Source organism: Toxorhynchites rutilus, chromosome 2, assembly GCF_029784135.1.
Source record: "Toxorhynchites rutilus septentrionalis strain SRP chromosome 2, ASM2978413v1, whole genome shotgun sequence".
Lineage (NCBI taxonomy): Eukaryota > Metazoa > Arthropoda > Insecta > Diptera > Culicidae > Toxorhynchites > Toxorhynchites rutilus.
In genome coordinates, this window is record NC_073745.1 from 154,592,397 (window position 1) to 154,719,867 (window position 127,471).

General features: G+C 38.4%; 1 protein-coding gene across 3 annotated transcripts; it reads right to left on the reverse strand.

Moving 5' to 3' along the window:
• Window positions 1-3,347: 3,347 nt before the first annotated feature.
• Window positions 3,348-111,548, reverse strand: LOC129767272 (synaptic vesicle glycoprotein 2B-like). Of its 3 annotated transcripts, none has more exons than XM_055767980.1 (6): window positions 110,740-111,548; window positions 12,398-12,540; window positions 5,093-5,636; window positions 4,887-5,035; window positions 4,009-4,828; window positions 3,348-3,946 (listed from the first exon to the last, which is right to left on the reverse strand). In XM_055767980.1, exons 2-6 carry the CDS (start codon window positions 12,432-12,434, stop codon window positions 3,763-3,765), a joined length of 1,734 nt encoding a protein of 577 aa, XP_055623955.1. In that variant the 5' UTR covers window positions 12,435-12,540; window positions 110,740-111,548; the 3' UTR covers window positions 3,348-3,762. The 3 variants fall into 3 exon arrangements, with proteins under 3 accessions (XP_055623955.1, XP_055623953.1, XP_055623954.1); XM_055767978.1 differs by lacking the exon at window positions 110,740-111,548 and adding an exon at window positions 83,469-83,619; XM_055767979.1 differs by lacking the exon at window positions 110,740-111,548 and adding an exon at window positions 29,665-30,272.
• Window positions 111,549-127,471: the final 15,923 nt, after the last annotated feature.

The following is a 127,471-nucleotide window of genomic DNA, read 5'->3' on the forward strand; positions in this document are numbered from 1 at the left end:
ACGGCGCCACGTGCCACACAACACGACCGAACATGGCCATATTGCGAACGAAATTTGAGGGACGCATAATTTCGCGTCTTGGTGATGCCAATTGGCCGTCCAGATCATGTGATTTGAACCCGCTAGACTTTTTTTTGTGGGGTTATGCGAAAGACCGTGTCTATGCCAACTCTCCGCAAACTCTTGAACATTTGAAAGACAACATTCGTGAAGTTATGACCGAGATACCGCCCCATATGTGCCGAAAAGTCATCGAAAATTACCTGTTCCGGATCAAGGTGTGCGAGGAAGCCCTAGGTGGACATTTGAATGATGTTGTATTTCACACATAATAGCATAAACCAAACTTTAATTTGAAATAAAAGTTTCATCGAAATTCGAATTCTAAGTGTGTTTTATTTCAATTTACTTTCGGAATTTAAAGTTGGAAAACCCTATATAATATATATGGTACGGCAATATAAGATCAATACGAACGAGCGAAACAAAAGGCACGTTTCAAATAAGTACTCATTACTTCGCCACATATGTACAAGGTCCAGACCGAGATGAATATAGTTCTCCTTCATTCTGGAAAGTGTTTTCTAAGAGTTAAATCAGAAAACACTTTCCAACTTCAATTTGTAATGAGATGTAATATTATCACGCTTCTGCGTAACAGAATCTTTAGCTATGTGGATATCGTGGTCGTGTAATACAGCACAGTAGATTATCGATAATCCACGAGCGGATGAACCGGGTGCGGATCATCCGCGAAAGCGAGTTCTATAGTAATTCTATAGAACATCTCGAAATTTGTCAGTGAGAGGTAAGCACTTGCTCTTTTGTCTTGGTCATGGCTTTCACATTATCTGACCACTGGTGTGCACGACCTTACAGATGAATAGTTGAATAATTTCTGTATTGATAAAACATAGTTTTTATGCTGAATTATCTTTATTTCGTGTTTGCACCTCATTGTTAGTCCTTCATCGCGTTATCCGCGATTTTCGTTATGCGCGTTGGCCTAGCCAGATTATTTCGCGGATAATCGGGGTTCTACTGTATATCATTCCAGCCGGCCTTGGTTCGATCCCCGTTGACGCCGTTTGAATATTTTTTTTGTGTGAAATATCAAAAAAGATGAAAAAAGAAAAAAATAATGAGATGTCTGCTTCCATACATACAAACATTTTAAAGCGTTGGGGGACATATGACATTTTTTGCCTATTTGACGCTCCAAGGCAGGGAATGACATGTTTTCTGTCGAAAATGAAATGCTTCCTGTCAACGCTAGTATGGGTGTAGACGTATATTATCATCGGGTTTCCGGAAGTGCGATATTGTACCGTGAAATCTCCACAAACTTATTAATCAGCTGGCATTTGATAGCGTAAAGCTCGAGTTGATTGGAGACTCATTAAAACAATTTCTAAAGGAACTTCGTAACGACGTGATCGGCTGTTCATCCGATGAAAATATTAAAGGTTTCTTCTAAAAAAAAGTGTAAAAATGTAATGTGTGTTTTCTCCTGATGAAAAAAAGTGTTTCTCCTGATGAAATTTCAAAACGTGAAACGAAACACCCGGTAAAAGGGAACGAAACCCTAAAGTCGTTGTAAAATATCTTTTTATAAAAGAACAAATTTATTTCTTTTAATTTCCGTAACATGAAAAATTCATTAAAATGCACAGATATATAGTTATGCATAATGTCGATTCAACATTATCCTATGTAATTGAAGTCATTTTTAATTGTCAAATGACTTTGTCAAAGGTAGCTCTCAATTTATACAACCAAGCAATTGATCGCTCTATAAACAAAAGTCTTATATACAAATTTCATATATACATCCACGTTAAATACATTCCAAATTTGTTAAAATCCACCTATAATAATTGGAGTTGGAATGTTTTTGAATGACAAAAGTGAAAAAAAGTGAAAAAGTGTGAAAGAAGCCCCGCATGACGGTAACTTTATTGGGCAATGAATTCGATTTAAAGCAAATATGTTTGGAAGGTTTTTTCAAATTCAATAAAAAAACAATACGGTGATATTCCGAGAAACAACACACAACACACTCGTCCTTTCATTCCGACTACACACTAAATCTAGGATACCACAAAACAATAAAACAATATTTGAGCTTTTCTGCAGTATTACTTTGATGTGTGTTCTCATTGTGATGTAGGGCAAAAATCATTCGATTGAGCCTCCTACAGGAAAATAACAGCCGGGGAAATTGAGTGTTCGAAAAATCGAACGTTGGCCATAACGAACTTTTTTTTCTGTTGACTCAATACCAATACATCTGACCTCACAGCGCATTTTGATTTGTTTTCTTTGGTAGATGAAACGTTTTTTCATTTGTTTCAGTATTTTCAGTTGTGAATGTTCATAAGTATAAACCGCCAACATTAAAAATAACAGCACGGCGGCAACGCCGTCATGTGCCGCACCTAATCACAATTCTTACTTGGATTTTAAGTGTAGCGTAACGGGGAGCTTACCGGGTGATTCAACGGGACGGGGGTTTCACGGGCAGCGATTCGTGAATGTCTTTCCATGTCAACTTGGCTCTGGACGGTCCAACAGTGGTACTGCACGTGCATCGGCAGTAGAGTGTACAAATAACAAGGGATTCTTCTAGCAACAACAGATGACCTCATTCGTGACGAAAACCGAACTATAGCTACCAGTAATCAATGAAATTGCAGGAAAAAACTACGGGTTTTCGGAAGCGAGCAACAATCAACTTTTCACTTCCGTTCTACATAAGGATAGTCCCATTTGGTATCTATCATTAGGTGACATGGTTTTTTACGCGGATTTTCCTATTAACGCGGTTTTTTACGCGTTTTTTCGAATTAACGCGGTTTTTTAACGCTGATTTTCTAATTTACGTGGTTTTCGGTACGTATCCCCCGCGTAAAAAAAATCCTGGGTGTACAAGCTTCGGTGAATCGAACTTTATATAGTCAATAACGACTCCGCCGGTCACGTCTTTACAGTCACCAGGAAAAGGGAAGGAATGTACGCATATCATTAGTATGATATGCGCCGCCCGAAAGGCCATAAGGGTCGCCCTTATAGCGACCTATAATTATCATAGAAGTGATAGTTGTTAGTGGGGGGAGGTAAGAATCAGGATTCACCGTGGTGAGTTATGTGATTAGGAGTTTATCCGTTTCTTTCTTGGATATTAACCATAGATAACGGCTATTACAACCATCCTCCTTAGGGGCTTTGGACCCTCTGCTCTGGCTCTTAATAGTTTCAGGTTCTTTTTCGGATATGCTACCATACCGGCATTCGCAGGCGGAGTTCGCAAAATGATTATGTGATGTGAATATAATTCTAGACGTGAATATTGTTGTAATTTTCAATTCATTTCCTTGTTTCGTATTTTACTCCAATATGTTTTTTTACATGTTTAAGTTAAGTTTTTATATTGCTCTATATAAAACTAAACAATGGTATGAACCAATAACTTGCTCCAAATTTGCTGATGGCAGCAAATGATATTTGTAAAGCATTTTCTTAGATGTACAACTTTTAACCCTAATTTAAATTCATTGATTACAAGATCTTTCGATGTGATTTGAGATTTCATGTGAGGTTAAGAACAAGAAATAAATGGAGGTTTGAAAACATAGCAGATTTTACAAAAGAGCAATGGTAAAAGAAACTTCGAATAGAAGAAAATGACATTTGTTTAGATCGTAATTCTACATCACTAGCTTCGGGATTGAATCCTTTTACGTATGTACGTTCGATTGACGGTTACGACAATGCTGTCCTTGTAGTGTTCGGCAAGAAGAGGCACATCAGACCACCGCTGGCCAATAGGACCGCAACGATGAATGTTGGCGCAGGACAGTACATGTCGAGAAGTGTGGCTATCACGACATTACCGATAATACCACCAAGTCGGGCTGCTACCATTGAAATGGCCACACCAGTAGCTCTGAAAGTGTAAAATTGAGACATTAACATTCATTTTTGTGGCAGCGTAACAGTTTGGCATACCTTAAATTCGTTGGGAATACCTCGGTTATAAGGCAATCCAGCGATGCATTGCCCATCGATATAACACCACTGAAGACAGCCGATACGGCTAAATTCTGATGTTTATTGGTGATGAAATACATCGATGCGGAGCATAAACCGGCTGACATTGTACTAAACACAAGGAAGAATTTTCTACCTAGTTTATCCATTCCAAGTACAGCAATTACGTTTGCTGGCAATGCAGCGGCCACAGTGATGAGTGATTCGAGAAACACTGTGCTTGGAATGGTGGCCGAGCATACCCCGGTATTCGAGTGTGAGCCAAGACTGACAACATAATCGGTGACTTGACAGACGGAGGCTTCTTCAACATCTGGGTGCGCACGTGCGAACTCATCGAAGCGATTGAACAGCTCAGGGAACCACATCATCAGGCCGTAGTAACCTATGTGGAACGTGAAGTTGATAGTGATGGAGATAGTGGTGAACTTCAGAATTGGTGACATGAACAACTGCTTGCTGTTGTCCATAATGTTATACAGCATCCTTTTGTACTTGTTCTTGATGGGTTTCTTGACTTCCTCTAGCTCATTCTTGAGTTTTTCGTCGATTAACAACTCCTTCACTGGATACAATTCTTGTGGTTTTCCGGTGTTCGTAACGTAAATACCGCGGAATATAGCAAGAGCTTCTTCTATTTTTCCTTGCGACAGCAGGAACTTTGGAGATTCTGGTAGATATAAAAGTAGACCCGCTACGATGAATGATGGAATTGAGCATACCATCAAGAATATGCGCCAGGAGTTAAAGGTGAAGCTTGCGGTGTGAAAGCCAATATCTAGAAATATAGTTATTGATAATGGTGTGTTGGTACTGAATTATTTTAAAATACTTACTTGTTGGAATGATGAGCCAGGCTAGACCAGCAACCAGAAGATTACCAATAGTCCAGAACGCAGCCATAAAACTCAACATAGATCCTCGCTTAGCTTTCGGTTGGAATTCCGCAAAATATGACCAAATTACAGGCCCACTGCCACCCAATCTGAGGAGGAAGGATTACATTAAGCATTTTTCTGAGATGCATTTTATTGGTACTTACGCAGCTCCATTGAGGAAACGAAACAGCATGAACACTTCATAATTCTGCGAGAATGAAGATGCGACAATACAGATGGCGTTCATGATGGAGATAACGATGAGGACTTTCTTCCTACCCAGCGAGTCGGCAACGCTTCCCCAAACGTAAGCTCCAACCATCATGCCAATGAAAATGATCGAATTGAGCCATCCTTTGGATTGAGTATTCAGGTCGAGATCGCACTGCGCCGAGGGTAGGATGAAAGACATCGAGATGACGTCCATCTCCTCGCTGGTGCTTACAAGACCACATATTGCTAGTAAGATGTAGTGAAATCTGCCATAACCAGTGAGCTCTATTGCCTGCTCGAAGTCAGCTTTGCTGGTGTAGCCTCGCTCGGGATCGAGCGACGCTTTGATCTGCTGCTTCGTGGAGGCAATCTGCAGTCCGGTTTGGTGGATATGGTCCGCCTTGCTGGGCTTTTCCGACGGCACTTCGACGGTGTGCGGGTGCTCGATAGGGGTACCGACGCCGTTTGCTACTCTATCGTCTTTTACATCGGTATCTGTGGAGGAAAAATAATGCGAATGTGAATAATGTAACTATTCTAGAATTATATCTAGCGAAATCGATCATATAGGAAAAACGGGAAATTTTTTTTTTTTATATTTTCATCAGAATATTATAACATCAAAACATCAAAAATCTAAACGATTCAAGAATATGTATCAATGTATTTGTAAATGACTTTCTTCATTCGTCACAACGCATTCATTCTTTTATTTCACTCTAGACAGCGATCAGCCAATATCATTTGTTAAAGCTAAGAGTTACCTTAGAAAAATTGCTGCTTTGCCACTCAGTGGCAGCATTCTTTGCAATGAAATATGCGTTTGTTGAGCAGAATAAGAGACTGTTCTATGAAATGGTCCGTGAGAACCATGTCGCAAAATTAAAAATTTCGAGTTATTGATTGCATTAGATTAAGCATTTTGTTAGCTACATACCACATTTATCAGATTTCGAAATACACATGTGCAGCAGAAACAACGTATCGAAATTGTTTTGAATGCTCAACGAGAACCCCCTAAAAATATCACATGGTTTGGTCTGACTTAACACTGACCAAATATGTGTTTATTACTTCTTTTTGCTAACTTGAGAGTCCATTCCGCATTAGTCACGTTGTATCCAACGAGGTGTTTAAATCTGGGTCATGTGGATAGAATCAAATTGGCTGTCAAAAAGAATCCAATAGAAATATCTCAAGAGATCCAATAATCAGGAGGGATAAAAAGTGTTACTTTTCGCATAATAATCATAAACATAGAAATAGTATTGTTATTAAAGGTGAAAATAATCGAATTATTAAAAATGAACGAACTAGATTTTTTTTTATCAATTTATATTAGCGTTTCAAATCATGAAAGATACTGAAATTTCAGTATCATTGACTTCATATATAAACCTATACATACATATATAAACATATATAAACTTAATTATAATTCAATTTAACCTCTATCCAAATATTAGGTGTGTATTATTTGGAACAATAGAATTATATTATTTAAATTTTTTTCTTTCATTATAACGAATAGAAAATACGAATTACACAAATTACAGCATTTACTTCAATTCTGGTTCAGTCAAAATAGTAATAAACAAAGCCTGAGTCACGAAAACGTTTGCTTCTTTTATAGGAGAAACATCTGACAGCATGCGGAAAAAGACAGCATGTTGAAAAAGGTGCAAGAAATTTATTTTTGAAGCAAAATTCACTTGAAAAATAAATTTTATTCGCGTTGACAGCGGAATGGTATCGACATCTGGATACGACATTAGTTTGTATGATGCCAACTATTCTCTATCAAATTAGTAGGCCCTAAGGTAGTTTTAAATTGCTAAAATTTGTATGACAATTTTTTTTAGCGTAATTTTAGGTAAATTAGTACGTTGTTCTGATCCTAGTTTAAACTATTTTCTATGAATTTTCAGATGTTCTCACCAACACTTAACATTATAATATAAAATCATTTTTAGACATAATTTTTGTATGATATTTTTTCACTACTTGCAAGCAAAAGTGGTTTTCATTTACATAGAGTACTAATTTGATTTGGGAAAAATAATTTTCATTCATAATTTTTATTTGAAAGTGTGTTCATTTCTTCTGCAAGCCCATATTGTCATGTCTACTCCTCCATTTCGCAATACGAAGCTCAATGCCGTCAACGCGGATTGACTCTGCATGACCCAGGTTCAAATTATTTGGCTCTGGCTGCCCGGTAAAGCCGACTAAATGTGGACGTACCGCCCGGGCTTGCCGACGTGTCGAAAACCGACTCGAAACAAACCGAACCCAACCCGAAACAAGTGGGTCCGGTTCGAGAAAGTCGAACCAAAACAAAACGAAGTAAATTAGCGTTGACGACATTGCCCGATGTGGCGTCCACATTACATAACGAACCGAATATACCACCTGGTACAGGCCGATCGGCATCATTCGGCATAATGTGGACGCGCCTTTAGTATTCCCTTCTATACCATTGCATATGGTACACATTTACACAGTAGCCATTTAGGCGTAAGAGTTTTCTATCTGTTCTTTCATTATCCAGTTAAGATCGGACAGCGGAGACAGTTGATTGATCATTGTTGAGTTATTCATAGAACAGCAGCCCGATGTGTTTTGCAGAGCAGAGCAGTTGCATGGATGAATCGATCCTATTTCGACCGTGGATCGATATCCATCGCTGATGATTGTTGCGTGGACGTAGTTATTCTGTAACAACACAAATATGGTCAATGAGGGCCCTGAGTTTTGAACTCACGATCGACCGCTTACAAAGCGAACGCGCAACCAATGTGGCTACGAAGACCCCCTACGCACAGTGCGTTGAATGCATAGGAATGTGGGACAAAAATCATAACAGCAGAATTTAGCCATTGTAACACGTTGGTGTGATGGAAAAGATTGTTCATAAGTATCAGAACTACTGTTTACATAAATGTCTCACGTTATTTGAATAGCCGCATTAGTGTCTCAAGCGACAATATCTTTGTGTATCTAAAATGAAAAGTTCTGATCATTTCGGATACGCAGAAATTATCTTGAAGTAGTTGTTTTAAAGAGCGGAATAATTGTTTTCATAAGTGTTTTATGTCATCTGAATAATCTCATGTAAAAAATCTTTGTTTGTTAAAAGTGAAAAGTGCTGATCTTTTCGGATACACATTGCTGGCAATAATTGCACATTTTTTGCGTCAATGACAAAAGCTTCTCGTATTCAAAGGATAATAAAAATAAAAGGAAAGGAAAATAATTAAAACCAGTATGACACCCTTGTCCAAATAAAATACGACCGCAAAGAAAAAGATGTCAAACTGCATTATGATTTCGATCTTATTCTAAAATTTTGGTTATCTAATCCGAGGAGGAGACTAGATGGAAAGATACATCGCGTCGTTTTTCATACCGTTAGGTAGAGAATATTCGTGTTTGATTGAACCATGCGTAAGTATTTTTGATTTTACACGTTGTCAATGGTGAGGGTATAAATATAGAATCACTTGTGACTGCAACCACTTTTAGCTGCTTCCAACCATGCGAACCATCGGTCGTTTTTAAGTCCACCAAAACTTCCACTAATGATTTTTTTCAAAAAGTTTGATCTATTTCGAAGTAATATTCAGCGAATTTCAAACCAAATGTTTAGAAGGTATTTTTCAGCGGTGAGAACTGTGTTCTTCTGAGGAAAACTGAGGATGTAAATTTGTTACACTATGGTTGCTATCGCCTTCGCAGCTACCACATAATCGACCGAGCTCTGATAAGAGAACTTCTCGCACTGATTACCGCTGATTTGCCACACCTATGTCTCTTCGCCATTAATTATGCATTGAATGAACGCGGGATCAGAATTCCACTCGTGAGAGATATTTATTTCACGGGGTAGATCTCTCAAGCTTAAAGGACGATCCGAGCACCATTCCATTTGGTCGATGTTTTCATCAGTTGAAGAGATTGATAGTCGTCCTTGACGCGGAAAATCGGATTCCATTCATACACCCATGTTTTCGACATACAGGGTGGCGCATATGTCACGCAACCGATTTGCACAAAACAAAATTTCGTATAAAAAAATGTCTCACGATACAAAATCTTTATTTTCGAATAAAAAACAATACAAATTCGACAACCGAACCGCTTAGGAACCAACACGCTCGATATTTGCAGCGCGATCGTTATTTTTTTCCTTCAGAGAGCGTTGCGTGACTTATGCGCCACCCTGTAGTTGAGTCACCAAATATATTCTATCATTTTCAACGGTTCGGCATAATCAATTTTGTTTGCAACACAATATTTCACACAGTATCTTCGAACAATAGTTTCATCCGTATAAAAAAAACTGCCGAGAATAAAAGTTAACTTGTTCTTAATGACGCTGTAAACGAACTGAACTACTGAAACTATGTCCCCGATATTATGCACCCGTCTTTTTTCCATACAAATAACCAAATCGGACGCTAAAACAGAATCTAGTGGCCAAAACCTCGTCACCAGGTGGTCATAGTAAGGTTCTATCGAAGTACTGAGGGCGCGCGAAGATGTGCCAAGTTAGTTTAAGTTTGTTTTTGGTCACTATTCTGCCAAAGCATTCCAAATCTTCCTTGTGGGATTTGTCAGGACCAGTGTGTTGCCAAAGTATTTATCCATTGTGTTTTGGTGGTTCCGTACGAGCAAATACATGTTGGGTGCATGCGAAGCGTTCACCTAATGGTGGAACCTAATTAGGACACACTCTCGTCAGTCTGCGTAAGAGATGTACACGATAGAGCGCACAAAGGGTGCATGCAAAGCGGTCACCTAGTGGTAGAAGCTAAGCGGAGCACCGTCAGCCTACGTACGATAGCGATAACCCATGATGGGCGCAGAATATTCAGCATGGTATCAGGCACTTAGAAAGCGATTGACCGTTGATGGTAAGAACAACCTAAACAACCTAATAGTTGCGGACGAAAGACTGAGGTTTTCGTTACAAATGAAGCTATGGATTCGAAGATGCACATACATGAGTGCTTGAACATGCGTATTCTTCCGTATAGTGAAGTGAAGTTTCAGTCGACAGGATTTCATTACAGACCAGAGATACTTCATTCGTACCGTCACAGCGGAGTGGGCTTCATCGCAAAAGAAATTCATCAACTATCAACTATTTACCCTCAATGGAGAAATATGAAGGAGATCAAATCTCAAGAATACGCCGGCCAAAAAACGACAATGGATTATTCTAAATATGATATGAAATATTCGAAAGCGCGACGATGTGAATATGATAGTATATTTTGGACATCATCTAGATCAAAAACTCCACGAAACAAAGGCTCAAGGACATGCTCCAAGTTTAGATTTTGTCGGAATAATTCGTTTTTTGATTTTTAATTTTTTTTTTCAATGTCCAATGAATAATAATTATTTTGACTTGTCAACTTACCTATTCCATCAAAACATCGAAACTCTGAAAGAAATTATTTTATGATTCTGTGATTCTAAGGGAGTAGAGCTTTATAATGTTTTTGTCAAGCTGCGCGGAATATGATTAACCTAGAACTATTTTCTTAATACTCCTATACTCGCGCATAGGTCTGTGAGACCGATAAATCAATAATTCGTTCATTTCTAAGAAAATATCAACACTATGATTTTGCGATTCTCTCTAGCTTCTAACATGCAACCACAATCGATTAATACGTTTTTATGTTATTTTCTAGCCCTTTTTACTTTCTTGAATCATATTCAGTTGCTTACTTTTCATAAATAACAGGTAAAAATTCGAATTTCGTTATATGTGTTGGAGTATCAAAAATTACACTGTTTTGAGGAGGCTGAATTAGATGACTATTAGAACTGAATAAAGACGCAGAAAACATATTTTCTGGAGTTTTTTAATTCAATTATACTGTCTTCTTCAAATAAATGCCAATAAAGCCTGAACTGCGGCGAATATATTATTGATTGACTTATTGTTATAATTATTGTTTTTTTTGTTTAAATAAAGACTACGCTACGAACATATTCCGCAACCCAATACATTCCCAATAGTTCTAGTCTTTCTAGTTATTTTCTTTTTATACAACAAATATTTTTAGGTGCGGGTGCCGACGATGATATTGTGCAAATGCTCTTGGTGCGGTCTAATGGAAAGCGTAGCAAGAACAACTCAGGGCTCAGTGTGTTAAATATCACCAAGTAATAATTTTCATTCAAATTCCAACAATTCAGAACAGCATTCGGAGCTGCTAATGTGATAGAAAAAAGTTTCACGAATACGAATGAATTATTTTGACGTTTGTTTCGAGTCAAGGCAATGTTGTCACTTTTGCATATGTCGAACAGATTGTAGCTGACCAAAACAATGGAGGTTATAAAGCTGTTTATAAACTAGGATAGTTATTGTACATTATATTATCGTTTCCATCGATCTCTTTCGTCCAGGGGTTAGACATCAATTGAATATAGGCTACCTAAAATCAAAATCAATATGGCGTCATTTGTTTATCAACATATCATTTACGAGGATTGAAATCAAAAAATGCGCTGCTTTATTCTAGCTGCATGAGCGATTTTCATATTTCGGTTCCACATGGAGGTGTTCACATTTAACATGGAGTTTAAAGTTAGCCACTATTCGACTATATAACCGGACCGAGATGTAAACAACAGTAATTGATAGAACCAAAATGTCAGTGAACCGCAGCAATATTGGGTACACTGGCAATATGAGGGATTTGACGTTTTAGTCGTACCCCTGCTTTCGTCGTGACCGGAATAAATCGCCATACAATACCGCGCCACAATATTTATAGCCTACTACACTTTTTATGAGTGGTGGTTTCTGTTGCAGTCGTTTTCTCCTGCGCTTTATTCCGGGAATCCTCTTTCGTATCCCTAGAAACTCAAGAAAAATGGAGTGGTTCTTAAGTTATGAAACGAAGTGTATTTCTGTTTCTCATTTACGTTACAAACCTATTGTTCAATCATAGAGCGTGATCAATCACGGTTTCAAGATGAATCGACTTCCACTTCAATTTTCACGAGTTATGAGTTATTTTGTGAATGTCACACATGCAAACACACTTCATTGATAAAAAAGTGGTTCTTTTTTGGAAAAGGAAATTGAAAATTCGATAAAAGGATTCAGCATTTCCTTGAATAATTTTGAAGATTTCTAGTAGAACCAACATCATGAAATAATAAGAATATGTAACACAATGTGTCTTTGTAAAACATTATCAAGTCCACAAATACAAATCTATACTTACACTTTGAGGTATTTGAATCAGGTTCAGTTTCTACCATCCTATGTGGACGAGCTTTTGTTGGTATCCCCTTCGCTGCTGCCAAAAAAATGCGCCTCAATCAAGTAGAAATGAAAATGAACGGAGTAACGGAGATTTTTGTAAGCCTGTAAAATTAAAAGAAAACATCATATGGTTAGAATAGTGCTTGTGAATCGGATGTGATGGAAAAAGATTACAACATCACAGAGGATTTCTTATGAAATGCGCCGTTTTTTTCTGACCAGAATACCGTAGCAACGGGCTCAGAGATGATTCATTCGGGATGAATTTTCATGAATGCCATCAAGAGTGGAAATTTATGCCCTCTACCAGGTATTCCAGGCTTAGATCTGTAGAACAGCCCACTTTAAATGCAGGTTGTTTGAGTAAACATGTACTTGAGGATCATTATTCGATTCGCAATGGTACTAACTGTAATCGTTCCTAGCGCATTAATGCATTCATTACATACTGCTCTCCAACGCCCATATTGTTTCCCGTACGTATCGAACATCACGCCTGTTGACTGGAATGGCCGACGTGATGAAAGACGTGTTTCACCTTGCTAGCGCCTATTGTTAGAACTTTGTCTGGCCTTACCATTGAACTCGAATCCACGGTGAGGGGGCAGAAACACCGGCCGAGATGTGGGCTCGCGTGATTGAAATTGAGTTGTTTACGGATTAATACTAGGGTCTTTGAACGATTGGAGCTGTCGTTGAACAACCGTTCATTTTTCAGTGTATCGTGGGAACGGTCCGTATTGGCGATTGCATCGTTCAAATAATCTCTGCCTTGTTTTCATCACGAAGTTTCGTTTTTTCATGTTGTTTCCTAATACAGGTAGGACTCGATTATCCGGAGTATTGATTTTTTTTTCACTCCGGATAATCGAATCCTCCGGATAATCGAGTCAGAAAAAAAAACAATTTTCTCTCGGTAAACGTAATATAATTATGATTTGCACTTATTTATTAAACGGTTTTATCTAGCTTGGACCCGTTTGTATGTTTGTGACTTTGTAACTTTGTCTGTAGCGCTGTACCACATTATTAGAAATTTAACCCTCTTCCTGTTAACCGTTTGGTCTGAAATCTGGAACACATCTTTATCTCTGGTGTCATTATAAAACTGCGTATTCCATGATCTTGAAAATCCAAGATGGCGGCCGGTACAAAATGGCGGATTATATATATATAAGTTTTCTCAAAATCCCATCAATATGGGTTTTCCCAATACCCCATCAATTTGGGTGTCGAATGACAGGGCTCGACCAGTTATTTATGGAAAATGCAAATCAAATATGGCGGCCGCTTCAAAATGGCGGATTACAAATTTTCTCAGAACCGCTTCAATATGGGTATCAAATGAACGGGCTTGACTAGTAGAACACAGTTATTTATTAAAATGCTAATCCAAAATGGCCGCCACCACAAAATGGCGCCATATATTTTTTTCAAAACCTCATAAATATCGGTATCAAATGAAAGTGCTCGACTAGTAGAACATAGCAGATCATGAAAAACTCAAATCCAAGATGGTCGCAGTCCCCAAATAACTATTTACTTTTTAAATGGTCGATTATGTATTTTTTGCAATTCCCTCAATAACGGTATCAAATGAAATGATAATAGTACATCATGAAAATATTCCGAAGAAGATTAGGTAAGAAATAAACGTTAGATTTCCATTATCCACAGTTAGTTGTTTCATCATATACCTCACGATTTTATTTTAGTCTCATCATTGCCCTAGATTAATGAAGCAACGGATGTGATAACTTTTAACTGCTACTTTCCTTATTTTTTTCTAGCTTTGAGTACATTAAACCGTTCAACTTAAATTTTTTTTTACTTATTGTATTTTCTAGTTTTTAGTAAATTATCTGTCGTAATTCAGTTTTTATAATGGCAGTAGAATTCAAGGTATGTTCCAAAATTCAGAGCAGGGCAGCTGAATGAAACCATTAAAAAGTAATTGTTTATTCGGGAACTGCGGCCATCTTGGATTTGTGGTGGTGGCCATTTGGATTTGCATTTTCCATATACAGTGTTTTCCATTTCGGGCTTCCGAAAGTATACAGCCCTGCGCTGACAACCGTTTGACATAGCTGCCAACCAAAGCGTCATATCGTTAGTTGAATGTCTGCCATTTTACAATATGGATCGTTTTAGCATCGTACAACGTGTTAATTTTGTTAAATTATACTATAAAAATGATGAAAAACCGGCAAATGTTTTTCGAGCATTACGGACGGATTTTGGTCGTCATGGACGGCCTACAGAGCACACAATCGCTAATGTAGTGCGTAAATTCGAACCAACTGGATCCGTAGCGGATATTGTGAAACCTGTGCATCATCGTAATGTGCGTTCGGCCGAAAATATTGCTGCTGTTGCTGCCAGTGTGGAGGATGACCCGAATGTTCCGATTCCACGGCGTGCTCAGCAATTGGGCTTGTCAAACACATGATTGTGTCGAATTTTGCATTTGGACTTGCACCTACATCCATATAAAGTCCAACTGGTACAAAAATTAGAGCGTGGTGACCATGGCATGCGTCGGGCATACGTCGATTGGGTGAACGAACAACAGCAGCAAAATGCTGAATTTTCACTTCAAATTTTCTTCAGCGATGAGGCACATTTCGAGCTCGGTGGCTATGTGAACACCCAAAATTTCCGTATATGGGGCTCGGAAAATCCACACGTGATTGTTGAGAGGCCATTGCATCCGCCAAAAGTCACTTTTTGGTGCGCATTATGGTCTGGTGGAGTCATCGGGCCGTATTTCTTTGAAAATGAGGACGGCGAGACGGTAACTGTGAATGGTGAGCGCTATGGGCGCATGTTAACCGATTTTTTTTGCCACAAATTGAAGATATGGATACGGATGACATGTGGTTTCAGCAGGACGGCGCCACGTGCCACACAACACGACCGAACATGGCCATATTGTGAACGAAATTTGAGGGACGCATAATTTCACGTCTTGGTGATGCCAGTTGGCCGTCCAGATCATGTGATTTGAACCCGCTAGACTTTTTTTTTGTGGGGTTATGCGAAAGACCGTGTCTATGCCAACTCTCCGCAAACTCTTGAACATTTGAAAGACAACATTCGTGAAGTTATGACCGAGATACCGCCCCATATGTGCCGAAAAGTCATCGAAAATTACCTGTTCCGGATCAAGGTGTGCGAGGAAGCCCTAGGTGGACATTTGAATGATGTTGTATTTCACACATAATGGCATAAACCAAACTTTAATTTGAAAAAAAAGTTTCATCGAAATTCGAATTCTAAGTGTGTTTTATTTCAATTTACTTTCGGAATTTAAAGTTGGAAAACCCTGTATAACTGTGTTCTACTAGTCAAGCCCTTTCATTTGATACCCTTATTGATGGGGTTGTGAAAAAATATATATCTGGCGCCATCTTGTGGTGGCGGCCATTTTGGATTTCCATTTACATAAATAATTGCGTTCTACTAGTCAAACCCTTTCATTTGATACCCATATTAGCTATTCAATATGGAATTATTATGCAAATTATTCAAAATTTCAGAAAATCAAAAATGAAATACTCCGGATAATCGAGTCTAAAATTCCGAATAATCGAATCCCGGATAATCGAATTCCAGATAATCGAGTCCGACCGGTATTAGTATCAAGTTGTTGATGTACGAATAATGATAATGAATAATGAGTTCAATAAATGAGACAATTTACTATTCCATATTTTTTAATTATCTAAAATCGAAACTACATGTTTCAGTTATTTTAATTTTAGATAATTAATCTGTTCAGAATATATAGCCTGGTACTCTGACAGCAGTCGCGCTTGGATGATATCCAACTTTTGATTAATTTAGTATCGATATGCTATTTCATACTATAAATTATTTGACAATCGAATGACGCTTGGCATGTGATTCTGTAGAGGTCACATTCGTCATTCGCCATAGTCCAAAATTAGCGACACGTAATTGAAAATTACCTCGTAATGAATGAGTTTACACTTAATTGCACAATCCAAGCAATAGAATGAGGAAAAAGATTGTTCGGTAAAATGTTTCGCTTTAACGTCATTAAATAATGGGTTTACATGATTCGAAATCGGGGTTTACAAAAAAAAAATTTTGCCGAATGTATTCAAATTGCACGAAAAAAAATATTTTGTCGAAATTGACTCAAACTCAAACTCCGGTCAACGTGCGACACTAGTAAATGAAGTCCGATTGATCTGATATTTTGCATAGTGTAGTTTTTCGTGAGAATCAACATTTTTAAGAAAGTCCCGTTTGAAATTTTGAAGGTCATTTTCTCCATACATACATTAATACTCTAATGTATTCATTCGTTGGCCTTTGACACATACGACACACATGAAGTTGTTTCGTGATATTAGTTTATGTACATAATTATGTGTATTATCTACAAATGCATACATTACATGTATGTATTTTTTATTCAATTAAAAAATGCATTTTGAATGATAAATTATGTTACATATGTAACAAATTAGGAACCGATCCGATTGAATTTTTATGAATTTGTCATATAATAATTGATTCCTTACACGGTTTTTCGCTTTGCGGCCAAGTTTCGTGGACCGTATCTAGACCGTAAAGCGATGTATGGGTGTACAAATAAACCTTGTGTTTGTCTGGTGATTCCAGCGAGCGCTGAATTCCCAATCAAACTAAATCAAACAATAACGTTATACTTTTAGTGGAATAGATATAACACAGATGGTTTTCATACGAGCTACGATCCTCAGCTCATAGCATCATATTTGTTTTGTTAACAGTGTTGTACATGCAGGCTGCCATTTGTGGAACAAATCATTCGGACATGCTCCCCATTATCTCCATCCATTCTGTTCATGCACCAATCGTTTTTGATGAATGGAGACTGGCCGGTTTTGTTCGCTGAAACTCAAGCATTCTACTTTCCCAGATCATTCCATTCAAAAAACGATTACAACTGATTTTCTCCGTATAGAACAATCACACACAAAGTGAACGTAACATTCAATGTTGTTAACAAATCTGATTTGACACAATACCCATTAAATGGCTAACCGAAGGCTTCATCAGTGAGCAGAACTTTGGCGTAGTGGACTGGAACGGGATGTTATTTTTATTTTAAGGAACAAAGAATAAATTTAAATTAGAATACACTAGTACAAAGCATGTGAAGGGTTGACCAATGCAACGAATGCTGTTCCGTATGTTATTTACATACGTTCCTAAAGCAATACACAGATTTTTTGTTTTGAAAATAGTGTTTCTCACTGATTATTGCGTATTTGACTCATACTCACAGCTCTTATGGGCTCGATAAATGTACAGAAACTTAAAAGTATATTTTCGCGGTAAGGAAAAGTTCAGTTTAAGTTCGAACAAAATTAGTAAAGATTCCAAAGATACTGGCAGAGTGAATGTTGTGCCATTTTCAACGATTGTTAAAGTAATTTATGAAATGTTATTTAATTCAAAGCTGCCTTTCATTTGAATGTCTTTACAAACAATTCAACAATAAACAGATGGTTCACTGGATTGACCCATATTTGTAGATTAGGGGCTGCCCACATACCACGTGGACAACTTTAGTGGGGTTGCGAAGATTCCACTCTTGTCCTCGGTGGGAGTGAGGAGGCTTAGATAATATCCACGTGGACAAGTTAAGTATTTTTAATTGTAAAACATTAATATTAATAGTCCAAATTGAATGAGATCTGTTTTGTATTTACAAGATTTTTCAAGCTTGAAGCCCACCCTGAGTACTCTGTATTCATCAATAAATAGATTGAGCTGCCTGAGAGTGCTACCCGGTCAAACATCCATTTTTTTTCATATGACTGAACTTTTTCGCTTAAATGTATATTCTGAAAGAAATGCACATGAACTGGGATCGATCAACTTATTCCAATCGGTAAAAGAGAACCGGAATTCCGTGAGGATAAAGACACCCAAAGACGCAAAGAATGTTGGAATTTTTGTAGTATTAAAAATCACGACTTAAGTACGGATTGAATTCATCTATTTCTCTTGATGACATGATTACTTCCTTTATATTTTTCGAAAATTCCCAAGGTTTTCCGAACATTGAAACAACCAACAAATTCTTCCATGAGTGCACGACCATGAGTGGTCGTATCTCTGGAGATCTATTCCTTGCAATGATGTTGTTCTTCATTGATGTCTGGTAATTTTTGTAATACGCTTCTATTGAGTAGTCTGGAAGGTCCATACTGCTATAGCTGACAATCAAATCGAGACACTTGTCAGGATTAATCCTCGACACAAATAGTAGATTCGCTACAATGTCGAAAATCACCGTTCATGAGAAACGAAACATCACGAAAAACGCTAAAATGCATGAACTATATATCAATCCAAACGAAGATTATTTTTACCATCCATTATATCACTATTTGTTTATCTATCTTTCAACAACAAAACAAATATTGAACGGAAAAAAATATTTATAATAGTTACAAGCTGATCAAGTGAGGGGGTTCAAAAAAAAAGTTTTGCCATGGCGTACACGATTTCAGCCATTCTGGTTATCTGAAACAAAAAAAACAGATTCTGAATCAGTAAAGAAGCCACTATCGCATGAATCTCAGACAAGCCCAACACGCATTTTTAGACGAAATGACGGCCATTTTTAAAAAAATGCTGTTCAAAACATTTTTTCAAGTTTCTTGATTTTTTAAAAATAGTAATGTAACGAAATTATGATTTTTATAGGTTCATGCGATATAAAGTGCTTGATTTAATTGTCTGATTTTTTGAAAACTAAACAGCCAGCCAGCTTTAGTAAAAACTCTCGAGAGTAGGTTCACAAACGATATTTTGATATGGATGGAGATAACGTAAATGGAATTCGGAAGAAAATAATGAGCTTCCGGATTCCGGACAGTGTTGAAAAAATCGAAGATTTCAAGACATATCGTTACCATTGATAAGGCTATCATTTTTATCAATAAAAACATGGAATAGAAAATAGAAACAAATTTGAAACGAAATTTAAGCGAAAAAATAGCATTTTCTTGATTTTTTCCCAAAACTGGAGGAATGCCCACGTGCACAACAGGGGGAGGGGTATAGGATTCGGATTCTATAGCAAACTCAAATTGGAACGTTTCTGCACTTGAGTTATTAACTAAAAAAGGTGGTTGAAGAGAAATCGATCAAATCACTCACACCCCTTTCCTTCTGAGCCCCTCAAATATAATTTTACTGGGAAGGCGAAGTTCCTCAGGAACGTTGGCGCTACGGTATGAGAACACGGAGTCCACAAAAGCTACTAACATCACATTTCATGCGTACTCATTCAATTGCCAGAATCAAATTCTAGTGTAAACTTACATCTAAGAATCTGAAATGTGCAATCGAACAGATGCTAGTAAGAATAACATGTGCCTCAATTCGCATGGAAACGATCTAATCTGACTCAGGTGAACGTTGCATCTAATTCATTCTTAATTTTTCCTCGATCCCTTTCAATCAAAATCGTTAGTTCTCATTCGCACGTTCATTCTGCTAATTAATCTGTATCATTTGGTAATTTTGTTTTTGCTTCAAAAACACAACGGAATTAATCAGATCTATGAGGGCGTATCCTCCATATGCATAGTTACCATTCTAGTAGAATTGGTCTCACCCGGAATCATACAAGCAGTTCATTTATACCGTTTATCATCGAGAAAACTGGTTAGCATCAAACAAAAACCGTTGTCTGGTCTCGAAAATGTTGTTTTTGTTTATGCAGCTTTGATTCATGAAAAAAATCACACACATCTATACGATTGATCTCGGCTGCAATTCCTCGTAATTTCTCAATTCGAACTTGACCTTGTGACGTGCTACGTACGGCTATGTAGTCAATCACCGTTTAATCCCCGGTAATTGGCTCTACCGGTCTAGTTCTACGCTTTATTTCCCCGCAGGGCACTATCCTCGACCCCACTCGTCCGCAATCCGTCGTAAATTCATTATAATTGCTAAATCACGAAATAATTAAATCATCATTCAATTTTCAAATAATGCGATGGTATCAGATTGAAGGTATGAACACTCTATGCTGTGTGCGACGCAAGCAACTCTCTAAATAGCCAAACTGCTTGAGAAATTGGAGAGCAAATGCACGGACCTACTTTTTTGTGTACCTTCTTACAATCTGATGAGCGCAAGATTACCGGAAGTGATAATTGAGTGTGTTTGCCAGTGGAGAGTGGATTGACGAAATATTCAGCGCCAGTTTGGCTTCCTTGTTCTCTCGTGACGGTATGGGAGCGATGCGCTGTGAAAAGGCCATTATTCATACTTTGGCATAAACAGGACCGTTCACCGCTTCGAAGAGTTGTTAATTTGACAAATCTACAGCACACGAATAGCGCTAAATTGGAGGAGAGAGTGCGAATATTGAGAGCAGTGTACCCAACAAGTGACACTAGCAGCATGGCATTCCTCCGTGTAGGGAAATCATGGATCTCTTGGAGGAGTATTAATCATCACAACAAAACAGATTCAAGGTTTTGATTACCGAATACCAAATATTGGAGGATGTGGCTGAGCGCCTTACACTCTATGATTGAACACTGCATGACAGATGAGCGATGGGATCGAATCGCTAGTAAAATGGAGAATTGCAAACCATAACGTATCCACATTTGTGTTTACGATCATTGTATAGTCTTTGTGGCATTCCTGTACTGTACACATGACTTATCGCAGATCCATATTTCACAATAAGTGCATTGCAGACATTTCTTTTTAGGAAAACACCTATCCATGACTCGACGACGATTGTGTTTCAGACTATCATTTCGATTCATACACTGGAAAACGAATGTTCTGTTTCGACGCTTGAAAAACATATGGTAAATATTAATTAATTTCCAAGTAATTGAAAAAAATAATTATGAACAAAAAACAGAGCCATTGAATTTTGAGATGAATTAACCCATGTGTGACCTACACTGTAATAATTCACTAGACTGACTGAAAAGATCGCGGAGCGGAAAACAAGCTCACGACGTAAAAATGACTTCATGTCTCAGTATATTCTCGATTTTAGGTTAAACACACCTCAATTTATGTACATCTGGTCTGAGACGATTGTCCGGAAGATCTTAAAAATACCCATTGATTGCTGTGATAACTTATTCATTTGATAAGAAGAAACACTTTTCACATAGAACATTCCCAAATGAAACAGAAGAAAGTTGGCGGGAGCCGAATCTGGCGAATAGGGGGATGTTCCAAGTGTTCATGTTTCAATTCGATCAATTTCGTCTTCACCGACAACACCGCTGGTATGTATAGGTACATTGTCATAGCGATAGATTTTTTTTTGGAAAGAAATATCATCTTCAGGGCTTGAATGACATTGTAACTCCTTAGCCCACTTTCATAGCACTGGTTTTGTATGGATCATCACCCAAAACATTTACCATTCCATTATGTACTTTGGGTTTCTCGATTCCGGATATTTCTAATCAAGGTTATCTATCGAGCCGGAAAGTCCATTTTTGGGCCGAGTAATATCTGATTGTGTACCGTTGAGTAGATTTGCTCCGAAGCCTGCCTGGTCCAATGATCAGCTACGTCATTTGAAGCGACTGAGATCAAGGGCACTTCGCGAGTACTGTTTCAATCGCTAAATATTTGCTCTCATTACAAAAGGTATACGAGGGACATTCTAGACAATCTACGGCGTAATCCAAAGCAGTTCTGGTCGTTTGTGGAAAGAAAACGGAAGGAGGATGGGCTACCATTGGCAACCAGAATTGTCTGCACCTTATTTGAAAAATGCAAACTTCTGGCTGAGCACTTCAGAAGTGTTTTTAACGATCGCTCCGCTTCGTCAATCCACATTGGAGATGCGATAAGGAATACTGCCAGAGACGTTTTCGATTTTAATATCATTACGAATTCATCAACCTGTGTCATCTTGACTTACATGGTATTCACATGTTACGAGTATTCCAATAAAAACGGATTCATTCATCAAAGTAGCATCCAAAGGTCCGAGACTCTCTCCCATAGCTCTGCATTGCTCTTTCCGCGATTGACTCCAATTATGTCAATATCACCCGCAAAGCCTACACCCAAACTAGCGTTGGTAGAAAAGATATAATCCTTAGCAGAAAATATGTCTTTTCTTGTATTGAAGTGTCAAATGCACAAATAAAAGCACCTTTTTTTAAACCCTTTACTGCCCAGGTGTACAAGAACTTAATCCAAATGGCATGGCAACTTTCTAGTCCATCTAGGTATGTACCGAAACGGGGGGGAAACGGAGTATTCCCCCCGATTCTTTGGAAGTTGAGATATCTATCGTATGAAATTTCATACGCTGAGCCGATACAGTATCAAAAATGGAAATCATTTGAATATTGAACAAAACGGTTTTATTTCATAAAATTCAACTTCAACTACCATTTTCATGGTTTATTAGCACTTTCGCGTACTGCCGTTCTACGCATAATTGTCCTACGGTTCACAGGGATTGCATAGAACATAGTACAGTTATGCGTAGAACGGCATCGGGAAGCTGATATATCCTATTGAGAAAAAATATACCATAGTTGCACAGCGTATAAAATTTCATACGCTCAAAAGTAAACATAGATTTTTTTGCGGTTTCATAATTTTCTTCGGATTTTATGCTAGATATCATTTTTTACACTCGTCTAGTAGAGTTGTGTCACAGATTTGAGCAATTTAGAATCCTTTAAGAGGTAAAACTTTGATAAATTTATGTTTACTTTTGCGACTCCATTAAACTCGAACTTTGCAAACTTCAATACACAACAAAACAACAAAAATGACAGATAAAATGACACTGACACAAAAAAATACTCCTAAATTGTCATGTGGTATCATTTAAATGCGCTTAACACAACAGTTTCATCAAAAACAGTTTTTCAAAAACGGGCATTTTTGCGTATTAAATTTCATACGCTGGGCACTAATGGGTTAAAGGTGTTTGAATGTTTTTATGTAGGGAGCAGACTTCACTTTCTCTCAAATTGAATGTCAGCCAAACGATTCCAAGGCCAACTGGGTTGTAAGGCTGGTGCTGTCGTACCAATGCACGAGAATATTACACCATATTGGAAAATGAAATTGGATCTTGCGATTTCCGTGTATTCTGAGCGTAAAAAAAGAGAGTATTTAAAAGGAAACCTTTGATGTGTGCTTATTTGCAAAGTGTCTCTTATTTTGCTCTCTTATATTGCTATGACATATATGTTACGCACAAACTTACCTCTCGCTTGAGTAAAATGGTGTATCAGTATGGGAACTTTGAAGTTCATTCAGTAATGTATGAGGATGTCAAGGAATTTGCTAAATATTTATTTTAGATGCAGAAACATGTGCGACTTCGTGATGATAGTATCGCTCGTCTGCACCTTCGTAAAACACCTGTCAATATCATGTTGAATAGTGAATTCGAGAGTCCGTCACCCTGCCTTAGGCCATTCAACGTTACAGACGACAAACAGAAACTGGAATACTGATCTTCTTTAATATCCAAGTAGTTTTTCAGTATCGCTTACCAAATCACAACTCCAACTCAGAACGAAACATTTCAGAAGACGCGAAACGGCAACAGAAAAATCGAAGAGAAACTCTTGCGTGGTGACGGCGGAAGAAATAGAATCGAAACAAATTTTTATCTTCAGTTTTCCACCGAAGAACACAACTCTCAACGCTGAAAAATACATTACTTTTTACCCGGGAACAATAATTGAAATCTCGAACTGAATGAACGATTGAAAGAATCACTATTAAGACATTAACGATTTATCACTCATCCAGCTAGTGACCGGAGACTGCAAGGCTTTCCAAAAGGTATTCCTCAAGCCGGGTTGTTCAGTTGAGTTTTTCAAATTAGTTTTTTTTTCAATGCTAGAAGCGAATTTATTGAGAAAGCTAAAAGCCTCAATAATTCAAAACAACATCATTACACCAATAAAAATCCAAACATACTGCTGAATTCACCGAAACTCCTTTTAGCTTCAAATAAATATAAAATAGATTTTTAGAATGCATCGAAGTATCTGCATTGTTTTGTAGACGCAGCTGAAGATTGTTGATTCATGATTCAATCTTGTTCTCGCAAGAACAAAACACGCAGTGAGAACAATACACATAACGCACTCAGTGTGCATCGCGACATTCTTCTCGTACTATACACAATGCGGCTCCAGGCGATGTATTTATTGTATTTATTCCACCATTTCCGTTATCTGTTTCATAAAGCATAAAATCAAACAATTCGTACAATCTCCACGGTATGAAAACTGACAATGTCTTCTGCTTCGATTTTGCTTCACACTTCACACTTTGTTCACCCAACAAAGAGGTATTATCGCTCAAAATTTCACTCCCCAAACGAAGTGCTCGCGTTCTAGAAATTTCAAACCAACACCCCAGTACAGACTCAAATATGATGTGATGCAAAAATACACAAGCAATCTCCACCAGACGGAATGCAAATCGACGCGGTGCCCCTACCGAACAAAATTACGCCATACTGTGCGATATCTTTTTTTTTCATTCTTCCTCAGAATCGAGCAAAACCACTATGTGTGACTTTAGCATTGAGAAAGACTGCTGTCTGATAGTTGAAGCAAGACGACTTAAATGAAATGATGATGATGATGTCCATCAGTTAATTCGCCTCTTACCTTGAAAAAGATTAATTTGGAAAAGTAAACTAAGCACTCGCTGATGAATTGTGAATACAGTATGGACTCGATTATCCGAAGACCCAGTTATCCGGGATTCGATTATCCGGAATTTTAGACTCGATTATCCGGAGTAATTTATTTTTGATTTTTCTTATTTTTAGATCGGAAATTTTGAATAATTTGTATAATAATTCATATTGAATAATCAATATGGGCATCAAATGAAAGAGCTAGAATTTAGTTATTAATGAAAAATGCAAATACAAAATGGCCGTCACCACAAGATAGCGTCATATATATTTTTTCACAACCCCATATTGGGTATCAAATGAAAGGGCTTGACTAGTAGAACACAGTTATTTATGAAAAATACCGCCATCTTGGATTTACATTTTTCATAAATAACTGTGTTCTACTAGTCTAGCCCTTTATATGGTTATTTCACGCTTCTACTGAACAGCATTATTAACTATGTGGATAGCGTCGTCGTGTAAAACAGTCTAGCATTCCAGCCGGCCTTGGTTCGATCCCCGTTGACATCGTTTGGCCTTCTTTTGGGTGCAATCCCAAAAAAGATGAAAAAAGAAAAAAGAAAGAGATGTCTGCTGCCATACATAAAAACATTTTAAAGCGTTGGGGGACAGATGACATTATTTGCTCATTTGACGCTACAAGGCATGGAAAGACATGGTTTCTGCCGAAAATGAAATGCTTTCTAGCAACGCTAGTTTGGGTGTACAGACAAAGTTACAAAGTACCAAAGTTATAAAGCCACAAACATACAAACGGGTCAAGCTAGATAAAACCGTTTAATAAATGAGTGCAAATCATAATTATATTACGTTTACCGAGAAAAAAATTCCTTATTTTTATGATTCGATTATCCGGAGTGAAAAAAAAATCAACACTCCGGATAATCGTGTCCGACCTGCACTGTAATTTGAAATCGTGAATGGCTTGTTCATACTCAATGAATATAATACAGCGGAGCTTAGATTGCAATTTTTCTCTATTCACGATGGCCGAAGAGTGAATGCTGCTTCTGCAATTCGAGGGACCGATCTACGCCCACCTGATTAGCAGCTATTTTAAATATTGTACCTCGGCCACGAGAACACGATAGAAAAATGAGTTTTTTTTTCAATTTTCGTTAATTTCAACCGTAATGTACCGTTCTGAATCATATTTCGGACGCTTAAGGCATATGATGCAGAAAACAGGTTTAAACTTTATGCACAAGTATTATTTGGTTGATATTTTTAATATATTAGTTCAATATGCTTTCAAGCTTTCTATTTTGGTACCTATTTGATTGAAAACATACAAAAAACATCGAATAAAATGCTTTTCAAATGAAGCGAATAAAAATCAAACTTCGGACACTAAATCAAATTTCAGATTGAATTCAAATTTCGGACACTTCATTTTATAATTTTTTGAACGAAAATTACATTACACTTGATTATATTTTATAGTCAACTGCGAAACACTAAACTGTTAACGATGATGAGAACTGATGAAACACGGGAGAAATTTAAATATTAATGAACTGGTAATTTCTACGTGCTCATGCTAAGCAAACGTCAAACACAAACGATAGTGAGTAGTGTTGATAGGTTTTTGCTGATTACGTTATAATTCAAATGTAGTTCTCATATGAAATGATAGTGAAAACAAGGGATTACTCTAAAGAAGCAATTGTGATTTTAATTTTATATTTATATCATCAGTGCATTAAGCATTTCAAAATATTAGAACAATGTGTCCGAAATATGATGTTGTCCGAAATATGATTCAGAACGGTATAACGTACCGTAAACAAATTAGAGAATTTCCGATTCTGTTGGAATGCAAACCATCCAAATCCGTTCAGAACCAAAATAATTATTAACGTTAAAACTATTCTATAAAAAACACGTGACCTATTACTGAAATACGTATGTAGTCTAATGTCAAAAAATAGGTAATGATTATTATTCATATTTTTATTCACAAACGTCAACAAGATTAGCCCGGATTGAATATATTTAATAGATATTTAATTTACTAACACTACTTAACTAAACAACTAACTAATGTGTAATAATGAGTAATATGCCAATCTCCATTATCCTCATCCTATGTTTCTTAGATGATGTCTCAAATTTTCATGATTGTTCCACATACAAAATGGTAACAGCCAAAAGAGCCCGGTGGGCCGCAGGTTGAGTATGGCTGCTATAGGCTATAGAACTGGATGAGTGAGAGGATTTTGTAGGCATTTTGTATGAGAGTTATGCCACAATAGCTGCTACAGTCGAGTCGATGGCCTATCTTTTTAGATAGGGGAACATAAGTTCATCCAACCAGCCCACATGTATTTTTTCTCTGTCCAAACCCTCTGGATGACCTGATGTATTGCACAATACAGATCCTCGCTACTGTATTCTAAAAAATTGAAGCTCTGTGTGTGGTGAGACCGGAAAGGTGAGGTTTACCATAAGCTACTAAAGCCAGGTGCAACGGTGAATCCAATTGTTGTCGACAACAAATGGGCGTAAATACACGGTAAAGTGATATTCTGAATCATTTCCTTTCCTTGATATTCTGAATCATGACCTTTCGAAAAATCTTTTAAAAAAAACTTTTTGAAACCACTTCATGAGGGTATTCTAGTGTAGAGGCACGAATTTCGGGCGTTTATCCGAGTTTCGAACAGATAAAACAAAGTATTTTTTGTATCCATTATTTAATCTTTAAACTTTATCTTTTAACAATACAACAAGAACTAAAAGGAAAAAAATATTCAAAGTTCTAATAGTTACAAGCTGGTGCCATGGTATAAACGATTCAAGCCCTTCTGATTATCATAAAAAAGGAATTTGAACAGTTATCGTATGAACCTCGGATAAGTCGATTTTTTTGTCATGTCATGTGGCTGCCGTTTGGAAAAAGAAATTTCTTTTTTGAATGTTTTTTATGCCAATATAATTTTTTTTACAAATAGTAAAATTAAAAATTATAATTTTTTATTGTTTTTATCGCCTGAACTAATGAAAATACTATTTGATGTGATGTATAGGTGTTGCATAAAGATTTATTCACAACAAATTCCAGTCCAGTATAACTTGAGATATCGTGTACGCCAGTTTAAAAAAAAACAAGTTTCGAGAAAAATGCGTTTGAAGATTTGTGTCAATGCCGTATGAGATTAGATAGCACATCACTAAATTGACCCTTTTCTGAAGTAAATTATCACAGGCGAATAGCCTTATGTATAGCGGGATTGGAAGAGAGTCGAACATTATTTGATGTTATCACATGGGCTAACTATTAACCGAGCTCTACTATGCACAGCTACTAGTCTAGATAGACTACACGAAGTGATCAAGAAAAACGACCAAAATTGATCAACAGAAAATACGTTATTCTTCATCATCACAACGCGAGACTACACACATCTTAGATAACGTGGGGAATCTTGGACGGGAGGTTTTGATGGATCCACCGTATTTCCCGTTTCCGTTTTTTTCGATCACTGCAGAACTCTTTTGGTGGAAAAATATTGGCCGAAGACTTTCAAGTGGATCATCATTTTTTGGTCTAGAAACAACTCGTATAGAAAACTACATACCCGTTGTTACTTTATAATTAACTAAACACTATAGAATTTCACTTCTGAATGATAAATACGATAAACATAAACATTAACTTGAAGCCCGTAGAACAGACTACAGCTTGTCTACACATCATGATGTAACATCCAACAACACAGGCGATTCGTTTGAAAACACAAAAAGTCTTTCCAATCATGCTATCATTTGCATGCATCACTGCGATGATACAACCCCCGAAAAAAAGAATTAATTTTTTTGTTTGTTAGGAATTTTCGAATTTGCTGGCATGACGTCCGGTATGGTCCATTGTGATTGTTATCGTTTGTTATTATCGTTCACAATCACTTCTATCACAATAATTGGTTAGTAGGGTTTTCAATTCTTCCACTTACATGGAACTAACGTTCCCGGAGGAACATCACTTCCTCCGCGTCAAGGATACGCATAAACACAGCATGAACTCTTAGACATAGACATGATGTTGAAAATGGAGTTGAAAGTGTTTGAAACACGATCATGGATGATATTCTACCAAATACCATTTCCAGCATTACCATCATAGACTCTTGATTGTGAAATGGTGTTTCATAAGGAATACAAGAAATGTAGTGATATGTCGGTCTATATATCAAATTCGAGTTTATACGCAAACCGCATGTCAACATCGTCGCAAAAATACCGGTTTGAAGATACTGTAAACCGAAATCCACTCTAATGTTTGATATGTTTTGTATCTGCGCCCAACGACAAGTTATAATGTTACATATTTATTATGACGCAGATAAATATTTGTGGAATGCCAGGAAACAAACAAAAGTGCTTCTGGTTTGAAGCATAAAGCATTGTGCGTCTAATACGATCAAATTGGACACTAAATCTATTGTCACTTCTGATGATGTAGCAGATGAAAGTAAAAGCGTTGCTTGATTTTTGTCACTTACACTGTTTGAAGTAGTAAATTGCGGGGAGTGCCGCGTGGGAGGAGGTTTAGAGATCGAGGCCTCAGGTACCGTTGTTTGTCATACGGTTGTTGCGTTTTTGCTTATTTTCATATGTTCGTTATTCACTGATTTCATTTGTACCAAATTTTCACAGTTTAGCACTTGCGACAACTGCTTATCCTTCACTGTTGGTATTGTTGTTTAAAAACAAAGTCCACGCCGTAAGATTTTGCGCAAGCTTCAAATATACACCTTATGCTGTTAGTTTCTCAAGCACTTCAAGTAGATCCACGCAAACCATATCTTCACTATTTCACGATGATTTTTCGGCAAGTTGTCTTACTATGGGATGTTTGTGTTTCTAATTTTAAATTCAAGTCGGTTCAAACCGCTTGCAGAATTCACTGGAAGTTTGTTATAAAATTTGTACTTTATTCACGTAAATTTTCTCTGAGTTATACTTTTTTTCGTCAAAACTGACAACATATTCACTTCCACCCGCAATTTACGTTGCTTTGATCAAAACACCTTGCCAGTGATCATTTGTTATTCTGGATACAATCTCTACCAACGGAAGCGATGTTGACTCGAGGAATGGATCTACTAAACTAAACCGAATCAATAATAACAACAAACATATGGATTGGCATTCTCTCCTTCCATTTATTTTTTTCTCTTTATTATCACATTATCATAAACGCTCGCCTCAGACGCACATATCCGTTGCGACTGGAAGAACAGAGAGCTTGCAATCTCGCAATACATCCCCGTGAGGCAGCAAATAGTGGGATTAGATTAGGATGGCGGAGTTTGCGCCGCCCGAGAGGAGCGAGAGAGAGAAAATGGGCTAATGTTGGAGATCTGCTTAATAGAAACCACCTTATCTTCAACGGATGATGCTGACTAACACACCAGACAATAGGGATAGGTCTTCCTCGTTCTACTGCCCGACTCATAAACAATACTATTAAAAATCTTCGTTGCACTCATAAAATACTCTAATAATCAGATTACTCCTACAATTAGCTAAAGCAGCTAGCTTCTTCATTAGTGGCACTTAAAACTCGGTAGCGTGATACCTAAATTTAACCGATAATAACATGTCACATCTTATAAATAGATGTTTACGCAGATTTAGTTCTTCGAATCATTGATTTTATCGTTTCGCAAACAAGCTGAAGAGTGGTGCAATGAAGTATCCCAAACATTTTTATATGATGTGATGATAATACGTCGGCGGGAATTCACATAAAACAAAACCAGTATTTTTCAATCACGTGCTTTCGATAGTCCGGATAGAATGTAACAAAACAGAAAACAATATTTATTTTATTGAAAAAAACGTGTCTATGTGTTGGTCGAACGAGCCTTTGTTCAATTACGGTTCGAATGGCCGAATCTGAATGAAAATGATATGTTTTTAAAAAAAACGGTTGAAACGTTTTTTTTTTAAACTGTTGACTTGAATTAAATTTTATTTCAATCGAAAATGACAAATTTACAGAACTGCAAATGAAGTTGTTGGCTAGCTCATAACGATAATTCTTTAAAGAGTTTTCATTATTATTTTAGTTGTAAATTCAATTCAACATTGTTCAATTTTCTAACATCGAAGTCCCCATGCAGGAATAAAAATGAAAAGGATATAGGCTTCAGTGAAGTAACAAATGAAAACTTTTCCGAGTCAATTTCGATTTACGTAAACAAAGAAATGGCTAAACCCTAAGCGTACGCGTAAGATAACTCTTCACTTTCACGATTGCAGTTTGATACAGAGTACACGCGATGAATAACGGAATAAATCGCCGGGTCGATTGATTTTAGAAGAGCCTTCTCGGTTACCATCTCAGGTTTTTCAAAGATAACTCTCCGCCATCGCGATAAGAGTTCTATAAAGTATACGCGCGATGTATAGCGCGATGTATAATGTAAAAAAGAGGCTTTGAGCTTTTCAGTTCATTCGCCTCTAACGCAAGTACTAGATATAGAATATGTTTACAGTCCAATTAGATGTACATGTTTTTTTCTCAGACTGTCTAAAAATAATCGCTGTCGCGTGTAGTAGATTTTCAGGTTTTCGATTCGTCGAGAGGTCGCAACCATGCTAAAGAGACGACATTCCTTCTCTTCCCATGGTGCCTGAAAGGACGTGACTGGCATCGTTATTGAATATTCAAAGCTCGAATCAACGAAAATTACACAATGAGAACTACTTACGACTCCCAAGCGTCATTCAGTGTGCTCTTTGTGCAGTTTCGCTGGTCCAGATCAATAACGGAGAGCAACTACGAAGTGTACAGTTTACCCAAGCTCAAGCTCAATCTTAATTAACTTCTCTCGATTGTGTTACTTTCCCAAACTGTTTTTGGCTCGTAATAATAAATATTCACTACCACTCACAGAATATGAATTGTAGCAAACAATTCAGGTGTGTAACAGAATTATTACAATTTGTTTTTTTTTATAAAAATGGCACTACGAGAAACATGGATTTGATGAACTACAATTGGATGTACAATGATAATTGTCACTTCTTGCTAGTAATTGCAGTTAAGACATATATATTCTGCTGTCTATTTTTCATTCTATTTAACTCTTTGTGGTCGTTTGTCTGCTCTCAGCCACCAAAGCATGAAACCATGCTAATCTTATATTTTACTCAACCAAGTATCAGTTTATGATTTTCTCAAACGAAGCTTGATGCTTAGTGAACCTATTAACGAATTAATACGGTGATCCTATGAGTAATAGATAACGGTACTCAATATCAAACAAAGTAGTCACCCACACAAAACAACGCATAGCGGACTCTGTTGCTTCAAACTGGCTCTACATCAAAAAGTACACTACGGAAGACGATTCTGACGCTTTCATTTGATGAGAAAATTTAGTACAGGATATAGTAGTGGAACAACTAAATTAGTGAATTTTAATAATATTTTGGAAGTGAAACACTTAAAAGTTAATAATTTTTAATTTAGAATTTAGAATTTATTTATTTATTTATTTCCATCTAGCTTGACGCCTTAATGAAATGTTTCATGATGAGGAAAAGCCCTTTCGAGTTAACGTACTCGTGAGGGCATAAAAACCTCATATCTTTTCGTGTTTGAAATAAATAACAATAAATTTACAATAAATGGTTAAAGAACATACGGAATTAGAACATACATAAAAACATATTGCACATCAAGTGATCAAAAAATAAAATCAAAATATAAACAAAATAAAAGTTCTTAGAACTAAATCAATGTTGGCTTGAAACGTTAAATATTCACAAAATCATGTCACCGGTAGAGTTAATATCTTCTGCTCAACAGTCTGCGCTGAAATATTGCCGCTGAAGTATTGAAGTCGAAATGCTCATAAACTTAGTTAAATCTCGCCGCCATAAATCTGATTGGATCGTGTTATCCATAACCTGCATTACGTGCATCAAGTAGTAGGAAGTCTCTTCGTCTTAGAGCTCTCTCAGGTGCGTAAACGTTAAGTTGTGACAATATTTCCGCTGCATCGGTTTCACCCAACAATATTTTTGCAACAAATACAGCTTGAGCGACAAATCTCCTACGTTCCAGTGTATAAAGTCCAAGCAGCCTGCATCGATGTTCATAGGGTGGTAAATTTACGGGATCTCGCCTAGGAAGGTTGCGTAGAGCATATCTCACGAACTTTCTTAGTATTGACTCGAATCTATTTATCCAGGTGCTATGATAGGGACACCACACGATAGAATTTGAATCTAAAATCGAGCGTACAAGTGCACAATAGAGAGATCGAAGGCAGTGAGGATCGCGGAATTCATTGGCTATTTTAAAAATGAAACCTAATTGTCTATTGGTTTTTGTGCTGATTCCATCGCAATGAAGGCGGAACGTGAGTCCTGAATCGAGGATAACTCCCAGGTCACGTATATGATTAACGCGTACAAGAGGTTGGCTGGAGATGTTATAGTCGTAGGTAATCGGATTCAATTTCCGATTAAACGATATTACATTGCCATCTGATCAGATCATTAGAGATTCCGAGTTTATCCAGTTTTAAAAGTAGTATCCTATGATTGACTCGGTCGAACGCTGCTTTGTGTTCGGTATATATCACGTCAACTTGTGAACCGGCATCTAGACTACGCAAGCAAAATGAAGTAAACTGCACCAGATTTGTGGAAACAGATCTTTTAGGGTAGAATCCATGTTGATCAGCTGATATATAATTTTTACGACTCCGGAATAGTACATCATTAACAATTATCTCAAATACTTTCTAGCAAGCGCATAAAGAGGTAATGCCTCGATAATTTTCAACATTCTGCTTGTCACCTTTTTTGTGGACGGGGAACATCACAGACAGCATCCAACTAAATGGAAATCTGCTTTCTTGAAGCGACAGGAGGGGATTCCATCCGGGCTAGCTGAAGTAGAGTATTTCATCTTGGCAGTAGCAGATTCTACCTGTTCATGGGTAACAGTAATACCTGTTAGTTCACAGACATTGTTTGGTGTGTCTCTGCAAGCAACTTCTGTCTGTTCATCGCAGAAGTTGCTTGCAGCTATTGAATGCGCTTTAGAAATGCGTAGCGAAAAGCTCGCTTTTTTCAGAAGGGGATCGAGCTGATTCGGAACCCAGGAACATTTCTTCCAGTAGTCCACTTTCTTCCCGTTTAGTGTTTACGAAATTCCAAAACCGTTCCGGATTTCTACGTAGGTCGTCTTGTGTACGAAGAGTGTAACTTTTGTACATATATCGGTTGTAAATTCGGTAATCGTTACTGGCGCGAGCAAACTGCAGCTTATAGAAGGGACAACGAGTTCTACAATATTTCCGAAATATTCTCGACCTTGTACGTTTTGGGCATCGCAAACGTGCATTTCCCCAAGGTGGCTTTCGAGATGGTCTGCGTGTAGGTACATTTTCTGCTAAAACAGTGTTAACGATACATGAAAAAAGACTCACAGCCTGATCGATGTTGGTTGATTGTTCTAAAAATGTCCAATTTGTTTGGTGAAAAATTTCGCTCAGAGTGTTATAGTCAGCTTTTTGGTAGTTCAACTCAGGTTCGTTTGTATATTGTTCGAATTCGGTTGGAATTGGAACTTCGAGCTCGACTGATAAGGCGGGATGGTCAGTGTCGATGGTAGTTAGCGGTTCTATAGCTTCTGATAACTGGCATTGTCCTATTAGAGAATCTGATATCAGTATTAGGTCGAGGAGTCATTCATTTCTATTCAGGATTCCATTTATTTGCTTCAAGCCATTCAAACTGAAACCATCTAATAGTGCAGCACACGCAATAGAAGTATGCGATCTCATCACATCTACCGTTAGATAGTTTGGAGTGATGGGGGTCCATACAAGCCCAGGTTGGTTGTAATCCCCAAACAAAAGTGCGTGGTCCAGTACATGGAGTTCCGAAACAATAGCACTGATAGATTCAATATGTTTGTTTACACTGCGTAAATCATTTCTGCGATCAGGTGGTAAGTATAGCACACCAATACTGATTCGGAAGTTGGATAGCCTCAGAGTCACCCAAAGATGCTCAAGACAAACGTCGATAGGAGTACTATCAAGACAGCAGTTCAGCATGTTATTATTAATTTTATCCTAAAAATTTATATTTAACTAGATTGTTTCTATCAATTAAAATAAAGTTCTTTAACCGCTCCACAATTTGTTCTCTGGTGCACAACTTCTATCTATCTTAATTTGGCTGCAATATCGATATAAACAATTCCTGGTGAAAATTCAAGCAAAATCTTCAAAAATCACGATTTTTACCCCACTGTACATGTAATAGCCACTTAAACTTCACCTTAACGTTGAAAGATTACATTTCTTCATAAAATAACCCATGTATGAAATATAAAAAAAAAATTCCAAACTGAATATAATCGAGTCCAAAATTGTATATAATCGAATCACATATAATCGAGTTTGTATATACTCGAGTCCGACCTGTACTGTATTCTATTAGTCAAATCATTTCATTTGATACCAATATTGAGGGGATTGCAAAAAATACATAGTCGACCATTTTGTGGCGGCGACCTTTTCGAATTTATGTTGTTCATAGTGTAGTATATTCTCCAAGCCATTCAGCCATTTTTTGCGGCGTCCAAATTGAATTTTTCAGGATCATGGAATACGAAGTTTTATAATGACAGTAGAATTAAATGTTTGTTCCAAATTTCAGATCAATCATTCAACAGGAACAGGGTCAATTTTCTATTAATGTGGGACAACCCAACAAACATTCCAACATACATAAAAACAGGTCAAGCTGAATGAAACCATTCAAAATGTAATTAGTTGTTTGGGGACTGCGGTCATCTTGAAATTGAATTCTTCATTATCTGCTATGTTCTACTAGTCGAGAACCTTCTATTGATACATTTTTGGGTATTTTTCATAAATAACTGTGTTCTACTAGGCAAGCCTTTTCATTTGATACCCATATTGATGGGGTTCTGAGAAAAATGAAATCCGCCATTTTGTAGTGGCAGCCATCTTAGATTTGCATTTTTCATAAATAACTGTATTCTACTAGTCAAGCCCTTTCATTTGATACCCATATTGATGGGGTTGTGAAAAAAAATGAAATCCGCCATTTCGTATGGCGACCACATCTTGGATTTTAATTTTTCATAAATAACTGTGTTCTACTAGTCAAGCCCTTTCATTTGATACCCATATTGATGGGGTTCTGAGAAAAAATGAAATCCGCCATTTTGTAGTGGTCGCCATCTTGGATTTGCATTTTTCATAAATAACTGCATTCTACTAATCAAGCCCTTTCTTTTGATGCCCATATTAGCTATTCAATATAGAATTATTATACAAATTATTCAAAATTTCCGAAAATAAAAAATAAAATACTCCGGATAATCGAGTCTAAAATTCCGGATAATCGAGTCCGACCTGTATTGGTTGTTTTGATAAAAAAAAACATGTGGGCCCAGATTTCAACCCCAATGAAATCTGGGCCCACATGTTTTTTTTCAATGAGATGTTTCTGGATTATTCAGTATGGCGCTGCATGGAAGCAAGGCCTGTGCTAAGCGGCACTCCGACAAAACTTCTCTCATACAAACCCTGACACGAGCCTGAAGGGAAAAGGATTCGGAGTACTGGTAAATGCAGATAACTGAACGATTACTGTAAATGGCGAGTACTAAAGCTAAGATCATTTAGAAATGGGGCACTACATTTTGGCAACGTATTGTTTGGTAGTGAAGTGAGTAGTGAGTTTATCGGTGGTTTAGTGAATTTAAAATGAGCCGTACAAGCACCACAGATGCACCTCGCTCTGGAAGGCCTAAAGAGGCTACGAATCCAGAAATCGTAAAACAGGTGCATCGACTCGTTTTGAGCGATCGTAAAGTGAAGATACGCGAGTTAGCTGAGGCCGTAGGCATTTCAAAAGAAAGAGTGGGATACATTTTGCACTACAGCGCGTTGATAATTCAACAGCCGGTTTGGCGTTGTTGAAGCGTAATCGAGTGGACTTCTTTCGATGTTTTCTTTCAATGGATGAAATATGGATCCATTACCACACTCCTGAGTCCAATAGACAGTCTGCAGAGTGACTGCCAAGCCACGAAAGCCGGCCACAGAGGACGAAAGACCAACGATCGGCCGGGATGGTTTAGCCTTCCTTTTTTTTGGGATGTGCATGGCATAATCTTCATCGATTATCTACATATAGCAAAAAAAATACAGGAGAGTATTATGCAGCGTTATTGGACAAACTGAACGTCGAAATAAAGAAAAACCAGCCCCATATGGCGAAGAAAAAAGTTCTGTAACATCACTACAACGCACCATCGCATACGTCCTTAAAAGCGATGGCCAAGTTGAACCAATTATGAATTGGTTGCACACCCACCATATTCTCAAGACTTGACCCCAGCGATTGATTCATTTCAATTTACAGTTTTATGTCACTAGAAAAATCTAGCACTATTGCCAACAAACTTTCTCAGCGCATAGATTCAGACAACGAAATTTCACTGCAAAATATTTCAAACAAACATGTTCATACATAAGCAAAGTTAGTGTATACTTTCAGACTATAATGAAGAAATAATGTTTTCAACAAACGAAGTATACCACACACAAATTAAGTAACATGATACATAATGAAGAGTGATTTATTTAGAGTGTAACTTTTGAACAATTGTTGTTTATTCGAAAGTGGAATGATCTCTCATAAAGATTTAAGGATACAGGATGTACTAGGCCTCTGACCGGACATACAATATATATAATTTTCACAGATTCATATCTCACAATAATTTTTTTCTAGGAAAACCGTTCGCTGAGAGAAGGGCAGTTTCCCGCATTATGGAAAACTGCATCAATAATCCCTATTCATAAATCAGGTGACGTCCACGATGTGCAAAATTACAGAGGAATATCGATTCTGAGCTGCATGCCGAAAGTTTTTGAAAGTATGCTGCTGGATCTCATATACCCATCTGTCCGCCACATCATCGCAAACGAACAACATGGGTTTGTCAAAAAACGGTCTACTACATCAAATCTCATGAGCTACGTTTCTCTGCTGATTGACAAAATTGATAAAAGGCAGCAGGTTGACGCCATTTACGTGGACTTTTCGAAAGCTTTCGACCGCGTTCCTCACGCCCTTGCTGTGGAAAAACTGAAGCGATACGGGTTTCCACTTTGGCTAACCAATTGGATTAATTCGTATCTGACTGATCGTAGTGCACACGTACGGATTGGCTCGTCAGTTTCATCGCCCATTTCTGTCACCTCTGGCGTGCCGCAGGGCAGTCACTTGGGTCCTCTGCTCTTCGTACTCTTTATTCACGATATTTGCGCTGTTCTCAAATCGCCTAAGTTGATGTATGCAGACGATCTGAAATTGTTTCGTGTAGTAACATCAAGTATGGACTGCTGTGCTCTTCAAATGGATGTAGATACTCTGCTGGGATGGTGCTCAATAAATGGCATGGAGGTGAATATTAGGAAATGTCATGCGATAACATTTTCGCGACTTTGCTCACCAATTACATTTGAATATACGATGGGGTCGACCGAAGTGGAAAGAGTTGCAGCCGTCAAAGACCTGGGTATCGTGCTCGACAACAAGCTAAAATTTACGCAGCATATTGCAACGGTCACCGCTAAGGTTTCACCGTTCTTGGGCTCATTAGACGCCACACTCAGGCATTTAGAGATGTCTATTGCCTCAAAGCATTGTATGTGTCGCTCGTACGCAGTATATTGGAATACGGTGTTACTGTTTGGGCCCCATACCACGCTGTTCACATCGCTCGTCTGGAACGTGTGTAGAAAAGTTTTATCCGATATGCTCTTCGTCATCTCCCCTGGCGCAACGACCAACATCTGACCACATATGAAGAACGCTGCGCGCTGATTCACTTACCGACACTGCAGAAACGACGAGAATTTCTCCAGAGACTGCTGATTTTCGACCTTCTTAACAACAATCTTGACTGTGCTGAAGTTTTGGGCAAGCTTCGAATCAACGCTCCAGGTAGAACAACCAGACAATTTGTTTTCTTCCGGCAAGCAGCACATCGTACTCTATACGGACAGAATAATCCCTTGGATGTTTGTTGCCAACGGTTCAATGAAGTGTATCATTTGTTTGAATTCGATATGTCCAGAAATGTGTTTGTTATAAGGATTCAATAATTGAATTTTAGTCTGTCCGACAATTTCTTGGCGAAGACTGAATAAATAAATAAATAAAAACGTAATTAGAAAAACTTCGAAGCGTATATAAGTTTTATTTTGTTCCATCCAACCTTTCCGAAACTTGTAAAAAGCGTGGCGCGGCCGGATATGTTATTCAACCTGATTCAATTATACGTGAGAAAATCGTGATAAAAACCCTTGTTTGCACACTGCGGAGCGTCTGGTGTATGGAACATAAAAATTCGAGATCACACAATCTGTTACATTTACAAATGATGCATTAACACTTTTCGATGAACGAATCAGACGCATAAAACTTATTGGCTATGTTTTGCTTCGTATCAATGAGATGTGCGCATTATCAATGCCAGCGGTGAGTATTTACAGACAAGTCAATGTTGCGAATGTGCGTGGATACATTTTATTAACGAGGCGTTTCATCACCCTGATTATACTTTCAAATAACTATCGTTAAGCACGAGGGATGATTTCGTTACTATTTTGTGTGTATATTTTGAGCAGATTGATCGCCCGTCTGATTGCTCGTTACCACAGTGAAATGCGGAAGGCTGTGTAAACATCCCAGACACAGTGATTAGAATTTTGGCTCTTTTCTCAGTTGAACCTGATTTGAAAATTTCGCATATAAAAAACCGCTAATTTGTACGTTCTTGCTAATTAGCATTTTGCCATATGTTTTTCTACTAGATCGAATATCAGTGAACCAAAACCAGGTTTGTAAAATCTATAATTCTGTATTTAAAAGCTTGTGCACGGGGACAAAAACTACGTCATGATTCATACAGATCTCTCTCGACGAACATTGTTTTATCATTCATTGATTAATATGGTGATGTTGGAATGTTCGATGAATACACTGCACGAAATGAGAAGAACTTTTTGCATAACAGTTCGAAAACAGGATTTTGGCGCCATTGCAGACAAAATGCGACAAGAAACGAAAAATAAAAGCCTTCCTTTCGTAGATACGTCAGATTATTGTTTGTGTATCCATACTCCTCGCCACGGAATTTTTTTATAGTTTTTTTTTCTGTTCCTAAAACAGGAACATTTTAATTGACCGCGAGTAAAACCAAAGTTTATGGTTGGCTGAAGAAAACAACAAGCCATCATATGAGGTTGCAGATTTTATGTTGGCTCATGAGTCAGGGATTTGCCGTTTGTTGTATACTTTTCGTTTTGCGTAGATACATCATTTTAAATTTTGAAATTCCCCTTTCGGGCCAACCTTGGCGAAGAGTAAACAATTTCGCCTGATGTGCTTGTTTACCTCTACACACGTATTGGCGTTATGCAGTGGGTTCCATTATTAATACACTTTTGAAAAGTCGCTATATGCTGTTATAATTAGACTCATCAAGTGTGTAAAGTGGACAAATTATATCTAACAATTGGTATAATCATCGAGATGGGTTAGTCACTCGATCGCGTTAGCAGCTGCAACTATGACCAACACTTCGTAGAGGTGGTGAACATTTACACTGAGAGTAGTTTTTCTTAAATTAGGCCATTAAACATTCTATGAAGTAAATGAACATTGGTGTAATGTTTTTTTTATGTTCATTGTATTCATTAACACTACAACTTCGTCATTTTTTCAGTTGTTCCTAGTTCGTTGGCAAATCACTGTTATTTTAAGGATAGAATGATTCACAATCATTCACTGTTGTGTATCTGGGAACTCTTAGTTTTGACGGAATAGTGTGTTGTAAAAGATGGCGGTTTCTCAGTGTAAATTCTCTAAGACGATGATAAGAGAAATGGGTAAATGAAAACCAGAGGAGAAAACTGTTGAACGAGAGCATGAGAAATATTTTTTATAATCGTTTATTTTTACAGGTTCAGTCAGTTTAAAGGAACCGAACTCCTCCCTGTATTGTTACAAGTATATATCAACATTTTTCCTTAATTCTAATGTTAGTGATGTAGAAAAACGATTACTCGCGGTCTAATCGAATTTAGAAGGAGACATATTTTCTTCAGGAAAAGGAAGGGATATAAGGATATGTTGACAATGTTCACACTCACATTCACACCCACATTCATCACACTCAATTCTTAAGCCTATCTTATATCTAATATGTATTTACATTTCACCTCATTCTATTGTTAGTAAGACGGGATTTGATTTCTCGCTAAGAAAAAGGAAGAGGAGAATAAAAGGATATAATCAGACACGAAGATCGATAACTTTTAGGACGACATATATTTGGGACATGTAATCAAGGTCTGACCTAGCCAACACATCTCTCACCGGCACATTGGGCTGCCTTCCTCTAGCCCGAAGAGAGTTTTCTAAATTCAATCTGGCAACAAGATACTCCTCGCACGACCAAACAACGTGTTCGATATCGTGGTAACCTTGGCCACAAGCACCGATATTGCTATCGACAAGATCAAAACGAAAGAGTAGCGCGCCTAACGAACAGTGATTGGACATGAGTCGAGAGAAGGTGCGAATAAAGTCCCGACTCAAGTCCAGACTTTTGAACCATGGTTTGAGGCTAACCTTAGGGATAATCGAGTGAAGCCACCGGCCCAATTCATCTTCGTTCCACTTACGTTGCTAGTTAGCTAGTTTACGAACTAAAGAATACAATTCATTGAAGGCAATTTGACGCTGATAAATGTCACCTTCAATCGCACCCACCTTTGCTAATGAGTCAGCCCTCTCATTACCCGGAATTGATCAATGTGAAGGGACGCAGACAAAGGTAATGACATTACAGTGCTTTTCCGGCCTCACTGAACGTATAGCTTCAAAAGAGCTAAGACTATCCGTTACAATGTAATAGTGTTCAACAAGTCGTGAGGCTCCCGTGGCCGAGTGGTTAGCGTCATAACTAACATGCCGGGTGTTCGGGTTCGATTCCCGTTCTGGTCGGGGGAATTTTTCGTCAAAGAAATTTCCTCCGACTTGCACTGTGATCACGCGTATTCTAGAGCTTGCCACTCAGAATGCATTCAAGGCGTGTTATTTGGCATAAAAATCTCAACTAAGTACTAATAAAAATGACGCAAGTAATACTACGTTGAGACGGCGAAGTTCCTCTAGGAACGTTAGTGCCATTGAAGAAGAAGAAGAAGAAGAAGTCGTGAGGCGACGCTGTCCTGCGCCCAATGAATTGCTGCCAATTCAGCAGTATACACCGAGCAAGGAAACTGAAGACTACACTTAGAAAAATCCTCGATCGAAAACTACCAAATACATTTGGTAATGCAAAATTAGTAGAATGTACAAATTTTCTGTACATATTGTCAACAAACCCGCATCCCTACCAGAGATTAGTATATTTTACTCGATAACATTAGTAAGCTTGGATATTGTCATATCTGAAAACTGGTGAGCGCGTATTAACCATTTTCATTGTTCCCATAAGGAGGTATAATAAGGATATAATTCTAATACGTGAATTTTCGGCGAGAAAATGTAGCCGATATTGGGCTTCCGAATCATGGTTCTGCTTGACATATGTGTTTATTAGTACGGTCGAAAATGACTATAGATTGGTAGTATTTACCAAAAAATTCGTTATATTTACTAATTATTTCTCTCAGTGTATGGGAGGTGCTAAAAATTACGTTAAACACTCCAAATCCTGTTGACTCATCCATAGAGGACCCATCAGTTAAGTACATATTATCACAATTGATACGCCCATACTTTGCATTGAAGATCGTCGGAACGATCCCCGATCGATGATAATCTGGAATTACATGGATTTTATCCTTCATGAACAGATCAAAATGTACAGAGGAATTGATGTAGTCAGGAAAACAAACACGGTTGGGAATATACGAAGATGGATCAACCTGAATGGAGATGAATTCATGATATGAAGTCATGAATCCAGAATGAAAATTTAGCCTGATCAGCTGCTCAAAATTTCCTATCACCAATGGATTCATAACCTTACACCAGATGAGGAACCGAAGAGATAATAAATTGAAGCGATCTTTTAGTGGGAGTGCGCCTGCCAAAACCTCGCAATACCAACGCAATACGGAGACAAAGACACTGAATTCGCTCGAGTTTAATGAGGTGTGTTTTGTCAGCTGATTGAAAACATAAACTGTCATACACCATGACTGAGAGAATAGTTGTTCGATACAACATTATAAGATCTTCTGGATGGGCTCCCCACCATGTGCCGGTAATTGTACGGAGAAAGTTTATTCTTTGTTGGCATTTTTTACTCATACACTTAATATGGGCCCCCCAAGTACATTTGGAGTCGAACCAGACCCCAAGATACTTGAATGACATCGCATGAGTGATCGATTTACCCAAAAGTTGAAGCTTTGGTTTTGCTGGTCTATTGTTCCTAGAAAAAAACACCATCTCTGTTTTCTCCGTGGAGAATTCGATCCCTAGCCCAATGGCCCAGGTTGAAAAATTGTTCAAAATATCTTGTAAGGGTTCTTGCAGGTCGAATACGCTTGATCCTATGACACCACTGCATCATCTGCAAGGTGTCTTAGATTGCAATTTTGTTATTGTGTAAGGCAATTGTCAATATCGCTTACATAGAAGTTGTACAAAAAAGGGCTTAAACATGAGCCCTGGGGGAGTCCCATGTAGGAGATCTTATAATGTTGTATCGAACAACTATTCTCTCAGTCTTGGTGTAATTCAAATGTTTCTCACAAAGCAAGTTATATAACATATTATTCAATAGAGGTTGAGAAATCTTCACCACTAGGTTATCAATCATGGAACCAATCATACAGTCCATTCCCTTTTTCCCCTGATTCTTTACTCAGTGCCCACAATGAGACATCTTTTTGTAGAGAACAGAAAGTATGCTCTTGCTTGTCGGATGATAAATCGTTGGAATTGAAGGTTTCATATATTTCCTAGGATAACATTGATACGAAAAAATCGCTATGTGCTACAATGATTCTGTTTTAAAAATCTCTCTCCAATAAATAACAAAGTTTTTTCTGCTCTCTTTGAACAGAAATAAATAATGAGTGACAGAGTTCAACGAAGATCAAAATTTCGTTATTATATAACTATGAATTGAGGGCCTTGGAATGCAAGGGGTGAAGTGACTTGATCGATTTCTCTTCATCAACTTTTTCTTTAGTTAATAACTCAACTGCAAAAAAGTTCCAATTTAAGTTCGCTATAGAATCCGATAGATGAGGTTCTGACCTATCGCCCACATTGTCAAATACAACAGGGAATGTATTTGCAGCTAAGTTATGACCAGAAGAGATAGTCGATGTAGAGAAACCGATCAAATCACTTACACCCCTTTCATTCTAAGCCCCTCAATTATAATTGGGAAACCAAATTACAGACTAGAAATTGAATAACCCTATTATATTAAATTTATTATATTAAAATAGTTAGTAGGTACGTATACCAATTGTGAGTACCTAGAATTTGTTTTTCTACAATGCTATAATGTTGATTAATTTCTAACCAATAAATTCACAGTTTTGAGCCGATATCATCGGGAGCCACGTTGATTTTTTTCTACAAAGACCTCCAAACAGTAAACCCCACCGAAACGACGTAACACCCACCATGATACCCGTATATGGATAATACGCAGCTCGGAAATTCGCAGCACGTAATCTAATTCATATGTACAAATAGTCTGGAAAGCAAATATCAAAAGCCACACCCAATTGTATTCTTGTAGTTCAACTTTCAAAACTAATCAGAGCACACGAGCGCCAATTTCCATTGATAATTGACAACCATATAAATAATTCAAAAAAATAAGTAGTTATTGACGGCGGTGGGCATGCGTACACACGCTCACAGTCCAGGGGATATAAACATGTACAGGCTAGATAGTGAGTTTTTTTACAAAGTGAATTTCAAAGTTTCTATGGTTCTGATTTTGTTGGATAACTTTTTGGCTGATTGATGTCACAGTATCGGACATAAAAATGCATCAAGCCATGTGCTTGTGTTTCTGTGTATGTGTTTCTTTTGTAAGGAGTGTATCGAAGAGTAGTCTTAAACTTCCAAAACACAAAAAAAAATGCGAAAAGTTTGTTGAAATTTTTGGTTAAACACGCTTTATTATTGCTTATAGTGTTGACAGACAGTATTCTTCCTGAAGTCGAACATATTCCGAGACACTGTGCACTGTGGTTTATGTTATCGTATTGTTGATCAGTCAAACAATGATAGCGATAGAATCACTGAGTTTTTGATGATAGAATTGTTAATCGAAGGGACGAAAATTCTGTTAGCTGCTTTTTATAACCCTCCGGGAGTTGACGCCTCGATCACTTTGGATATATTGCTACAGAAATATGGTTCGCTTTACAGTCATATATACTTTTTGGGCGATTTCAACACAAATTTGTTAAACTCTGTATTATTTTCAACGACACGGTTCATGGATGTTTTATCCAGCCATCAGATGGAAAGCTTGGGTCGAGAGCCTACTTATTTCTATAACAATGGCTCTTCTCAACTTGACCTCATTTTATCCAATAGTGTTCCTCGAGTTCTCAGATTCAACCAAATACAAATTCCGGTTTTATCAAACCATGATCTCATCTTTGCATCACTGGATTACAGTATCGTAACTGAATGTAACAATGTTAGTTATCGTGATTACAATCGCATAGATGTTGATGGTCTTAGAACGACCTTAAGTGAATTCGATTGGGATTATTTTTATTTGTCATTTGATACTGACGTTTTAGTAGATTATTTTAACTCTGTTGTTACTAATTTATATGATCAATATGTACCTATGATAACATTCAGACCATCCAAAACAAGAACGAATCCATGGTTTAACAGTGCTATTGGTAGAGCAATAGTCGATCGTAATCTAGCGTTCAGGCAGTGGAAAACATCACATGAGCACGTCCATCATGAACTATACAAAAGGCTTCGCAATCATGTGACTTATCTCATACATAAATCTAAGCAGCAATTTTATAAAAATCTATTAAATCCTGCACTTTCTCCTAAGGTTTTGTGGAAACGTTTGGGTGATATGGGAATAGGAAAGTCGTCCACATACACAGTCAATAATTTTAACGCTAATGAGATTAATGAATATTTTGCCAGCAACTATCTAGACACAGACCAACAGCCACTTTTTACGATGGGACTTCATGAAAATCAGTTCAGTTTCAATGTAGTCAGCGATGTTGAAGTTATTAATGCTCTGTATGAAATCTCGTCTAATGCTATTGGTACTAATAATATTTCTCCTCGCTTTTTGAAGATAATTCTGCCATTAGTCGTAAGACAAGTTACTTTCATATTTAATACAATCATCACTACACAAAAGTTCCCAACTGCATGGAAATATTCAAAAATAATCCCAATTAGAAAGAAAAGTACTTTAAGTTCCATCGATAACCTTCGTCCCATCAGCATTTTAAGTGTGCTTTCGCAAGCATTTGAGCGCATTATCAAAAAACAAATATGTTTACATACTCATGAAAATAGACTTTTGAACGAATATCAATCAGGATACCGCCCTAAACATAGCACCAAAACAGCTATGCTCAAAATATTCGATGACATAGGGTTGATTATGGACGAAGGCAAACCAGTAGTTTTAATCCTACTGGATTTTTCCAAAGCGTTCGATACTATATCGCATAGTATTTTATGCAGAAAACTAGCAAACAAGTTTGGGTTTTCTGGCAGTGCTGTCGAATTAATTAGTTCATACTTATGTAATCGTTTTCAAACTGTGTGGAATAATTTCAATTTTTCTAATTTTCTTCCGATTAGATCAGGAGTGCCTCAAGGTTCTGTTTTGGGGCCAATTTTGTTTTCGTTATACATAAACGACCTTCCGAACACTTTAAAATATTGCATGGTTCACCTCTATGCAGATGACGTGCAACTATATCATAAATGTACTTTACAAAATACTAATGTAATCGCTTTCCAAGTGAATGAAGATTTGGCTCGTATTTCTGAGTGGTCATTGAGAAATAGATTGTCAATCAATGTTAAAAAGTCGTACGCAATGTTCATAGGGGATACTAGAAATAATGTTGACAGGCCGTGTTTGAGGCTGAATGACTCATTATTGCCATTTGTTAGCTCTATTACCAGCTTGGGCTACAAAATCCAGGAAAATATGGAATAGGACAATTTTATTCTCGAACAATGTGGAAAAGTGTATGGAAAACTACGCTCATTGCAGTTTAGTGGCAGTTTTCTGAGTCTTGATATTAAATTAAAATTGTTTAAATCGCTTATCCTTCCTCATTTTATGTCGTGGGATTTCCTTTTGATACAGTCCGAATAAAAACAGAATATTCAATCCGGTGGCAGAAAAGAAATGGGATTATGAGAGAAAAGCAATAATATTCAATCCGGTGGCAGAAAAGAAATGGGATTGTGAGAGAAGAGCAATACTATTCAATCCGGTGGCAGAAAATAAATGGGATTGTGAGAGAAGAGCAATACTGTTCAATCTGATGGCAGGAAAGAGATGGGATTGTGAGAGAAAAGCAATAATATTCAATCCGATGGCAGGAAAGAAGTGGTATTATGAGAGAAGAGCAATAATATTCAATCCTGTGGCAGAAAAGAAATGGGATTATGAGAGAAAAGCAATAATATTCAATCCGGTGGCAGAAAAGAAATAGGATTGGGAGAGAAAAACAATACTGTTCAATCCGGTGGCAGAAAAGAAATAGGATTCGGAGAGAAAAACAATACTGTTCAATCCGGTGGCAGAAAAGAAATGGGATTGGGAGAGAAGAGCAATACTGTTCAATCTGATGGCAGGAAAGAGATGGGATTGTGAGAGAAAAGCAATAATATTCAATCCGGTGGCAGAAAAGAAATGGGATTATGAGAGAAGAGCAATAATATTCAATCCGATGGCAGGAAAGAAGTGGGATTATGAGAGAAGAGCAATAATATTCAATCCGGTGGCAGAAAAGAAATGGGATTATGAGAGAAAAGCAATAATATTCAATCCGGAGGCAGAAAAGAAATGGGATTATGAGAGAAGAGCAATAATATTCAATCAGGTGGCAGAAAAGAAATGGTATTGTAAGAGAAGAGCAATACTGTTCAATCCGGTGGCAGAAAAGAAATGGGATTGGGAGAGAAAGGCAATACTATTCAATCCGATGGCAGAAAAGAGATGGGATTGTGAGAGAAGAGCAATACTGTTCAATCTGATGGCAGAAAATAAATGGGATTATGAGAGAAAAGCAATAATATTCAATCCGGTGGCAGAAAAGAAATGGGATTGTGAGAGAAGAGCAATACTATTCAATCCGGTGGCAGAAAATAAATGGGATTGTAAGAGAAGAGCAATACTATTCAATCCGGTGGCAGAAAAGAAATGGGATTGTGAGAGAAAAACAATACAGTTCAATCCGATGGCAGGAAAGAAGTGGGATTATGAGAGAAGAGCAATAATATTCAATCCGGTGGCAGAAAAAAAATGGGATTATGAGAGAAAAGCAATAATATTCAATCCGGTGGCAGAAAAGAAATGGGATTATGAGAGAAGAGCAATACTATTCAATCCGGTGGCAGAAAATAAATGGGATTGTGAGAGAAAAGCAATAATATTCAATCCGGTGGCAGAAAAGAAATGGGATTATGAGAGAAGAGCAATAATATTCAATCCGATGGCAGGAAAGAAGTGGGATTATGAGAGAAGAGCAATAATATTCAATCCGGTGGCAGAAAAAAAATGGGATTATGAGAGAAAAGCAATAATATTCAATCCGGTGGCAGAAAAGAAATAGGATTATGAGAGAAGAGCAATAATATTCAATCCGGTGGCAGAAAAGAAATGGTATTGTAAGAGAAGAGCAATACTGTTCAATCCGGTGGCAGAAAATAAATGGGATTGTGAGAGAAAAGCAATAATATTCAATCCGGTGGCAGAAAAGAAATGGGATTGTGAGAGAAAAACAATACAGTTCAATCCGATGGCAGGAAAGAAGTGGGATTATGAGAGAAGAGCAATAATATTCAATCCGGTGGCAGAAAATAAATGGGATTATGAGAGAAAAGCAATAATATTCAATCCGGTGGCAGAAAAGAAATGGGATTATGAGAGAAGAGCAATAATATTCAATCAGGTGGCAGAAAAGAAATGGTATTGCAAGAGAAGAGCAATACTATTCACTCCGGTGGCAGAAAATGAATGGGATTGTGAGAGAAGAGCAATACTGTTCAATCTGATGGCAGGAAAGAGATGGGATTGTGAGAGAAAAGCAATAATATTCAATCCGGTGGCAGAAAAGAAATGGTATTGCAAGAGAAGAGCAATACTATTCAATCCGATGGCAGGAAAGAAGTGGGATTATGAGAGAAGAGCAATAATATTCAATCCTGTGGCAGAAAAGAAATGGGATTATGAGAGAAAAGCAATAATATTCAATCCGGAGGCAGAAAAGAAATGGGATTATGAGAGAAGAGCAATAATATTCAATCAGGTGGCAGAAAAGAAATGGTATTGTAAGAGAAGAGCAATACTGTTCAATCCGGTGGCAGAAAAGAAATGGGATTGGGAGAGAAAGGCAATACTATTCAATCCGATGGCAGAAAAGAGATGGGATTGTGAGAGAAGAGCAATACTGTTCAATCTGATGGCAGAAAATAAATGGGATTATGAGAGAAAAGCAATAATATTCAATCCGGTGGCAGAAAAGAAATGGGATTGTGAGAGAAGAGCAATACTATTCAATCCGGTGGCAGAAAATAAATGGGATTGTGAGAGAAGAGCAATACTATTCAATCCGGTGGCAGAAAAGAAATGGGATTGTGAGAGAAAAACAATACAGTTCAATCCGATGGCAGGAAAGAAGTGGGATTATGAGAGAAGAGCAATAATATTCAATCCGGTGGCAGAAAAAAAATGGGATTATGAGAGAAAAGCAATAATATTCAATCCGGTGGCAGAAAAGAAATGGGATTATGAGAGAAGAGCAATACTATTCAATCCGGTGGCAGAAAATAAATGGGATTGTGAGAGAAAAGCAATAATATTCAATCCGGTGGCAGAAAAGAAATGGGATTATGAGAGAAGAGCAATAATATTCAATCCGATGGCAGTAAAGAAGTGGGATTATGAGAGAAGAGCAATAATATTCAATCCGGTGGCAGAAAAAAAATGGGATTATGAGAGAAAAGCAATAATATTCAATCCGGTGGCAGAAAAGAAATGGGATTATGAGAGAAGAGCAATAATATTCAATCAGGTGGCAGAAAAGAAATGGTATTGCAAGAGAAGAGCAATACTGTTCAATCCGGTGGCAGAAAAGAAATAGGATTATGAGAGAAGAGCAATAATATTCAATCCGGTGGCAGAAAAGAAATGGTATTGTAAGAGAAGAGCAATACTGTTCAATCCGGTGGCAGAAAATAAATGGGATTGTGAGAGAAAAGCAATAATATTCAATCCGGTGGCAGAAAAGAAATGGGATTGTGAGAGAAAAACAATACAGTTCAATCCGATGGCAGGAAAGAAGTGGGATTATGAGAGAAGAGCAATAATATTCAATCCGGTGGCAGAAAATAAATGGGATTATGAGAGAAAAGCAATAATATTCAATCCGGTGGCAGAAAAGAAATGGGATTATGAGAGAAGAGCAATAATATTCAATCAGGTGGCAGAAAAGAAATGGTATTGTAAGAGAAGAGCAATACTGTTCAATCCGGTGGCAGAAAAGAAATGGGATTGGGAGAGAAGGGCAATACTGTTCAATCTGATGGCAGAAAAGAGATGGGATTGTGAGAGAAGAGCAATACTGTTCAATCTGATGGCAGAAAAGAAATGGGATTGTGAAAGAAGAGCAATACTGTTCAATCTGATGGCAGAAAAGAAATGGGATTATGAGAGAAGAGCAATAATATTCAATCAGGTGGCAGAAAAGAAATGGTATTGTAAGAGAAGAGCAATACTGTTCAATCCGATGGCAGGAAAGAAATGGGATTGTGAAAGAAGAGCAATACTGTTCAATCTGATGGCAGAAAAGAAATGGGATTATGAGAGAAGAGCAATAATATTCAATCCGGTGGCAGAAAAGAAATGGGATTATAAGAGAAAAGCAATAATATTCAATCCGGTGGCAGAAAAGAAATGGGATTATGAGAGAAGAGCAATAATATTCAATCAGGTGGCAGAAAAGAAATGGGATTATGAGAGAAGAGCAATAATATTCAATCCGGTGGCAGAAAAGAAACGGGATTATGAGAGAAGAGCAAAAATATTCAATCCGGTGGCAGAAAAGAAATGGGATTATGAGAGAAAAGCAATACTATTCAATCCAGTGGCAGAAAAGAAATGGGATTGTGAGAGAAAAGCAATAATATTCAATCCGGTGGCAGAAAAGAAATGGGATTGTAAGAGAAGAGCAATACTGTTCAATCCGATGGCAGGAAAGAAATGGTATTGTGAGAGAAGAGCAATACTGTTCAATCTGATGGCAGGAAAGAGATGGGATTGTGAGAGAAGAGCAATACTGTTCAATCTGATGGCAGAAAAGAAATGGGATTGTGAGAGAAGAGCAATACTGTTCAATCTGATGGCAGAAAAGAAATGGGATTGTGAGAGAAGAGCAATACTGTTCAATCTGACGGCAGAAAAGAAATGGGATTATGAGAGAAAAACAATAATATTCAATCCGGTGGCAGAAAAGAAATGGGATTATGAGAGAAAAGCAATAATATTCAATCCGGTGGCAGGAAAGAAGTGGGATTGTGAGAGAAGAGCAATACTGTTCAATCTGATGGCAGGAAAGAGATGGGATTATGAGAGAAAAGCAATAATATTCAATCCGGTGGCAGAAAAGAAATGGGATTGTGAGAGAAAAACAATACTGTTCAATCCGATGGCAGGAAAGAAGTGAGATTATGAGAGAAAAGCAATAATATTCAATCCGGTGGCAGAAAATAAATGGGATTATGAGAGAAAAGCAATACTATTTAATCCGGTTGCAGAAAAGAAATGGGATTATGAGAGAAATGCAAAACGCGTTTTGCTATCGTTCCGTGGAAGTCGAACACAAGCTAATATTACTAGTTTTATCGAGATAATCTTATCACATGATTATGGGATTATGAGAGAAAAGCAATAATATTCAATCCGGTGGCAGAAAAGAAATGGGATTGTGAGAGAAGAGCAATACTATTCAATCCGGTGGCAGAAAATAAATGGGATTGCGAGAGAAGAGCAGTACTGTTCAATCTGATGGCAGGAAAGAGATGGGATTGTGAGAGAAAAGCAATAATATTCAATCTGATGGCAGAAAAGAAATGGGATTGTGAGAGAAGAGCAATACTGTTCAATCTGATGGCAGAAAAGAAATGGGATTGTGAGAGAAAAGCAATAATATTCAATCCGGTGGCAGAAAAGAAATGGGATTGTGAGAGAAAAACAATATTGTTCAATCCGATGGCAGGAAAGAAATGGGATTATGAGAGAAGAGCAATAATATTCAATCCGGTGGCAGAAAAGAAATGGGATTATGAGAGAAGAGCAATAATATTCAATCAAGTGGCAGAAAAGAAATGGTATTGTAAGAGAAGAGCAATACTGTTCAATCCGGTGGCAGAATAGAAATGGGATTGGGAGAGAAGGGCAATACTATTCAATCCGATGGCAGGAAAGAAATGGTATTGTGAGAGAAGAGCAATACTGTTCAATCTGATGGCAGGAAAGAGATGGGATTGTGAGAGAAGAGCAATACTGTTCAATCTGATGGCAGAAAAGAAATGGGATTGTGAGAGAAAAACAATATTGTTCAATCCGATGGCAGGAAAGAAATGGGATTATGAGAGAAGAGCAATAATATTCAATCCGGTGGCAGAAAAGAAATGGGATTGTGAGAGAAAAGCAATAATATTCAATCCGGTGGCAGAAAAGAAATGGGATTGGGAGAGAAGAGCAATACTATTCAATCCGGTGGCAGAAAATAAATGGGATTGTGAGAGAAGAGCAATACTGTTCAATCTGATGGCAGAAAAGAAATGGGATTATGAGAGAAGAGCAATAATATTCAATCCGGTGGCAGAAAAGAAATGGGATTATAAGAGAAAAGCAATAATATTCAATCCGGTGGCAGAAAAGAAATGGGATTGTGAGAGAAGAGCAATACTATTCAATCCGGTGGCAGAAAATAAATGGGATTGTGAGAGAAGAGCAATACTGTTCAATCTGATGGCAGGAAAGAGATGGGATTGTGAGAGAAAAGCAATAATATTCAATCCGATGGCAGGAAAGAAGTGGTATTATGAGAGAAGAGCAATAATATTCAATCCTGTGGCAGAAAAGAAATGGGATTATGAGAGAAAAGCAATAATATTCAATCCGGTGGCAGAAAAGAAATAGGATTGGGAGAGAAAAACAATACTGTTCAATCCGGTGGCAGAAAAGAAATAGGATTCGGAGAGAAAAACAATACTGTTCAATCCGGTGGCAGAAAATAAATGGGATTGTGAGAGAAGAGCAATACTGTTCAATCTGATGGCAGGAAAGAGATGGGATTGTGAGAGAAAAGCAATTATATTCAATCCGGTGGCAGAAAAGAAATGGGATTATGAGAGAAGAGCAATAATATTCAATCCGATGGCAGGAAAGAAGTGGGATTATGAGAGAAGAGCAATAATATTCAATCCGGTGGCAGAAAAGAAATGGGATTATGAGAGAAAAGCAATAATATTCAATCCGGAGGCAGAAAAGAAATGGGATTATGAGAGAAGAGCAATAATATTCAATCAGGTGGCAGAAAAGAAATGGTATTGTAAGAGAAGAGCAATACTGTTCAATCCGGTGGCAGAAAAGAAATGGGATTGGGAGAGAAAGGCAATACTATTCAATCCGATGGCAGAAAAGAGATGGGATTGTGAGAGAAGAGCAATACTGTTCAATCTGATGGCAGAAAATAAATGGGATTATGAGAGAAAAGCAATAATATTCAATCCGGTGGCAGAAAAGAAATGGGATTGTGAGAGAAGAGCAATACTATTCAATCCGGTGGCAGAAAATAAATGGGATTGTGAGAGAAGAGCAATACTATTCAATCCGGTGGCAGAAAAGAAATGGGATTGTGAGAGAAAAACAATACAGTTCAATCCGATGGCAGGAAAGAAGTGGGATTATGAGAGAAGAGCAATAATATTCAATCCGGTGGCAGAAAAAAAATGGGATTATGAGAGAAAAGCAATAATATTCAATCCGGTGGCAGAAAAGAAATGGGATTATGAGAGAAGAGCAATAATATTCAATCCGATGGCAGGAAAGAAGTGGGATTATGAGAGAAGAGCAATAATATTCAATCCGGTGGCAGAAAAAAAATGGGATTATGAGAGAAAAGCAATAATATTCAATCCGGTGGCAGAAAAGAAATGGGATTATGAGAGAAGAGCAATAATATTCAATCAGGTGGCAGAAAAGAAATGGTATTGCAAGAGAAGAGCAATACTGTTCAATCCGGTGGCAGAAAAGAAATAGGATTATGAGAGAAGAGCAATAATATTCAATCCGGTGGCAGAAAAGAAATGGTATTGTAAGAGAAGAGCAATACTGTTCAATCCGGTGGCAGAAAATAAATGGGATTGTGAGAGAAAAGCAATAATATTCAATCCGGTGGCAGAAAAGAAATGGGATTGTGAGAGAAAAACAATACAGTTCAATCCGATGGCAGGAAAGAAGTGGGATTATGAGAGAAGAGCAATAATATTCAATCCGGTGGCAGAAAATAAATGGGATTATGAGAGAAAAGCAATAATATTCAATCCGGTGGCAGAAAAGAAATGGGATTATGAGAGAAGAGCAATAATATTCAATCAGGTGGCAGAAAAGAAATGGTATTGTAAGAGAAGAGCAATACTGTTCAATCCGGTGGCAGAAAAGAAATGGGATTGGGAGAGAAGGGCAATACTGTTCAATCTGATGGCAGAAAAGAGATGGGATTGTGAGAGAAGAGCAATACTGTTCAATCTGATGGCAGAAAAGAAATGGGATTGTGAAAGAAGAGCAATACTGTTCAATCTGATGGCAGAAAAGAAATGGGATTATGAGAGAAGAGCAATAATATTCAATCAGGTGGCAGAAAAGAAATGGTATTGTAAGAGAAGAGCAATACTGTTCAATCCGATGGCAGGAAAGAAATGGGATTGTGAAAGAAGAGCAATACTGTTCAATCTGATGGCAGAAAAGAAATGGGATTATGAGAGAAGAGCAATAATATTCAATCCGGTGGCAGAAAAGAAATGGGATTATAAGAGAAAAGCAATAATATTCAATCCGGTGGCAGAAAAGAAATGGGATTATGAGAGAAGAGCAATAATATTCAATCAGGTGGCAGAAAAGAAATGGGATTATGAGAGAAGAGCAATAATATTCAATCCGGTGGCAGAAAAGAAACGGGATTATGAGAGAAGAGCAAAAATATTCAATCCGGTGGCAGAAAAGAAATGGGATTATGAGAGAAAAGCAATACTATTCAATCCAGTGGCAGAAAAGAAATGGGATTGTGAGAGAAAAGCAATAATATTCAATCCGGTGGCAGAAAAGAAATGGGATTGTAAGAGAAGAGCAATACTGTTCAATCCGATGGCAGGAAAGAAATGGTATTGTGAGAGAAGAGCAATACTGTTCAATCTGATGGCAGGAAAGAGATGGGATTGTGAGAGAAGAGCAATACTGTTCAATCTGATGGCAGAAAAGAAATGGGATTGTGAGAGAAGAGCAATACTGTTCAATCTGATGGCAGAAAAGAAATGGGATTGTGAGAGAAGAGCAATACTGTTCAATCTGACGGCAGAAAAGAAATGGGATTATGAGAGAAAAGCAATAATATTCAATCCGGTGGCAGAAAAGAAATGGGATTATGAGAGAAAAGCAATAATATTCAATCCGGTGGCAGGAAAGAAGTGGGATTGTGAGAGAAGAGCAATACTGTTCAATCTGATGGCAGGAAAGAGATGGGATTATGAGAGAAAAGCAATAATATTCAATCCGGTGGCAGAAAAGAAATGGGATTGTGAGAGAAAAACAATACTGTTCAATCCGATGGCAGGAAAGAAGTGAGATTATGAGAGAAAAGCAATAATATTCAATCCGGTGGCAGAAAATAAATGGGATTATGAGAGAAAAGCAATACTATTTAATCCGGTTGCAGAAAAGAAATGGGATTATGAGAGAAATGCAAAACGCGTTTTGCTATCGTTCCGTGGAAGTCGAACACAAGCTAATATTACTAGTTTTATCGAGATAATCTTATCACATGATTATGGGATTATGAGAGAAAAGCAATAATATTCAATCCGGTGGCAGAAAAGAAATGGGATTGTGAGAGAAGAGCAATACTATTCAATCCGGTGGCAGAAAATAAATGGGATTGCGAGAGAAGAGCAGTACTGTTCAATCTGATGGCAGGAAAGAGATGGGATTGTGAGAGAAAAGCAATAATATTCAATCTGATGGCAGAAAAGAAATGGGATTGTGAGAGAAGAGCAATACTGTTCAATCTGATGGCAGAAAAGAAATGGGATTGTGAGAGAAAAGCAATAATATTCAATCCGGTGGCAGAAAAGAAATGGGATTGTGAGAGAAAAACAATATTGTTCAATCCGATGGCAGGAAAGAAATGGGATTATGAGAGAAGAGCAATAATATTCAATCCGGTGGCAGAAAAGAAATGGGATTATGAGAGAAGAGCAATAATATTCAATCCGGTGGCAGAAAAGAAATGGGATTGTGAGAGAAAAGCAATAATATTCAATCCGGTGGCAGAAAAGAAATGGGATTATGAGAGAAGAGCAATAATATTCAATCAGGTGGCAGAAAAGAAATGGTATTGTAAGAGAAGAGCAATACTGTTCAATCCGGTGGCAGAATAGAAATGGGATTGGGAGAGAAGGGCAATACTATTCAATCCGATGGCAGGAAAGAAATGGTATTGTGAGAGAAGAGCAATACTGTTCAATCTGATGGCAGGAAAGAGATGGGATTGTGAGAGAAGAGCAATACTGTTCAATCTGATGGCAGAAAAGAAATGGGATTGTGAGAGAAAAACAATATTGTTCAATCCGATGGCAGGAAAGAAATGGGATTATGAGAGAAGAGCAATAATATTCAATCCGGTGGCAGAAAAGAAATGGGATTGTGAGAGAAAAGCAATAATATTCAATCCGGTGGCAGAAAAGAAATGGGATTGGGAGAGAAAAACAATACTATTCAATCCGGTGGCAGAAAAGAAATGGGATTGTAAGAGAAGAGCAATACTGTTCAATCCGATGGCAGGAAAGAAATGGTATTGTGAGAGAAGAGCAATACTGTTCAATCTGATGGCAGGAAAGAGATGGGATTGTGAGAGAAGAGCAATACTGTTCAATCTGATGGCAGAAAAGAAATGGGATTGTGAGAGAAGAGCAATACTGTTCAATCCGATGGCAGAAAAGGAATGGGATTATGAGAGAAGAGCAATAATATTCGATCCGGTGGCAGAAAAGAAATGGGATTATGAGAGAAAAGCAATAATATTCAATCCGGTGGCAGAAAAGAAATGGGATTATGAGAGAAAAACAAAACTGTTCAATCCGATGGCAGGAAAGAGATGGGATTCTGAGAGAAGAGCAATACTGTTCAATCTGATGGCAGAAAAGAAATGGGATTGTGAGAGAAGAGCAATAATATTCAATCCGGTGGCAGAAAAGAAATAGGATTGGGAGAGAAAAACAATACTGTTCAATCCGGTGGCAGAAAAGAAATAGGATTGGGAGAGAAGGGCAATACTATTCAATCCGATGGCAGAAAAGAAATAGGATTGGGAGAGAAAAACAATACTGTTCAATCTGATGGCAGAAAAGAAATGGGATTGTGAGAGAAGAGCAATAATATTCAATCCGGTGGCAGAAAAGAAATAGGATTGGGAGAGAAAAACAATACTGTTCAATCCGGTGGCAGAAAAGAAATAGGATTGGGAGAGAAGGGCAATACTATTCAATCCGATGGCAGAAAAGAAATAGGATTGGGAGAGAAAAACAATACTGTTCAATCTGATGGCAGAAAAGAAATGGGATTGTGAGAGAAGAGCAATAATATTCAATCCGGTGGCAGAAAAGAAATAGGATTGGGAGAGAAAAACAATACTGTTCAATCCGGTGGCAGAAAAGAAATAGGATTTGAAGAGAAGGGCAATACTATTCAATCCGATGGCAGAAAAGAAATAGGATTGGGAGAGAAAAACAATACTGTTCAATCCGGTGGCAGAAAAGAAATGGGATTGTGAGAGAAGAGCAATACTATTCAATCTGATGGCAGGAAAGAGATGGGATTGTGAGAGAAAAGCAATAATATTCAATCCGGTGGCAGAAAAGAAATGGGATTGGGAGAGAAAAACAATACTATTCAATCCGGTGGCAGAAAAGAAATGGGATTGTAAGAGAAGAGCAATACTGTTCAATCCGATGGCAGGAAAGAAATGGTATTGTGAGAGAAGAGCAATACTGTTCAATCTGATGGCAGGAAAGAGATGGGATTGTGAGAGAAGAGCAATACTGTTCAATCTGATGGCAGAAAAGAAATGGGATTGTGAGAGAAGAGCAATACTGTTCAATCCGATGGCAGAAAAGGAATGGGATTATGAGAGAAGAGCAATAATATTCGATCCGGTGGCAGAAAAGAAATGGGATTATGAGAGAAAAGCAATAATATTCAATCCGGTGGCAGAAAAGAAATGGGATTATGAGAGAAAAACAAAACTGTTCAATCCGATGGCAGGAAAGAGATGGGATTGTGAGAGAAGAGCAATACTGTTCAATCTGATGGCAGAAAAGAAATGGGATTGTGAGAGAAGAGCAATAATATTCAATCCGGTGGCAGAAAAGAAATAGGATTGGGAGAGAAAAACAATACTGTTCAATCCGGTGGCAGAAAAGAAATAGGATTGGGAGAGAAGGGCAATACTATTCAATCCGATGGCAGAAAAGAAATAGGATTGGGAGAGAAAAACAATACTGTTCAATCTGATGGCAGAAAAGAAATGGGATTGTGAGAGAAGAGCAATAATATTCAATCCGGTGGCAGAAAAGAAATAGGATTGGGAGAGAAAAACAATACTGTTCAATCCGGTGGCAGAAAAGAAATAGGATTGGGAGAGAAGGGCAATACTATTCAATCCGATGGCAGAAAAGAAATAGGATTGGGAGAGAAAAACAATACTGTTCAATCTGATGGCAGAAAAGAAATGGGATTGTGAGAGAAGAGCAATAATATTCAATCCGGTGGCAGAAAAGAAATAGGATTGGGAGAGAAAAACAATACTGTTCAATCCGGTGGCAGAAAAGAAATGGGATTGTGAGAGAAGAGCAATACTATTCAATCTGATGGCAGGAAAGAGATGGGATTGTGAGAGAAAAGCAATAATATTCAATCCGGTGGCAGAAAAGAAATGGGATTATGTGAGAAAAACAAAACTGTTCAATCCGATGGCAGGAAAGAGATGGGATTGTGAGAGAAGAGCAATACTGTTCAATCTGATGGCAGAAAAGAAATGGGATTGTGAGAGAAGAGCAATACTGTTCAATCTGATGGCAGAAAAGAAATGGGATTGTGAGAGAAGAGCAATAATATTTAATCCGGTGGCAGAAAAGAAATAGGATTGGGAGAAAAAAACAATACTGTTCAATCTGATGGCAGAAAAGAAATGGGATTGTGAGAGAAGAGCAATAATATTCAATCCGGTGGCAGAAAAGAAATAGGATTGGGAGAGAAAAACAATACTGTTCAATCCAGTGGCAGAAAAGAAATAGGATTGGGAGAGAAGGGCAATACTATTCAATCCGATGGCAGAAAAGAAATAGGATTGGGAGAGAAAAACAATACTGTTCAATCTGATGGCAGAAAAGAAATGGGATTATGAGAGAAGAGCAATAATATTCAATCCGGTGGCAGAAAAGAAATAGGATTGGGAGAGAAAAACAATACTGTTCAATCCGGTGGCAGAAAAGAAATAGGATTGGGAGAGAAGGGCAATACTATTCAATCCGATGACAGAAAAGAAATAGGATTGGGAGAGAAAAACAATACTGTTCAATCCGGTGGCAGAAAAGAAATGGGATTGTGAGAGAAGAGCAATACTATTCAATCTGATGGCAGGAAAGAGATGGGATTGTGAGAGAAAAGCAATAATATTCAATCCGGTGGCAGAAAATAAATGGGATTATGAGAGAAAAACAAAACTGTTCAATCCGATGGCAGGAAAGAGATGGGATTGTGAGAGAAGAGCAATACTGTTCAATCTGATGGCAGAAAAGAAATGGGATTGTGAGAGAAGAGCAATACTGTTCAATCTGATGGCAGAAAAGAAATGGGATTGTGAGAGAAGAGCAATAATATTCAATCCGATGGCAGAAAAGAAATAGGTTTGGGAGAGAAAAACAATACTGTTCAAACTGATGGCAGAAAAGAAATGGGATTGTGAGAGAAGAGCAATAATATTCAATCCGGTGGCAGAAAAGAAATAGGATTGGGAGAGAAAAACAATACTGTTCAATCCGGTGGCAGAAAAGAAATGGGATTGGGAGAGAAGGGCAATACTATTCAATCCGATGGCAGGAAAGAAATGGTATTGTGAGAGAAGAGCAATACTGTTCAATCTGATGGCAGGAAAGAGATGGGATTGTGAGAGAAGAGCAATACTGTTCAATCTGATGGCAGAAAAGAAATGGGATTGTGAGAGAAGAGCAATACTGTTCAATCTGATGGCAGAAAAGAAATGGGATTATGAGAGAAAAGCAATAATATTCAATCCGGTGGCAGAAAAGAAATGGGATTATGAGAGAAAAGCAATAATATTCAATCCGGTGGCAGAAAAGAAATGGGATTGTGAGAGAAGAGCAATACTATTCAATCCGGTGGCAGAAAATAAATGGGATTGCGAGAGAAGAGCAATACTGTTCAATCTGATGGCAGGAAAGAGATGGGATTGTGAGAGAAAAGCAATAATATTCAATCCGGTGGCAGAAAAGAAATGGGATTGTGAGAGAAAAACAATACTGTTCAATCCGATGGCGTTTCATTCGCTATCCAACTCTTGACGAGTAAAGTTCAGTGTCGTTATTGTGCGTTGCCACTTTTACTATTGTGCGATTGGTATAGTGTACGAGTGAAGGTCATTGCTGTCCGCTTTCGAATTGACCTTTTGTGAAGTGGAACAAAGGAAGCAGCGCTCTTGCAGCTTGCAGCCCTTGGCGGCTGTTGAACATTGGCATAACGGGATCGCCATCGTGTGGCTGTCGTTAACGGGAATTATCATCACGTGACCGTGTGAGCTATTCTTGCTCTATTGTGTTGATCCATAGCGCGTAGCCTCTGTCTCTCCCTGGTTAGGGCAGTAGAGCGCAGTATCGGAACAACTTTTATATTAAGGTACACATATTTAATATTAATATTATTGTTCAACTCATATGTTCATTGCTTAATATTATCATCCTAATTTTTTGTTTGTTTGTTTTGTTTTTTTTTTGAGATTATTGTGAAAATCAATAATAGATTAGAAATAAGACAAAAAATTTTGTAAAATGGAGAATAGTGGAGGATCTCCAGAGATGGAGATCTCCGATAATGAATCCCATTCAAGATCTGGGAAAAAACATAAACGAGTCCCTCAAAAAGAAGATAATTCTTCTGGGGACGAATCTGCTCATCCTTCCAAGCCCCCCTCTAAGAAAATAGCAAGCCTCCCTTCTGAACCCACTGTTACTTCCACTCCCCCTCTCCCATCATCGATTTCGCTTCCCCCTTCTGATGTTTCCGATCCAACCCAATCCTCGTCCTCGTCCTCGTCCTCGTCCTCGTCCTCGTCTTCTCCCTCTGTTGTCTCCGCTCCACGTGTCAGAGTTTATCCAGAAGATGCACCTGGAACTGGCCCGTGGGTTGTTTTCCTCCGGCCAAAACCAAAAGGAAAAAGCCTTAACGTGATTCAGATCATGAAAGATCTGGCCAGATACACTTCTGTATCTGAAATTCGCAGGGTTAGACCGAACAAATTGCGGGTTGTCGTGAATGAACGGAAACACGCAAACGAGATTGTTGCTGAACAACACTTCACTCTCGAATATAGAACATTTATATCCTCCCATAACGTAGAAATTGAGGGGGTGATAACTGAAACGGGTCTGACGAGCGAACAAATAAAAAAAGAAGGAAAAGGCAAGTTCAAGAAGCTTCCCTCAATGGAAGTAAAGATCTTGGACTGTCGCCAACTCGGGAAACTCTCCCATGATGGGGACCAAACTAAATTTACGCCGTCAGACTCGTTTCGAGTCACCTTTGCTGGTGCCGCCCTCCCTGACTACGTTATGGTGGACAAATTGAGACTACCTGTGCGACTCTTCGTGCCAAAGCCCATGACTTGCAACAAATGCAAGTCAGTTGGTCACACTTCGGATTATTGTGCCAACAAGGAGCGCTGTGCCACTTGCGGAGAGCAACATGAGGGGAAATCCTGCAGTACGACTGAGCATAAGTGTCCATATTGCGGAGGATCCCCACACGCGCTCTCAGCTTGTGAAACTTACAAGAGTCGCTGGGAGAAACAGAAGCGCTCTTTAAAGGAACGCTCGAAGCGCTATTTTGCGGAAATTTTAAAGGGCCTCCACTGGCCCAACAACAACAACAATCAATCTCAACACACAATATCTTTTCCACGTTGTCAGTTGATGAAATGGAAGCGGACACAGCTAGCGGGGGCACACCGCTTATTTTCAAAGGGAATCCCCGGCGCAAAAATGTGACCACTCCCAAAATTCAATCACAAGTCCCTCCGGTGATATCCCCTGTTAGCTTGCCTAAAAAATCGAGTGCAGCGGACAAGCAAAATCAGGTTCCACCTGGCTTCCGTGGGAATAGTTCACCTTCGAACGACCCAGCACTCGAGGGGACATCAAAAACCCCAACTGTCCCTGTTTTTCCGTCCAGCTCAACTTCCCAATCGGGATTTATAAAGTTGTCTGACCTTTTGGATCAAATCTTCAAGTGTTTTAATGTTTCCGACTCCATCGGAACCCTTGTCATCTCAATGCTTCCAGTATTAAAGACAATTTTACAGCAATTGATGCAAACATGGCCCCTCCTTGCAATGATTATCTCTCTTGATGTCTAATTTAGATAGAGAGGTCGGAGATATCACTGTTTTTCAGTGGAATTGTCGTAGTCTTATCCCTAAATTGGATACATTCAAATTTTTAATTCATAACTTCAATTGTGATGTTTTTGCTCTGTCCGAAACTTGGCTTTCTTCGCGAGATGATATCTCTTTCCACGATTTTAATATTATACGCTTGGACCGTGATGATAGATACGGAGGGGTGCTTTTGGGGTCAATAAGTGCCACTCATTTTTTCGAATTGACCTTCCACCTATCGGAGGGATCGAAGCTGTTGCTTGTCATGCAAACATCAGAGGCAAAGACCTCTGTATTGTCAGCTTGTATTGGCCTCCGAGAGCTGCGGTTAGCCGCAAACAACTTGATGACATGTGCTCACTCCTTCCTGAGCCACGATTGATCTTGGGAGACTTCAACTCTCATGGAACTGCCTGGGGGGAACAGTACGACGACAATCGTTCATTGTTGATATATGACCTTTGTAACAACTTCAATATGACCGTTTTGAACACTGGGGAAACAACACGTGTGCCTAAACCTCCTGCTAACCCAAGTGCTCTTGACCTCTCGCTTTGCTCGAATTCACTATCGTTAGATTGCAAGTGGAATGTAATCCAGGACCCCAACGGTAGTGATCACTTGCCAATCAAAATTTCCATCACCATTGGGTCGAATTCTTCTGAATCCACATTGACTGGAAAAAATATACGGACGCGATTGCTCTAGCCATCAATTCCAGAGATGGTTTACCTCCATTGGAGGAGTATAACTTCCTTTCTCGTTTGATCTATGACTCGCGCTCAAACGAAACCCATCCCAGGTTCCACTATTCGTCGAAGGCCTCCCAATCTATGGTGGGATAGCATATGTTCCAAGCTTTATGTAGAAAAATCGAATGCATTTAAAGCTTTTCGGAAACGTGGAACCCCTGAAAATTTTCAGACGTATTTGGACCTTGAAAATCAATTTAAAAACTTGATCAAAGGAAAAAAACGTGCTTATTGGCGAAATTTTGTGGGAGGTTTGTCACGAGAAACGTCAATGAAAAAATTATGGAAAGTGGCTCGAAACATGAGAAATCGCTCTTCAACGAATGAAAGCGAAGAATATTCACATCGATGGATTTTGAATTTTGCACGGAAGGTTTGTCCTGATTCCGCTCCTGTGCAAAAAATTGTTCGAGATATACCACAAGATAGGTGCGATCTTGATTCCGAGTTTTCGATGGTAGAATTCTCTCTTGCTCTCCTTTCATGTAACAATTCTGCTCCGGGATCGGATAGAATTAAGTTCAACTTGCTGAAAAATCTCCCTGATGTGGCGAAACATCGCTTGTTGAACTTATTCAATCGGTTTCTGGAGCATAATATTGTTCCAGATGATTGGAGACAAGTACGAGTTATAGCTATTCAAAAACCCGGAAAACCCGCGTCCGACTTCAATTCGTACCGCCCAATAGCAATGCTGTCTTGTATACGGAAATTGTTGGAGAAAATGATCTTGTTTCGCCTTGATCGATGGGTTGAAACGAATGGCCTACTCTCAGATACATAATATGGGTTCCGCAGGGGCAAGGGGACGAATGATTGTCTTGCGTTGCTTTCTTCAGAAATTCAAATGGCTTACGCCGAAAAAAAACAAATGGCTTCAGTATTCTTGGACATAAAGGGGGCCTTTGATTCTGTTTCAATAGAGGTTTTGTCAGACAAATTACACTCTCGGGGTCTGCCGCCTCTATTGAATAATATGTTATATAACTTGCTTTGTGAGAAACATTTGAACTTTTCTCACGGAGATTCGGCAGTAAGTCGGGTCTCTTACATGGGCCTCCCCCAGGGCTCATGTTTAAGCCCCCTTTTGTACAACTTCTATGTAAGCGACATCGACAATTGCCTTACACAAAATTGCAGCCTAAGACAACTTGCAGATGATGGAGTGGTGTCTGTCGTAGGATCAAACGAATCCGACCTGTAAGGACCCTTACAAGATACTTTGAACAATTTTTCAACCTGGGCCATTGGGCTAGGGATCGAATTCTCCACGGAGAAAACAGAGATGGTGGTTTTTTCTAGGAAGCATAGACCAGCAAAACCAAAGCTTCAACTTTTGGGTAAACCGATCACTCATGCTATGTCATTCAAGTATCTTGGGGTCTGGTTCGACTCCAAATGTACTTGGGGGCCCATATTAGGTATCTGAGTAAGAAATGTCAACAAAGAATAAACTTTCTCCGTACAATTACCGGCACCTGGTGGGGAGCCCATCCCGAAGATCTTATTATGTTGTATCGAACAACTATTCTATCAGTGATGGAGTATGGCAGTTTCTGTTTTCAATCAGCTGCCAAAACACACCTCATTAAACTCGAGCGAATTCAGTATCTTTGTCTCCGTATTGCGTTGGGATGTATGCCCTCAACGCATACCATGAGTCTCGAGGTTTTGGCAGGCGTACTCCCACTAAAAGATCGCTTCAATTTATTATCTCTTCGGTTCCTCATCCGGTGTAAGGTTATGAATCCATTGGTGATCGGAAATTTTGAGCAATTGATCGAGCTAAATTTTCATTCTGGATTCATGAATTCATATCATGAATTCACCTCTATGCAGGTTGTTCCTTCTTCGTATATTCCCAACCGTGTTTGTTTTCCTGACTACATCAATTCCTCTGTACATTTCGATCTGTTCATGAAGGAGAAAATCCATGAAAATCCAGATTATCTTAGATTGGGGTTCGTTCCTACAATCTTCAATGCAAAGTATGGGCGTGTCAATTGTGATAATATATACTTTACTGATGGGTCCTCTATGAATGAGTCCACAGGATTTGGAGTGTTCAACGTATTTTTTAGCACCTCATACAGTCTTCAGAATCCTTGCTCGGTATATATTGCTGAATTGGCAGCGATATATATGTGCTCCCTTGGCCGAGTGGTTAGCGTCATAACTAACATGCCGGGTGTTCGGGTTTGATTCCCGTTCTGGTCGGGGGAATTTTTTGTCAAAGAAATTTCCTCCGACTTGCACTGTGATCACGCGTATTCTAGAGCTTGCCACTCAGAATGCATTCAAGGCGTGTTATTTGGCATAGAAATCTCAACTAAGTACTAATAAAAATGACGCAAGTAATACTACGTTGAGACGGCGAAGTTCCTCTAGGAACGTTAGTGCCATTGAAGAAGAAGAAGAAGATACTGGGCGCTGGACAGCGTCGCCTCACGACCTGTTGAACACTATTACATTGTAACGGATAGTCTTAGCTCTGTCGAAGCTATCCGTTCAGTGAGGCCGGAAAAGCACTCGCCGTACTTCCTTGAGAGAATACGAGAAATTTTGAGTGCTTTATCCAGATGCTGTTATGTCATTACCTTTGTCTGGGTCCCTTCACATTGCTCAATTCCGGGTAATGAGAGGGCTGACTCATTGGCAAAGGTAGGTGCAATTGAAGGCGATATTTATCAGCGTCAAATCGCCTTCAATGAATTTTATTCTTTAGTTCGCAAAAATACCATCGCTAACTGGCAACGCAAGTGGAATGAAGATGAATTGGGCCGGTGGTTTCACTCGATTATCCCTAAGGTTAGCCTCAAACCGTGGTTCAAAAGTCTAGACTTGAGTCGGGACTTTATCCGCACCTTCTCCCGACTCATGTCCAATCACTGTTCGTTAGATGCACTACTCTTCCGTTTCAATCTTGCCAGCAGCAATCTCTGCGTTTGTGGCCAAGGTTATCACGACATCGAGCACGTTGTTTGGTCGTGCGAGGTGTATCTGGTCGCCAGATCGAATTTAGAAAACTCCCTTCGGGCCCGAGGAAGACAGCCCAATGTGCCGGTGAGAGATGTGTTGGCTCGGTTAGACCTTGATTACATGTCCCATATATATGTTTTCCTTAAAGCTATAGATCTTCGTGTGTGATTGTCCCTACATCCTTATACCCTCCTTTCCTTCCTTTGCGGGTAATTCGTCCCCTTGCTATAAATAGTAGAATAAGTTGAAATGTAAATAAACTATAGATATACGAATAGATTTAAGAATTGAGTGCTCATCAACATTGTTACAATTTCCTTATATCCCATCCTTCTCCTAAAAATATGTCACCCTTCTAAACTCGAGTACACCGCGAGTAATCGGTTTTCCACCTTACTAACCATAGATGTAAGAAAATTGTTTCTATATATATATAGTTTTAAAAATATATTTAAGAATTCGGCTCCTTTAAACTTAAGTAACTGAGCCTGTAAAAATAAACGAATTAAAAAAAAATAAAATCCGATGGCAGGAAAGAAATGGGATTATGAGAGAAGAGCAATAATATTCAATCCGGTGGCAGAAAAGAAATGGGATTATGAGAGAAGAGCAATAATATTCAATCAGGTGGCAGAAAAGAAATGGTATTGTAAGAGAAGAGCAATACTGTTCAATCCGGTGGCAGAAAAGAAATGGGATTGGGAGAGAAGGGCAATACTATTCAATCCGATGGCAGGAAAGAAATGGTATTGTGAGAGAAGAGCAATACTGTTCAATCTGATGGCAGGAAAGAGATGGGATTGTGAGAGAAGAGCAATACTGTTCAATCTGATGGCAGAAAAGAAATGGGATTGTGAGAGAAAAGCAATAATATTCAATCCGGTGGCAGAAAAGAAATGGGATTATGAGAGAAAAACAATACTGTTCAATCTGATGGCAGAAATAAAATGGGATTGCGAGAGAAGAGCAATACTGTTCAATCTGATGGCAGAAAAGAAATGGGATTATGAGAGAAAAGCAATAATATTCAATCCGGTGGCAGAAAAGAAATGGGATTATGAGAGAAAAGCAATAATATTCAATCCGGTGGCAGGAAAGAAATGGGATTGGGAGAGAAAAGCAATAATATTCAATCCGGTGGCAGAAAAGAAATGGGATTATGAGAGAAAAGCAATACTATTCAATCCGGTGGCAGAAAAGAAATGGGATTATGAGAGAAAAGCAATACTGTTCAATCTGATGGCAGAAAAGAAATGGGATTATGAGAGAAAAGCAATAATATTCAATCCGATGGCAGGAAAGAAATGGGATTGGGAGAGAAAAGCAATAATATTCAATCCGGTGGCAGAAAAGAAATGGGATTGTGAGAGAAGAGCAATACTGTTCAATCTGATGGCAGAAAAGAAATGGGATTATGAGAGAAAAGCAATAAAATCCGGTGGCAGAAAAGAAATGGAATTATGAGAGAAAAGCAATAATATTCAATCCGGTGGCAGAAAAGAAAAGGGATTGGGAGAGAAAAACAATACTATTCAATCCGGTGGCAGAAAAGAAATGGGATTGGGAGAGAGGGGCAATACTATTCAATCCGATGGCAGGAAAGAAATGGTATTGTGAGAGAAGAGCAATACTGTTCAATCTGATGGCAGAAAAGAAATGGGATTGTGAGAGAAGATCAATACTGTTCTATCTGATGGCAGAAAAGAAATGGGATTGTGAGAGAAGAGCAATACTGTTCAATCTGATGGCAGGAAAGAGATGGGATTGTGAGAGAAGAGCAATACTGTTCAATCTGAAGGCAGAAAAGAAATGGGATTATGAGAGAAAAGCAATAATATTCAATCCGGTGGCAGAAAAGAAACGGGATTATGAGAGAAAAGCAATAACATTCAATCCGGTGGCAGAAAAGAAATGGGATTATGAGAGAAAAGCAATACTATTCAATCCGGTGGCAGAAAAGAAATGGTATTGTGAGAGAAAAGCAATAATATTCAATCCGGTGGCAGAAAAGAAATGGGATTATGAGAGAAAAGCAATAATATTCAATCCGTCGGCAAAAAAGAAATGGGATTATGAGAGAAGAGCAATAATATTCAATCCGGTGGCAGAAAAGAAATGGGATTATGAGAGAAAAACAATACAGTTCAATCCGATGGCAGGAAAGAGATGGGATTGTGAGAGAAGAGCAATACTGTTCAATCTGAAGGCAGAAAAGAAATGGGATTGTGAGAGAAGAGCAATACTGTTCAATCTGATGGCCGAAAAGAAATGGGATTATGAGAGAAAAGCAATAATATTCAATCCGGTGGCAGAAAAGAAACGGAATTATGAGAGAAAAGCAATAACATTCAATCCGGTGGCAGAAAAGAAATGGAATTATGAGGGAAAAGCAATACTATTCAATCCGGTGGCAGAAAAGAAATGGGATTATGAGAGAAAAGCAATAATATTCAATCCGTCGGCAAAAAAGAAATGGGATTATGAGAGAAGAGCAAAAATATTCAATCCGGTGGCAGAAAAGAAATGGGATTATGAGAGAAAAACAATACAGTTCAATCCGATGGCAGGAAAGAGATGGGATTGTGAGAGAAGAGCAATACTGTTCAATCTGAAGGCAGAAAAGATATGGGATTGTGAGAGAAGAGCAATACTGTTCAATCTGATGGCAGAAAAAAAATGGGATTGTGAGAAAAGAGCAATACTGTTCAATCTGATGGCAGAAAAGAAATGGGATTGTGAGAGAAGAGCAATACTGTTCAATCTGATGGCAGAAAAGAAATGGGATTATGAGAGAAGAGCAATAATATTCAATCCGGTGGCAGAAAAGAAATAGGATTGGGAGAGAAAAGCAATAATATTCAAGCTGGTGGCAGAAAAGTAACGGGATTATGAGAGAAAAGCAATAATATTCAATCCGGTGGCAGAAAAGAAATGGGATTATGAGAGAAAAGCAATACTATTCAATCCGGTGGCAGAAAAGAAATGGGATTATGAGAGAAGAGCAATAATATTCAATCCGGTGGCAGAAAAGAAATGGGATTATGAGAGAAGAGCAATAATATTCAATCCGGTGGCAGAAAAGAAACGGGATTATGAGAGAAAAGCAATAATATTCAATCCGGTGGCAGAAAAGAAATTGGATTATGAGAGAAAAGCAATACTATTCAATCCGGTGGATTGAAGAAGCTTATGAGAGAAGAGCAATAATATTCAATCCGGTGGCAGAAAAGAAATGGGATTATGAGCGAAGAGCAATAATATTCAATCCGGTGGCAGAAAAGAAATGGGATTATGAGAGAAAAACAATACAGTTCAATCCGATGGCAGGAAAGAGATGGGATTGTGAGAGAAGAGCAATAATATTCAATCCGGTGGCAGAAAAGAAATGGGATTATGAGAGAAGAGCAATAATATTCAATCCGGTGGCTGGAAAGAGATGGGATTGTGAGAGAAAAGCAATAATATTCAAGCCGGTGGCAGAAAAGAAACGGGATTATGAGAGAAAAGCAATAATATTCAATCCGGTGGCAGAAAAGAAATGGGATTATGAGAGAAAAACAATACAGTTCAATCCGATGGCAGGAAAGAGATGGGATTGTGAGAGAAGAGCAATAATATTCAATCCGGTGGCAGAAAAGAAATGGGATTATGAGAGAAGAGCAATACTATTCAATATGATGGCAGGAAAGAGATGGGATTGTGAGAGAAAAGCAATAATATTCAATCCGGTGGCAGAAAAGAAATGGGATTATGAGAGAAAAACAATACAGTTCAATCCGATGGCAGGAAAGAGATGGGATTGTGATAGAAGAGCAATAATATTCAATCCGGTGGCAGAAAAGAAATGGGATTATGAGAGAAGAGCAATACTATTCAATCTGATGGCTGGAAAGAGATGGGATTGTGAGAGAAAAGCAATAATATTCAATCCGGTGGCAGAAAAGAAATAGGATTGGGAGAGAAAAGCAATAATATTCAAGCTGGTGGCAGAAAAGAAACGGGATTATGAGAGAAAAGCAATAATATTCAATCCGGTGGCAGAAAAGAAATGGGATTATGAGAGAAAAGCAATACTATTCAATCCGGTGGCAGAAAAGAAATGGGATTATGAGAGAAGAGCAATAATATTCAATCCGGTGGCAGAAAAGAAATGGGATTATGAGAGAAGAGCAATAATATTCAATCCGGTGGCAGAAAAGAAACGGGATTATGAGAGAAAAGCAATAATATTCAATCCGGTGGCAGAAAAGAAATGGGATTATGAGAGAAAAGCAATACTATTCAATCCGGTGGATTGAAGAAGCTTATGAGAGAAGAGCAATAATATTCAATCCGGTGGCAGAAAAGAAATGGGATTATGAGAGAAAAACAATACAGTTCAATCCGATGGCAGAAAAGAAATGGGATTATGAGAGAAGAGCAATAATAATCAATCCGGTGGCTGGAAAGAGATGGGATTGTGAGAGAAAAGCAATAATATTCAAGCCGGTGGCAGAAAAGAAACGGGATTATGAGAGAAAAGCAATAATATTCAATCCGGTGGCAGAAAAGAAATGGGATTATGAGAGAAAAGCAATACTACTCAATCCGGTGGCAGAAAAGAAATGGGATTATGAGAGAAAAGCAATAATATTCAATCCGGTGGCAGAAAAGAAATGGGATTATGAGAGAAGAGCAATACTATTCAATCTGATGGCAGGAAAGAAATGGGATTGTGAGAGAAAAGCAATAATATTCAATCCGGTGGCAGAAAAGAAATGGGATTATGAGAGAAAAACAATACTGTTCAATCCGATGGCAGGAAAGAGATGGGATTATGAGAGAAGAGCAATACTGTTCAATCTGATGGCAGGAAAGAAATGGGATTATGAGAGAAAAGCAATAAAATCCGGTGGCAGAAAAGAAATGGGATTATGAGAGAAAAGCAATAATATTCAATCCGGTGGCAGAAAAGAAATGGGATTGGGAGAGAGGGGCAATACTATTCAATCCGATGGCAGGAAAGAAATGGTATTGTGAGAGAAGAGCAATACTGTTCAATCTGATGGCAGAAAAGAAATGGGATTGTGAGAGAAGATCAATACTGTTCTATCTGATGGCAGAAAAGAAATGGGATTGTGAGAGAAGAGCAATACTGTTCAATCTGATGGCCGAAAAGAAATGGGATTATGAGAGAAAAGCAATAATATTCAATCCGGTGGCAGAAAAGAAACGGGATTATGAGAGAAAAGCAATAACATTCAATCCGGTGGCAGAAAAGAAATGAGATTATGAGAGAAAAGCAATACTATTCAATCCGGTGGCAGAAAAGAAATGGGATTATGAGAGAAAAGTAATACTATTCAATCCGGTGGCAGAAAAGAAATGGGATTATGAGAGAAAAGCAATAATATTCAATCCGTCGGCAGAAAAGAAATGGGATTATGAGAGAAGAGCAATAATATTCAATCCGGTGGCAGAAAAGAAATGGGATTATGAGAGAAAAACAATACAGTTCAATCCGATGGCAGGAAAGAGATGGGATTGTGAGAGAAGAGCAATACTGTTCAATCTGAAGGCAGAAAAGAAATGGGATTGTGAGAGAAGAGCAATACTGTTCAATCTGATGGCAGAAAAGAAATGGGATTGTGAGAAAAGAGCAATACTGTTCAATCTGATGGCAGAAAAGAAATGGGATTGTGAGAGAAGAGCAATACTGTTCAATCTGATGGCAGAAAAGAAATGGGATTATGAGAGAAGAGCAATAATATTCAATCCGGTGGCAGAAAAGAAATAGGATTGGGAGAGAAAAGCAATAATATTCAATCCGGTGGCAGAAAAGAAATGGGATTATGAGAGAAGAGCAATAATATTCAATCCGGTGGCAGAAAAGAAACGGGATTATGAGAGAAAAGCAATAATATTCAATCCGGTGGCAGAAAAGAAATGGGATTATGAGAGAAAAGCAATACTATTCAATCCGGCGGATTGAAGAAGCTTATGAGAGAAGAGCAATAATATTCAATCCGGTGGCAGAAAAGAAATGGGATTATGAGCGATGAGCAATAATATTCAATCCGGTGGCAGAAAAGAAATGGGATTATGAGAGAAAAACAATACAGTTCAATCCGATGGCAGGAAAGAGATGGGATTGTGAGAGAAGAGCAATAATATTCAATCCGGTGGCAGAAAAGAAATGAGATTATGAGAGAAAAGCAATACTATTCAATCCGGTGGCAGAAAAGAAATGGGATTATGAGAGAAGAGCAATACTATTCAATCTGATGGCAGGAAAGAGATGGGATTGTGAGAGAAAAGCAATAATATTCAATCCGGTGGCAGAAAAGAAATGGGATTATGAGAGAAAAACAATACTGTTCAATCCGATGGCAGGAAAGAGATGGGATTATGAGAGAAGAGCAATACTGTTCAATCTGATGGCAGGAAAGAAATGGGATTGTGAGAGAAGAGCAATACTGTTCAATCTTATGGCTGAAAAGAAATGGGATTGTGAGAGAAGAGCAATACTGTTCAATCTGATGGCAGAAAAGAAATGGAATTATGAGAGAAGAGCAATAATATTCAATCCGGTGGTAGAAAAGAAATGGGATTATGAGCGAAGAGCAATAATATTCAATCTGGTGGCAGAAAAGAAACGGGATTATGAGAGAAAAGCAATAATATTCAATCCGGTGGCAGAAAAGAAATGGGATTATGAGAGAAAAGCAATACTATTCAATCCGGTGGCAGAAAAGAAATGGGATTATGAGAGAAGAGCAATAATATTCAATCCGGTGGCAGAAAAGAAATGGGATTATGAGAGAAGAGCAATAATATTCAATCCGGTGGCAGAAAAGAAACGGGATTATGAGAGAAAAGCAATAATATTCAATCCGGTGGCAGAAAAGAAATGGGATTATGAGAGAAAAGCAATACTATTCAATCCGGTGGCAGAAAAGAAATGGGATTATGAGAGAAAAGCAATAATATTCAATCCGGTGGCAGAAAAGAAATAGGATTGGGAGAGAAAAACAATACTGTTCAATCCGATGGCAGGAAAGAGATGGGATTGTGAGAGAAGAGCAATACTGTTCAATCTGATGGCAGAAAAGAAATGGGATTATGAGAGAAAAGCAATAATATTCAATCCGGTGGCAGAAAAGAAATAGGATTGGGAGAGAAAAACAATACTGTTCAATCCGGTGGCAGAAAAGAAATGGGATTGGGAGAGAAGGGCAATACTATTCAATCCGATGGCAGGAAAGAAATGGTATTGTGAGAGAAGAGCAGTACTGTTCAATCTGATGGCAGAAAGGAAATGGGATTATGAGAGAAAAGCAATAATATTCAATCCGATGGCAGGAAAGAAATGGGATTGGGAGAGAAGGGCAATACTATTCAATCCGATGGCAGGAAAGAAATGGTATTGTGAGAGAAGAGCAATACTGTTCAATCTGATGGCAGGAAAGAAATGGTATTGTGAGAGAAGAGCAATACTGTTCAATTTGATGGCAGGAAAGAGATGGGATTGTGAGAGAAGAGCAATACTGTTCAATCTGATGGCAGAAAAGAAATGAGATTGTGAGAGAAGAGCAATAATATTCAATCCGGTGGCAGAAAAGAAATGGGATTATGAGAGAAGAGCAATAATATTCAATCCGGTGGCAGAAAAGAAATGGGATTATGAGAGAAAAGCAATAATATTCAATCCGGTGGCAGAAAAGAAATGGGATTGTGAGAGAAGAGCAATACTATTCAATCTGATGGCAGGAAAGAGATGGGATTGTGAGAGAAAAGCAATAATATTCAATCCGGTGGCAGAAAAGAAATGGGATTATGAGAGAAAAACAAAACTGTTCAATCCGATGGCAGGAAAGAGATGGGATTGTGAGAGAAGAGCAATACTGTTCAATCTGATGGCAGAAAAGAAATGGGATTGTGAGAGAAGAGCAATACTATTCAATCCGGTGGCAGAAAAGAAATGGGATTGGGAGAGAAGGGCAATACTATTCAATCCGATGGCAGGAAAGAAATGGTATTGTGAGAGAAGAGCAGTACTGTTCAATCTGATGGCAGAAAGGAAATGGGATTATGAGAGAAAAGCAATAATATTCAATCCGATGGCAGGAAAGAAATGGGATTGGGAGAGAAGGGCAATACTATTCAATCCGATGGCAGGAAAGAAATGGTATTGTGAGAGAAGAGCAATACTGTTCAATCTGATGGCAGAAAAGAAATGGGATTATGAGAGAAAAGCAATAATATTCAATCCGGTGGCAGAAAAGAAATGGTATTATGAGAGAAGAGCAATAATATTCAATCCGGTGGCAGAAAAGAAATGGGATTATGAGAGAAGAGCAATAATATTCAATCCGGTGGCAGAAAAGAAATGGGATTATGAGAGAAAAGCAATAATATTCAATCCTGTGGCAGAAAAGAAATGGGATTATGAGAGAAAAGCAATACTATTCAATCCGGTGGCAGAAAAGAAATGGGAATGTGAGAGAAAATCAATAATATTCAATCCGGTGGCAGAAAAGAAATGGGATTGGGAGAGAAAAACAATACTATTCAATCCGGTGGCAGAAAAGAAATGGGATTGTAAGAGAAGAGCAATACTGTTCAATCCGATGGCAGGAAAGAAATGGTATTGTGAGAGAAGAGCAATACTGTTCAATTTGATGGCAGGAAAGAGATGGGATTGTGAGAGAAGAGCAATACTGTTCAATCTGATGGCAGAAAAGAAATGGGATTGTGAGAGAAGAGCAATACTGTTCAATCTGATGGCAGAAAAGAAATGGGATTGGGAGAGAAGGGCAATACTATTCAATCCGGTGGCAGGAAAGAAGTGGGATTGTGAGAGAAGAGCAATACTGTTCAATCTGATGGCAGGAAAGAGATGGGATTATGAGAGAAAAGCAATAATATTCAATCCGGTGGCAGAAAAGAAATGGGATTGGGAGAGAAAAACAATACTGTTCAATCCGATGGCAGGAAAGAAGTGGGATTATGAGAGAAAAGCAATAATATTCAATCCGGTGGCAGAAAAGAAATGGGATTATGAGAGAAAAGCAATACTATTTAATCCGGTGGCAGAAAAGAAATGGGATTATGAGAGAAAAGCAAAACGCGTTTTGCTATCGTTCCGTGGAAGTCGAACACAAGCTAATATTACCAGTTTTATCGAGATTATCTTATCACATACGCTTTCCGCTCTTCGCTGAGCCGTTTCGTGTCGGTGCGCGTCCAAACGACTTCGCGATGGGCCGTTTCGAATCGACTTTTCGAATATACCGAAAAAACCCGACAATGTGAAAATCCACCAATTTTGTGCGACCATCTTGGGATTGAAACAGAGCGATGTTCTGCGTATCCAGAATAGCCGAACTCTTGGCGTTACTTTCGTCAAAGTCATTGACCTATCGTTAGCGCAAAGAATCTGCGAAGAGCACGACAACAAACATGAAATCACAGTCGAGGGGAAAAACTATCCGTTGAGGATCACACTTGAAGAGGGAGCAGTGGAGGTGAAGCTCTACGATTTGTCCGAGGATGTGTCAGACGAAAATATTTCCGATGTACTCACTAGATATGGTGACGTAATTTCCATTCGAGAGCAGCTTAACGGAGCCGACGTTGTCTTCTCCGGCACCCCGACCGGTATAAAAATCGTAAAAATGATTGTTAAGCAAAACATTGAGTCGTGGATCACCATCGATGGAGAGATGACACAGGTGTCTTATTTTGGACAACGGAAAACTTGCCGACATTGCCGCGAGTATATTCACATCGGAGCTACTTGTGTGCAAAACAAAAAGTTACTCGTGCAAAAGTCGTACGCCGATGCCTCAAAGCAGATGGGCACCGCACCGATGCCGCCGAAGAAAACGAACCAAACCAACAAGAACACGATCCAAGTTGCTCCCAGAACAGAAAAAACAAATACAAACTTGGTCAAGTCCGTAAGCATGCCGCCGCCGAAAAATGGTTCTCAACAACAGCTGGGACCACCACCGGCGCGCAACGAACAAAATTTTCCTGCGTTACCCTCTACCTCGGGTTCGACTCAACCATCGGGCAGTGGGTCATTGACCGACACAACAGGTCAATTACCCCCTGTTAACAGTGGAGTAGCTCGCAAAACTGTTAACAGTAAGTCCGATGGGAACGATACCGATTCTTCAGTTGGTTCATCTCGTTCTACGAGACATCTCCGCGTTCGCCCACCAGGCAAGAAGGCTGGAAGGCCACCAGGCCCGCGTGGAGGATGAAGACGACAAGCGAGAGGGAGGTAATATTCTGTCCTAATGGCTAATTCTCCAGTTATAAGATTGCCACGATCAACATAAATACGATAACCAACGCTACGAAGATTGACGCACTTCAGAATTTTGTCCGAACGATGGATCTTGACATCGTATTTCTACAAGAAGTAGAAAACGAGCAGTTGTCTCTCCCTAACTTTAACGTCGTCTGCAACGTGGATCATGCACGAAGGGGAACGGCAATAGCGCTAAGGGAACATATCCAATTCTCACACGTTGAAAAGAGCCTGGATGGCCGTCTCATCGCATTACAAATACAAAACACCACTCTCTGCAACGTCTACGCACCTTCGGGTACAGCTCTACGCTGGGAGAGAGAAAGATTTTTCAACGGTACCATCGCATACTATCTTCGCCACAATACACAACACGTCATTCTCGCTGGAGACTTCAATTGTGTGCTACGCTCGAGCGACTCAACGAGTGCCAACTCAAGTCCGGCACTGCACGCGACAGTACAGCAACTTCAGCTTCACGATTTGTGGCTAAGGCTGTATCCTAATACTAAAGCGCCCACGTACATTACACACAATGCGGCATCTAGGCTCGATCGCATATATGTAAGCGCGGGTCTGTGTGGGCAACTTCGGAGTGCTGCAACACATGTATTCTCCTTCACAGACCACAAAGCGCTAACAGCCCGTATTTGTCTTCCCCATCTCGGTCGCGAACAAGGACACGGGTTTTGGTGTCTCCGCCCGCATCTTCTAACGGTAGAAAACAAACAAGAATTTCAAATTCGATGGCAGTTTTGGGCTCGACAGCGGAGAAATTTCCCCAGCTGGATTACTTGGTGGTTATCGTTCGCGAAACCAAAAATAAAATCCTTTTTTAGATGGAAGTCTAGAGAAAAATTCAACGTCTTCAAGGCCGAACATCAACGACTTTATGAACAACTACGAGTCGCGTATGACGGGTATTACAGAAATCCCGGCATGCTGTTGACAATTAACCGTGTCAAAGCGCAAATGCTATCATTGCAGCGAAAGTTTGCAAACATTTTCATTCGTATCAACGAGACACTCGTAGCAGGGGAGAGCTTATCTACTTTTCAATTAGGCGATAGAAGACGGAAAAGAACAAATGTAACAGAACTGCAGAACGAGCAAGGAGAACAAATCTTGGACTCTAACGAAATTGAGCAACACATGTTTCGCTACTTCGTTAACCTGTACGCGGCGGAAGAAACGATGCTAATTCCAGAAGAAAACTTCGAATGCGAGAGAGCAATCCCCGAGAACGACGACGTAAACACAACACTGATGGAAGAAATCACCATCAATGAGATAGAACACGCCATCCGTACATCGCAAAAACGAAAATCACCGGGTGCTGATGGGCTACCGGTAGAGTTCTACCAGCAAACTTTCGACATAATATACAGAGAACTTTACTTCGTAATTAATGAAGCGAGAAGCAGTGAGCTCCCCTTAGGGTTCACCGATGGCACTATAGTGCTAGTGAAAAAGAAAGGTGGCGACAAAACAGCAAGATCATATCGTCCGATCACCCTGCTCAACGTAGATTATAAGATTCTGAGCAGAGTAATGAAAGCCCGTCTAGAGCTTTTACTCCGAACTCATCGTATGCTGAGCGAAGCGCAGAAATGTTCAAACTCCGACCGGACCATCTATCAAGCATCACTCACGTTGAAAGATCGTGTAGCCCGAATGATAGCGAGAAAACAAAAAGGAAAATTAATCTCTTTCGACTTGGAGCACGCGTTTGATCGGGTCTCCCATGAGTTCCTGCATCGGACCCTACTATCTCTGGGGATTAATCCCAATTTCGTTAGCTGGATCTCAAGAGTTGAAGATACCTCTTCGTCACGGCTGCTCATGAATGGACGCCTGTCACAACCGATCCGCATAGAACGGTCTGTACGTCAGGGAGATCCGTTATCTATGCTGCTCTTCGTGGTCTACCTGCATCCACTACTCACACGGCTGGAGAGCATATGTGATGGCAATGTTTGCGTTGCATACGCTGACGATATTACGGCGATTGTAACTACAAAACCAACGATAGAACGTATGTTTAAACTTTTTGACGAATTCGAAATTATAGCGGGGGCAAAGCTAAATCGAAATAAGACAGTGGCAATAGATGTTGGTTTCATCGATGGGGAGCCACTGACCATACCAGGACTACAGACAGCAGAGAAAGTTAAAGTGCTAGGTATTATTTTTGCCAATTCATTGCGGATGATGGCAAAATTAAATTGGGACAGTTTATTGTCCAGAATCACACAGATGATATGGATGCATAACATGCGATCCTTAAACTTGCAGCAGAAAGTGATACTGCTAAACACTTTTATCAAAGCGAAGGCGTGGTACATCGCATCTATAATACCACCACAAAGCTTTCATACTGCGAAATTGACTGCGATGATGGGGAGTTTTTTATTTCGTGGATTGCCAGCACGTATCCCAATGCAACAATTGGCGCGCAGCAAAGAGCAAGGCGGACTGAAGCTGCAACTACCGGCGATTAAAAGCAAATCGCTACTCGTCAATCGTCACCTTAGAGAAAGAACATCCATGCCGTTTTATCAATCCACTATTATCAACAATATTACTCCTTCAGCAGAATTCCCGTGTTTAAAATTAATGTGTCAACGAATTCTTTTGTTACCGCAACACTTACTACAGAATCCTACCAACGATGAAATACAAAGGCTATATTTGGAACAATTTGAACTGCCAAGAGTGGAACGGAACCACCCGGGTCTAAACTGGAAGCAAATTTGGTTAAATATTTCAACGAGAAAACTGTCATCGAACCAGCGCAGTCATCTGTATTATTTGGTGAATGAGAAGACTGCGCATCGAAAGTTATTGAACACCATCGGGCGTGCAAGTGGCCCAAATTGTGAGCGCTGCATCGCGACCGTTGAGACGTTGAAGCACAAGTTCAGCGAGTGCCCTCGAGTAGCTGCGGCATGGATGCACATGCAACGAAAATGTACTACGACACTCGGCGGATGGCAAAGACTAACTTTTGACGATCTTTTGCGACCGGTACTGAGCAACATTGCATCAGCAATGAAAGCTGAATTATTGAAATTATTCATACAGTATACGAACTACATCAATAATAATAATGATAGTGTAATCGATGTGAGTGAGCTTGAATTCATTTTTAATTGTAATGAATATTGACCTGTGATGTAAATACTATAAATAAACAATATTTTATTAATATAAAAAAAAATCAGTTGCAATCAACAAACTAAAAATAGCTTTAAATTCATGTGTACGTTTCGTGTTCAATCTAAATAGTTTTTCGCATGTTTCACATTTGCAGTCAAAGTTACTTGGATGCTCGTTTCAAAGCTTTGGGAAGCTTAGATGTTGCTTGCTGATATTCCAACTAATAAAAAACATAGAACCACAATATTTGTTCAGTAAATTGAGACCATTGAGAAGCGTTCGCTGTCGGAAGTTTGTAATTCCGCGGTACCACTTGATGAAATATGGCAATTCATTATTTGTCAGAGGCGTTGCAATTTGGAATTCACTGCCGAATGATTTAACTTTGGAAAGATCAGATTCAGCATTTAGGAGAGGGTTGTTCGAGCACTTTCGTGAAAATTAATTAAAAAATTTGTTAGATTAGAAAAATTATAAAAATTTCCAAGGTATGTGTCACTAGTTCTACCGTGTAAAATGCATTGTAACATTTGAAAAGGCATTGCCTTAAGTTGCAGAATAAACAGTAATAATAATAATAATAATAATAAATTCCCTCCAGAGGGTCATAACTACTGAAGAATGATGGGTTTATGGTTATGACGTGAAACCCAAAGCTCAATTATCCCAATGGAGGCTGCTGAATTGTAATAGGCAAATATCGAGCAAGCGAAGCAGATAATACATCGCCGAACTTGTTAGCATAAATGAGAGACATGAGTGCCAACGTAACGCCACAAAAAAACTCGAAATTGTATATACGTAACCCGTGGAAAAGAATCGCAATACTTCTTGAAATGAATCGCAGTCAACGATAGACTAATCGGAGGTTGTTTATAGAACTACAATTGACGATCAGTTGGATTTCGTTGCTTGAAGTGATGCTCCGTCTTACTGGAGAAACTTGATATTAGTTATAAAATTAAACAAACAATACTTCGAAAACAATTATTTCGAACAATCACCGTCCTACGTTAAGCTTGCGCGTTCCTAGACCTTTCTATTTTTATAAAATTTTGAATCAATGGGAAACTAGAGCTCTTTGTATAGCACCAGGTTACGTGAGTCGGGAAGATGATTAAAAGTGATTTACATTATCATACTAAAGAGATCATTGCATAGGAAATAAATAAATAAATGTTATAGAAAATAATATATATAGAATAAGTATGAGCTATGAATAAATGATCACATGACCACATAATTTGAAAAAAAAATCATAACAAAATCTTGAATATTGGCACTTTTTTCCGCCAGTACTGTGCGACACATCGTATTGATCCCAATACTGCTCCCTTAATCATGTCATACAGTATTCCATTTTCAACCTGGGAACAGGGAATTACACTGATCAACAAGGTGTTGTTGTTAAAATCATTGGCGCTGCAGATAATTCGAATCACTCTGAATGGTTTTTTGTTAAGATAAGAATCTGCGTCTTGTAATTTACAGCTTTCCGAGAGACAAACTTTGGAATGCGCCAACGCCTCGGGCTTGGCTGCTCAAACATGGAAACGCTGTTAAGGAATAATACACCACAGCACGGGTAAATTTATTCGGCCGTCACTGGACTATTGACGGTTCTATGCATGCAAATAAAACATGCCGCAATATGCTGACTAGCCGGTGATATACGATTTAAGCACACGTATAAAGCCTGCCAGGAGTATCAACTATTAGCTCGACGTAATTTTTCATCTCGTCTAACAAGTAATATTGGGATTGATCCAGATATTACTGGATTCACGATACTAGTGAAACCTGCTGAGATATTTCGAAAAACCGTCACCGGATGCGAAAATGGAAGGAACTCAGATTTCACATGTTTCGACCGCGTTTGTTAATCCACTTTATTGTTAGGACCATTCTCAAGTAGCTCAAAGAGCACTTTTAGTATCACAAATATATTGACAAATTTTCTTTGAAAATAGGAAATTTGTAGCCTCCCCATACGGTAAGTAGAGTTGTTCTCTTATTGTTTTTTATCACTCTTACCGTTCTACGTTTCATCGCTTAATTACTCGGTTGGGCTTTGAACGCATAAAACTGAGAGCAAAGTAATATATTCTGATTGATCTCATTTGAAATTAGGGATACAACACGTCAAATAGAACATTATATGAAATGGATTGCTAGTATCATTTTTTTCTTCTTAGATGGCACTAGCGTTCCTAGGGGAACTTCGATTTCTCAACGTAGTATTACATGCGTCATTTTCAATTAGTACTTTGTTGAAATTTCCATGTCAAATAACACGCCCTGATTGTATTCAGAGTGGTAAGCTCGTGTTTTCAACTTGGTTCAACTAGTAATAAATTAATCCCAGAAGAACCTGCTCAGATTCCAACGCAGATTTTCAAATGTTTGTGTGAGGGGTTGCATGAACATTGTCAGCCCTGCTACTCAAACCGTTCGGATAATAGTTCTGTGATTCTCATTATATTGCGTGGAGATTGTAGGCAATGCAAAGATACCATCATCTCATGCCAGCCAAACATCCGACACGTGGCCCTTTTGTTAAACTTCGTGATGAATAATTTAGAATAAATTGGCACAGTGAGCGATCTCCACTGAAAGCGTAATTTAGAACTTTATAAGACAAATAGCCCATCCAAATCTATCAAATTAGGGTATAATTGTTCTATGAACTTGTGGCATTCCCTAAGTATCTTAGGTTATGAGGTTGTGGCATTGAAAATTAGCCGTTTATGTATGTATAATGACAATTTTGGAAACAATTCTAGTTCACTCACCTTTTTTATTTGGCGTTCCGGACACTCCACTGGTTATGGCAGATATTCACTACGTCGGACAGAAATTCACTACAAGAGCTTCTCTTCAATTCGCTACCACTCGCAATTGAGGTTTGCGAGCAAACCACAAAATGTAAGACAGTAGCTGGATGATCATTTGCTTTTATACGTGCTTCCATCCACAAACTACAGATGCTGCATTATGAACGATAGATAACGGCTTATCAATGTACAAACTTTTCAAATCTATGGAGGCGACATTTTTTGCTTCATACGCTGTAGGCGTAGGTAATTTTCTACGGTGTCCATATCATGCAGATACTAGTTCGTCGTACGTATAAATCATTACAATTAGTGATCTGTTGTTAATGTCCCGAAAATATATGGAGTACGAGTAACAAGATAAAACATCTTACGATAGTCCATCTACCAAGCCACCAATAGAATATTACGCTTATTTACATTCAAGAAAAAGATAACGAATCTGATATTGTTGAAAAAGGATCGTCTAAAAAGGTTTGTCCATGCACAACAAAGATCGTATCTGTTCTGATTCTTGAAACTGCCTAATTTATGTTTTTACTAAGTCGTGAAAAGTTTCTGTTGACAAATTCAGCTTTTTTTTCTCGCATTAGGATGACTAATTGACAAACTCTCTTGTAGATTATACATATTTTCTGGAGTTTAAGACCCATTCCAGCGTGACTAAAAACTGTTTTTTTCTCGTTTTCATGTATTAATCACGTGGTTTCCAAATAGTAAACGATGTCAAAGTAAAATTGAGAAAATTTCCTACAAGAAACAAAAATCACCCAAGGGGAGAGTAAAGGATATCGGGATTTTCGAAAAAAAAATTTGATGCCAAATGTCTTAAAATTGCATGAAACGTCGAGATCTAGTTTCATCTAAAAAAAAATTTGTAAAAAATCGACACTCTGGGAGTACGAAATCGACACAACTTTCGGAGTACGAAACAAAAAGTATGGTTTTGGGTGCCAATAAAAATAGTTATCTCGATTTTTCATTCGGAACTTGCAGCGAAATGTTTCTTTGAACGATAATATACCCTTTGCCAAATATTAGCTGATTCGAACTTCATTTATTAGTGTCACAGACGTATAAAATTGAGTTTTTTTTTGAAAAACGAAAGATCACCGAAAATCGGGGGTTTAAAAAAAAATGTTACTGCCAAAAGTTTTAAAATAGCATTACTCGTCGAAATTTACTGTTAACTGGAAAAAAAAATGTAAAACAAATTTTGTTTTGCACTTGGTCGTTTTTCTGTCTGAAAAATCGTTTTTTACAAAAAAAAATTTCGAGGTAACTGAAAATCTCGATGTGTAATGCAATTTTAAGACATTTGGCATAAAAAAACAAAAAAATGGAAACCCCGATTTCCGGTGATTTTTTGGTTTTCAAAAACCTCAAATTTTATTGTCTGGAACACTAATTAATGAAGCTCGAATGAGATAATATTTTGTATAGGGTATATTATCGTGCAAATCAACATTTCGTAACAAGTTCCGAATGAAAAATTGAGATAATTATTTTTATTGGTACTTAAAACCATATGGTTCGTCTCGTACTTCGAAAAAAAAAGTCCCAGAGTGTCGATTTTTGATAAAAAAAATTTTTCGAGATGACACTAATTCTCGACGTTTCATGCAATTTTGAGACATTTGTTATCAATTTTTTTTCCAAAACCCCGATTTCCTTGGGTGATTTTTCGATTTTCAAAAAACTCAAACTTTGACCGCTTTGCGCCACTCTCCCTTAAGTCCGATTGAGCTGATATTTGGCATAGGGTGTTTTTTCGAGGTGGTAAACATTTTATATAGGGTAACTTTTTGAAATTTTAGGGTAAATTTTTCCCATATATTCATTGGCACCTTATTCCTGAACCTTCCAAACGATGTTACAGTATTCCAAAATGGGCCTTACATAACAGTACGGCTGAAAAGTTTATAAGGTAACACAGTGAAACCATTTTTTTTTTGCAAACTTCAATTTCATTATTCAACATAATTGCCTTCGAGGGCGATACAGCGATTATAGCGCTCTTGCAACTTTTCGATACATTTTTTTTAGTACTCTTTCGGTTTTTCCTCAAAATAGGCCTCAGTTTCGGTAATCACTTCATCATCGGTCTTAAATTTCTTGCCAGCGAGCCTTCTTTTCAGGTCTGCGATGGACGCGGAAGCAATTCGGAGACCAATTCATGCAATTTGTAAGACTTCATTGATTTATGATTTTTCCATTTTTTTAACAATAACAAAAGTTGCTTCTCTCTCAATGCTGTAGCTCAGGAACCAATCGACCGATTGCTGTCAAATTTTGACACGTATCCATTGATGGTGCTTTGTGATAGTCAAGTGAATTTTTGCAAGAGGCGCCATCTAGACGTCAACCTTATGAACGTTTCAGCCGAACTGTTATGTGATATATAAAAGCTGTATTGTGAATGGTTCCTGGAGGTTATGTGAAAAGCGTTTGACAAAACTTAACACACTATTTGCCTTATTGATTACAGAATAATAGTTTTCTATGAATGTTATTTCTAAGACGCATTACAATATTTGGTACATGATTTTTTCTGCAAAATGTTATGGAGTTACATTGCAAGCAACCAACATTTAAATTCCAAATTGAAATTTTATTTATATTCTACCACACATAACTTCTATTCAGTTTATTGAAACATCATTCTTCAACCAATCCATCGAAAAATTCTCATTGGAACTGAAACAATTAGGGGAAATATGGGAAATTTGGATCCCCCAAGCAAATCGCCTAATATTTCCAAACTAATACGGACTGGATGAAACAAAAAACACATTGTACACTCAGCTACAGCTACAGCGAAATGGTTTCAACGCAGACCATCAAGGACGGATTTTCTTTGACTAAGCATTGAAGTGTTTGAAAATGCTCGAAAAACAGTGAAAAGAGCCATGCAGAATTCGAAATGGTTTCAATGCAATTTTTTCTGGTCTGGAATGTGGCCAAGACACCTGGTATCGATCCCAGAACACTGTTACTGATTGTAATATTATCTTGTATTACTTTACATGAACATAAGTATGTTTTTTTTTTCGATGAAACACACACATCACCCCACAGACGGTCCAAATCATCCCGCATTACATTTCAATGTCCAAAAATCATCTCTTTTATTTCATGATATATTTGATAATTTGAAGCTTGATATAATGATTCAACATTATTGATTGAGAGAAAACAAGCGTAGCTAAGTGTATAATGTACAACAAAAATATTAGGCGATTTGCTTGAGGGTCCAAATTTCCCCACATTTCCCGTAACTGTTTTAGTTCCAATCAAAATCTTTCGATGGATTGGTTGAAGAATGATGTGTCAATAAACTGAATAGAACTAATGTGTGCTAGAATATAAATCAAATTTCAGTTTGGAATTTAAATGCTAGTTGCTTGCAATGTAACTCCATAACATTTTGCAGAAAAAATCATGTACCAAATATTGTAATACGTCTTGGAAATTACATTCATAGAAAACTACAACTCTGTAATCAATAAGACAAATAGTGTGTTTTGTTTTGTCAAACGCTTTTCACATGACTTCCAGGAACCATACACAATAAAGCTTTTATATTTCACATAACAGTTCGGCTGAAAAGTTCATAAGGTTGACGTCTAGATGGCGCCTCTTGCAAATATCTACTTGACTATCACATAGCACCATCTTTCAATGGATGCGTGTCAAAATTTGATAGCAATCGGTCGATTGGTTCGTGAGTTACAGCATTGCGAGTGAAGCAACTTTTGTTATTGTTAAAAAAATGGAAAAATCACAAACCAATGAAAACGATGGCAAAATTGCATGAATTGCATTCCGCATTCACCGTATTCTTCAGATCTGGCCCCCAGCGACTATTTTCTGTTCGCAGACCTGAAGAGAAGGCGCGCTGGCAAGAAATTAAAGACAGATGATGAAGTGATTACCGAAACTGAGGCCTATTTGAAGGAAAACCCGAAAGAGTACTATAAAAATGGTATCAAGTTGCAAGATCGCTATAATCGCTGTATCGCCCTCGAAGGCAATTATGTTGAATAATAAAATTGAAGTTTAGTTTCAATTAGTTTCACTGTGTTACCTTATAAACTTTTCAGCCTTTTCAGCTTTTCACTCGACTGTATCTAACTATCGTGGAATAGCTGCTTAAAGGCAGTATTCTAGTCTAGAAATTTGAAAAACAAAAATTTTTCTTTGCTTCAGATTTCTGAAGTTTAGGCATTCAAGAATACACATTAGAAAAGACTTTTCGAAATTCCTATTATTTATCGCGTTAGAGCCATTTTAGTGATGCGGTATATAACCTGGTACGGCCATAAAAATAATCTTCAAACGCGTTTCTCTCGAAACTAGTTTTTTTTCAAACTGGCGATATCTCAAGTTCTACTGAACCGATTCATGTCGAATTTATATGAATACAATCTGCATACATCTCTCCATTGCATGAACCACTGAAATGTATTTTTATTTATTTCACTATTTTGAAAAAATCGGGAAACGTAAGATAACACGTTTTTATTTACGAATATTTTTTCTCGTTAAATTTTTGTTTTATTGCTAAAGGATAGATAAACAAATAATAGTATAATGGATACTGAAAATATTGTTTGTCTCATTTTTATGGAGTTCATAAAAATGTACGAAATTCGCGTCTCTACACTAGAATACCCCCTTAAGTTCTACGTCGAAGCTTCTTGAGCTAATTATTCTCGAAAAAATGGTTCAAAGTTTCAGCCACTGCATTTCGGTGGAGCAGCATGATTTCATGCCCAAGCGTTCGAGAATACGAATTTGGGACAGTTCACCTCGTTCATCATCCGTGAAGTTGAAAAGGCCATCAAGTAGATGATATCTATACAGATCTCTCAACAGCATTTGACAAAATGAATCGCGATATTTCTTTGGCTGAATATGACAGGTTAGGCGTACATTACGTTCAACTTGCTTAGCTTTCTTCTCATTTGACTGGTCGAAGAATGTCTGTCATAAGTAGGGACTATGTTTCTTCTTCCTTCCTCGTGACATCTATTGTTCATCATGACAGCCATCTAGAGCCATTCCTATTTCTGCTATGTATGAATGACGTCAACTACTTTCTGAAAAGCCTTAAGTAGTCGTACGCCGACGACTTGAAGCTGTATTAGTGCGATACGGAAACCAAGCGATGCTTTCTTTCCACAGCAACAATTGGAAACTATAGCTGACCCCATAATACCCGATAATTCCATTCGACAGACGACGTGCTTTGGTTTAACACTTTTGACGCCCCGTCACCCAGATATGGGTGACACTTTCCTCGTTCAAATTGAATAGGATTTTTAGAAGGAATTTGATAGAATAGGCATCTAAATGTAACTATAGGATATGAAGATTTGATCGATTTCTCTACATCAGGAGCCGATCTGGCGTAGTGGTAACATCCATACCTCTCACGCTGAAGATCAATTCAATTCTCACTCCCAACATTCTTCCAAAATTGGAAGTAAAAAGTGACGAACCAGCCAAAAGTGTTGAAAGTCACTATAATACAGATATAAAAAAATAAAAATAAAAACAAAAAGATTTCTCTACATCGACTCTCTCTTCTGGTCATAACTTAGCTGCAAATACATTCCCAGTTGTATTTGACAATGTGGAAGATAGGTCAGAACCTCATCTATCGGATTGTATAGCGAACTGTATTCAGGCGTGGGAACCTCCTACTGGTGTTTATCGAGAAAAACGTGTCGCCTACGTGATATCAAAAGCTCGAGTTTATATTCCGCTTCTCCAACGAATTCAAAGATGCATAAATATTCTGCTGTGCACATACTACTAGCCACATCGAAGGTATTCAACGGAAGTTTACTACTGGACGTGAGACGTAACTTCGTGGTGGTATGCTTCATTGGTAGAAATACCATCTGGCCTGATTTAGCAGAACATGTCCTGGTATTGAAATGCTTTTGGAGCGTCCTGATTTATTTTTCATATACTAGCATTTGTCCTGATTTTTATAAGAAATTCAATTTTGTTTACGAATCATTCAAAAAAATGTATTTTGGTTTCAGTGAAAACTTTATTATTGATGACTGAAATCTGGCAAGCGTGTAAAGAGTGATAGTTGCAACTTCCACAACATCCTCCATCTGTTTTCATTCAGATTTTCCTTTTCACAGGGTTGATTTTGTATTTCATCTCGACATTCCAAGTTAATTTTTAAATATATAAGCAGAAGTGTCATTTTACCGACGAATTGCGCCGGAAGTACCTTTGTCTCAATGAAAGATGTAATGTAACCAAGTGATACATATGTGATTTATAAGTGTTGGTGGTCAATAGCGTTATGTGCATTTTGTCATTTTGTTGAAACAGTAGTTTGGACTCCACAATGAATCATTGCGCGTAAATCTGATTTGGAAAAGCTGTGGATATGCGAAACATTGCAAGACTATTCAATTGAAATCCACTTCCAAATCCATGCTTAATTATGTGGTGAAAAAATCACACCGCTTAGAAGATTTGGGCTGCAGAAGAAGCTCTCGCGTTTCATACATCATAAAAGCTTCAAATCCATGGATTGTCTCCGGCAATATCGCGCATGAATGTCGCTCAAGAATGTCCTGTGCTCGTACAGAACATAAGCCATCATCTCAGGAGTGCCAAAATGCATTGATCGCTTAGAAATATGTTAAATAAATCAATATGGCTTTTCTGGCGGAGGGTGGGGGTGCGACACCGTCTCTTCCGCCCTGGGGGTGCAAATAAACTCTTCCGCCCCAGGTGCGAAAGCTTCACACGACGCCACTGGATGTGAGTATTTTGGTCTCATGAAGTGCAAACCACATAACACGAACAAATTACGGATTTATTGAACCCAAAGGCGGAGAATGTGCCGTATTTTCAACAGATGCTTCGGTAAGTTTGACTTCAATGTTTCGCGTTGCAATGTTAAGAGTTTTTTTTCGTAGAGTTTTTAATTGATATATATAGAGTATGTTGTGCTCCCGTGACCGAGTGATTAGCGTCACACCTAGCATGCCGGGGGTTCGGGTTCGATTCCCGTTCTGGTTGAGGGAATTTTTCGTCAAAGAAATTTCCTCCGATTTGCACTGTGGTCACACGTATTCTAGAGTTTACCACTCAGAATGCGTTCAAGGCGTCTCAACTGAGTACTATTAAAAATAACGCAAGTAATATCTCGTTGAGACGGCGAAGTTTTTCTAGGAATTGCCATTTAAGAAAAAGAAGTGTATTGTTAGCCCGCCATGCACCGAATTCCCTTATCGGAGTTGTCGGAGTTAGAATGGACCGGGATGCTGCGCGTGAAGCAATACAAAATTGTTTATAGCACTTAGGTAGGAACAGATGAAACACTGAAGAATAGTCGAAGTAAGTAGAAGAGAAGAATAATTTGAGTAAGCGTTTTATAGAAAGAAAAGGATCTATACAGTGTATTGAGTGGGAAACTATAGTTGGACGAAACATCAAAGTGAAAGAAAGTTGAAATCTATAGTGGACTGAAAAGGATTAAAGTTGAAGCATTCAAGAACTATGATAGGAGCTTGGAATTTAAATTAAAATAAGTTGAAAGGTGAAATGAAACATATATACTGAAATTTATAATTTAAGGAGCTAGAAAAGTTTATTTTACCGTGATAGAAAATTGTTCGGTTTACGGGTTATAAGACCAAAAAATGTAAGCGCAATTTATAATCCTAATTTATTTATTCATTGAAAATAAAACTATTTACAGTTTTGTGGTGTTACGAACAAAACTGCTGCAAAAATATGTACCGGAAATCCGAACATGTATGTTGAAATTTTTGTGTTATAGGGGTGTATAATAAAATTAATAATAGTAAAACTTCCGCGTGCATTTTGCATTAACATCAATTTCTCCATAATTTTGATCAATTTATTTATAGAAAGGCTAGCTGACCCGGCAAACTTCGTCCCGCCCAAAATGGATTTTTGTATCCAATACTTTCAAACATTCACGTTTTCTTACTAAGCGAACGATCATGGGTCTAATTGCAGAACTGTTCATTGATTGATCATCTAATCTACCCACATTTCCCGTTCAAGATTTTTCAACCACTTGCAAATAACATGTTTCTCCGTTACTTGGAATAAATGTTTGATACAGAAAATATGATAAATAGAATAAAGACAGTCCTAAATCGGACAATACCTTTCTCGAGTTTTGTTCTTATCAACACATTCAGTGATCCATTTTCATTTATATAGATAGAAGAAGATATCGGAGTGCGTTTTATCACATTAAAACAAATCAATTGTCATGTTTGGTTGAAATATGTGTATTATTTTTACGGAGCCTCCTCTGCATTTCGGAGAAGGGGGCGGGGGGAGGTTGTCATCAAATCATAGAAACATTTCTCATTTTCAAAAACCTTCACATGCCAAATTTGGCTCCATTTGATTGATTAGTTTTCAAGTTATGCAGAAATTTGTGTTTCATTTGTATGGTAGCCTCCCCTTAGAGAGGAGGGTGGAATGTCGAACCACCAGAGAAACGTTTATCGATTCCTAAAACCTCTATATGCTAAGTTTAATTAAAATTTTTGATTAGTTCTCGAGTTGTTCAGCACCCTACCACTCCTTCTCTTTAGAGAGGAGAAATGAGTGTCAAATCACAATAAAAATATTTCTTGCTCCCTAAAACCTCCACATGCCAAATTTGGTTCCATTTGTTTCATTAGTTCTCGAGTTATTCAGAAATTTATGTTTCATTTCTATGACAGCCCCCCTTAGAGAGGTGGGAGGAGTGTTGAGCCATCATAGAAATGTTTTTTGTCCCTAGAACCTTCACATGCCAAATTCGGCTTCATTTGCATGATTAGTTTTCGAGTTAGGCAGAAATTTGTTTTTAATTTGTATGGCAGGCCCCCTTTAGAGAGGGGGAGGAGTGTCTAACCACCATAGAAACATTTATTGCACCCTATAATCCCATATGCTTAATTTGGTTTCATTTGCTTGATTAATTCTCATGTAATGCAGAAATTTGTGTTTCATTTGTATGGCAGCCCCCCCTTGGAGAGGGGGGAGGGGTCTCAACCTATCATGAAAACCTTCCCCGGCCCCAAAACATATACCATACATACCTACATATCAATTTTCATGTCGATCGATTCAGTAGTTTCCGAGTCCATAAGAATCAGACAGACAGAAAGGCAGACAGACATCACTCCATTTTTATATATATATAGATATATTATGCTGGTACCAAAGCAATTCTTACTTCTAAGTTTAGTTCCCGATTACAAGCTTGGCAAAACTATTGCAAACGTGCTTTAATTGTGCATAGAAGTCTTCCTTCCCTCATTAAATGAACAGTGTTCATGACTGTAAAGAAATATTCCATTGGATCTATTTATATTTGTTCCTTTTTCTGTTCTGTTCATAACTAATCTTTCGGCTATACGTAATTATGCTATACGTACCCCTATAGATACACTTTAATACCTTAAATGGGGGTTCTCGAAATACAAACTCAATTAAATTGAAGCAATCGTCTGGAGTGATGTATCACTCAGTATGCAATGATATTCTGAATATATTTCTACCAATTTCAAACACGCCATTTCATCACTATCTTTATTTTCTTTGTTTTCCAATAGTTACTGCAATTATCTAAAATAAGCTTGGTAGTATAAATTCAATCCCGAGCTGATCATAACAGCTTTGAAAAAGTGTTCTTTGAAACGCCCTTCCCGAATTTATGTATATCATCCGTCGAATTTTGCTGTTTTCGTTCCATCGTCATGATTCATCTTCGTGTTGGCTCGAGCTCAACATTTTACAACATACACTACTTGCAAAATCAAAGATGCAAATCACCACTCTGAAAGCTCATCTGTGTAACTGATTAAATAACACATTTAAACCGAATGACAATATATTTTGCTATTTTCGTGCGATTCTCACGTTCTGGCGTTGATTTTTTCGTTATCTCATTTTTTTCGGTGCTGATTCTGTTTTTGTGTGACGAGATGAATCATTACCTGCATCTCGGTTGTCAACGCTTCGTTTGTGCGGACACAGCCATATGACGCAATCGGAACTATATGCATCGCTATATGGTTTCCGAAGGGATAATAATGCACCTGATATCTGTAACTGAAACAGTTGTCAATCGTTATAGATTGCTTGTCCATAAATGTTCTCGAATGAGTAGTTGGTCGTTCAGTGTTAAAAATTTCACTCCAGAATTGTATTACTAAATAATAATCACAATATTTATAGACGTTAATTTCTCATTGTTGATTAATGACTACACAAGTTATAGGCACTATAATAAAACATGTAGATTTATTTGATACCATTCATTAATTTTTCATGCTTCGATTAGACTCCACAGACACAAGATGACTAATTTGAAATGCTACTAATTTAAAAGGTTGTACGTCCTATTGTGCGACCGACATTGCTCTGAATGAATAAAAGAAAATAATAAATAATAAAAGAAAATTCCATTCCATTCTTTTGACCTTGACTGTAAGTTACTTGAGATGGAGTAACCCATCTGATTTAAATCTGAAACTGAATTATTTTTGGTATCTGATATACAGGAAACGTTGTTTTTCAGTCGTTTTTAGTTAATATGCGACTGAATCGGGCACGTGCCTACGGCCTCAGGATACATTCGAGAAAATATATCTGACACAAGGGAGTATACTTTCTTTCACGATTGCAGTCAGTGTACATTCAATAAAATCTTCGTGAATGGACTTTATTCTGTAAAACAAGTTCTAGGAGTTGAAATTTTAAAGATGCGCTGATGGGAGTATATCTTTTCCAAAGAGAACTAACTTCATAAGAAAAAAACAATTTAAATTTTAATAATCGAGCAACAGCGATAATCTCAACCGATGAATCTTCAATCATATAACCACAAATAATGATAAAAGATAACAAATCGCACTGCGAAAACCTTCTAATATGCTAGCCATAAACATGTGTATTTTGCTTGCAGTACATGAGCAAATGAAGTCGCAAAAGGCGTCTACGACGTCGTTCATTTTGGTTTGAGACACGCCACAGAAAGAACTGAGCGTTAGTTAGACAATGGAGCAAGCTACGATCCTTACCGTAAATTGAGTTAGATTGAATTAGAAGCCATATGACAAATTTAAATGGGTATATTTACACTTGATATGATTATGTGGATTTATGTACGGCGAGATAAGTTCGACGCTGAGAAAATAGAGTCGGTTGTACTAATAAAATTACGACTTAACGACGATAACTTTTGAACTACTAGACCGATTAAGATGATTGATATTTAAAATTAAAGCCAATGAGCTAGACTGCTTTGAAAAAATATTACATTCGCGAAGAAAATGAATTTTGTTTTCGTGATTGTTGATTGTATCTGTTTTTTATAGTTTACAGGGTTTCGGGTCCATTGGCGCCATATTTTTTTATATTTTTTTCTTGAAAGCTGAGGTTTTTTTACATAACATATCCAAAAATCAGAGTTGTGTTCTTTTTTGTTTTTAGGTTATGATTTTTCAAAGTTAACAAGTTTTTAGTCTTCGTTCAATATTTCTTTGCGACTATATTGTATCTATGCAACTATAATCCAATTTATTCGTTAGTGTTGTTTTTGACGTAAAACTACGTCTTTCATTAAGGGTGCCAAATCAGAAAACAGGTCACGTTTTTGTGAAATAAAGTTAACGTTAATAACAACTTTTGCCGCGAACGGATTTTGGCGATTTACATACCAAACGAATTGGAAATTCACTAAGATTTGTTTGATATAGCAAATTACATTGTAAATGGTTCAAATTGACGAAAAGCATGATGATGAAGCATTTCACTTTTCCCATACATTTGTTAAGCTGTGAGCTTTCCTACCCGTGCCGCCTATATCGAGCAACTTATCGGCGAACAACGAAAGGAAATGATTTCAAGTCTCCGTGAACAAAGACAAGAAGAAGATTAAGAACGAAGGGGAATATTTGCCTAGGATATAAAAATTGGATCTCGCTGAGGCAAACTTTTAGTATCGTTCTGTATTCGATTGTTTGGTGGTGCCAGCTATTAACCCATGATAATAAATATAAACATAAATGTATGTTATTTGGATTCACTTGCCAGTAGCGAAATTTTCTCCATAAAGGCTGACAGTTTCGCTTATCTTGTGAATGAGAAAGTAATTTTTGCGAAAAAAAACATATCGTTTTTACATCCATTTTTTATTTAAGGCCGTTCATAAAGCACGGTATCAATTTTTTGGGATTTTATGGCACCCTCTTCTTCGCAGTATATTTCACATACTTTTCTATATAATTTCATGATCTTTGAGCACAAGCAAATTCACTGGGCGTTAGAATAGATCACGTAGTTCAGGGACGGCCCCTCAAATAAAAAAATGCTATAAAGGGTGTGTCACATCAAATTGCATCACGGAAAAAACGCTGTAGAAATTTAATTTTTAGGAATTATATCTTCAGTTTGCGCTTATAATCAGATAAGAGTGTATAGATCACGTTGGCCATGCTTCACTGTCAATTTTTCGAAAATTTGGAAAAATGTCGTCGAACGAAAAGAGCGTCGTGAATTAATCCTGCGCACTCATTTCGAGAATCCGGAGTTGTCACATCGGGACATCGGTAAGATGCTGGGAATCGTCCAATCCACGGTCAGCAGAGTACTAAAACAATACTTCGAGAACCTAACCATCGACCGGAAGGTGAAGAACGGCAAAAATGGATGCTCCGTCAGTGAAAAAGATCACAAGTGTTAATCATCTAGTTAAGCAGTTTAGATGTGATCCGAGAAGTTCGGTCCGGGATGTCGCCAATAAGCTGAGTTTGTCAAGTTCATTCGTCCAGCGGACCAAGCAGCGGGAGGGCCTGCGTACATACAAGGTTCAGAGGCTTCTAACCGCGACGAAAGGCAAAACATGGTAGGGAAGACGCGAGCCCGGAAGCTGTACACCGAAATGCTGACGAAGCCGAATTGCCTGGTAATGGACGACGAAACCTACGTCAAAGCGGACTTTCGTCAGCTGCCGGGCCTGTTGTTCTTCTCCGCAGAGGACAAATTCAGCGTTCCGGAGGAGATTCGCCAAAAAGTACATGGTGTGGCAAGCGATCTGCTCTTGCGGAAAGCGGAGCGCCCCCTTCGTGATGACCGGCACGGTAAACGGGCAGGTTTACCTTAAGGAGTGCCTACAGAAGCGCTTACTACCACTATTGAAGCAGCACGAGGGCCCGACCATCTTCTGGCCGGATCTCGCGTCGTGCCACTATTCAAAGGACGTGTTGGAGTGGTACGAAGCCAACGGGGTCACCTTCGTGCCAAAGGAAATGAACCCGCCCAACGTGCCGGAGCTTCGCCCAATAGAGAAATATTGGGCGATTATGAAGCAGGCCCTCCGGAAGAACCCAAAAGTTGTCAAATCGGAGGCGGACTTCAAGAGAAAATGGATTTCTGTTCAAAATAAACTACAACCTGACGTTGTACAGAACCGTATGGACGGGGTAAAGAGGAAGGTGCGAGCATACGGGCTTGGGCTCGAAGTATGAATAAAAAGAAAATGGCAAAAGTTGTTTAATAGTTTTTATTTTACTGTCTAAAATTTTCAAAAGGATCGATCTACTGGGCGAATTTCTACAGCGTTTTTTCCGTGATGCAATTTGATGTCACACACCCTTTAAATATAAACGATATTTTTGAATTACGAATTAAAACAAAACAGTTAATCAGTCTTCAGAATGCAACTCGGTGCTGATGCGCAACAAGATTTTTGTACCCGGTTGAGCTCCCACTCCTTGCGCACACATGCGCTCTGGCGATTGAGCACGCTCCGAAACACAGATAAAATGTTTGGTTGTCAGTTTTAAGCTGAGATTTGCGCCGTGCTCACGTGCCGTGCTGCACGCTTGAATCTGGAATTGCTCTCTCTTTTGAGATATTTTTCTTCACACAAGCGTATACGGTTCAAATGGGAGCGCGCTGTTGTTTTTATGCTTTTCTTAGAACGAACGAAGCCAAAGCGGGCGCTAGAATTTGATATGTATGTGTATGTGTGTGTATATATATATAGAATGAGACGCGCATCACACAAGTGAGAAGAAATGTTTAGTATCTGAGTTCTGCACAGGGTACATTTTGCGCTGTCGTGCTTATGAATTTTGTGCGCTTCGCACCAAGAGAGAAGACGTGTGTTCTTTGAGCGCGCGCTGATGAAAATTAAACTCAAGCGCAGCGCTGCGTTTGTTTTCTGAAGACTGCAGTTAATGAAAAAAATAACAAATCAAAACAATAATCTTCTTCTTCATAACTGCCATCAGATTCGTAATCATCTTTTCCTAATTCAACAATTGTGTCCTTCAATAGAAATATTACTTCATCTGGATTTTTTTACAATTATTTTTCTCCTTCCAAGTATTTGTTTACCATTCGATCTGTGGAGGTAAGAAGATGATTAACTATACCATGATTAGTATTTTCTCCATTATTTTTACGAGTGAAATTTGGAATTCATTATACTTATCAGCAGGTCAAATCTCTTCCGCGGCTATTTTCATTTCTTCTAGTGATTCTCAATGCTTCATTGTTTCATAGATATTTTGTCTTTCTAATCCGGTTCCTTTGGTTAAAAGAGGATATTAAAACACATGTATCAATCCATGAATAAACAACTTACTCGACGTTGAATTATGTAGTATCGCTGAAGTTGAAGACTCCATAATAAAACTCAACGAAATTATGAATCTGATTTTCTGAATATAGCTGATATCTATTTTGAACAAATCGTAGAAACATTGACACTGGAATCACACAACACAAAAAATCTCAACTAAGTATTAATAAATGACGTTAGTTAATGCATACGTTGAGACGGCAAAAGTTCCATAGGGAACGTTAACGCCATTCAAAAAGAATGGAAGAGATTTTTTTTTGTATAGCTTTCCGAACAATTTTTCCTTTGACGCTAAAAAAAATCCAAGCTCTCATCGAAGCTGAAGAGCGTTTCAAAATAATGTACTTTATTTCAAAAAAATTACAAAAAACCCTCAATATGCTTCCAAAAATCCAAAACAGCTTCAAAAATCATAAAAAAAATCAGATTTGATGATATTGCACTCATATGTGGGATTTAAGCACTTGAATATCATTGCAAGAAAAGAAAAATATTACGAAACAGCTGACGCCAATTTCGTTTTTTGCCTAATGACCAGCGATTCCCCACTGTGCACTGGTGTACATCCGCGATTTCCGTTATTCGTGGTGTCCTTGCCAGACTATTTCGGGGTTCTACTATACCTCCACCTTCCGCTTCGTCTGGGCTGCAGGTTCATACCGAGAAGCGGCTGTCTGACAATATAAATATATCATGTTTTTGTCAACTCGTGCCGGTATGTATCTTATAAAACCGTGTTTGTTCTCTGTGTCCGACATACTTCATATCAAGTCATTATTCCATTCAACAACTATCAACTTTCGCACAGAATGTTTGCACTTAAATCTTTCGGATTTCCTATAACAAATTACTGATGACGAGAATCGTCAAGTTATCAGCGTTTTTCGTTTATTTGGTTCCGTCCTCACTTAACGATTGAACTACGCAGTTAAATCACACCAGCATATCTCCTTCCCACTCAGATATCGATCACACACTATTAATACGTTTGCTCTTAAATTCCACTTGGGTTGGGATACTTCCATGAAAGATACGTTGTATCTAAAGAAATGCAGTATATGCTCATATTTCAAAATTCTGGATACTCTTCCATATCCACACTAGCACAAAAGAAACCAGTTTGAGTTTCCTAAAAACCGAAAAATCCGAAACCGAAGGGAAAAAAAGGAAAAAGGATAAAGAGGGAAAATAGTAAAGGAAATCGGGGTTTTCGAATAAACAAAATTGATGCCAAATGTCTTCAAATTGCATGAAACGTCGAGATCTACTGTCATCTCGATTTTTTTTTGTCAAAAATCGACACTCTGAGACAGTAAATCTTGACGTTTCATGCAATTCTAAGACATCAAAAAACTTTTTTTGGAAACCCCGATTTGCTTTACTCCCCCCTTGGGTGATTTTTCGGTTTTCAAAAAACCCAAACTTTGACCGCTGTGCGACTCTAGTAAATGAAGTCCGATTGAGCTGATATTTTACATAGGGTAGTTTTTCGTGGGAATCAACATTTTTAATCAAGTTCGCTTTGAAAATTCGAGGGTCACTTTTTTCCCACACATCCAATGGCACTCTAATGTGGGTACCGTTCCGAATCATATTTCGGACAGTTAAGGCATATGATGCAGAAAACATATCTAAAATTTATGCACAGGTATTATTGGGAGATATTTTTAATAAATAAGTTCAACACACTTTCAAGCATTCTACTTTGGTACCTATTTGATTGAAAACATAATAAAATCATCGAATAAAATGCTTTTGAAATAAAGCAAATAAGAATCAAACTTCGGACACTAATCAAATTTCGGACACTTTATTTTGTAATTTTATGGACGAAAATTACATTACACTTGATTATATTTTATAGTCAACTGCGAAACACTTACCAAGCAATCACAGTAAACTGTTAACGATGATGAGAACTGATGAAACACAGGAGAGATTTTAATATTTATGAACGGGTAAATTCTACGTGCTCACGCAAAATAAACGTCAAACACAAACGATAATGAGTGATGCTGTTAAATTGTTTCCTACTATGTGATAATTCAAATGTTATTCTCAAATGAAGTGATAGTGAAACTAAGGGATCACTCTGAAGAAGCAATTGTAATATTAAATTTATAGTTATATCATCAGTGCATGAAGCATTTCAAGATATTAGAACAAAGTGTCCGAAATATGATTCAGAACGGTATATGTGTGTGAAATCAGCATTATGATGTCCGCTCATTGTGTTGTGCTTGCCAGCTCACTCGCAACTATGGGTTCATTCCATTCCATTTTCGGTTTTAAGAGGCTCTAATCTCCTTCAGTTCATTTGCCTCTAGCCCTTGTGGAAAGAAACTCGACTCCATACTTCTCCTCGTCTTAATTATCCTGATTAACTTCCGCTCGACGCTCGCCGGCAACGATGTTGCTCCGATGGTGTGGTGTGGTTCCAAATCACGCATGGCTTATTCATACCAAATAAGTTGAAAATGGGCAGAAACGAATGTATTAGTGACTCGTTATTGACGATACGGGAAGGTAAGAGTGTGAAAGAAAGTCCTTAAAAATAAAAAGTGTTAAGCCTAATTTTCCTTAATTGTATATCCTATAATTATTTGTGAGTAAGCTAGTAGATCGATTGTTTTCGCCCAGTAGTTGAGACGAAACCAGCAGACATTTGTGCTTCACTCAAAAAATTGATAAGAGCGAACCCTTCGGAAGTTTCCGGAAACCTCTGAAATGTTTCCGTGGGCAGGTAAACATGACCAAGTTTTCGCGAAATAGGCTGCGAGTTCATTATTTGTTGTGGGTAAGTTAGATTCGCTATTATTTCACGTGTGTTCTTAGCTAAACAACAATAGTGAAATTTGTGCGGTATAAACAGGGCTGAGCGGGTCTATCAATGTGGATCATTTACAGGCATAAAATGAAAACCAGGAACGAACTAACCTTAGAGGCGAATGAACTGCAAAGTTTAAAGCCTCTTAAAAACAAAGAAAGAAAGAAAGAACTAACCTTCAAACAGGTACGGTCGATTTGGCGATGCGTTCATTTACCCTCAAATTATATCAACGGATGCTAGTCAACCGGCGATAACGTTCATAGTTTATTTGCCTGCTACTCAAATCGAAGGAACTAGCATCCGAACGAATTTCCATTCTTTCCACCAGTAATTTGAAAACCTGAAAAATGGAAGTGAAAATCGAAAAAACAAACATTTTGCATATTGTATAACGAATTTGAAACAATAGTGCAAAGTACAAATAAACCTAAAAAACGAAGCGAAAGGTTATACCATTCAAAATAAGAGACAATTTATTCTATCAGAAAACCCGTAACCGTGCCTTAATCATATGCAAAACTATACAATTTGCAGATACATCAGGACTACGTCTAACTGGAATATATGGGGGTAAAATGAAAAACTAATTTCTTATTAGATCGTAAAGATGTTCACATCAATTGATGGGAAATATTTTTTCGCATCAATCTCAATGAATGAAATTTTATTATTTTAGATAAACATTTGAACAATTGTGAAATGTCAAACATTGTCCAAACACCCTAAATCCTACGTTTTGAATGGCGCGATTTAAGGCCCATTTATACGTTGCTAGTAGCTGGCTTCACAATGAGCAGCTACTGACCCGGTGAACTCGCTTGACAAATGGTTGACTCGCCTTGTCCGTTCACACAATGTGAGCTGCTGGCAAGAAACTAGATACTACGGCACAGGTTTTCCAGAGATGCCAGGCGGTTTTTCAAATGTCCATCAAATCGTCAGAAACAGCAATCAGATCCGAATTTGTCAGATGATTGATCCGAAATCGACTTCTTTATTGGCAGTTTTCGTCTTAGATTTTCAGTTGAATTTATCATTACACAATTTTATCGCTAAACACACACTGGCCGTGTTTAAAAATACTTTGTGCTGAATTTCTTTGAACTGAAGGTACTATCCGGAAAAAGCAGAAAGAAAAAAGGATTCGGTCCAGGAATTGGATGCAAAAAAAAGGAGCAACAAATACAATATTGAAGTAACTCTACGATGATGATCCCCGAGAGTACAGAGCAGTGTTGAGAATAACACCTGAAAAAGTGAAAAAACTGTTGGATTTAATTGCTCCACAAATACAACGCAAGATACACTCATGAGGGATGCTATACCTACATAAGTGAAACTAGAAATGTTGTACCTTTCTTCTGGAATATCGTTCAGATTATTGTCGATATTTTTTTAGAATCTCGAAAGCATCCATAGCTAAAATAATTCCGAAAGTATGTAGTGCTACAAATGGCAGTCTAAAAGATTTTTCAAATTTTGAATTATTTCGCCTTGACAGCAGCTTCGTGTACCAATTTGTGAAATGAAAATGATAGTAGATTTGCAGGAGGAATAAATACGCCTCAAAAACTAAAATAATGAATAAAAATCTACTTTTTTAAATGGAATATGTATTCTGTTTTTTAGAACAATACTTTTTTTGGAAGTTGTGAGTGAATTTCGAATGAAAATTGTGCCCGATAATGATTTTATATTTAGAATCCCAAGAAAACTATCTCAAAAAGAAAACGTGCCCCACCAGCGTGCAAAACAAAATAAAATGAGTAAAAAAACTTTTTAAGTTAAACGGTTTATTTGTGATTAAACATAATAATGTACTAAAAGCTAGAGAAAATAATTAGGCAAGTTGCAGTTAGTAGTTATCACACCTCTCCTTCATTAGTCTAGGGCATTGATAAGACTAAAATAAAATAGTGGGACATATGATGAAATCACTAATTGTGGATAATGAAAATGAATGGATTTTATAATTTAAAAAGTTTTTGTTTACTCATTTTATTTTCTAGTTTTTAGTACATTATCTGTTTCATTAGAATATTTCTCTACAATAAAGGCATTGTACTGTATTCTATCAGTCAAAAAATTTCATTTGATACCGATATTGAGTAGATTGCAGAAAATACATAGTGTGTTCTCCAAGTCAAGTTCGTTGGTTTGATACACATATCTCAATCAACCTTTTTTTTGAGATGATATGGAATCAGCGATTTTGAGCGGAGGCCAAATTGGATTTTTCAAGATAAGCAGTTTTAAAATGACAGCAGTTCCTATCCGGTCAGTTCCTATTGGTCAAATTTCTATTACTGTGGGACAATCCTACAGACATACATACATACATACGAACAGTTCAAGCTAAATAAAACCGTTTAATAAAGTATATTGCTATTTTGTGATTGCGGCCATCTTGGATTTTAATTTTTCATGATCTACTGTGATCTACTATTCAAGCCCTTTCATTTGATACCCATATTAATGGTGTTTTGACATAATATGTAGTCCGCCATTTGGTAGAATTTTGATGGATTTGCATTTTTCACAAATAACCGTGTTCTGCTAGTCAATCCCTTTCATTTGATACCCATTGTTACGGGGGTTTCGGAGGTTCTATTCAGCACGCGTTTTTATCAATGTATAGCGAGCTCAAAGCTGTATTTATTAAGAGAAACAATAATTAAACAAGAACTTTACATTATTAGGTTTTACCTACATTTGATCTCCTCGTTTTAAATTCAAAGCACGACAGGATGATTCAATTATTTAACAATTTGGGAATTCAACTTTATTTTGGGTTCTATCTCTACTCCTTTTTTGTGATTAGCAAAGAATGTGTGGTACGAGAGAAGTTTTCAGAATGACAGTGATGACAGCTAGCTGTCAATGATTGTCTGGGTGCGTCATGGAGTGGCACCGTCCGGATGCGCAGGTTCAGATCAAGTCATCAGTGGCGTAGTTTGCTTCCCCCCAACACCCATATTAATGAAGTTTTGGGAAACTATGTAGTCCGCCATTTAGTAGTGGCAGCCATCTTGGATTTGCATTTTTCTTAAATAACTGTATTCTGCTAGTCAAGCCCTTTCATTTGATACCCATATTGATGGGGTTTTGGAAAACCCACATTGATGAGGTTTTGAGGAAGAAAGGGATCCGCCATTTTGTAGCGGCCTCTATCTTGGATTTACAAGATAATGAAATACGCAGTTTTGTAATGACTACAGAGATAAAGGTGTGTTCCAAATTTCAGATCAATCGGTCAACAAGAAGGGGGTCAAATTTCTACTAATGTGGGACATGTTACAAACATACAAACAGATTACAGGGCAAGCTAAATAAAACCGTTTAATAACAACGATTCCGCTTAGAAACTATGAGGGTTTTATTTGTTTTTTCAATAATTTTCAAGTCTATAATAATCTTCGCATATTTTCAAATATCTTAAAAATAGGGACATGTAAAGACAATGTAAAGATTTGGCCTCCCTGATTCGAGCGCTAAATTCTGTTTTTGACGTTTTGAGGGATGCGAGTGCGAGTAAATTCAAAAAAATTTGAAGTAGCTCGCACGCCGAATCACACATGACACTAACTGGCATGATGTGTTCACACGGTGTGAGTAGCTGTACTGCAGTAACTGACTAGACCGACTCGTATGCTTACTCGCACCGTCTGAACCCGGCTTTATGCTCCTCAAATTGTACCGATTATTGTGCAACGACGGAGCTTAAGTTAAAGGTGGAACGAAGCCACAACTGGCTACCACAAGGGCACTCACTTCTTTCATCTCCCTCGCTCCTCCCTCACCCGATATGCACCCTACGGAATGCATAATGAAAAACATCTGAAAACTGAAAGTTAAATTTTCATTTTTTAATTGTTCGCAATGGTTTTGTTTGTATTGGTGAATGCATCGTTATTTTTTCTACACTGATGCCAGACAACATCATCGATACAGCTATAAATTGGTTAAGAAAAATTGTATTGCAGAGTTAGAGTATATTAGAGTATTGCAGAGTGCAGAGTTAAGAAAATTGTATTGCAGGGCTCGGAACACTGACACGGCTGCCTCTGCTGTCAAAAATAGTATTATATTCAATTTATAGGTAAACCCACGAGTAAAAATGGGGTAATAGTGTTTGTGAGAGAAGAGCAAAGCACACGTAAATAGATCAATTTACTTATCAGTCTGTGTGGCGCTTCATTGACACGAGTCTTTGAATACATTTGAAAAAAAAACAAATAACAATTCAATACTAAAGTAAAATGTATGAACGATATATTCCGATGAACAATTGCAAATATAAATATATATAGAAGGTGCATTTGCATATGATTCTGATTATACGCGAGCGTAATATGAGCAAATTTATAACACATGCGAATTGGGGCACTTTTGGTATTAACAAGCTCTTCCGCATAGTAACTCGATGTTGATAATTCCTTAATATTTTCCTTCGTTGATCGTATTGTTTTCACATATTCACGTTGGAAAGCCTTAACCCTTCTCTTCGTTGGCCGAGGCATTTAGATTGAATTTAATACTTTTCCGTTTACTGTTTTTGAAAGCATAGGCAGCCGTGGCAGTGTTCCGAGCTATGCAATACAATTTTCTTACCCAATGTTAAAGTTGCTAAAACTTACATTATAGACCCATTAAACGTAAAAATAATAATTGTATTGATATCAACACAATTTTATTCTATTGATTTTCATGACATGGGACGCTATGACTCCGGAATAACATTTTATTGAGTGGTTTTTATAGCTGTTTCGATGATGTTGTTTGGCATCAGTGTCGAAAAAATAACGATGCTTCCACCAATACAAACAAAACCATTGCAGAAGATTGAAAAACGAAAATTTAACTTTCAGAGCACTTGCTCGAGTTTTCCGACGTTCTTCACTATACGGTGCGAAAGCAGATGAAAATTTAATATCTTGTGAGTAATCGATTAGAGTTTGGTTGATATTACTTGATGGGAAGTGTGCGAAAACGATCATTTTCTTCACACTGTTTCGCAAAATTATTGATTTTCGGGCGAGAGGTGAGGGAGGGAGATGAAAGAAATGAGCGCCATTGTGGCAGCCATTTGTGGCTAGCTTCCACCTTCACCTTAAGGTACAAATTTTTCCCTGCTTCTTATAGCGAATTCGTTTTTAAAACTGAATCAGTCTCACACTGATTCTGTAATAAAAAAACGTTTTCAGTTTCACGAATGCGGTGGTTTGTTGGTGTGCGTTATATAGTCTGATTTGTTTATATTTGCGACGACAAATGTACAGTGTCGACGTCTGGTGGCGATATTAGTGCTTGGGAGGTAAAATATTCTCTATCAGATCAAAAGGGCAAAGTGCAGTGTAAAAATATAAAAGTTTGAATGAAAATTTTTACTTCATATTGTTTGATTACCTAACACATGTAGTCCTGACACTCACTTAACCATTTGTCGATGCATTTCCTGTTTGTTCCACAAATAATTACTATTATAATATAAAATCATCGTTAGACACAGTTTTCGTCGAATGTTTCTGCGATATCGGAAAAAAAACCTCTTATTTCATCACATGAAATAAATATTCGAGACGTTAAAGTAAATTTTCATTCATAATTTTGATTTTGAAAGCAGGTCCTCCACCTGAATATTCATCATTATTTTCGCCTCCAATGAAAGCACACGTAGCTTAACGCCGTCTACTCGAATATACTCTTCAAAATCAGAATCCGAATTGGATTACGATTCCAATAATACAATTTATTTTTAGATTTTCCATAACAATACTCGGAACTTGACAGTTCAGTATAGTTGTATTGGTGAACTCGTCTAAATCAGCCTTGAGTGAATAAAAAAACGTTTTGACAGCAGTTAGTGCGGCACTGAGGTTGAAACTGAACAAAAACGAATTCGATATTAGTACTGCACTGAGCATGTAGGGTACCTCGCCAAATGTTGGACGCTTAAGCTAGGTATGTTCATATATTCTTGATTTATTCGTGATAACACATGAAATTACTGAAAACTCCCCAGCATCACTCTATAGCAACCATTAAGCGTCATTTCATGTTATATTTATTATATTGGACCATTTGCATTATTCGAGAAAACATATTTTTCCAATTGTGTTCTGGCATCCAAATGTTGAACGCATATCAATCCATTCAACCAAATGTTTAACGATCCTCGCTAGATATTGAACAGTTAGTTTCTTACCTCAACAACATTCGTTCGTGAGACCAAGGCGCGTAGAAGTACATCCTAAAGTGGGCCAATATGTGAAAACCATTCTGTAGCTATTTTGAAAGTACAGTAGAACCCCGATTATCCGCGGAATAGTCGGGCTAGCTCACCGCGGATCACGAAAATCGCGGATAACACAACAAATGACTAAAAATGAGGTGCAAACACAGATATTTCAGTTTATCAATAAAAATCATTGAACTATTCATCTGTAAGGTCGTGTACACCGGTTGTCAAATAATATGAAAGTCACGACCAAAACAAAACAAAAACCCACCACTCATTGTCAAATTTAGGGTAGGTTCATAGAATTACTATGGAACTATGGGGGTTCTACTGTATACCAAGGAGCTGGAATTGACAGGTGGTTCGTTTTCGACAGTATGATGATAAGGCATGGAAGATGCGAGAGGGGATAAAAATTGACAGCGACTATTTTTGTTTATAAACAAAGCAGGTCTAATTTTTATGCTACATAGCGGTCTACACCAACATATACATACGCTGGACTGGTTTCAATCGAACTAGCTGTTGTGTCTCACAACCCGCACGATCAGGTGAGTCTCCAGCTAAAGCAGCAGTCGCCGGGAAACGATATGCATGGATATCCACAGCGTATCGCTATCACTCAATCCTAATGGGTCGCCAACGACTAATTCCACCAAAGCGAATGGAACTTAGAGCAGTACGGCACAAGCCCGCCGGTAGTGACCCTTTCATATACCCACTAGCAAAGCTCCCACAATCGCTGAATTGCCAATCCCAGCAGCAACAGCAACAAACCTCACGTTCCATAAAACAGCAATGCAGACAACAACTTGCAGCAGTCACCGAAACACAACAATGATGCCAACAGCGTAAACAAAACCAACGTTTATGCGCAGCAAACACATAGCGGTATGCACTCATCATTGCATGCCATTTGTTATCCTCTTTCTCGGAAAACTCTAGCCGTTCGTTTGGTCGCTGTCAATTCGAACTCAAATAATGGCTGAACAGCAGTTCTGACATAACGTTCCACCTTATTATACTGCCTTGCTGTATACTGTGTTTTGTTTGTAAACAAAACACAATACGGTTGTGCGAAACCTCGTTTGTGATCAGCTTGCTCTCTTTCACGCTTCAGGTATATCATTTCCTTTCTGCTTTCTGCAGTTGAATTGTGAGATCGTTTTTATCTGTGAACACGGTAAATGGAAGGCCCTCAACGTAACGTTTTCATTATATGCATTATGTAAACTAGAAAAAAGTTATATAATTCATCGAACAAGAAAGAAAGAAGCTACGGAAAGTCATCGTATTTTGGTGGAAGTTTATGGTGACCATGTTCCAACGGAGCGAACGTGTCAGACGTGGTTTGCTCGGTTTAAAACTTGGTCGAAGGACGTTCCGGACCGTCAAAAAAATTTGAAGATGAAGAAGTGGAGGATTTACTCGATCAAGATCCGTCACAAACGCAACAAGAACTTGCAGATACACTTGGAGTAGCTCAGCAAACCATATCCGATATTTTAAAAGCAATGGGAATGATCAGAAAAAATAGGACATTGGGTGCCGTATGAATTGAAGCCACGAGACGTCGAACGCCGTCTTTTCACGTGCGAACAACTGCTCCAACGGCATAAAAGAAAGGGTTTTTTGCATCGAATCGTTACTGGCGATGAAAAGTAGGTTTATTACGACAATCCTAAACGTCGGGCAACGTATGAATACCCCCGCCATGTTTATTTTAGGCTCATTAGCATCTTAGTTGTAACAGAGCCGAAATTTTAATCGTGTACATGTCACATGTTTATCATATCTATAATTATAAATATCATTACACAGTAGCCATTTAGGCGTAAGAGTATTCCTTCTGATCTTCCATTATCCAGTTAGACCACCGGACAGCGGAGACAGTTGATTGATCATTGTTGAGTTATTTATAGACCAGTAGCCCGATGTGTCTTGCAGAGCAGAGCAGTTGTATGGATGAATCGATCTTATTTCGACCGTGGATTCATCTCCATCGCTGATGATTGTTGCGTAGACGTAGTTATTCTGTAACAACACAAAGATGGTCAATGAGGGCCCTCAATTTTGAACTCACGATCGATCGCTTACTAAGCGAACGCGAAAATAATGTGGCTACGGAGACCCCCATCACATATCGTGATGTCGATGATGAACTTTTTCAGCAGAGTCATAGTGAGATAGGCGGTGGCGGCAGGTAGAGTGAGATAGCGATAATCGTGCCGTACAACTGAAATAAACCCAATGACGAAAGCAGGGATGCCCGATATAGGTAAATTAAATATCATTTTGTTTTATTATTTTCTTCGAAGTTTTTAAATTTTCAAGAATTTCCAAGTAATATGTAAGAAGAGAAAAAATGAGTATAGTCGCATATTCAAAATTATAAAAGGATAAAATTGAGTATGGTCACATTAATTACATTGTTTACAAAAGTGGACAGTTACATCGGATTGTTGTCTTCGGTATATTTTTCTTTCTTTGATTTGCACACTAGTAAACACTAACATAATTGGATTTGAACTGCAGTTTTATTTACACTTTCACATTTTTGAACAAAAACGTTATATCATGTTCTTCAAAAATTTCTGACTCCCCTTATAATGGAATAGACAATTTGAGATTATGGGAGTGCTCGACAAACGGAATATGAGATGAAAAATAACAGAATCTAAAAATGTATTATTCATATAATATTTTAGTGTAACAGAACCCTGGACGATTCATGAACTGTTTAAAAATTCTATCAGGCATTGTGAAAAAATAGTGGCAGTGAAAAATCCGCAGCTGTTTTTATTATAATGCTTATTTTGAGGATGCACTTTCTTATTTCTATTTTTTTTAAACTGCAGTACCAAATGATCATTGATTACACAATATTTTTAATCGCATTTTTCAAAGGTAAGGGTTATGTAAATGTTATCAATTGGGCAACATAACATGTGTAATTTTCGAACGCAGATATTTTTGAAGATAGTGTTTGGAAAACAACAATTGAAATTGATTCCTAGCTAGAATTCCTCAACTGTTCAACATTTGGAACGTGTTCAACAATTAGCGAGGTACTCTATTGCACATGCAAATTTTAATTGCGATCTATTAGCACAACAGTAGGGGAACAACTAAATCGTCCTTTGCCGCTCGTTTCTGTCGGCTGTTTGGAAGCTCAAAAAGTACAGAGCAAACGGACTGGGGAATCAAAGTTCCGATTCGCTTGGTATAGTACAGAGCAAACGGACTGGGGAATCAAAGTTCCGATTCGATTGGTATGAAAATAATCTTTTTTTTTTCGCGACCTCAAGAGATAGACGTAGTCCTACGTCAATCATATGTCACTGAAAGTGCATTAGTTCTGTCAACTCAACGTTAATGTTGTAATTTTTATTTCTCGAAAATGACAGAATAAATATTGACTAAAAATGAATGTTCAGAAATAATTTTCATTAGTTCATATGTTAGACACGATGTAAAATGTCATTTCATAGTATACCTTTTATTTCGGGTCTCAACGGTTGGAACTTAACTCTCCCAGATGTTTTTGGTGTTGACCTTCGTTTTCAAAGATCTTCACGAGGTCGAAGTAAAAATTTCTTAACTGATTTGAAACTAATGTGGTTTTGGGTGGCAAGTAACATTTACACAAATTCCAGTTCACTTTGAACTCTCTGATGCACTATGCTGCAACTCTTGCTGTATTATCACTCTATCACTGACACTGAATTAGCTCCGCATCCAATGGGCAATCTTCGTCACAGATTTTATTGGCCCCAACGAATTCACAGTTGAATGTCACTTCCGCTTATCACAAAGCGCGTTATATTCGTGAAATACTCGTGGCAAGTTAATACAATTCCCGATAAATCAGAAGAATGAGGAAGGCAAACAAAAGCGATTCCGCCGTTTCTGTTTTTTTGCAGTAGCACGAGTAAGTATCAGCAAATGTAGCAAATGGGCTGGACCGTGTCGGCTTGTTTGAGTCTGGTGGTGGATAACGCGCGAAACGTGTTTCCTACAAACTTGTTCTTAGTAGCAACCTGACCGTAGACCCAACAATTTTGCCAAAATCGCACGTAACGTGTTGTTCATCTAAGTAGTAGTTTGGCTACGACAGACCACACATAACAGGGCCTTTCAATTGCTGGAGTAGAAAACAATGATTTAATGTTGTGAGTTTTGCCGTTATAGTCCGCGCGGTTTTTTCCTCCTAAAATTGCCTAGGTCAATTTTTTGCAGCCGTTATGATTATAAACATTCGAACGGTATCGCAAATCACCCGTGTTTCCGTCAATGATACGAGTAGCCATCGACTTGATCGCGTCGTTTCGCCTCATGAACTGATCTACTCGATAGTAGAGAAGCGATGATCTACATCGGTAACAAACAAGCATGATTACCTTGCCCCGATCACACCCCGCCTCCTCTTGCTGATTACCTATGCTCATTTGGGTGGACAGTCAGCATAGTGGCGGCGCGTGTACATCAAACCAACTAATTCACTTTGATAATGGGTATCCTTCAGAATGTCAGAACTTTGCTAACTGTACAATAAAAAATGTGGTTCGCGAGGCCGATAAACGGACATTCACCGCTTTTCGGAACAGAGCGTCGCATTTAAACGGTTCTTCAAGTGCCCATAACGAAAGAAACATGAACTATTTCAAGATATCTGAACTGTATGAATTATAACACAAAGCGGTTTTAAGCGTTCATTGACAACGACGTAAAACGTGCTATGCAAAAGGGAAAATTACGAAAAAGCCAATTTTTTGCTGCTTGTTTTTACAATATTTTTTTATGACAATCCTGAATGATGTACCCATAGACTTTACGAGAATAACAACTTCCCTTTCCGTTCGTGTGAAGACCAATGTCAGCAGGATTTGGTTTTCAATTTTCTTTCCTCTTCTTCTCTGATCATCGATCATATCAAGGAAGCGAATAATGCATGAAAAAACAGGAAGTGGGTTATATCTATGGTATAACCGCAAGGGTGACGTAGGACTATCGTTGATTTAGAGATCATTTGTTTGAAGTTGAATCTGAATTCATTCTGAATGAATGAATATTTGGGGGACTTCGAAAACGAGAGTGTTACGTTGGATGCACAAGGTTTTATGCATCCAATATTGGATACGGAAATATTCTACTGATGGGGAAGAATAATCTTCAGAAGCTATTCTGTTAATTGCGATTGATCGAAAAATCACAAAACCAAATGTATTTGGTCACAGTGTTACATGGATAGAAAACATTAAAATAAACTCTTTCACATGAATGTAATTTTAAATTCCCAGAGGAACTGGCAGATTATTTTCAGTAACGATTAGATATTACCACATTTTCCTCGATACTGGAAGCCCACCAGTGGTTAATGCTAACTCGATAACCATCTGTTAATAGCACTTTATTGAAACATATTTGGTCACAGTGGTACATGGATAGAAAACATTCAAATAAACTCTTTCACATGAATGTATTTTTAAATTCCCAGAGGAACTGGCAGATTATTTTCCGGATCTTTCTCGATGCTGAATGGCATCCAAACGGAAAGAATTCCGTGCGTGTATGTGTGTGTGTAGCGGCTGCTTCGATGGTCACCTTCTCTTCTCCTGAAGGAAGGAAGGAAGGTCTTGTATTATAGAGACTTTAAACTTTTGCAGTTCATTCGTCTCTAGCCTTGAGAAAGGCCCTTTGAATACTCTACTCTACTCCAGCGCTACCACCTCCGCCCTCTTGCCTTGAGAAAGGCACTCGATCCCTGGCCGTCCAGCTCGTCCAGCAACGATGTTGTCCAGTCGGTGTCCACACAAAGAATGTTCTCCTGAAGGATCGGCTTCTCTGTGCTCCCTCACAGGTTCAAACAAACTGCCTGCGTTTCAGGGCAGATCTCGATCCTTCGCCGTCCAGCACCCTCAGCAACGATGTTGTCTTGTCGATGTCCTCACGAAAAATGAATGCGTCTCACCACCAGAATATCGCTTAAGTATGCTTTTTGTGCGTGATTGAATCGAGAGAAGGCGTGGTTTACGATGGCAATTTGGAAGGCAAACTAGAGGGGAATGAACTCTCTGAGCTCAGAACTTTCGGCGACTGAGCAATAGTCGATTGCGGGCGCATACAATATTGGATACGGAAATATCCTACTGATGGGGAAGAATAATCTTCAGAAGCTATTCTGTTAATTGCGATTGATTGAAAAATCACAAAACCAAATGTATTTGGTCAGTGTTACATGGATAGAAAACATTAAAATAAACTCTTTCACATGAATGTAATTTTAAATTCCCAGAGGAACTGGCAGATTATTTTCAGTAACGATTAGATATTTCCACATTTTCCTTGATACTGGAAGCCCACCAGTGGCTAATGCTAACTCGATAACCATCTGTTAATAGCACTTGATTGAAACATATTTGGTCACAGTGTTACATGGATAGAAAACATTCAAATAAACTCTTTCACATGAATGTATTTTTAAATTCCCAGAGGAGCTGGCAGATTATTTTCCGGATCTTTCTCGATGCTGAATGGCATCCAAACGGAAAGAATTCCGCGCGTGTATGTGTGTGTGTGTGTGTGTGTGTGTGTAGCGGCTGCTTCGAGATCTTCCCGGGGAACAGTTTGTGGCATCACTCTCCTCCTGATGGATTCCCTTCTGGCCTAAGGTGCACAAACAGGCTCTTGGTGACACCGTTCATTCGCGCTTTCGTGATAAACGAAGAGCTTCACCACAGCGACAACATGCTCCATTCGCTGTTCAATTAGAACTGAGTGGATTTCCGAGCGGCGCTCGCTTATATACCGATTGGTGATTTCAATAGCCTGTTTTGAAAGCAATTTTAAGACTATTGAAGTTTTTGGATCAGAAAGTAACAAGTATAGAACGCGTAGACATTTTATCTATCGAATGAAGTGTTTATCATACCATTTCGTTCAGTTGTTTAGGAGCTATTAACGCTCCAAATCTCGGTCTCCGGCGTAACGCTTTCGTTTTCGAAACTTTGATTTTACACCCCGGTATAGAAATGAAAGACGTAGTCCTACGTCAAAAAAATTCTGAGCGCCTTGAACTTCCCGTGTACAATCTCAAATTGTGGTTATCAATGAGGTTCATTCCGCACTCATCACACTTATTGTGGCTCAAATATTTCAATGTGAAAGAAGCACAACGCTTAGCGGCGAATGGAACCACATGGCGCATCAAATTGGTTGACCAAAATTATGGATAAGGTTAACACCGCCCAAACACAGATTCGCACAGTTCCAACTCCATTAAATATAGCAGCCCGCGAGCTACGCTTTTCTCACATGGGGTAAATATAGGAACAGAGGGAACGAACTCGGTTGAAGATCAATGATACACACCTTGAATGTTGTTTTAATTGCTAAAACGACTGGAAGGCACAGTATGTAATAGTGGAGTAAATGTAGTCAATCGAACTATCCGTGTGTCACGTTTTCACTTTAGAGGGTTGCAACTTTTTGACGTAGGACTACGTCTAACCGGAAGATATAGGGGGTGAAATGGAAATCTAGGCACTGAACAAGTAGGAAAAAATGCATGATTTGGAACGCTTATAACTCGAGCATTTCTCAATAGATCGCAAAGGTTTTTGCATCACCTGATAGGAAATATATCTACGCATCTATCATAACGAATAACATTTTATTTTTCTTGAGATAAATAATTGAATAATTGTGAAATATCAAGCATTGTCAAAATGCACTATGTGCCCATTTTTGATTGGTCCATTTTGTGCTCCTCAAATCGTACCGACCAAAACGGGCAACCAATGCAGCAGCGAAATAGAATGAAGCACGATTGGAAAGGAAAAAGAAAAAAATGAACGAAACATTGGTCGCAGTCTCACACATGCGTAATTCTCGAGCCAGCCAGTCAGCTTAAAAATCCCCGCTCCGCTGCCGTAACGATCGCCATTCTTTGTGTGGACACCGACTGGACAACATCGTTGCAGGACGAGCTGGACGGCGAGGGATCAAGGCGAATGAACTGCAAAAGTATAAAGTCTCTATAATACAAGACCTTCCTTTTTTTCCATAACGATCATTCTCGTTCAAACCGTACACCACATCGGTTCGCATCACAACACATCAACAAACCAACCCAAGCAGCCATGTCTGGACATGGTAAAGGAGGAAAAGTGAAGGGAAAGGCAAAATCCCGCTCGAACCGTGTTGATCTGGAGTTCCCCGCAAGGGTAGCTAGGCCGAGCGCGTTAGTACCAGTGCACCAGTCCACCTAGCCGGCGTTATATAGTTTCGGCAGCCGAAGTGATCGAGTTAGCTGGCAAAGCTGCTCGCGACGATAAGAAAACCCGCATTCGGAACAGAACACATTCGGTTCGGTGGACATTAAGACAACAGGCAGTTGCAGCGAGTGGCGAGTGGCAAACGTAATCGCAAAACGGCATCAGGTAGCAGAAAAAAAAGTTTGTTCTTTATACAAACTACTTTGGTGGCAAATCCAGAACAAGGCGGCATCGAGGGCGTTCGAAATGGTTTTTTTTCAAAACCACGAGTACTAAGTTTTCTAAATTGGAACCATTCCATAAAACAAGGCGCTTTTCAGGGCCATTAAACCTTCCAAAAAAAAGTTTAGGAAATACACTTCAATGCTTTCTAAAACATTATCCAAAATAATAATAAAACACAAATTGATTTTTTCATAATTAGTTTGCCAGGATCTGATGAGTATGTGAATTTGGCAGTTGTTCTGAGCTTATTGATAGTTGGGGACTTTCCTGATTATTCAATTTTCACCAATTCTTAAATTGTTTCCAGATTTAAAGTACAGTAATTTACAATTAGTTCGACATTTAGCTAATTGGACGGACATGTAATGCGACTTATTTAGTTGGACATTTTTGTAAACATAGAGATCCAAATTATGACCCCACATTGAAAGTCGACACTGTACCACTGTCATCGCAAATGTTCAATTACAGGATAAAATCGCCTCCAATGCGACACTGAGTGGCGCTTCGGCACGACGCATTGAATGTAATTTACTGTACAACATGTCACAAAGCTGGATGGGAAGAAATTTTCCAACTGTGAAAGCTGTGGCGAGTGGCAACAAATCGCTAAACAGGAAGGTTTAGCCGAACAAGATGGAGATATCGAGTGATAACAAAACAATAAACTCTTTAGATTGAAGATAATTTTGTGATCCTGAAAAGGACCCTTTTTAGCCTGCATGTGAATCCAACGAGCGAACAAATCGTAATGAATGTATTTTTTTTTGCCATCGCTCCCTTTTAACACTCATTCGTTCGTCTCGTTGGACTCGCCCCTCTGGCTGAGTCTGCCGATTTGTCTCTATCCTGTGAGTGTGTACCGCTAGAGTATAAAACACGCGGACCCCAAAAAAATATCTTATTTTCTTTCAAACCGTAAACCCGTGTGATTGTACGGCATCGGCATCGTGGACGTAATCATCCAAACCAGAAGACCGTAGACCAGTTAATATGTTGCCATTATACGAAAAGGTTCTCGGGATTGTAATTAAAGATCAATTGTTGGAACATATAACGAAAAATGGAATACTGGTGGATGAACAGTCTGGGTTCAGAAAAAACCACTCTTGCGAAACGGCTCTCAATTTGTTGCTCCTGAAGTGGAAACAGGCTATAGAAGCGAAGAAGATAGTATTAGCCGTATTTATTGACCTAAAAAGGGCTTTTGAAACAATAGATCGAATAAAATTACTAAATTTGCTTTACAATTACAATGTTACTGGACCTGCATTCAAATGGTTTGAAAGTTACCTGAACGGACGAACACAAATCACTATTTACAGGGACAGTAAATCATCGGCGGGACCAGTGAATCTGGGTGTGCCTCAAGGAAGTGTTCGATAAGCGGCCCCACTACTTTTCTTGCTTTATATCAATGACATCAAACAGGTGCTAAATGACAGTGACGTAAACTTATTTGCTGACGACACTGTAATATTCGTTGTAGCTGAGACATTGCAAGATTGCTACACAAAGATGAACCATGACCTGCAAAACTTAGACGAATGGTTGAAATGGAAAAAACTAAAGTTAAACATAAACAAAACAAAGTACATGGTAGTATCGACACGCAATTTTGGCAGTGAAGGTCTTAGTATAAATATTGATAGACAAACGGTAGAAAGAGCATCATCGATCAAATATCTTGGCGTTATTCTTGACGAAATGCTGCACTTCGAAGAAAATATTATTTATTTATTTATTTATTTACACCGTCTTCGCTTATTTCGTACAGACTGGTTGAATATTTCTCATTTTATCTCCTAATTTTACTAATAAATTCATGTTTCGACATTGTTAGATCAAAATCTTCCCCTACTTCAATGAACACGCGGAGACACGAGTCGAAAGGACTATTATGACCGTAGTTAGTTCTGTGGGAAGGGATAGCCAATAACGGCGAGTAACGTAGTCGTCTGGGAGGAACGTAAAACGGAATTCGTTCGAGCAGGGCGGGACAATCAATATTACCTTGCACTAAGTCGAATACGAACAATCGTCGCTGATTTGTACGTCTGGCAGACAAAGTCTCTAAACTAATAAGCTGACATCGATCTGAATAATGTGGTAGATTCTCTGGATCCCTCCATGGTAGCTCCCGCAAAGCAAATCTAATAAAAAAATGTTGTACCTTTTCAATCGCGAGAATTTGCGTTACCTGATACGGACACCAAATCGGAGCGGCATATTCCAATATACTACGTACCAACGAGCAATACAACGTCTTGAGAGCATAAATATCAGTGAAGCTAGAGGCATGTCGACGAATGAATCCCAATACCAAAAATGCCTTGGCGGCGATTGTACCTATGTGCTCATTAAAACTAAGCTTGGAATCGAATTTAACGCCCAGATCACACACTGTCTGCACTCGTTCAACAGGATCAAGCCCCAGCAAGTATCGACAATTGAGCGGATTAGTGCCACGAGTGAAGGTACATTTGTCACTATTAACCCGCATACCATTATTGTCACACCATGTTATTATCACATTTAAATCGTTCTGTAAGGCTGCGAAGTCCATGGAAGATGAGACAATACGAAATAGTTTCAAATCATCCGCGGAAGAGAGGTTGAACGATGACAGCAGGATTCCCAGGTCGTTCACAAAGATGTTGAAAATCAGCGGACCAAGAACACTGCCTTGAGGTACGCCGGATGAAATGCACAATGATCGAGAGTAGGCAGAATTAACCATTATAGAAGCGGATGTCAAGTACGAATAAATCCACTCCGTGATCCATCCCGGGAAGCCCATGCGCTTCATTTTGTCAACAACGAGGATGTGTGGTATAGTATCGAATGCTTTAGCAAAATCGATATATATATAGAGTCAATCTGTTTTCTTGATTCCATCTCGCGAGTCAGGGTGGATACGTAACACATCAAGTTTGTAGTTGTTGACCGGTGCTTCATGAAACCATGTTGGTTTTCAGAGATGAATGGCGAGACTGCGTTATAGAGAACGTTGTGCACCAATTTTTCAAAAACTTTGCTGAGGCTGCAAAGTAAAGAAACACCTCGATAGTTTGAAACGCGGTTACAGTTGCCAGTTTTGTGGATTGGTACAATGATTGCCATTTTCCATGCCGATGGAAATATCCGATCTTGTAGTGAGCGATTGAATATATACGAAATTGGTGCTGCTAGTGTAGCACTACATTTCTTCAAGAGCAATGGCGGAATGCCATCCGAACCAGAACCTTTCTTAACGTCTAGATCCTCAAGAGCCTTTAGAACTTCGGATGTGGAAAAATGATCAGGAAGGTCGATATCATAAGACGGCAGATGAGCGTAACAATCATGGCGTTGTACCGGGGATCCTTTGCTGAATACACTTTCAAAGAACGTAGCGAAGAGGTCTGCTGCTGTATATTAACTATACTATAAAGAAGGCAGCTCAAAAATATGGAGTGCTTTGTAGAATAAATCGATTCTTGACTTTTGAAAGTAAAATCACGATCTACAAAGCGCTGATCACTCCACATTTTGATTATTGTGCATCTGTGCTATTTCTCGCGAATAAGAGGCAAATGCAAAGAATGCAAATTGTGCAAAATAAGGCAATGCGCCTGATATTGAGATGTGATCGACTAACTCCACGGAAATTTATGCTCGATTGCCTGCAATGGATGTCAGTGGGACAGCGTATTAAATATTGCACGCTTACGTTCATACATAAGATGACTAACGGGATGACACCGAATTATTTACAAAACACCATAGCGTATGGAAGAGACATGCATCGATATAACACAAGACAAGCAAACGACCTCAGAACCATGAACTTTCGAATGTCATGTACCCAAAAATCACTTTTTATAAAGGATATAGACTATACAACACATCACCAAATGAAGCAAAGATAGCAACAAGCCTTCGAACGTTCCGTAGTATTTGTAAAGAGTTTTTGAAACATGATCTAGATTTTTAACCCAGTATGCAATGGTAATCAATGTTAGTGTGTAAGATGACGAAGTTATAACGGATATTTGTGTTTCTTATCTTAAGACTATGATGATGATGGTATGTTAATTATTTGTTTAGTTTTGCAATATATTCTTTTCCTTCAGTCGTAGACCCAAATTTAACTTCAAACAATAGTTTGAGCCCACGCGCTGTGACAGACGCAAAGAAGCAGGAGATTCAACACAAGTAAAAGCAATTTCTCTCGATTAACGTAAAAAAAAACATTCCAATGGGCTTAATGTGGGAACCAGAATGAAGCTAGGGATAGCTCAACCAGAATACTCGTAAATTCATCTTCTCAACTGATAATTAACGAGATTATAACGAGATTTTTCTGTGTTGTGGCGGATCTCATTGCAGAGTCAGGTTGACACGTTACACCCTGGGTTGAATGTAGGGCCTGAAGTATCGGCTGGAATTAGGCTTAGGTTTGTCCAGCTATCTGGTCTCGAAAATGACCGCATTAGCAGGTCGTTGTCGGGTATCTAGTAAAGTAAATTCCTTTGTAAATTCAAGGCTAATGCTGACATAGGTATTGGGTTCAATTCCCGATCGGTCTAGGGTATTCCCGGGTTGGAAATTCACTCGACATGCCATGGAATAAATAGGTCCAGATGATGATTTAAGTTGCTCTTTCGAATGGGAATCTATGCTTGTGACATAAACAGTCTGTTTTATCATAAATTTCTTCATAATAATTATTAACAAGAGAACTCGTTCATCTCAAGCTTTTGTAAGGGTATCATCATCATGATTTCATATTTTGAAATATTGTCTTCTGTGTTTGTGTATTTCTCTTTAAATTTTATTTTGTTTTATTTCAAGACTTTTTTTTTTTTTTTTTATCCAAAATATATATTTTATTAAGGCTCATATGGCGTCAGCCTAACGGGGCCGGGAGTTCAATATTTTGACAATGTTTGCTTAGACTATGTTAGTAATATGTAACCGATTACTCGCGGTTGACTCGAGGTTAGTATTACAAGTGTTCTCATAATTGGTATGTCGCAGTCTTCGATGCTCTGTACGTGTGCCCGACACGGGATACTTCCTATTGGGATGCAACTGACCATTAATCAGCAACGCCCCCCTAGTCTGTACCCCATATCTAGCGTGGTGCGTCTTTCTCGACTCAAGGAATCCAGGATAGAATGGCGGCGCAATCATCAGCTCGTGTAGAGTTGTCATGAGCGGTACAATCTTTGGCTCTTGTTGAATAATCAGTGGACTGCACAACCTTCGGCCCGTGCATCTGTAAAGAGTGTGTGTATGTATTGCCGCGACTAAGTAAAAGTTTATCGATCGGATAGGAGGGATATGAAACGGGGACACAACGAAGGAAACATCATTAAACGTTGACATCGGCGTTTCTGAGGAACAGGTATAGATGAAGCAGAAGATCAGGATCCCGGCTACCTAAGATATCCCGGACGGGGATATCCGATTGTCTGCCTTGTGCTCTCAGTGCTCTAGAGAGCTGAGAGCGAGCAGCATGGAACCGGATACACGACCAGACAACATGCTCGATGTCGTGGTAGCCATCGCCACAATCACAAAGATTGTTTGCTGCGAGCCCAATGCGATAGAGATGCGCGTTTAGGTTGTTGTGATTGCACATAAGCCGAGATATCACGCGAATGAAATCACGACCTACATTCAATCCCTTGAACCATGCACTCGTCGAGACCTTAGGGATAATCGTGTGTAACCAACGACCGAACTCATCACCACTCCACATGCGCTGCCAACTTACGAGCGTATACTTACGAGGAATGTGGAAAAATTCATTATAAGCAATTTGCCTTTCAAAAAGTGTGCCTTCTAAAGCGCCCACCTTAGCTAGCGAGTCCGCTTTCTCATTCCCCGGAATCGAGCAATGAGAGGGAACCCATACTAAGGTAATCTTGAATAATTTTTCGACCAAAACACTCAATAGTTGTCTTATTCTAGTTAGGAAATAAGATGAGCGTTTATCAACCTTCATTGAGCGGATTGCCTCTATTGAGCTGAGACTGTCTGAAAAAATAAAATAGTGGTCGATGGGCAATGTTTCAATGATCCCTAATGCGTAATATATCGCACCCAGTTCAGCGACATACACGGAACAAGGATCTTTGAGTTTGAAAGAGGCACTGGAATTTTCATTGAAGATGCCGAAGCCAGTGGACTCGTTTATGAATGAACCGTCAGTAAAGAACATTTTATCAGATCCAACTTTCCCATATTTTTCCGAAAATATCGACGGAATAACATTGGAGCATAGGTGATCTGGTATTCCATGGATTTTTTGTCGCATGGACAGATCAAAAATGACAGAGGAATTGCAGAAGTATGGGAAGCAAACTTGGTTGGAGATGCCTGGTGAAGGGTGCACGTCGTGGGTAAGGTACTCATGGTATATAGACATAAAACTTGACTGAGGAGTCAGTTGGAGTAGATTTTCGAAGTTATCAATCACCAATGGATTCATGATCTTGCAACGGATGAGAAATCTGTAGGATAATTCTGTGAACCGAAGAGTAAGCGGGGGTACTCCTGCCAAAACTTCGAGACTCATCGTATGTGTCGAATGCAAACACCCCATGGCTATACGCAAGCAACGATATTGTATTCTCTCCAGCTTGAGAATATGAATCCTGGCAGCTGATCGGAAGCAAAAACTGCCATATTCTAACACTGATAATATCGTTGTTTTGTACAACTGAATGAGGTCTCCTGGATGAGCACCCCACCATGTTCCGGTAATTGTTTGGAGAAAATTGATTCTTTGCTGGCATTTCTGTTTCAAATACGCAATGTGTCTCCCCCAGGTTCACTTAGAATCAAAATATACACCCAGGTATTTGAAAAACATAGAGTGTTGGATCGTTTTGCCGGATAGGTGAAGCTGGAATTGGGCGGGTTCGTGCTTCCTAGAAAAAACGACCATTTCAGTTTTCTCCGTAGAGAATTCGATACCCAGCTTGAGGGCCCACGTGAACAGATTGTTCAGGGTATCTTGCAACGACTTTTGCAGAACGACGGGATTAGTACCCGTGATGGAAATAACTCCATCGTCTGCAAGTTGTCTCAGCGTGCAGTCTCTAGTTAGACAATCATCCATATCATTGACGTAAAAACTGTACAAGAGGGGGCTTAGGCAGGAGCCTTGTGGTAGGCCCATAAAACTGTAACGAGAAGATTTCGAGCTGCCATGAGAGAAAATCATGTGCTTTTCTGACAGTAAATTGTACAGGAAATTGTTAAGAATTGGTGAAAGTCCACGATTATGAAGCTTCTCTGAGAGAATTTCCATGGAAACTGAATCAAATGCCCCTTTGATATCGAGAAAAACGGAAGCCATTTGTTCTTTGCGAGCAAATGCGATTTGGATTTCAGAAGATAGCAGAGCGAGACAATCATTTGTCCCTCTACCTCGGCGGAAGCCAAACTGCGTATTTGACAGCAAATTGTTTGTTTCGACCCACTTGTCCAAACGAAGTAGAATCATTTTCTCTAACAATTTACGAATACAGGATAACATTGAAATCGGCCTATACGAGTTGTGATCGCTAGCCGGTTTGTTGGGTTTCCGTATGGCTATCACTCTCACTTGTCTCCAGTCATGCGGGACAATATTCAGCTCCAGAAACTTGTTGAACAAGTTCAGCAAACGCTGTTTTGCCAAGTCGGGAAGATTCTTCAACAAGTTGAATTTAATCTTGTCCGACCCCGGAGCTGAATTGTTACATGAGAGAAGGGCAATTGAGAATTCCACCATCGAAAAATTCTCATAATCGCTTTGAAGTGGAATGTCGCGTACGACGTTTTGTGCAGGAACGGTGTCGGGGCAAACCTTCCTTGCAAAGTTAAAAATCCAACGGTCAGAGTATTCCTCACTTTCGTTTGTATGGTTCCAGCCACGCATTTTCCTAGCCGTATTCCAAAGAGTGCTCATAGCGGTCTCCCTTGACAAACCATTGACGAACTTCCGCCAATATCCACGCTTTTTTGCTTTAATCAAACCTTTTAGTTTGGCTTCTAGAGCTTGGTACTTTAGAAACCATTCCACTAATCCAGTTTTCCTGAATTTTTTGAAAGCGGATGATTTTTCAAGGTAGACCTTTGAACACTCCTTGTCCCACCAAAGTGATGGAGGACGACGTCGGAAAGTGGTAGCCGGTACACGTTTCTTTTGAGCTTGAAGTGCGCTTTCGTAAATCAAACTCGATATAAAGTTATACTCTTCGAGTGGAGGAAGTTCATGCATTGAAACAATTGCTTCAGATATTATTTCCGCAAATGTTCTCCAGTCAATATTCTTCGTGAGGTCATACGAAATATTGACTGACTCACGAGAGCTTGATTCATTAGCGATCGATAAAATTATTGGTAGGTGATCACTACCGTGGGGATCTTGGATTACCTTCCACATGCAATCCAGGGATAACGAAGAAGAGCATAGAGATATGTCTAGCATGCTTGCCCGTGCAGGAGGGTTGGCTATTCTGGTTGCTTCCCCAGTATTCAAAACTGTCAATTTGAAGTTGTCGCACAGATCATAAATCAAAGTGGCACGGTTATCATCGTAGAGTGATCCCCATGCTGTTCCATGGGAGTTAAAATCACCTAAGATTACCCGCGGCTCCGGCATTGCCTCGATAGTATCAAAGAACTGATGGCGGCCTACCGTAGTTCTGGGAGGGATATATATCGAAGCAATGCAGAGGTCTTTGCCATTGATTTGTGTCTGGCAAGCAACAACTTCAATGCCTGTCATCGATGGGAGAGTGACTCTATAGAAGGAGTGACATTTTTTAATCCCCAATAGTACGCCACCAAACGAGTCATTTCGATCGAGGCGAATAATGTTGAAATCGTGGAAATTCAGCTCATCGGCTGAAGAAAGCCATGTTTCACAGAGAGAAAATACATCACAGTTAGAGCTGTGAACAAAAAATTTAAACTGATCTAGTTTAGGAATAATGCTTCTGCAATTCCACTGTATTACAGTGGTCAAATCCTTGACCTCTTGCACTGAATCAGGCATCGAGGGAAAAGAACGCTGCCAAAAAACCACATTTTTCTTTCAAAAATGTTCTCACAATCGGAAGCAAACATAAAACTATGCTTTTAAGAGGGTCGTTTATATTTAAAGCATTTAAAATGTTGTCCACCAGGTCAGAAAGCGCAAGCAAGCCAGATTGTGGCTGTTGCCTCGACCGCGAAAAAGGAGCAGACGTGTTGGGTGCTGCTCCGGGAAGTGCTAAGGACACCTGGTGCGTAGAAGAACCGCTTAAACCAGGAGGTACTTGCTTCGGTCTATTCTCAGCACGTTCGATTCGATTTTTCATTCCAACTTGGGAAGTTTCGGTTTTCTTTCTGGGGAGTGATGGAAAAGAAGTAATTTTTCTTTTCCTGATGGCACCCTGCGATGTACCGGAACTTCCTGCATTGGGAGCGTCAGCAACAGGCTCGTCGTTCTGCAGAATGGAGTAGGGATTGTCCTGAGTCGTTGGAACGGGACTCTTAAGCATTTCTGCATAAGTCCGCTTGGAACGTTCTTTTAAGGAACGCTTGATTTTTTCCCCTCGTTGTATGTACACCGGGCATTGAGTAAGATCATGAGGAGTCCCGCCGCAATGAAGACACTTGCGCTCTTTCGGGCAAGGATTCTCATCATGGCTCTCTCCACAATCTGCGCAACGTTTTTTGTTGCAACAATAGGCGGCCGTGTGACCGAGTTGCATACATTTGTTGCATTTCATTACCCGGGGTACAAACAACCGAACAGGTAAACGAAGTGCACCTATTGCAACGTAGTTAGGAAGGGCGGAACCCTCAAATGTCACACGAAAAGAGTTTGTCCGATTGAGGACTCGTTTGTCATTTTTAAGTGACACAGATTTCAGTCGATCGCATGCAAGAATCTTCACACTTTTAAGTGAAGAGTTCTTGAAGCGACCGACACCATCGAGTATCTCTTTTCGGGTCAAACCCTTTTCGTTTATTACACCGTCTATTTCAACGTTGCAACAGGGTACGTATACGCGATACTCGATCGCAAAGAGATCACAGCGCGTTATTTCATTCGCTTGGGTTCTGCTGGAGACGACAACTCGTAATTTGTCTGGCCCCATCCGAGTAATCTCGGTAACTTCGGAAAATTTCTGTGTCAACTCTTTTGAGATGCGAATGACGTTAAGAGGTTTGGATTTTCGTCTAAAGTATACGATAAATGGGCCTTTGGCGCCATCAGGGTATTCTTTTAGACGAAAATCCTGCTTCTCGTCTTTTTCCTCATCTTCAGAGCTTTCTATCTCGTAAACAGAATTTTCCTCCTCATCTTCTGTTTCATCCTCCTGCTCTTCAGGAGGAGGTTCATTATCTGATATATTCTTTGGCGTGGATGGGGGATCCTCCCCGCCCTCTGCCATATTAATAAAAACGAAGAAGTAGACAACTGTTCGATATGAACAGAATATAATAATTTGGAAAATATAAATTAGTAAAAGAAATTATATTACTATATTAGTTATTGTTGAAAATTTTATTTATTTCAATTTTTGTTATTATGTATTTGAAAATGAAAAAAGTTCCAATAATAGTTCAACGGTGATGTATCAAAATGGACACCCCTAATGCCAACGCTTGCCGATTTGGTAAACACAAAGTTTAAACAATGGTGTAAATCGTGCACAGAAGCTATACAGAATGATGGAAGAAGAAAAAGGAAAATAAACTTCTACTTGCCGCCGCTGTGTAGCGTGTGTGATGATGTGTCTTGCTGCCGGATTGTCTCGATAGCGCACCACTTTTTATGAGCTTTACTTCGCTCGCAGCGCACCAGATGAAAAAATACACACTAGAAACGGATGTAAAAAAAACACCTGTATCGGATCAAATATAGGTTCGACCGATCTGCTTGCGAGTTGTCCATCATTTCAAGACTTTGATGATGATGGTATTGATTGATTTTGTTTGTATTTCATTTTTAGTTTTTAAATAAATTTAAAAAATAAAATAGTTGTGAAGTCTGCAATAGTTTGTGCCCGCGCGCGTTGACAGACATAAAAATACTTTAGATCGAACATAAGCAAAAGCAGTTTTTCGCGGAAAAGTTGAAGCATTCCAAGGGGTATAATGTGAAAACCAGAGGGAAGGTAGGGATAGCTCAACCGGAATACTCGTAAATTCATCTTCTTGACAGATAATTATATCGAGATTTTTCTGTGTTGTGGTAGATCTCATTGCAGATTCTGGTCGATACGTTTATACTCCAGGTTGAATGTAGGGCCTGAAGTATTGGTTGGAATTAGGCTTAGGTTTGCTCAACTGTCTGGTCTCGATCACATTTGCAGAGTGTTGTCGGGTATCTAGTGAAGCGGGAATACCTTTGTAAATTCAAGACTAATGCTGACATAGGTATTGGGTTTAATTCCTGATCGGTCAAGGATTTTTTCGAGTTGGAAATTTTCTTGACATGCCTTGAGATAAGTAATGGGCCTGAAGTATCGGCTAGAGTTGGGCTTGGGTTTGCTCAGCTGCTTGAACTCGGAAACGATCGCATCGTGGCCGGGGATCTAATAAAGCGGGAATTCCCTTGTGAATTCTTGGCTAATACTGACAGGTATTGGGTTCAATTCCCGATCGGTCTAGGGTCTTCCCGGGTTGGAAATTCCCTCGACATGCCATGGAATAAATACGTTCATATAATGGCTTAAATTGTTCTTTCGA

Excerpts from the sequence above, each read along its gene's own strand:
- LOC129767272 (XM_055767980.1), bottom strand. The coding sequence starts at position 12,434 with ATGGTAGAAACTGAACCTGATTCAAATACCTCAAAGT. Across the intron at positions 5,637-12,397 it reads TGATTCAAATACCTCAAAGT|ATACCGATGTAAAAGACGAT; the intron begins GTAAGTATAGAT and ends TTTCCTCCACAG. Across the intron at positions 4,829-4,886 it reads CTGGCTCATCATTCCAACAA|ATATTGGCTTTCACACCGCA; the intron begins GTAAGTATTTTA and ends CTATATTTCTAG.